The sequence below is a fragment of the Carcharhinus amblyrhynchos genome, chromosome 5, assembly GCF_965287045.1.
Source record: "Carcharhinus amblyrhynchos chromosome 5, sCarAmb.v2.hapA, whole genome shotgun sequence".
NCBI lineage: Eukaryota > Metazoa > Chordata > Chondrichthyes > Carcharhiniformes > Carcharhinidae > Carcharhinus > Carcharhinus amblyrhynchos.
In genome coordinates this window covers 52,410,678-52,515,070 of record NC_137328.1, presented here as the reverse complement: position 1 = coordinate 52,515,070, position 104,393 = coordinate 52,410,678, and the positions used below count along the sequence as shown (strand labels likewise).

Here is a 104,393-nt window from a genome sequence, read left to right as displayed (position 1 = left end):
AATTAGATTAGAACTAATCTAAAACATGTACCTTAAATGGAAGATCAGTGCACACCAAAATACGCTGAAAGTTTTGTGCAAAGATTAAGAAACTTGCAGATTTGCTTAATAAGCCTGTAGTGGCTTGCTGCCCCCTGCTGACAATTTCACATAAGAACAGAATTAATAATGCATAACAGGCTTGTCCAACCCTCATCCACGGGCCACATCAGGGCTCTGCATTCAGGCCCATGGACCCCATGTTCAAAATGCCAATAAGTGGAATGGAAGATTCTGCAAGGATCGAGAGTGCCTTTCAGCAGCAAATGTGGGAAACAATTTCTAAATGGAGGAATATAGAACTTAGCAATGGGAATAGGAGTATCTAGATTAGCCAAAGGTCTGAAAGATATCACTGACAAATAACCTTATAATACCTTAATAAAATGATGAATTATTATAGAAATAGCTTTTTGGCTCCTGAAGAAAGCTTCCATGGCAGTTTCCTGGCTGAGAAACATAGGCCTGTGGACTCTGCTAAGGACATATCCAGCACTGCTTCAAAACAAGACATTTCTAATCCTGATAACATTGGATCCCTGACATAAACCAACTATCTGATTAAAAGTCAAAACAATCTCTCAAGAGGTGGGAGAAAGAAATTCACTTTGGACACAAAAAAAAATTTTTTGATGTAGGGCCTCAGCCCAAAAATTAAACTTTGGTCAGAGGGGAGAGCTCCCCCCGCCAACCCCCACCCCCCCAACCCCCCTCCACCCCACATCCCCCGCCAACCCCCACCGCCACACCCCCCTCCACCCCACATCCCCCGCCACCCCCCTCCACTCCACACCCCCACCCCACACTCCCACCCCCCAACCCCCCTCCACCCCACAGCCCCCCCACCCTCCCCCACCCCACCCCCCCTCCACCCCACCCCCCCACCCCACACCCCCTCCACCCCACCCACCCAACCCCCCTCCACTCCACACCCCCCCCACACCACACCCCCCCAACACCCCCCCCACCCCACACCCCCCACCCCCTCCACCACACACCCCCCTCCCCCCTCCACCCCACCCCCCCACCCCAACCCATCTCCACCCCACACTCCCACCCCCCAACCCCCCTCCACTCCCCCCCACCCCACCCCCCCACCCCACCCCCCCCACCCCAACCCATCTCCACGCCACACCCCCTCCACCCCACCCCCCCGCCCCCACACCCACCCGACCCCACACCCCCCACCCCACACCCCCCTCCACCCCACCCCACTCCCCCCACTCCCCCCCACTCCCCTCCCCCCCCACTCCCCTCCCCCCCCACCCCCCCCACTCCCCTCCCCCCCACCCCCCCGCTCTCCCCCCCCACCCCCCCGACCCCACCCCCACCCCACACCCCCCTCACCCCCCCGACCCCACCCCCCCCACCCCCCTCACCCCCCCCACCCCCCTCCACCCCACCCCACACCCCCCCACCCCCCTCCACCCCACCCCACACCCCCCCACCCCCTCCCCACCCCACCCCACACCCCCCCACCCCCCACACCCCCCCAACCCCCCAACCCCCCTCCACCCCACATCCCCCGTCAACCCCCCTCCACTCCACACCCCCACCCCAACCCATCTCCACCCCACACTCCCACCCCACACTCCCACCCCCCAACCCCCTCCACCCCACAGCCCCCCACCCACCCCACCCCCACCCCCCCCCTCTCCACCCCTCTCCACCCCACACCCCCACCCCCACCCCTCTCCACCCCTCTCCACCCCACACCCCCACCCCCACCCCTCTCCACCCCACACCCCCACCCCCACCCCTCTCCACCCCACACCCCCACCCCCACCCCTCTCCACCCCACACCCCCACCCCCACCCCTCTCCACCCCACACCCCCACCCCTCTCCCACCCCACACCCCCACCCCCACCCCTCTCCACCCCACACCACCCCCCCCTCTCCACCCCCACCCCCACCCCTCTCCACCCCACACCCCCACCCCCTCCACCCCACACCCCCACCCCCACCCTCTCCACCCCACACCCCCACCCCCACCCCAACCCCTCTCACCCCACCCCCCCCACCCCACACCCCCCCACCCCCCCCACCCCACACCCCCCCACTCCCCCCACCCCACACCCCACACCCCACACCCCCCCACTCCACACCCCCCCCACTCCACACCCCCCCCCACCTCCCCCACTCCACACCCCCCCACTCCACCCCCCCCCACCCCCCCCACTCCACACCCCCCCCACTCCACACCCCCCCCCACCCCCCCCACCCCCCACCCCCCCCCACTCCACACCCCCCCCCACCCCCCCCCCCACCCCCCCCCACTCCACACCCCCCCCCACCCCCCCCACCCCCCCCACTCCCACACCCCCCCCCACTCCACACCCCCCCCACCCCCCACCCCCCCCCCCCACCCCCCCCCACCCCCCCCACTCCACACCCCCCCCCCACCCCCCCCACCCCCCCCCACTCCACACCCCCCCCCACTCCACACCCCCCACCCCCCCCACCCCCCCCCACCCACACCCCCCCCACTCCACACCCCCCCCCACCCCCCCCACTCCACACCCCCCCCCACCCCCCCCACCCCCCCCACCCCCCCCCACCCCCCCCACCCCCCCCACCCCCCCCACCCCCCCACCCCCCCCCACTCCACACCCCCCCCCACCCCCCCACCCCCCCCCCACTCCACACCCCCCCCCACCCCCCCCCCCCCCCCACTCCACACCCCCCCCACTCCACACCCCCCCCCAACCCCCCCACTCCACACCCCCCCCCACTCCCCCCCCCCACCCCCCCACTCCACACCCCCCCCACTCCCCCCCCCACCCCCCACTCCACACCCCCCCCACTCCCCCCCCCCACCCCACACCCCCCCCCACTCCCCACCCCCCACTCCACACCCCCCACCCACACCCCCCCACTCCACACCCCCCCCACTCCACACCCCCCCACTCCACACCCCCCCACTCCACACCCCCCCCAAACTACCCCCAAACTCCCCCCCACTCCACACCCCCCCAAACTACCCCCCACTCCACACCCCCCAAACTCCCCCCCCACTCCACACCCCCCCCACTCCACACCCCCCCCAAACTCCCCCCCACACCCCCCCCACTCCACACCCCCCCAAACTCCCCCCCACTCCACACCCCCCAAACACCCCCCCCACTCCACACCCCCCCAAACTCCCCCCCCACTCCACACCCCCCCAAATCCCCCCCCACTCCACACCCCCCCAAACTCCCCCCCCACTCCACACCCCCCCAAACTCCCCCCCCACTCCACACCCCCCCAAACTCCCCCCCACTCCACACCCCCCCAAACTCCCCCCCCACTCCACACCCCCCCAAACTCCCCCCCCACTCCACACACCCCCACTCCACACACCCCCAAACTCCCCCCCACTCCACACACCCCCACACACCCCACCCCCCCAAACCCCCGCAATCCCAATCCCACCTCCCCCACCCCCCTTCCCAACCCCACCCCCCCACCCCCCTTCCCAACCCCACATTCCCCCCCCCCCACCCCACCCACATTCTCCCCCCCCCCGCCATTAACCACAGGGATCAGCAGCGCCTGCCTGTTCATGCTCCAGGGCTGCTAACCATTCCACTCAATGGGCTGCATGGTTTTCTCCCTACTTAGTTGATACATGATTATTGAAGAGTTGCTTCATAATCAACTACTTTAAAAACCCTGGAGTTCAACCCTGTTTTAGAGAATCTGATTCCCAAATCAAAATATTACAAACCCTCGATGAGCTTTTCTCCAAGCTATTGATCTGTTTAGTCATACTTATAGAGGGCAATTCTCCCTTCCTGTTGTGCTAATCTATTAGCGCAACAGGCCAGAAGATTTCAGTGGGGCTAGATTAGTGCGATCTATGCTGGGTGTCTGGTCCCAGTCGCCTCTCCCAGCGCCGTCAGCTCCGTGCCCGAAATAGGCGCATTAGGTATGTGGGAGGTACTCTAATATAACTTAAATGTGATTAATGGGCCTGGGACTGAAGTTTCCAGACCCACTGGCCTCCACACCCTTCTCCAGTTAGGAGTGGTTCACTCTAGTAAGGTTTAAAATAGCTCCTCACTTTCAGGGAGCTGGTGGCCTGACCCCATTTGAGTGAAGAAGGGCAATAAGGGCCCCCTGGAGGTCTGGGTGCCAGGGGTGCACCCTGGGCAATTGTGAGTGCCAGCCTGTGCCCCTGGCATTGTCAAAGGGAGCAAAGTGCCAAAGCCCAGGAGCACTTGGCACTGCTCACCTGGCATAGGGCAGTGCCATCGGTGTGGGGTCCCACTGCCACTGTAGACAGGATCAGTGGGGGAATCAGCAGAGTGGGTGGGGAAGGAGTCAGCAGTCTCTTGGGGATTGGGGAGAGAAAAGGGGAGTCATAGGTGGGGCCGGGAATGGTCGATGGGGGAACAGTGCCTGCAAGTGAGCTGCCAGCCATCGAGAGGCCAGCAGACAGGGGTCTCTGCGCACGCACTGAGCTCGGCACTGACAGATCAGTACATGTGCAGTGGCCCGCTCAGTGCAATACTGCCAGCCTCTTCAGCAGAGATAGGCCTCATCCACTAATCTTCAGTGAGATTTATGCTCATGCACTTGGAGTGTGGGAGGTTCATTTTGGAACACCCTCTGAAAAAAAACATCGGAATTTACTTCAGTTTTCACACAATTTTAGCACTTAGAATTTTTATGGGAGAATTGCCCCCACATTCTTTGCCATTATCATCTTAAAGCATATTATTTTATGGTCACAATTGCCCAGATGTTCTCCTACTTGTATCCACTCCGGATCAGTCCCCAGTAACTAGTCCAACAGCAAATCTTCCATTGTGGGGCTTTTCACATATTGGACTAAGAAGGAATCCTGCACACATTGTGGAACTCCATTTCTTTATCCCCTTCTGCCCAATTAATATCGCAGTAGTTGCTATCCCCATGATTATTATTAGAACCATAGGAAAGTTTCAACACAGGAAGCCATTTAACCTATCTTGTCCATGTCAGCCTAATGACACCCAAGTGCTGTTTCTAATCCTACCTTGCTGCACCAGGCCCATAGTTTTGTAGCTTACAGCACTTGAGTGCAGATCCAGGTACTTTTTAAAAGAGTTTAGGGACTGTGTCTCCACCCCCAACTCAGGCAGCTAATTCCTGACACTCACCATTCTTTGCATAATAAAATTCTTCTTTGTGTACCCTCCATACCTGGCACGTAATTTGAATTTGTTTTTATTTACTTAATTTCTTAATTTGTCTGCACATTTCTTTCACCAACTCCCTGCAACTATTAGGTAGTTTGTGGACTTTACTGATTGACGTGATTGACCCTTTATTACCTTTTATCTCTATCTATATGGATTCTATTTGTCTCACCAATAGCTGTATCTCTGTTTTCTCCAGTAATTATCTTAACCCTATTAGCACAACCACCACCCACCCCGCCACCTTTTCCTTCTCAGCCTTTTAAATATGTTGCACCCTGGAATGTTTAATCACTATTCTGATTTCTCTAGTTATGCCACAGTCTCCTCCAAAACCCTCGGCATTGCATGCAGACTTTTCAACCAATCAACCAACATACCATACTTGTTGTCTGGAAGTGTTTTGGAGGGAATTGTTGACCAGTTGGAGAAAATCTCCATTACAAGGAAGTGTTAGGATTTTTAGGTAACATTAAAACTGACAAATCTCCAGGGCCTGATAGCATTTATCCTCGGCTGCTTAGGGATGAGAGATGAAATTGCTGGGCCTCTGACGGAAATCTTTGTCTCTTCTTTGGACGCAGATGAGGTCCCAAAGGATTGGAGGATAGCGAGTGTGGTACCGTTGTTTAAAAAGGGTGGTAGGGATAACCTGGGTAATTATAGGCCGGTGAGCTTGACGTTAGTGGTAGGGAAGTTGTTAGAGAGGATTCTTAGTGCTAGGATGTATATGCATTTAGAACATAATCTGATTAGTGACAGGCAACATGGCTTTGCAAAGAGGAGATTGTGTCTTACGAATCTGGTAGAATTTTTTGAGGAGGTGACAAAAACGGTTGACGAAGGACGAGCCGTGGATGTCATCTAAATGGATTTCAGTAAGGCATTTGACAAAGTCGTTCATGGCAGGTTGGTGAAAAAGGCTAAGGCTCATGGAATACAAGCGCAGGTGGCTAGATGGGTTGAGAACTGGCTTGGCAACAGGAGACAGAGGGTAGCAGTTGAAGGGTCTTTTTCTAGCTGGAGGTCTGTGACTAATGGTGTTCCGCAGGACTCCGTACTTGGACCTCTGCTATTTGTAATATCTATATAAATGATTTGAAAGAGGGAGTAACTGGTGTGATCAGCAAGTTTGCAGATGACACGAAGATGGCTGGACTTGCTGATAGTGATGAATAGTGTCGGACAATACAGCAAGATATAGATAGGCTAGTAAATTGGGCGGTGAAATGGCAGATGGAATTTAATCCAGATAAATGCGAGGTGACGCATTTTGGAAGAAATAATGTAGCGGGGGGGGGGGGGTGCGGTGGGTGGATTTATACAATAAATGGTAGGACTATTAAGAGTATGGAAACACAGAGGGACTTAGGTATGCAAGTTCACAAGTCCTTGAAGGTGGCAGTACACCTTCTGGTGGTGCAGAAGGCCTATGGTATGCTTGCCTTTATAGGAACGGGTATAGAGTATAAAAGCTGGCGTCTAATGTTGCAGTTGTATAGAACATTGGTTGGACCACATGTGGAGTACTGCGTCCAGGTCTGGTCGCCGCACTACCGGAAGGACGTGGAGACCTTGGAGAGAGTGCAGAGGAGGGTTACCAGGATGCTGCCTGATATGGAAAGTCTTAGCTATGAGGAGCGATTGGGCAAATTGGGGTTGGTCTCCCTGGAAAGACAGAGAATGAGGGGAGACCTAATAGAGGTGTATAAGATTATGAAGGGTATAGATAGAGTGAACAGTGGGAAGCTTTTTCCCAGGTTGGATACGAAAATCATGAGGGGTCATGAGAGGGGTGAGGTATAATTCAGATGGTAGAGGGAGGTTTTTCACACAGAGGGTTGTGGGGGCCTGGAATGCACTGCCAAGTAGGGTGGTGGAGGCAGGCACGCTAGAGTTGTTTAAGACTTACCTAGGTAGGCACATGAGCAGACTAGAGCTGGAGGGATACAAAAGACTGTTCTAGTTAAGGATAAAGAGCCTCAGGATGTTCCTGAGAATCAACATATTCTATGGCTCACCTGTCTCTTATGTTGGAGCTACTGGGGATCGTCTGTGAATGTCTGTATAGGCTGTGTATTGATGTCTCTTTTTTTTTACATCCACAGGTGAGTCAGTCCACCTTGTTGGCCAACAAGGGGCATACACATGGTGGGTCGTGCGAGGGCTGCTCTTGGCTGTTGCTTTGAGAGTTGCCGAGTGCTTCACGCCCTTAGTGTACGCATAAACTGGACCAATTGATGGGCAACACGACAGCTCAGTGACTATCATTGTTTGCTGTGCAGACACAGGGACCCAGGTCGGATCTCCAAGTCGGATCGGTGTCTGTGGTAATTTGCACATTCTCCCTGTGCTTGCGTGGGTTTTCTCCAGTTGCTCCAGTTTCCTCCCACACCCCAAAAATGTGCTTTTAGGCTGATTGGTGTTAATAAATTGTCCGTAAATTGGATCTCCCTTAATCTGGTGCACATATAATTCCCTAAATTTGCACCCCTTTATTGTGGCGTCCAAGAGATGTAGACAAAAGTCGTAGGTAAAAGAAGGATTGGAAAGAGGCAGTCACTGAGCATTAAAATGGGCAGTGTGGGCTTGTAGGGGCGAAGGGCCTATTTCCTGTGCTGTGTTGTTCTTTGTTCTTTTTACCAAGCATGTCATCAAGTATTCCCACCAGCATTGTGTACACCAATAAAGTATCCATCCGCGTTCTCTATAGCAGAACACATGCACAAACTGATCCTCCAGGGATCATGTCATCTTTTATTCCTGCCCTGGCTGCACCCCCTCACACTTGGTGCCTTGCCATATTTACATCTTGTTTCTACTCTAAAAGTTGCCTGCAGTGTCAGTGATTATGGGTGCTTACCGCAAGTCAGATGAGCTATCTTTTTATGCCTCCATCACTCTCCTGTCACCACAGAACAGGAAAGGAAAAGGTACTCGACAGGAGGTCTTATTGGTCCAGGGAGCAATTCTCCTACCTGAGCATCAATGAGAAACAGTGTGCAAGATATCAGTACTACATTTAAAGACATTCTCACTAATATCTGTCACCTATTTTAAGCATGATCATCTGATCAAGCAGCAGTGCTCTCAAAGCTCATGATTCCAAATAAACCAGTTGGACTTTAACCTGGTGTTGTGAGACTTCTTACTGTGCACACCCCAGTCCAACCTCAGATCAGGGCATCCACAAAGCAATGTACATGCAGTTAGTGCTTCCTGACACTGTGGGGAATCCATCTGTTATTCTGCATGTTGGTCCCTGGTAAGAGAGAATGAAATGTACTCCGTTATCTTAGATTGGAGCACATCGATGAATGACAAATTCAGAGATATTGCAAATATTTCCAACTGCAGTCTGGAAGAAGTACAATGCATGAAGTGTCATAGTCACCATCATAGCTAGTGGCAATGCCAAACAAGTTACAATTTCTGGGTATCCAAGAAGAAAAAGACATAAAATGTACAGTTCTGGTGAAGAAAGCAAGAGGTGCATGCTTACATCATCTGCAGCTTTTAAGTTAGAAGAGATTGCGAGATGAGGGCATTAGGAATGAGAATACTAATTAACCACTGCTGGCCATTGCCCAAGTCTGTTAGTATCTGCTGCCGCTGGTCACACAACACCTTGACCTACAAGAGAGCTAAAGTATGTTTAGTTGAGTATAGTTTAATGTATTTGACATATCCAACTATCAAGGTTGAACAGATGCCTGGGTAAAAATCAGGATGTGGGTGCAAAGCTTGTAGCAGTGTGAGGTGAAGCTATGAATGTTCAATATGAGTCATGCTTGAGAGTGATTACTGATGTGAGTAATGGGGATTGATGTGCTCAGTACCCAAGGCTAATGGTGTAGTTAGTAGAAATTGGCATTTCAAAATGCATTCACTGAAATTAACCACTTTTTGATCTTTTAATGACATTGCATCCAGGTGCTTGTGGCCTGATTAATGATATTTTGCTCCACGGCGATCTGACCGCACTGGCTAGAGAACTTTGTCAGGAGGTTCACCTGTGGATAGAGCACACATCTTCCTCTGCAGCTCAACCAAAGTCTTCACTGCAGCATCAAAATATGTTGTAGCCTATGTGGCTAACACTGCTGCCTCACAGCATAAGGAACCCAGGTTCAATTCTGGCATTGGTCTGTGCAGACTCTGCACATTCTCCCTGTGTCAGCATGAGTTTCCTTAAGGTGCTCCAGTTTCCTCCCACAATGCAAAGATGTGCAGGTTACATTGATTGCCTATGCTAAATTGTCCCCCATGTCAGTGGGACTAGCAGGGTAAGGTTCGGATCGTCATCAATGGGCCGAATAGCCTCCTTCAGCACTGTCAGACTTCTATAATAATTCTACTCTGTTCCACATTGTGCTATTGACTTTAAGTCAGAATCTACTGTAAAATTAGTTCAAACAACTACTCCAGCCATAATGGACCACCTCTAAGAGGTACTTGCTGACTTAAATGGTGTCGGCTAGCTTTAAAATCTATCATGCTTTTGGGGTCTCTGCTGATCCATTAAGCTATCATTGCGTGTTTTAAGGGTCCTTCTAATTTAGCTCCCCAAAAATCAGGATTACATTTTTTTCCTGTTCCTTAAAAAAACTGTGCTTCTCACTTTTTTTGCCTGCATATTTTGGCCTTTGGTTTAACAATATTTTCCCATTTGCATCCTTGAGGTGACCTTCCCACTCATTTCCAAAATCAGAGTGGACTCCATCACAAACAATTTTAGGGCCTCATGTTCTGGCTCCAAATGCTGTGGCAAAGAAAATGCAAGGGAAAGAGAAACAGAAGTGAAGAAATGAGAGAGAGAGAGAGAGAGAGAGAGAGAGAGAGAAGGAGGGAGAGAAATAACTAGCCACAATTAAAACAAAAGTTCTTTGACACAGAAAGGCCAGTAAAAGAAAGATTAGCAGACAGTCATTAAGAGGCACTGACTGAGACCAAGACTAAGAAACACATTCTTAGAAATACAAAAGATCCCAAACGATGATGCAAGAATTCAGTGTGTCAAAAAACTGGTCAGGGAGACTGAACTGAAGATAACATGGGTGAGGAAGGGAAGAGATGGATTACAATGTGAGAAATGCCATAGGAAATCAACTAATATTTTATACCATACAAACATTCTGCTACATTAACATTGAATTTACCCCACCTGATGAGGGAAATTCCATCAGTCTCAAAGGATAATTTGCAACTCCTCCTAGTTGTTGTAGTTCATAACACACGCTGAAAACCAAATATGGAAGAGACCAGCATCATTTCATACATCAAAACATTAACAATGTGTTAACACTAGAAGTCACTGTTATTGAATTGGGTGGGTGAAAATGGCAATCAAGATATTTGTATGTATTCAGAATTGAAAATTAAACTGTTGATGAAAAGTTAGATTTTTCATAAAGAATCTGACACATGGAAAGTTCAACAATTTGGAAATCAAATAGGAAAAGCCATATCTCTTTCCCAAAGTAGTTGGTCAATAAACTGTGCCTGAATTAATAGTTGAGAAATGAAGGCTTCAAGACAGATGTCTATTTAATCTTCATTTCAATGTTAACTGGGCCACCTAAATGCTTATAAAAACTTTCAATTCACCATCTGATCTGTATATTCCAATAAATAATACTTTTTTCCACATTTCCTTTTCCCAATTAATCAGCATTTATATTTCATGAACTCAATAATTTGTGGATCCAGCACCAGTATGTTTTCTTGTTCTCAATTTCAAAATTTGAAATCTTTTTACATTTTTGTATATTGGCATTATGCAATTTATTATTACAGGCATTACACACATACGTACCATCATTGTAGCAGTAATATATAAAACTAAATTCCTCACCACCTATACACAGGAATATAGCTACCTCCTTGGCAATATATTTGCCATTTCTTCACACACTGCACTGCAGAGATCTGTAGGCAAAAAAACTGCATTGCATGGGGAAGTTGTGTGAAAGGAACAGAAAACAACAGGCAGATGGGAAGGGATAAGGAGGAAGAAAAGATAACCACTTTTAAAAATTGAACTGTTACTGCTCGGAAGTTAAACCTTGCAGAATATCCTGCACTGCATTCATCAGGAAAAGTTTTATGTTAATTCCACAAAATTGCAAAATCTGCTTGATACCTTCCCTCACACTGAATTGTGGGGAAACTCATTCAAGCTGCTTGTTTTCCATTCTCTCCCCTTAGAGTGCTTGTTCATGCTCTGACTTGGTCCCATGGGTGCCAGAAGTCTTCAGGACTGCCTATAGTTTGAACGACAGCAAGCTCAGAGGTTCAAAGAAAGTTGATCCAGATTCAATTCACACGAGGGTCAGATAGCAATCAGGAGCGAGAACCCTTAGCTAAACCTTTCTGCCCCCTAGTACTCCAGCTGAAATCAGTTGACTCCCGGACCAGTTATCGAAAATAATACTGCAATTGCTCAACTCATATGATTCAATATATCACTGCATTGTCATATACTCATCAACCCAGAGCAGGCTGTTTCTCTCAGCATTAGTGTGCCATCATTGCTCATCAGAAATACAGCGTAATCTAGAGGATAACATGAATTTTGCACTGAAGGCAAGAAATCTCAGCAGAGGAAAAGTACTGGAGAAATCACATTTGATAAATTTAGAGTTTTTTGATAATGTGACTAGTAGGGCAGATAGAGGCAACTAGTAGATGGTAGTGTATTTGTATTTCCGAAAGATATTTAAAGGTGCCGTACAAAACGTTAATATACAGGATAAGGATTTATGGAGTTGGGGTAAATATACCAACATGGACGAAAGATTGGCTAATTATAGGAAACAGAGAATTGAGACAAATAATCATTGTCAGGTTAGCAAAATGTATAGTGGAATGCTATAGGGATAAGTGCTGGAATTTCAGCTATGATTTAGACAAAGAGTAATGTATCCAAGTTTGCTGATGATACAAAGCTAGGTGGGATTGCAAGCTGAGGAGGACAGAGGCTGCAAAAATAGGCAAGTTGTGAGCGGGACACTTACTACAAGGAAGGCAAAGTTAGCATATAGGTACAGCAAGCAATTAGAAAGGCAAATAACATGCTGTCCTTTATTGAAAATGGATTGATGTACAAGAGTAAATATATCCTGTTAAAATTGTACAGGGTTTTGGTGAGACCGCACCTGCAATAGCGTATGCAGTTTCGGTTTCCATAGTTAAGGAAGGATGTACTTCATTGGAGGTGGTACAGTGATTAATTGCCCTATGATGAGGTTGAGTAAATTGGTTCCATTATTTTCTGGCATCTATAAAAATGAAGTGATCTCGCTCCAAGATTCTGACTCCAGAATCACAAGATTCTGAAGGGGCTTGAAAGGGTTTTCCTCCTCTGGGGAATCTAAAACACAGGGAACTATCTTAGAATAGATGGCCAATCATTTAGGACTGAGATGAGGGGAAATTCCTTCACTCAAAAGGCACAAATCTTTGAAGTTCTCTATCCCTAAGGGTTGAGTGTTGAATATACTCAAGATCAGATTTTTTTGGTCTCTCAATGAATATTGAATATGGGGAGCAGGAAGGAAATTGCAGTTGAGCTGAAGATTGGCCATGGCTCAACAGGTTGCACGGTTTACTTGCGCTCCTATTTCGCATGTTCTTATTCTAGATCCTGAACTCCAAGCACAATGCACAACATAGTATATGTGCAATTCACAAATCTAATTACTTGTGCTCCCAAAGCGAAACCAATTGAAATCATTAAGTGGGTGAATTCCACTTATACTAAACTGCCATCAAATCTACTGCTGAAAAAAATGCCAAAATCCTAGTGTAGGTCGAGGTAATAATCCAACATCAAAGTGAAGATATTGTGATCCTTCAAATAGCAAAATAAAAAAGTGGCAAGATAAATGAAGTAAAATGTCACAGAATACACAGCAATCCAATGACCAGTTTGCTGGGTTTACTTATTTTAATAAATTATTTTGAAGTTCTTTTTAATATACATTTTATACAGTTCCAGATGAGGCACATTTGAAGAAAGTGGTAATATAACTAACAGGATATGAACAATACCAGTGCCAAGATGCCTGAAAATCTCTGCTTTTGTGAACTTCTTGTTCAGAAAAATATATTTTATAATATATACATTTTTTAAAAACTGAAAATGATTTTCCTTTTTAGGAATTCTCTTCACAATATACAACACATTGCACTTGAGCACAATCTGTGTGCATACAGATCATTATCAAACTCCACTAAGTAACCAGAAATCAGATGGGCCATATTTTCGATAAATCTGAAATAAATTTAGAAATTCTCAATTTAAAAGTTTAATGCAAACTCTTCCTTTAGTAAATCTGGAATCAGAAGTTTATCTTAAACTGTAATGGATGAGAAAATCAATTGAGACAGGGTGTTGAGTTTTTACTGCTTGAAGTTGTGCCAATAATGATCTACCAGTGGTGAACTGCACCTTGTAGTATTGCTCAGAAGGGCAGGTTTATGTTCAATTTTAGAAAAATCACACTTCTCTCAACACAATCCTGTGATTGATGAGCAAACTCTTGTTTTTGCCATTTTTCTCTCCATCACTTATCCAAGTAAAAAACTTCATATTATTCCCAACCTGATACAGGAGTTAGAGTCTAACAGAAAACTATTACTAAGTAAACGGTCATCTTATTTTAAGGCATAACTTACCCTCAAAATGACCTTGTTCAGTGCTTTTCAGTACTTTGTATCTGATGGCAAGATAACTCCAGTATCAAGGAAATAATAAAATTATAGATGAGGGCACGTCCACATTTGTAATGGTTTCATCTGAGAATTAAATGCAGATGATTTTGAAAAGTTGATTTGGCATTTTTATTGGCGGGGGCGGGGGACTGGTTAGAGAATTAGATTTTCACCAATTATATCAGATCATTTATAAACATTCAAATCATGGGGAAATCATTTTCCAAAGTTTGCAAAAAACATCTGAATGAAGTGCACAAGTTATACATTTTCATAATCATATCTAATATTCATTTCTACTAAATTAGGCTCTTTCTGGGATTACGAAATTATATTCAATGGAACTGTTTAATCAGCCATCTTACCCAAGTACACTGGGTCAAAGGTGTTTAATGGGAATGTGCTTCTTCCAAACAATGAATTTCTGGCAAAACAGGCGGTTCATAATATCAAGAAAGAGATTTTCTTAAGTGCCAAAAGAACCGCACATAAACAGCATCCCACTGGTTCAAAAGCGAACTCAATCCAGTTAGCTTATGCTCTAACGCACACAATAGCAAAGTGATCAGAATTAACGGTAGCAGGCCTACAAAGCTGCTTGCATATAGGCTAAAGCTGAGGTAGCAGATTATGTGTTTGAGGCTATGCACGGTTAGCAGCTGAGGCCAAGTGCAAGGAAAGAACAGGGATGTGGTTAATCTGCCGAACTGGACAACTTTCTGCAGTTTTAGTGAAACCATTTTGACTAAAACAAAAAGCAGTTTTTCTCTCCAGTACAAAAAGGTTTCTCTAAATTCCCCACAATATTTGCCTGAAACATTAAATATAAAATTCATGTCAAAAATAGTATTAGATAATCCGTACATATTGTTCTTTAGAAAACTGCAGTTATTTTCACAGGTCAGGTTTTAGCCTTACCTGCAAGTTATAAGAAAAATAATCATCTTTTAACAGATACTTCAACCAAAGCCTTCTCACAAAATGAAAAGAGATACACAGCGGACACTTGAAATTTGCTTGCTTAACAAGTATTACAAATGAAAAAAACACAAGCGTTTCTTTTACTTAGTAGTTCAATTGCCTGGGATGTTGACACAAGAATCTACAACTTACTTATTACAACTTTAGTTATTGAATAACTTGTTTTATTCATCTACAAACAGTAGCCAAGGTAGTGAATTTAATATTTCCACAATGTACTCTGTTCAAATTTTAAGAAGGCTGAGGGAAGTTAGGGCGGTAGTTTCACAGATTGCCTTCCTTAATACTTTGCAAAGTGAAGTACTTTGACTCTCTGGTTTGCATAGCCATCCTCAAAATCTATGTACACATTTCTATGCAAGTCGATTGGGTCCCTTTCCTTTACCTCCCCAAATCCGACTCCACCCATGGCATTTGTGGAATTTCAGGGAAACAAACAGCAAAAAGTATTCAGACTTAGTGGATTTGATGATCTTTCATTTTAGGGGAAGTACAAATTACTGCAGCCAATGGGAACACAACTTAAGTCCAATCGATGAAGAGTTTTTTTATACAGGGGTAGTAAATTGATCGAATCAACATTCACAAAATGATGTTCCTTCCCCCTTTCAATTGGTGTACAAGTTACAACCCTGAGATATGGCTCTGAATGTATTCCTTCTCCAAAATTCTGAATGCTGATCACCAGCATCAAGTGGAATTTCTTGCATCGGGATGACACTTTGGATAGTACTTGAACTGGCAGTGCTGAATATTGGATTCAAGTAGCTTGCACTAAAAATGAAGCTACTAGTTACATCCACTTCCACAGATCTCAAAGTAATCTTTCTTCAAAATGGTTTCCACTCTTCGTAGGCCATCTGGTCTTTCAATGTGCCGTAGATCCAGTGGAGTCAACACATCATTCTTTGTTTCAATCTGCAATTTTTCTTCAAAGCTAATATCCTCACACACTGCTGTCCTGCAGCAGTGGCTCATTGTCCTCGTCACTGCTAATGGGTGGAGTAGTGGGATTGATACCAAGACTGCTGCTATGCTTCCTTGCAGTACTGGCTTTACCAGAGATGCCATGTTCAGGAATAAATAAGGCGACCAAAAAAGCTACCAGGACTGTAATGGCTCCAAACAAGAAAGGTGGTCCAGGGATAATGGAATCCTAAATGAACAAGAAATGAATAGAAGAATCAGCAATTGCTGACAACTTGCATTCATGTATTGCCTTTATAGCACAGGAAAAATGTTCAAACAAAATGTTCACCTCAAATATTGGGAAGGGGGATTAAAATTTAGTCAATAAGAACATAAGAACATAAGAAATAGGAGCAGGAGTAGGCCATCTAGCCCTTCGAGCCTGCCCCGCCATTCAATAAGATCATGGCTGATCTGTTGTGGCTCAGTTCCACTTTCCCGCCCTCTCCCCATAACCCTTAATCCCCTCTCTTATCAAGAACCCATCAACCTGCTTCTTAAAAATATTTAGCGAGGCAGCCTCCACCACTTCAACGGGCAGAGAATTCCAGAGATTCACCACCCTTTGAGTGAAGAAGTTCCTCCTCAACTCCGTTCTAAACCGCCTCCCCTTTATCTTGAGGCTGTGCCCCCTAGTCCTACTGTCTTTTTTGAGCGGGAAGAGTCTCTCCACCTCTATCCTATCCATCCCATTCATCATCTTATACGTCTCAATGAGATCTCCCCTCATTCTTCTAAACTCTAACGAGTACAAGCCTAGTTTATTCAGCCTCTCCTCATAGCTCAATCCCCTCAACTCCGGTATCAGCCTAGTAAACCTCCTCTGCACTCCCTCCAGGGCCAAAATATCCTTGCGCAGGTGCGGCGCCCAAAACTGCACACAGTACTCCAGCTGCGGCCTCACCAATGCCCTATACAGCTTTTAAGTTTTAAGGGGATCCTAAAGGAGGGGAGGTTTTCGCAAAGAATTCCAACAATAGACTCTAGATAACTGCGCGCTATACAGACAGTGGTGGGACAAAGTTTAAAGGTGAGGTACAAAGAGGTTACAAAGACAGGGTGGGCTGGGGCCAGGGAGGAATTTGGATTTAACATTCTCATTCTTGCATTGTCAAAACTTACCTCCATTTTGGAATTTTGTACATTGACCTTCTTGTCAGGGATTGCATCCAGCTCCACATGAAACATGTAGAAAATAAAACCATATAGAGCAGGTCCAAGGCCATTGCACAACCCTCTGATTCCTGTGATCATTCCTTGCACAACACCTAAAAAAAAAATCAAAATATTAATTGCAATTATTTCAAAAGAAAAAGAAGCTTTAATGGCAAATTACTGATGTGACAACAATTTTTCCTTTTAAAAAAAAGAAAATCTTGCCTTAAAAGTTCCCATCCTTTAAAATCCTTGCAATTATCTTTGCAATGCTCTACCCCAGAATGGTGGAGGCTCAGTCACTGAACATAGTCAAGGCTGAGATCAATTGTTGAACTAAAATGAGGGTCAAGGGTTACAGGGAAACAGGTGAAAAAGTGGAATTAAGGCCAAGATCAGATGCAGCTGGCTTAAGAGGCCATGTGGCTGAGTCCTGCTCACGTTCTTAGGTCCTTGCATTATTCATCCATAGACCTTTTGGTGGCTACAGCAACAATTAAGTCCAAGTTTAATTTTGGCATTACACTGGCTACCTCAATTTTTCAGTACCATCAAATATGCCACAGGCATATTTTAGATTGATTTGAATTTGAGGAAGTTTTGCATTTCCAGTAATGCATTGCTTCTGACATAATTATTGCATCAAGCCATTTAGGAACATGCTCCTCAGAAAGGTAAGAGAGGGGAGATGATGAAAAACAGCATTTATTTTACTAGAGAAAATGATACATAAGGGAGAGTTAAGCAAGATGGTAACACAGTGGTATTGTCATTGAACTAGTAATCAATGGCCCAGAGTAATGATCTGGGAACTCATGTTCGAATCTCATCATGGCAGGTGGTGAAATTTGAATTCAATAAAAATCTGGAATTAAAAGTCTAATGTTGGCCACGAAACATTACAAATTGTTGTAAAAACCCACCTGGTTCATTGATGTGAATGTCCTTTCCTGGTCTGGCTATATGTGACCCTGGACCCAAGTCAAGAGTTTGACTCTTAAATACCCTCTAGAATGGCCAAGCAAACCATTCAGTTCAACAGCAATAAGAGATGGGCAACAAATGCTAGCACTTGCAACAAAATGTCTGCAAAAGGCATAGTAATTAGTTGCGGTGGGGGGCGGTGGTCTGCTGCATACAGCTGTGTGGCATCTACTCAGCACAGCTTACAAACAGTGGCAACAGGTATTTGATACAATGGGGGGGGGATATGCTAATTTAAGCCAAGGGGGAACAGTAAATACACAAATAATCAGTCGTCGTTAAGGATATTTTTGTTTTTAAAAGAAAAGGGTGGGATGGCTGAAATTCCAATGTCACATGGGAACTCCAGGAGACTGTGCGTATAGGAATTGGCTCCAGCTGCTCAAACATAAATTCAAGATTTCTATGCTTGAGGAAAGGTCAGAGGCACTGTAGGGCATATGGAAGACTACAAATTTCCTAGCGTGCATGTTCCAGGAGATGCTCATCAAGCAGCTACAGACAGTTTCAGAGAATAATAAGTGGTCGGGAGTGTGATGGAATACTCTATTTGCCTGGATGAGTACAGCTCCAACAACACTCAAGGAGCTCAACACCACCCAGGACAAAATTGCCCAATTGATCAGCACCCTTCCATTATTCTTGGATATTCATTACCTCAGCCAATAGCATGCAATGGCAGCAGCATATACCATATAGGAGATGACTGGCAGTAACTTGCGATGGCACCTTCAGCGACATCTTCATCAGCTTCTCAATCTCAAGCATGGGCAGACAATAAATACTGGCCATGCCAGCTATTATCACAATCCAAGAATGAATTTTTAAAAAAGTTGAAGTGTTGGGCAGATATAATTGCAGCAAACTGGAGATGGGTGTAACAAGAAACCAGTGATGCAGTAATCATGAAGAACTTTAACCCTAGCATTGACTGGGCAAACCAAATTTACAGAAATAGTGTGGGGGAGAAATTCATGTGAAGGATGGTGTACTAAGGGAGTTGAATCTCTGGTGAAGAGGAAGAAGGAGGCTTATGTAGAGGCTCAGTTAGGGCACTGGAGAATTATAAATTAGCCAGGAAGGAGCTAAAGAGAGAGTTAAGAAGAGCTAGCAGAGGACATGAGAAGACTTCGGCTGATAGGATCAAGGAAAATCCTAAAGCTTTCTACAGGTATGTCAAGAATAAAAGATTCATTAGGGCAAGATTAGGGCCAGTCAGAGACAGCAGTGGGAAGTTGCGTGTGGAGCCTGAAGAGATAGGACAGGCACTGAATGAGTATTTTTTGTCAGTATTCATGCAGGAAAAGTCAGTGTAGTCAAGGAGAATACTGCGATACCAGGTAGTAGACCAGACGGGATTGAGGTACATAAGGAGGTGGTGTTGGCAATTCTTAAGAGTGTGAAAACAGATAAGTCCCCTGGGCCGGATGGGATTTCCCCTAGGATTCTCTGGGAGGCTAGGGAGGAGATTGCAGAGCCTTTAGCTTTGATCTTCATGTTGTCATTGGCTTCAGGTATAGTGCCGGAAGACTGGAGGATAGCAAAAGTTGTCCCCTTGTTCAAGAAGGGGAGTAGAGACCATCCTGGGAATTATAGACCAGTGAGCCTTACTTCTGTTGTGGGCAAAGTTTGGGAAAGAATTATAAGGGATAGGATTTATAATCATTTAGAGGGAAATAAATTGATTAGGGCTAGTCAACACGGTTTTGTGAAGGGTAGGTTGTGCCTCACAAACCTTAGAGTTTTTTGAAAAGGTGACCAAAGAGGTGGATAAGGGTAAGGCAGTTGACGTGGTGTATATGGATTTTAGCTAAGCGTTTGATAAGGTTCCCCACGGTAGGCTACTGCAGAAAATGCAGATGCATGGGATTGAGGGTGATTTAGCAGTTTGGATCAGGAATTGGCTAGCTGACAGAAGACAGAGAGTGGTGGTTGATGGGATATGTTCAACCTGGAGTTCAATTACAAGTGGCGTACCTCAAGAATCTGTTTTGGGGCCACTGCTGTTTGTCATTTTTATAAATGACCTAGATGAAGGTGTAGAAGGATGGATTAGTAAATTTGCTGATGACACCAAAGTTGGAGGAGTTGTAGACAGTGAGGATGGATGTTACAGTTTGCAGAGGGACAAAGATAAGCTGCAGAGCTGGGCTGAGAAGTGGCAGATGGAGTTTAATACGGAAAAGTGTGAGGTGATTCACTTTGGTAAGAATAACAGGAGTACAGAATATAGGGCTAATGGAAACACTCTTAGTAGTGTGGACGAGCAGAGAGATCTCGGGGTACGTGTGCATAGCTCCCTGAAAGTTGGCACCCAGGTTGATAAGGTTGTTAAGAAGGCATACGGTCTGTTAGCTTTTATTGGTAGAGGGATTGAATTTCGGAGCCGTGAGGTCATGTTACAACTGTACAAAACTCTGGTGCGGCCACACTTGGAGTATTGCGTACAGTTCTGGTCGTCGCATTATAAGAAAGATGTGGAGGCATTGGAAAGGGTGCAGAGGAGGTTTACCAGGATGTTGCCTGGTATGGTGGGACGGTCTTATGAGGAAAGGCTGAGGGACTTGAGGTTATTTTCATTGGAGAGAAGGTGGTTATGAGGTGACCTGATTGAGGCATACAAGATGATCAAAGGATTGGACAGGGTGGACAGTGAGAGCCTTTTACCTCGGATGGTGATGGCTAACACAAGGGGACATAGCTTTAAATTAAGGATTGATAATTATAGGACGGATGTCAGAGGTAGGTTCTTTACTCAGAGGGTAGTAAGGTCGTGGAATGCCCCGCCTGCAGCAGTTGTGGACTCGCCAACTTTAAGGGCGTTCAAATGGCCAGTGGATAGGCATATGGATAACATTGGAATAGTTTAGGTTAGAGGGTCATTAGATCGGTTCCACTGGTCAGCGCAACATCGAGGGCTGAAGGGCCTGTACTGCGCTGTAATGTTCTATGTTCTATGGATCAGTATGTCAAGGGACCAAGCAGGCAACAGGCCATGTCAGACATGGAATTGTAAACTGAGACAGGATCTTGAAGTAATCTTCAAGGATCTCAATAATCTTGAAGTAAACAAGCCTCTAGGGAAGAGTAATCTAAATGAACAATTTATATTGAATTTGAGTGATTTAATTGAGTTTGAAACTAGGGTCTTAAATTTTACTAAAAAAAACACGAGGAGCAAGTTGGCTGAGATAAACTGTGAAAATGTAAACAGATAATTCATAATTATTCATTTTCATCAGAAATAAAAACTTAATGGAGAATAGGTCTAACCTATGGCACATAAAAAGTATGCGATTAAAGGATAAACTTCGGCAATATTGCCAAAAAAGCAAGCCTGAGAATTGGGATGATTTTAAAATTTAGTAAAAATGACCAAAAAGTTGATAAGGAAAATAGGATGAGGGTAAATGAACAGGAGACATAAAACAGTTTATAAAAGTTATGTAGGTATGCAAATGAGAGTCTGACAGACAAAAGAGAAATTATTGTAGGGAGTAAGAAAATGGCAGAGATTTATATTAAACAAATACTTCGTATCGGTCGTCAGGAAATTCTGGAAGCAGTGGAAGTTCTAATGAAAATAAGGAACTTAAAGTAGAACTAGAAATAGAACTGCACTGAGAAATTGATGGGATTAAAAGTCAACAACTTTCTTAGATCAGAATGCTTACAACCTAGGGTTTTAAAATAAGTGGCTATAGAAGTAATGGCTGGATTTAGCTTTGATCTTTGTGAATCTTATGGATTCTAGAATGGTTCCTCACAGATAAGACAACAGTAAAGGTAACCAATTATTCAAGAAAGGAAGAGGACAAAATAACAAGGAACTGTGGGTTAGTTTGATATCATTTGCAGGGAACATGCATTAAAATTGTGTGCATGCCGCAACTGCCATATTAGCTCTCAAAAGACCTACTGTGGCACTCAGAAAATGAGCACGACTGATCCCCATTTCATGATGATAGAGATTGAAATGACAGAAATGTAGGTTTCTGTCAAGGACAGAATTGAAAATGAAAAGTACAATGATGATCTAAAAAGGGGAATGCTTGGGGAAAACACGAGTCTATGGGAACAATGGTTTATGTTAATATAAAAGGGAATTCAAAAGCTTTTGCTTTTAAATGCAAAAGGGTAATCAAAGAAGGTTGGTTCCAATTTGAGATCAGAAGGGAGGTCTTCTTCAGGAGGCAGAGGCCATGGCTGTTAATGAGTAATTCGCACCTGCCTTTACTAGAAAAGAGGATGCTTCCAATGTAGCTTTTAAGAAAGAGATAGTAACAATATTGCGTAGGATAGAAAAAGAGTTACTTAACAGGTTGATAGCCCTCAGTCATTTCCCTGGATGTGATGCATCATCAGCTACGTAGGGAAGCAAAGGTGAAGTTGGTAGAAGATCAAAATCATCAATTATTTTGATAGTTTCTCTTTTTTTCAAACTGTTTGTTAGGAAGGTCAATCACCAGATGACAAAGGTTTAAGATGACTGGCAGAAGAACCATAAAGTTCTAACAGGATTGTGCAGGGTAGATTCAGAAAGAACATTCTCAATGGTGGGGAGTCCAGAACCAGGCGTCATTGTTTGAGGATAAGGGATAAAGCTTTTAGGACTGAAGTGAGGATAAATTTTTTCACCCAGAGAATGATGAATCTGTGGAATTCGCTACCACAGAAAGCAGCTGAGGCCAAAACAGTGTGATTTCAAGATGAAATTAGATATAGCTCTTGGGCCTAAAGAGATCAAAAAATATTGGGGGGGCGGGGGAGGGGCAGGACAAAAATATCCAACATGATCAGTCATGATCAAAGTAAATAGCAGAGCAGGCTCAAAGGTCCGAATGGCCTACTTCTGCTTCTATTTTCTATGTTTTTATGACTTTTTTTGAACATAGTGAATTGTGATCTCAAATGTTTCAAATGAAAGGGTGGTGGAGGCTGATTCAATAGTAATATTCAAAAGAACTGGAAAAATTGCAGGACAATGGTAATGAGATCAGGGAATGAGATTAATTCAATAGCTGAATGAAATATAGGTTCGATGGCCTACTTCTTTGTTTTATTAATTATTTGTATGGCTGAGAAAGCAGTTATAGTTTACAAGTAAGTCATTCGGTAATACAGAAATTTATTGCTGGAAAAAGACATTTTGACAAAGCTTTTCATCTTGCACTCATCAGAACGATTGCAAGAATCAGGAGAAACAACAACTTTATCCTACATGAGGAGAGAATGTTGACTGGCTAGCAGTTGTCAGTTTATAGAGTGTGGAGTATGGTCCAGTGAACACTACAGGATTTCAGGTATGTGCCGTATCATTTTGCAATTATACAATTTGAAGTGCAGTTCATCACTTGTTGAACCAGCAAATTCTTAGTGGGATTTAAAGGAAGCCAGAACATCTACTCTGGGGACATGGCACAAGGCAGAACCATGGACCATGTGAGAAAGCATTCAAAAACTCAACTTGCATCTTCAGACTAAGATGACAAAATAATTAACTCTGAAAATGATTCATTACCTAAATTGTATACTCACAGGATGTCTCAAAATGCAAAAGGACATTTTAAATAAAATTCTGTCTTAACCTGTTTTTGCATCTAATTTTTGAGGGGTTGAGAACTCTGGTATGTAGTGATTGAAAAGGTTTCTTCAGTTACCAGGGTGGAGCCCAAGCAATTAAAATAATTTTTAATGACAGGAGACAAAAACAAAAGTTTGGACCAGCAATAAGCAAAACCAAAACCAACTCGCCCATAGGCAACAGTCCTTTGTCTACAGTCATTTTGTTAGAATAATCACAGGGTGCCAATAGCAAAAGTGTGGCAAAAACTATTACATTTTTAAGAATATTTTTAAGAATATGATCAAATCATTCTTATTCAGTATATATTTGTTACTCAGTAGCACATAACTATTTAGACCAAGGTAAAAGGGTTGAGTGTAACCCTTATAATTGTTGCTAGTGACAGTCAAAGCCACCCAGATATCTTTTCTATTAAATGCTGAGAATAATCAAAACATCTGGGTTTTTTTTAAGGTAACTCAACTTATTCAATATAGGATTGCTCAGTCTTCTCACTCAGGAATCACAAAATAAATATGTTGGCAGATACCAAACTAAGGAGAAAAAATAAAATTTAAAAAATAAAATCTAATTTTGAGATTGAGAAGTTGACAGTTGCAAAGTCGAAGAATAATAAGAACTCATAACTTGCAGATGTCAACATACTTTTTCCTTCACACCGTCACCCATGAAGCAATCTTACACCTTTCCACATGAACTCAGTATTTCCCATTTTGTCAGTGTGAATTTTAACGAAATACATGGCAAGTTTTGAAGGTGCACTCTAAAGCATAGATTAAAATGCATTCACTGTACCTTGAAAATAAACCAGGCTAATTATAAAGCCATACAGAAAATTTGAAAAAGAGGACACAAGAAATGTTTGTGTTTCACCTGAAAGGGCAGGCTAGTTCTGTGTTTAACATCTTATCTGCAAGCCTTCACCATCAACAATGTAGCATTCATTCAGTATTGCATTGGAATATCATCCGAGATATTGTATTTCAGTCTCTACAAGCAATATGCTACCATGGATAACCAAGTTCTTGAAAACTGTGTTAATATTCACAAGCACATGGCACATGCATTTACTTGGGCACATAGTTATTTTTAAGATGCTGATTACAATCATACGTCCATGTTTTTTCTTCAGTGTTTGTGATGATGCAAGGAGAGTGCAAGTATAAGTGCAAAAAAAAAAATCACTGTGCAACTCGGTATGGACAGTTGATGGAAGACTTGGACACCAACAGCCCTAGTAATTAGCCAGGAAACATGAACCCTGTCTGAAGACAACAGAGATTTTGCCATTTACTACCGTAAAGACCGTCAATGGGTGCAAATAGCTCTCATTCTTTAACATAATCTCTAATATTTTACAAATACGGTTAGTTCTTATTGGAGGTTACTGAAATCTCTCGGGATCAGTCGATTCCTGGAATTAGGTAACCATCTTAATTTGCACACAACTGGTGTGGTACTAAATCCACTGAATTATGCAATACAATCATAAGAAAAATATCAAGGGATTAAAAGGAAAAAAATGCATCTACGCAACACTTCAACAGGCAGAGAATTCCAGAGATTCACCACCCTTTGAGTGAAGAAGTTCCTCTTCAACTCCGTTCTAAACCGCCCCCCTTTTATCCTGAGGCTGTGCCCTCTAGTCCTACTGTCCTTTCTGAGCGGGAAGAGCCTCTCCACCTCTATCCTATCCATCCCATTCATCATCTTATACGTCTCAATGAGATCTCCCCTCATTCTTCTAAACTCTAACGAGTACAAGCCTAGTTTATTCAGCCTCTCCTCATCGTTCAACCCCCTCAACTCCGGAATCAGCCTAGTAAACCTCCTCTGCACTCCCTCCAAGGCCAAAATATCCTTGCGTAAGTGCGGCGACCAAAACTGCACACAGTACTCCAGCTGCGGCCTCACCAGTGCCCTATACAGCTGCAGCAAGACCTCCCTACTTTTATATTCAATCCCCCTCGCTATGAAGGCCAGCATCCCATTCGCCTTCCTGACCACCTGCTGCACCTGCAGGCTGGGTTTTTGCGACTCATGCACAAGGACCCCGAGGTCCCTGTGCACCGTCGCACGTTGCAGTTTTTCGCCACGTAATAGTCCTTCCTACCATTCTTCCTACCAAAGTGGACAACCTCACATTTGCCAACATTAAATTCCATTTGCCAGTTCCTGGTCCATTCGCCCAGCCTATCTAGATCCTTCTGCAGACTCTCCACACCCTCCGCACAATTTGCCATTCCATCAATCTTGGTGTCATCAACAAATTTCGACACCATACACTCGGTTCCCTCCTCCAGATCATCTATATAAATGGTGAATAGCTGAGGCCCCAGCACCGACCCCTGGGGCACTCCACTAGTCACCAACCACCAATCCGAATAGCACCCATTGACCCCCACTCTCTGCCTCCTATTTGACAGCCAATCCTCTATCCATCTAGCCCCTCTAATCTCTCTACCTCTACCCTATCCATCTCCTTCATTATCTTATACGTCTCTATTACATCCCCCCTCATCCTTCTAAACTCCAACGAGTACAGACCCAGTCTATTTAGTCTGTCTTCATATTCCAACCCACTCATCTCCGGTATCAGCCTAGTGAACATCCTCTGCACTCCTTCCAAGGCCAAAATATCCTTGCGCAAGTGCGGTGATCAAAACTGCACACAGTACTCCAGCTGCGGCCTCACCAGTGCCCTGTACAGTTGCAGCAAGACCTCCCTGCTTTTATATTCTAACCCCCTCGCTATAAAGGCCAGCATCCCATTCGTCTTCCTGATCACCCGCTGCACCTGCAGACTGGGTTTTTGCGACTCATGCACAAGGACCCCCAGGTCCCTCTGCACCGTAGCATGCTGCAGCTTTTTGCCCTTTAAATAGTAATCCGTCCTACTATTATTCCTGCCAAAGTGGATAACCTCACACTTGCTAACATTGTACTCCATCTGCCAGGTCCTCGCCCACTCGCTTAGCCTATCTAGATCCCTCTGCAGACTTTCCACACCCTCCGCACAATTTGTTTTTCCACTTATCTTTGTGTCATCAGCAAATTTTGTCACCCTACACTCAGCCCCCTCCTCCAGATCATCTATATAAATGGTAAATAGTTCAGTCCCCAGCACCGATCCCTGCGGCACTCCACGAGTCACCAACCGCCAATCAGAATAGCACCCATTGATACCAACTCTCTGCCTCCTATTAGACAACCAATTCTCTATCCACGCTAACACCTTACCCCCAACTCCATGCCCCCTAACCTTCTGAAGCAACCTTTTGTGCAGCATCTTATCAAACGCCTTCTGAAAATCGAGAAACACCACATCCACCAGTTCCCCTCTGTCTACCGCACTAGTCACATCCTCATAGAATTCCAATAAATTTGTCAGACACGACTTCCCTTTAATGAATCCGTGCTGCGTCTGCTCTGTCAAACAATTCTTCTCCAGGTGCCTCGCTATTTCTTCTTTGATGACGGATTCAAGCATTTTTCCCACAACAGACGTTAAACTAACCGGCCTATAATTCCCTGCCTTTTGCCTGCTATCTTTTTTAAACAGCGGCGTAACATTAGCCGTTTTCCAATCTTCCGGCACTTCCCCGGAATCCAGCGAAGTTTGGTAAATAATCACTAAGGCATCCACTATCACCTCCACCATTTCCTTCAGAACCCTGGGATGCATTCCATCCGGTCCTGGGGACTTGTCCACCATCAGTCCCGCTAGTCGATCAAGCACTACCTCTCTAGTGACAGTAATCGCATTCAGGCCCTCAACTCCTACCATCCTTCTATCTTTAATACCTGGCAAACTATTCGCGTCCTCCTCCGTGAAGACCAAAGCAAAAAACTTATTTAAGGCCTCAGCCATTTCCTCATCCCCCACCACTAAATCCCCCCTCTCATCCTCTAAGGGTCCAACATTCACTCTAGCCAGCCTCCTCCTCTTTATAAAAACTCTTACTATCCTTTTTTTATATTTAGTGCTAGTTTAGCTTCATAGTCTATCCCTCCTTCTTTATCATCTTCTTAGTCAATCTTTGTTGATTTTTAAACCGCTCCCAATCTTCTATTCGCCCACTACTTTTAGCCGCTCTGAACGCATCAGCTTTTAATTCAATACTCTCCTATATTTCCTTCGATAACAATGGCTGATTATCCCTCCTTCTACGATCCTTCTTTACCATTGGAATAAATTTCTGCTGAGCACCGAAAAAGATCTCCTTAAATATCCTCCACTGTTCCTCAGCAGTCCTACCGACCAATCTGCACCCCCAATCTACATTTGCCAATTCCTCTCTCATCCTATCGTACTCCCCTCTGTTCAAACAGAGGACACAGGTCCAGGATTGTTGTCAGGCAATGAGACAAAAATATTTTTTAAAAATGTGATGTTCATTGAATAAACTTTTGTCAGGCCATCAGGAGAACTACTTTGCACCTCTTCAGATAGCGCTTTGTGATATTTATTACCTAAACAGATAGTCAGGGTCTTACTTTAATCTCATTAAAACATTGGCAATTCCAACAACGGAACTTACAATTGGTACAGCAATAATGCTAACCTAAGTCCAAAGATGCGCGGTTAAGTTGATTGGCCATGCCAGAAAATTGCCTCTTAATGTCCTGGGATGCATAGGTTAGAGGGATTAGTGAGTAAAATATGTAGGGATATGGGGGTAGGGCCTGGGTGGGATTGTGTTCAGTGCAGACTCGATGGGCTGATGGGCCTCTTTCTGCACTGTAGGGTTCTATGACTCTATGATAATTTATAACCAAGTAGAGCTTGAGCTCAACCTTCTAACTTAGAAGTCAGAAGTCAAAGATGCCTTTGTATTGAACACCAATTGGCTCAAAACATAGGATGGAATTTTCTGGTCTTGCCTGCAGTGAGAACAGAAATTCCTGCCCTTTCAATGATCCATCACGTTTTCCTTGCTGCCTCGATTGATTCCCATGGTGAGAGGTCAAGAAAATTTATCCCATAATAACATTCTTACTGTTGTACGTATGGAAAATAAACTACCATCATGAAGCAATTCACAATTCTAGAACACCTAAATGAATCAATAAATCGGCACAGATCATTTTATTTGCAGTCCTCAACACAGAATCATGTGGCATTGGAGAGGGCCATTCATTTCTTTAAAAGAGCTATCCCACTCAGCTGTTCTTTCACCATAGCTCTGCTGATTTTTCCTGTTAATGTACATATCAAATTCCATTTGAAACTGAACCAACTTCCATCACCCTCTCAGATTATAACACTAAAAAGATTACTTCCCCTCTGGCTCTTTTGCTGCTTTTATATATTCAAAGGCGTAACACTGAATTAATAAGAGGCACAGACAGCAAATCTGGCTAAAAGTGCCAACACTAGCAATTGATCAACTAAATCTTATGACCCAAATGTAATCCATTATTACATGCATTAACATAGTATTCCAGAATGCAGAATTCGTCTTTGAACAATTTTGCAATGGCTAACACTCACTGATAGTCATTCCTCAGATCAATTACAAATTGATTAACTAAGAATGAAATCTGCTTGCTGCAATCAACACTGATGCAAAATCACTCACCCTGTTGATCAGGATCTGCATTTCTCGAAACCAGAGCACTCACTGCTGGAAACGTAATACTGGACATTGCTGCTACAGCTCCTGCTGCCCACATCATCCTAAGAAAGCAAGTGGCAATTAGAGAGGAAGTGGCAGAATATTTAATATATATCCCACTGAAGAAGCTACTAATACCATTGCCAGTTTCAAATTTATAATTTGCATCTTTTGACCAGGAAACAATGCAGATTTGGTCATCAACACGTTTACACAGCAAGATATGTAATCTTTGCTCCCCTCATAGACATTTGTGCAACACCCCTTCCCTGACAGATTTGCACGCACACAGCCCCCGCTCCTGCCAGACATATACATATGCACCCAGCCCCCTCCTGCCATTCATGCACTGTGCCCCACCCTCTGGCCAGGCACACATATACACAACCCCTCACCATGCAGACATGAGCAGACCCCCAACAGACAGGCCCACACATGCCCACAATTTCCTCCTGACACATAACCCCTGCCCCCAGACACACACATACCCTCTGCGCCACCACAAGCACACGTAGACACACACACACCCCACCTGCACCAAGCAATGTTGAAGCATTCAAAATCCCACATAACCGGTTTCTGTTATCACTGGATTTGCGTAACTGCATTTGCAACGTACATGCCAGCATCCTAATGAAGCATGCCTGCTTACCAGGGCTGGGATCCAAAGCCATACCAAGCTAACTGCGACATCTGAAATCCAAGACCTAGGAGAACGGTGTTCTTATTACCTATGGACCTCATTAGGATACTAAGAAATACAGTCTGTGAAAATAGAAATTTGGGGAAAAAAGTCAATGACATGCTTAATTCTTTTAAAGAATGTTTGCATTTTTAGATGTGAAAAAAGAAGAGTTGTAGGTGAAATAATCTATTCCTGTAGAAAAATACCTTAATACAGTATCTGATTTCACTAATGGCCAACTTTTAATATTCTAACAAGCAAACATTGGCTTTATTAAAAATCTGTTGTTCCGAGCGCTGATGCATAAAATACTTGTGTTGGTTACAAGTTTCCATGGAGGTCCTGTTCCATAACTTCTTGAACAGAAGCTCAATTCTGCCCAGTATACTTGAGTAATAACTGATTTGCAAAAAATACTTTTTGAAAAGGTTCCAAATGATTAATTCTGAAGGTTCAATGAATAAAAAGCCACTGAAATGGCACTGAACCACAAATCAGAAGGTCCCAGAATTAGCAGTTTTCAATTCAGTGAGTTTTCTCAGTACAATTGACCCGAGGATCCACAGACTAAACAGGGGAACAATAAAACACATGCCATGGCTCTCACTCATGGCTACCATCTAGCTAGCCCAACTAGAAACTGAAGGTGTAGGGAAAGAGATAAGGAACATTGTGATACTCCTAAAGTCCCTTCGTCTGCTAACACTTAATGTAAAACATTCACTTGGGCAGGATAGAGTTGAACTCCCTCCATGAATTCAGCAAAATAAATTTCCCTTTTCAACAAATAAATTAATCATAACCACAAACCAAGAAAATTTTAATCTGAAATGCAATTGTGACAGGGTAGATCTATTGGAAAGGGGTGGCTGTGGGGTGGGGGTTATTTACAACAAGTACATTCATCTGATCAAGACTCATGAAAAAGATAAGATTGGATATATATGCAAATTCATTAAAATCAACGTGAGTGAGAAAACGGAGCTTGAACAACTTGTATTATAACTGGAAAAAAATGCATCACATCCTGAATTACTGACAACCACCAGCTTTTTTCAGCATTCTGAATGCTGGGTTCTATCAATGTTAATATTTTAAGTAGCTTTTGTTTACTGCAATTACAGTGGAATAAAACTAGAGGGCATAATCTTGGCCTAATGCAAGCAATATTAAAAATCACCTTACATCGAAACTTCTGTCAATAATTGTAACAAAATAATTGCTGCCACTATTTTCTGATGATCAATGGAGTGAATGTTTATGATGGATGGTGGATGCATCTCCACATCATGGGTGAGGTACAAGCAGGCTGCTTTGCCTGATGATATCAGGTTGAACGTTGTTGGAGCTGCATTTAACTGGGCAAATGGAGAGTGGGCCATTACATTCCTGATATGCAAATGGTGGAAATGCATTGCACAGTCCCTTTGCATATCCTTTGTGTGCTGTAATCATGGCTCCTTGCTCACTAAGCAACACATTTTATCCTTTAAAATGGTATCTTTAAACCATAAGACTTTACCTCTTCCAGTAATTTTTTCAATCCGTAAATTTCACAGTACAAACTTGATACTAAGGAATTGCTACTTCATTAACTATTTTTTTCTATCAACCAAGATACTGTCACATCAGGTGTATGAGCAACCTGACCTCGGCACTGTGATACAGGAAGCCATTTAAACTGGAGATGCAGAGTGGGGAGCAAGTAGAAATGTAATGGTGGTAGAACACACTAGAGTCAGGGGATGGGGCACAATCTTCTGCACTTGAGAGAGACAGTCCAGAAGACTGTTGTGTGCCTGGTGCCAGGGTCAGAGTGTCTGCTTGGGGTTAGAGGGGAACTTGCAATGGGAGGGGAAGGATCCAGTTATAGTGGTCTATGCAAGTGTCAACAACAGAAACAGGGCTACGAAATAGGTTCTACAAAAGGGGTACAAGCAGCTAGGGGCTAAATTAAAAAGTAAGACCTTCAAAGATGGTAATTTCTGGATTAATACCCAAGCCATGAGCAGTTTGCCATACAGTAAATAAGGTAGAAGAGTTGAATGCATGGCTCACAGCTGATTTGGGTGAAATGAGTTTCGATTAATGGGGCACTGGCACCTGTACTTGCAAAGTGGGAGCTGAACCATCAGGAAGTGTTCTGGTGAGTCATGTAACTAAGGCAGAAGAAAGCGCTTTAAACTGAATAGTGAAGGGGTTGTCTGAGGGATTAAGTTTGGGAAGACATGATAAACAAAAGGGAAAGGACAAATCAAAAGGCCAAGGTAGCAATAAGGGTAATGATAATCAGAGTGTGGCAGGAAAGACAGTGCAAAATCTTGAGTGCGCCAGCAGAAAATTGTAAAACGATACAGCTAACAGCCCTGTATCTGAATGTGTTGCAACATTCATAACAGTTGAGTTGTCAGCTCAAATATAAATACATTTGTATGACTTATTAGCCATTGGAGATATGACTGCAAGAGGACAAAAAGTAGGACCTGAATATTCAAGAGTATGTGACATTTCAGAAGGACACGGAGCTAGAAAAAGATGACGGTGTGGATCTGTTAGTTGAGACTGACATTAGTACAATAATGAAAGATGAGCTTAGTTCCAAAGATCCAGACGTAGCATTAGTTGGGATAGAGTGGTGGAGGCTACCTTGCTAAATATATTTAAGACACGGGTAGATAGGTTTTCGATAGGCAAAGGAATTAAGGGTTATGGGGAGAAAGCGGGAAAGTGGAACTGATCCACTTCAGATCAGCCATGATCTTATTGAATGGCGGGGCAGGCTCGAAGGGCTAGATGGCCTACTCCTGCTCCTATTTCTTACGTTCTTAGGTAAGAAATAGCAAAAGGAAGAAGTTACTCGTAGGAGTAGTTCATAGGTCCCCGGAAGTAACCACAATTTAGGACAGTGTATATTGGAAAAACAAGAAAATTACCACAATAATCATGAGCAATTTTCATCTTCATATAAATTGGACGCACCAGGTTGGCAGAGGTAGCCTGGAAGATGAGTTCACTGAGTGCATTCAGGACAATTTCTTAGAACAGTATATATTGTTAACCAGGGAACAGGCTGTTTTACAGCAGATAATGTGCAATGAGACAGAATTAATTAACAACTGCATAGTAAAGACACCCCCAAGGTAGCAATGATGATACTATGATTGAATTGCACATTCAATTTGAGGGAGAGAAGAATGGGTCTAGGTAGCACAGTGGTTAGCACTGCTGCCTCACAGCACAAGAGACCTGGGTTCAATTCCCGGTTTGGGTCATTGTCTGTGTGGAGTATGCATGTTCTCCCTGTGTCTGTGTGGGTTTCCTCCAGGTGCTCCGGTTTCCTCCCACAGTCCAAAAGATGTGCTGGTTGTTTGTATTGGCCGTGCCAAATCCTCCCTCAGTGTAACCGAATAGGTGCCAGAGTGTGGTGACTTGGGGATTTTCACAGTAACTTCACTGCAGTGTTCATATAAGCCTGCTTGTGACACTAATAAATAAACGTTAAAACTTTAATAAAGGTGATTTCAAGAATATTAAGACAGAACTGGCTAAAGTAAACTGGGAAATCAGGTTAAGTGGTAGATCAGCAGAGATTTCCCATTTAGGAGATATTTTATAATACTCTACAAAGTTACATTCTAATGAGAAAGAAAGACTCTTGGAAAAGGATGCATAATTTGCAAGTTAAAGATACAATTCCGTGAAGATTAATGGCAGGCCGGAGCTTGGACAGAATTTTAAAACCAGCAAAGAATTACTAATAATGAGGGAGAAATCAAGTGTACGAGAGAAAGCCAGCTAGAAATATAAAAATAGATGACAGTTTCTACAAATATTTAAAAAGGAAAAAAAAAGTGTGTTGGTCTTCTGACAGCAATCCTGGGGAATAAAGGAAATAATGAAATGGTAGATAGTACTGAACAAATATTTTATGTCTGTCTGATTTGTAGAAGCAGAAAGTACATCCCAGAAATAATTGCAAATCAAGAGGGGAAAGAGGGGTAGAAACTTAAAAAATTCAAATCCTCAGAAAAAGGTTACAGATAAAATTATTGGAACTAAAGGCTGACAAGTCCCCAAGATCCAACTGACTTAAGATCTTGATTGTATGGTTGCTAAATTTGCTCATAATACATGTCTGCAAAGGGATATGGACAGGTTAAGAGAGTGGGCAAAACATTGGCAGATGGAATATAATGTGGGAAGATGCAAACCTATCCACTTTGCCAGAAAGAATAAAAAAAGTGTGTTATTTAAATGGAGACAGATCACATAATACTGAGGTACAGGGATTTGGGTACATAAATCTCAAAATGTTAGTATGCAGGTACAGCAAAATTAGGAAAGCAATTAGAATGTTGGCCTTTATTGCAAGGAGAATGCTATATAAAAGTAGGAAGTTTTGCTATTGTTGTACAAGGAATTGATGAAGTCAGGTCAAAACTGTACACAGTTTTGATCTCCTTAATTAAGATATAATTATATTAGGAACGGTGCAGAGAAGATCTGCTGGAGTGATTACTGGATAAAGGAGATGTCTTAAAGGTTAGATAATTTGGGCCTGTTTCCAAATGAAGCACAATCTTGCTGAGTGGTAGCAGAGACCAGAGAGGCTGAATGGCTATTCCGGTTCTTGCATTATGGAGCTTCTTCCAGTGGAAGCATTACTACATCATTTATATTCCTGTGCTTTAAATCCACCCCTTGTACTGTGTAACCAAATCATAGACTAGTGAGAAATTTAACAGACATTAAAGAACATAATGAACACATTGTGTGAAAGACAGACAATTGTCTATTTTTCATTATACCTTTTATCAAAATTTAATCTTTCATGGAATGTGAGCATTGTTGGTTAGGCCATTTCAGAGGGCTGTTGAGAATCAACCCCGTGATTGTGGATCTGGAGTTACAAACAGGCCAGACCAGGTAAAGATGGCAGAATCCCTTCCCTAAAGGACATTAGTCAATCAGATGGGTGTTTGTATCAATCAGTGATAGATTTATGGTCACCATTACAAAGGGCTACCTTTATATTCTAGATTCATTAATTGAATTTTAAATTCCACCAGCTATTTTGGTGGGATTTGAACCAGGGTTCCGAGAGTCTATGCCCCAGGATTACTAGCGCAGTAGTATTACCATTGTGCCATCGTCTCCCTGAAATTATTTATTACTTCTAATGTGCTTCATTATTTTTTAGGGCAGTAGCTTCCTTTTGTGACCAGAAGCTTTCCTGCAAGATGGGTCACAAGAAGGTGTAGGGTCCAAGCTTGTAGTTTTTAAACCCACCAAAACCTTTACATAAATTTCTTGGAGTCAAATCATTACATGTTTGAAGAACAGATTACAGTGCAGGTAGGTAAACAGAATTATTGAATACTCACCTGTGCTATTATAGAGAGGATTCCCACCACAGCTATAAAGGCTGCTAGGTTCCCAGCAGAAAAGTCGATAACCTATGAAAAGAGGAAAGGTTATAAACAGGTTGAGTAACAGTTCAATATTGGGGATTATCTTGCTAATAAATAGCTACGCAAGTTAAAATGATGAAAAATAATCACAGAAGCATTTAAATAGCACTGTTCCATCAGCATGGTTTCTAACATTTGATCATTTTATTTTTAGGTTTAACGATCAGAGAAACATATACATCCCATAGGTGACAAGGTCAGCATCACTGATCTGCCCTGAATTGCTGATTTCTACTACGTAGCAGTGAAGAGACTCCAACTAGAGTCACAGAGGTTTATAGCATGGAAACAGGCCCTTTGGCACAATTTGCCCGTGCCACCCTTTTTCTTTAAATCCCTAAGCTAGTCCCAATTGCCTGCATTTAGCTCTTATCCCTCTATACCTATCTTACCTATGTAAATATCTAAATATTTTTTAAAAGGTAAAATTGTATCTGTCTCTACTACTACCTCTGGCAGCTTGTTCCAGAGGCTCACCACCCTCCCTGCAGAAAAAAAATGGCATACTTTTGGACACTTTTACATCTTCCCCTCTCACCTTAAACCTATGCCCTCTAATTTTAGACTCCCCTACTTTTGGGAAAAGATATTGACTATCTAGATGATCTATGCCCATCATTATTTTACAGACCTCTATAAGATCACCCCTCAGCCTTCTAAGCTCCAGAGAAAAAAGTCCCAGTCTATCCAGCCTCTCCTTATAACTCAAACCATTAAGTCCCAGTAGCATCCTAGAAAATCTCTTCTGCATTCTTTCTAGTTTAATAATCTCCTTTCTATAATAGGGTGACCAGAACTGTACACAATATTCCAAGTGTGGCCGTACCAATATCTTGTACAACTTCAACAAGACATTCCAACTCCTGTATTCAATGTTCTGACCAATGAAAATCAAGCATGCTGAATGCCTTCTTCACCACTCTGTCCACCTGTGATTCCACTTTCAAGCAGCTGTGAACATGTACCCCTAGACCTCTTTGTTCTGTCACTCTATAAACTCTATAACTACTCTCAGTACACTGGATTCCAGTAAGAGTGGTGGCAGCAAGAAGAAATAATAGAGAATTAAGACGTAAGAACACAGGATTAGGAGAATTAGGCCATTCTGCCCCTCCAGTCTGCTTCATCTTTCAATTACATTACAGCTGATCTTATTTTGGCCTCCACACCACTATCCTGTTCACCCCATAGCCTATAATCTTTTGTTTATCAAAAGTCTACTTTAGCTTTGAATGTATTCAATGATTCGGCCTCAAAAGCTTTCCAGGTCTCAACCTACAACGGGAGACTCTTAATTTTTAAACATTGTCTCCTAGTCGTCATCTTCTCCAAATGCATAAAACATCTGCCCAGGAGCAACCCTGTTGAGTCCCCTCAAACTTTTTCTATTTCATCAAGGTTACCTCATTCTTCTACGCTCCAATTGGCATAACCCCACTCGTTCAACCTTTCCTCAAAAGATAATCAGTGAAATCATCCGAGTGAAACTTATCTACACTGCTTCTAGTGCAATTACATCCTTTAAGTAAGTAGACCAAAACTGTACACAGTACTCCAAATGTGGCCACTCCAAAGCCCTCTACAGCGACAGCAAGACTTTCAGACTGTTACACTTGATTCCATTTGTAATATAGGTCAACATTCCATTTGCCTTCCTCATTACTTGCTGTACCTGCATACCAACTGTGTGAATCCTATATCTGGACACTCAGATCCCTCTGAACATCAGAGTACTGCAGTCTCACTCCATCCAAGTAACATATTGCTTTTCTATTCTTCCTGCCAAAGTAGATAAGTTTACATTTTCCCACATTACACTCCAACTGCCAAATGTTTGCTCACTCACTTAACCTAGCTAAATCCCTTTTGCAAATTACTTTCCCATCTATCACTGTGCCATTAGCAATGTAGCTACCATATATTCAATCCCTTCATCCATAGATTGTAAATAGTTGAGGCTCAAGCACCGATCTTTGTGTTATTCCACTAACAGCAGCTTGATAACTTGAAAATGATCCATTTATTCCTACTCTATCCTTCCTGTTAACTAACCAATTAGTCATCCATGCTAATGCGTTGCCCATAATATCTTACTTTGTGTGGGAACCTTTGAAATGACACTTTGTTAATCCTCTCTTGGAAATCCAACTACAGCAGCACCAGAGTTTCCCTTGATCAATGCTGCTTGTTACTTCCATAAAGAACTCAAGTAAACTTGTAAGATATGATTTCCCTTCCACAAAATCATGCTGACTCTGCCTGATTGAATTGTAATTTTTTAAATTTCCCACTATTACCTCCCTTAATAATGGATTCTAGTATTTTCCTTATTGTTTTGGAAGATTACAGCCAATGTATCTATTAAATCTTATCTACTTCTTTTAAGACCCTAGGATGAAAGCCATCAAGGGTATGTCAAACTTCTTTTCTAATTGTTTTTCTGGTACCTTTTCCTTAGTGAATGTTTTAAGCTCCACTGCTTTTATCTCTGGGGTTTTTTTAAAAAGGTATTCTTGGGATGTTTATGTCTTCTACGGTGAAAATGAAAAAAAAAGCCTTATTTTCACCATTTCCTACTATTAATGCTCATCCTCTAAGGGAGGATCACTTTAATTACTTTTCCTTTTTAAATACTTGCAGAAACTCTTAGTAGCTTTCTCTTATGCTGTAATTTCTCCCTCCTTATTTTTAGTCATTTAGCTTAAAGTCCTTTCTACTACCCTTATATGACTTGCCAGAAACTCTTCCAGCATATTTAAACTGAAGATCATTCCAATGGTGCAGAGTTTTTTGAAGGGGTAACCAAGAAGGTAGATGAGGACAGTGCAGTTGATGCTGTCTACGTGGATATTAGCAAGGCCTTTGACAAGGTACCACATGGTAGGTTGTTGCACAAGGTTGAATCTCAAGGGATCCAGAGTGAGGTAGCTAAATGGATACAGAATTGGCTTGCTGACAGAAGCCAGAGGATGGTTGTAGAGGGTTGTTTTTCAAACTGGAGGCCTGTGGCCAGCGGTGTGCCTCAGGGATTGATGCTGGGTCCTTTGTTATTTATCATTTATATTAATGATTTGGATGAGAATATAGGAGGCATGGTTAGTAAGTTTGCAGATGACACCAAGATTGGTGGTATAGCGGACAGTGAAGAAGGTTATCTCGGATTGCAAAGGGACCTTGATCAATTAGGCCAGTGGCCTGACAAATGGCAGACAGAATTTAATTTAGATAAATGTGGGGTGATGCATTTTGCTAGATTGAACCAGGCAGGACTTACTCAGTAAATGGCAGGGCATTGGGAAGCGTTACAGAATAAAGATCTAGAGGTACAGGTTCATAGCTCCTTGAAAGTGAAGTCACAGGTGGACAGAGTGGTGAAGAAGGCATTCAGCATGCTTGGCTTCATTGGTCAAAACACTGAATACAGGAGGTGAGACGTCTCATTGAAGTTGTACAAGACATTGGTACGGCCACACTTGGATACTGTGTACAGTTCTGGTCACCCTATTATAGAAAGGAGATCATTAAACTAGAAAGAGTGCAGAAGAGATTTTATAGGATGCTACTGGGACTTGATGGTTTGATTTATAAGGAGAGGCTGGATAGACTGGGACTTTTTTCTCTGGAGCGTAGAAGGCTGAGGGGTGATCTTATAGAGGTCTGTAAAATAATGATGGGCATAGATCAGCTAGATAGTCAATATCTTTTCCCAAAAGTAGGGGAGTCTAAAATTAGAGGGCATAGGTTTAAGGTGAGAGGGGAAGATATAAAAGTGTCCAAAAGTATGCCTTTTTTTTCCCCGCAGGGAGGGTGGTGAGCCTCTGGAACAAGCTGCCAGAGGTAGGAGTAGAGGCAGGTACAATTTTATATTTTATCAAGTGTTTAGACAGTTACATGGATAAGATGGGTATAGAGGGATATGGGTCAAGTGCAGGCAATTGGGACTACTTAGGGGTTAAAAAGAGAGTGGCACGGACAAGTTGAGCCAAAGGGTTTGTTTCCATGCTATAAACCTCTGTGACTCCCTTTCCCCCCACCCCCCTTACTGATGCCAGTACAGTTTTCCCACCCTAATTTTTGACTCATGTATTCAGCCCTCTAATCTCATTTATCCCGTACCAATTTATTTGTGCTCAGGGAGCAATTCAGAGATCATCTTTAGGGCTCTGTTTTTTGATTCAAGTCATCCAGGATTCCCCTCCTGATCAATATTCTGCTACAAGAATATGCACCTGTGGTTAACACTGAAGAAAACTCAGCTGTGACCATCACCCAAAGCCAGATGATCTGCTGATAGTTAAACCTCAAACAAATATTGGTTACTTGGGCAAGATATCACAGTCAATTGGTGCCTGTAGAACTACATGCCTGCAAATGATAAAGGATCTTCAAAGGAGCAATGGTGAGAAAACTGGCATAGAGAAAAGAATTTTCCTTCTAGAAATCATGTTCAATTTAAAAGCTAAAAGAATTTATTTATATAACTACTAGCCTTTTATGAGGCTATAATGTGCTCCATAAAATCAGTGTTCAGCCCATATTCTGTTTTACAATTGATTAATAACCTTGCTGGCCAATAAAATAACAATTCTGAGAATGTGCAAGACCGCAAAAAATGCTGTGGGAGAAGAGGCAGACACACCTGTTTAAGATAAAGGAAAAAGCTAGAGTACTGTCCAGCCTCAGGCAGGTATGAAAGAAATACAGTTATACAGATGAGCAGCACAGTGGTGTCCTTTCCAACCTTCTTCAAGGACTGTAACAAAAGAAAAAAAAACGCTCACTTACAAATGTTATCAACTTTAAGTTACTTATTCACATCATATGGTATAACAGATCAGAAACACACCTAGAATGGCTGATCCAGCATCTTGGATTTAATGGCACTGCACAAAACAGCATAAATATAAAGCAATGCAGCTATAAATTAATAGGATTGGTGGAATAATAATGACTGGGGCTATCAGTTACCTTGAAATTCCTGAAGATAAACAGGGATGGAGTATAGATTCTTGAAGTAATTGTGCACTTGTTACAGCTTTTGATAGGCTGCAGCTGGCTCAGAACCTCCCATTTAAAGCTGCAACCTGCCTCTTCAAGTCAGATTGTCTCCTTGCCCAAATCCTAGCTTCAATTAAGACCATAAATGGGTCATTTGGGCAATGAATAAGCAGATGGGGATGTTGGATAAAGCAGTCGGGGATGTTGGATAAAGCAGTCTATTCTATGCTTGAAGGTTTTATATAGCTGATACAAACAAAAGTGGTAAAAGTTGCTTTTAAAACAAACATTTGTGTACTGAGCTTTAGCATGTAGCAGGATTTTGTTTTAACAACTTGTTCATAACATTGCTTCTAATACTAAATTCTGTAGCAGCCTGCTCAATTACTGATGGTCAAAGAACAAAATGTAACAAAGTTCAGACTTGCTCAACTAGTGCATACATGAAAGATAAAATTCTGCCTCAGTGTCATAACACAGGCATCAGCGAATGTACAACATTGTCGCATAAAATCTGTACATTCAAGAGTTACTGAATAAACAGCTTGTACTTGCACAGTGCCTTTAACATAGTTAACCTTCCTAAGGTGTTTGGCTGGAGCATTACAAAGCAAAATTTTGACACTAAGCCCTATGAAGAGATATTACGGCAAACAATCAAAAGCTTGGTTAAAAGCATGTTTTGAAGAAGCAGAGAGAGGAGGGGAGAAATTCCAGAATTTAAGGCCCTGGCAGCTGAAGGCACAGCTTGCCAGCACACATGGTGGAGTGAATAAAATTGGGGACACGCAAGAGGCCAGAATTGGAGAAGTGCGGATTTCTCACAGGGTTAATGAGCTGGAGAAGAACACAGACAGCAAAACCACAGAGGAATTTGAAAACAAGCATATGAATTTTAAAATCCCGCCACCATTTAACCAAAGGCCTGTGCAGGTTAGTGAGCACAAAAGTAATAGGTGAACAGGACCTGGTGCAAGCTAAGACATACACAGCATTTTTTAAATATATAGGTATGGTTTATTCAACAACAAATCCTGCATTCTGGTAATTATAGTCCAAATACAGATTATTGAATGCTTACAGAAAAAGGGTCCGCTTGCTCCCAAGAGAAAGGTGATCCCCGCGAAGCTGGTCGAACCTTCTCAGGAAGAGATTCTGGCACAGCTACTAAGATAAAGCAGATGTCCAATGCTGCAATCACAGTGGCTACAAGGACCACAAGGTTATCACCATATTTACTTGAAAGATAAGCACCAATGGCTGGACTGGTTACCAAGCTTGCTGCAAATGTTGCTGATACCTAGAGAAGCGGCAAAAAAGGTTTTACTTGCCAGCTCATTAACGTATTAATATTTACAATGCGAACATCTTTAAAAACAAAAAAAAACAACCGCCGAGGTATACTATTCTACAGGCATAGTGGGAATAAAACTGGTCCACGCCAATGCAAACAAACTCATGCAATTGGCAGCCTGTTCCATACAGTGCCTGGTTTTCCCTTCAACAGACTTGAATGGACAAGAAAATCAAGCATGTTATAGCATGGGCTGCTAATTCACTATGAGCTCATTTGCACTACTAGCAGAGACCAATTCTCCCTGTCATTTATTTTTGAAAATAAGTATTTTGTAATATTTTGCCCAATGAGGCAGGAGTGGAGAGCCCAAATGCAATAAATTGTACTGTACAACACTGTAAATTGTACTATGTGCCATTAATCTCACTACTGCTTGACCAATAAGGAAGTGTCTCGTTGTCATGGGAATTGTTAAAACCTTCTTGAGTTAAGGGACAAAGAATTAGATCTAATTCAAAAACTTGACCCAACTTCATTTATTTTGTGCCAGAGGCAGAGTGGATTACTACAGGAGCTAAAATTCTGACAATAACTCCACTGAATACAAGTTGAATAAAAATGCTGCCAGGCTCTCAATAAAAAGCTATCCTGCTTTAAGGCTGTTTTATCACAAAGTGATACCACTTAGAGACAGATGCCATACAATACCATTATATAGTGATTTTCTTTCATTGAGAGAAACAATGCCTGCAAAATTAAACAGTTTAAAATGGAAAGCTAAATTTGTAAAATCATGCTCAACAGTGATAAATTAAAAACATTTAGTTACTTTGCTTGACTGTTTCACAAATATAGATAAAACAATTCTATAAAAAAAAAACCCTACATATTTATTGCTGTTAAATTTATGCTGTTCACTCACTACCAACGTTGAACTCTTTCAATGGTCATTGACAATATCTAACATATTGGGACAGCACGAACACTTCAATCACTTCTTTTCCCTTTTCTTATGACTGTTGGTGTTGCATATGCATCACTTAGTATGTAGCCAACAGCAATAGGAAGGCAAGCCATCATCTGGCAATTATCTTGCAATGAAACAAAACATGCTCTTTTTGTAGTATATTAGCTCCATTAAATAATGAAAGTATCAAAGCCAGAAAACATTTAATATAAACTATTTTGAATATTAGTTGTCTTCATTTCTGTCCCTCAGTTTCAGCATTTACAATCTTTGGATCACAATAGTCTCTAAGGTGCCATTGGGGTTGCAAATTTAAACTTCTGGATATTAAAACTGCTAATATGATTCTATACAATAGCACAAAATAAATTTTGTTTAATCTGGAACCATATGCAATTAAAATTGAATAAGTTCAATTATACTTTAGTACTCCAAGAATCAAGGTTATATATTCTTCTATTCACAAATTCTTTGCAAAATAAATAGGAGCATGTGGTGAATAATGCTATAAATGCATCTACAATTCTGTGAAAATAAGAAAAAGCAAAATATATGCCCTACTGATTAGTAGATTTTATTTGAAGAAAATATTAACCTTATTTCACTTATGTACATGAGTTCCAAACAGAAAAAGGCAAATACTGTAATGGTATTGCTTCTTTAAATATTTTGCCACAAATGAATCTTTGAGATGGCGTGTTTTTTTTAAAAAAAAAGTCATTCAAAGGATTTGGCTATCACTGGCTAGGCCAGCACTTATTGCCATCCCTAACTGCCTTGAGAAGGTGGTAGCGAGCCATCTTCTTGAACTGCTGCAGTTCATGTGTTGTAGGTAATATAGGAAGGGAATTCCTGGATTTTGACACAGTGACAAGCGAAAAAACGGAAATAAAGAGCATCATGGTGGCACAGTCATTAGCACTGTTGCCTCATAGTGCCAGGGGCCTGGGTTTGATTCAAGCCTCAGGTCAGTGTTTGTATGGAGTTTGCACATTCTCTCCATGTCTGCATGGGTTTCCTGTGGGTGCTCCAGTTTCCTCCCACAGTCCAAAGATGTGCAGGTTAGGTTGATAGGCCAAGTGACTCTGAGTGATAGGGGATTAACAGAGAAAATATGTGGGGTTACGGGAATAGGACCTAGGTGGGATTATGGCCAGTGCAGACTTGATGGGATAAATGGTCTCCTTCTGCACTGTAGGATTCTATGATTCTACGATTCTACGAAAGTTCCAAGTCAGGATAGGATGCAGTTTGAAGGGGAACTTGCAGGTGAGGATGTTCCCATGCATCTGCTGCCTTGTCTTTGTAGGTGTTGGTCTTGGAAGTTGCTTTCAAAAGAGCCTCGGTGAGTTGTTGCAATACATTATTTATATCATACGCACTTTAATCAGAGTTTTACTATTCAACACAGTCATAAAAGGCATCCTGCCTGATTTTCCAGCCCTACATAAAAATTGGTGTAAAAAAGTAGGCATCAGTAAAGGCATGTGCTTATCTTCACTTGATGTTTCCACCTTTACTGTACCCAAGCAATCCAATAGCCCCAGGAGCATGAAGAGTCAGTTCATCATTTCTATTTGTTATTTTCCCTTTCATTTTCCAGAGGGAATTGAAAATCAGTGGCACAAAGCACAGAAGCAAAATATTGTGTAAGTTGTAAACAGAAAATGCTGGAAATACTCAACAGGTCTGACAATGTTTGCTGAGGTTGAAACAGAGGTAGTGTTTCAGATCTGTGACCTTGCGTCACATAGGATGATAGCGCATGCATATAGAGTTTCCCATATCTAGATCAAATGGGTTGCTGGTTTTTCCCTTTGGTCTTGAATTCAATAAGCAGGAAGCAGAAATATTTAACGACAAGGTAGGTTAATTTAAAGCCTCAAAATAAATAGTGAATGAGTTAGATACAAAGTTGATAAAAAGGAAGGCAGTTGAGGGTAAAGGCAAAAGAAGGCAATCAAATTAATACAAGTGAAACATACAAGGATAAAAGATAGGGTAATCCAGAACAGCCCTAATGAGATGAAATAGCCCCTTAAACTCATTGCTTTTCATTAAAATCTCTGCCCCATATGTCCTACCAAGGTTAAAAGATGGGCAGTGTGCTTTGAAGTCCTTTAGGAATGGTGCACTAAATATCTATCAGAAAGAAAGCAAGTCTGTTTGATTGACCTTATTCATCACTTTTTCCTCCCACTTTTCAAGCCGAGTAGCATTCAATCACTTGGTAAACAGCTCGTGAAAGTCAGAGTAAACCTGTATCTGATCATTTTGTATCATTTATACACTGAGACATTGTTCTATTAATTTTATGGGTAAAATGGTGCCCAGCAGAATTTCAGCCTAACTCTGCATCCAAGTTGAAAGAATATCATTTCACGTACATGAATCAGCTTTAATCTCCAAACAGAAACCATTAATTGTACATGCAATGAAACTGCTAATTTCAATAACATTTGATCATGCCAGATCTTAGACAAATATTGCAAATAAACCATTTCTGACATATAGTTAGGATTGTGCAATACCAATAGCAGACACTGAACACAAATGTGGACAAAAAGCAACACAGTCTCATCTACTCGAAGCCAGACTGCACACTGGTAACACCAATGGTTTGGCAGAAGGCCAGGGCTCAATGTATAATGATAAATAGGATAGAGATATTGCACAAAATCTAAGAAATGTAGTGAAGTTACAAAGGACCGGAAATCACACCTACAGTTTAACATTTTGCTTCAGTACAGACTCAACTGTTTAAACGGCTAATTGGAGGATCAGAAAATACGTTGCACCTCTTTTCCGATCTTCCAGTTCCAATACCAAATATCTAATTTATTTCCATCCATAAAATTATCACTGTAACATTTCATTTTACCAAGAGTGCGCAAATAAAATTGAAATAACTGGGTGCCGGAAGCCTGTAGTTCATCAGTAACAATTACAAAGTTGAGTGGAGTGGAGTCTACCAAATAGGATCAAAAGAGCTCATGCAATGCGTGTGTAGGAGGAGACACAAAACATCAAACAAAACAAGGTTTTATGCAAAGAACCAAAAGTACCCAAGAGTTGATTATAATACCTTGCTAGATCATCTTTTGTAAAAGAGAATTGCTTCAAATCTGAACAGCATAAAAAATGTAAAGTATATTGGCATGAAAAAGTCCAGATTGATGAAATACACTCAAAGTCCATGACTACGCTCTTTCAAGACACAGTTACAGATCCAATGTAATAGGCAAAGTACAGACACTACTCAACCAGCAACTGGACAGCACTTGCTGAATAATCCCATGTCCTAATTAACAACCAATTTTAGATAATCAGTTGAGTTCATAACATGGCTCAATTATGCTTGCATTCATATGCAGAGATCTACAATATATTTTGACCTGCATCTTTTTCAAATTACTCAGAAGCATGGGGACATACAGTTCTCCATGGCAATGCCTTGGCCAGAGTCAACTTACCAACTAATCAGCAACCTCCCCCACCCCCACCATCACACAAATTGTTGTGACTGTTTGAAATTTGGCATTGTCCTGATGAGTGAAAGATGAAAATCTTTGACAAATCCCTCTCTTTTCAACAAGACCCAATTTCTGCTTCACAACCAGAAGTAGTACACAGTACACGCATGAAATGAAACTCATACAAAAGTTGGAAGAATGTAGGATGACTCCTAGCATTTTATTTAACATGGTAATGCTTGAAAACAAACATTATTAAAATCAACATAAACTATTGCACATTACCAAGCAGAATAAGACCAGTATCTGCCTATCTGATGGAATATTATCACTTTAGGCAGTTCCTCAGGACAGAGGATATCTTTCTTACACTGTAGGATTCTGGATCCTGAAGTGAAGAAGTCCAGTGCTGGATCCACACACACTGCCACTGTTGGGACAAATAGTGTTTGATGAGGTGGGTGGGTTGGGTGCTCAATCTTTGGTGTGCTCCTTCCACTGTTTGAACTTCGCCTCCACAAGCCTGCTAGAAGTTGTTCAGAATGGCTGACACCTTTGCAACTACTTCTTTCTCAGTTTGGGCTCTCTCAAGCAAGAGATTCCCAAATGTCTGAATAGTGGAACAGGCTCGAGGGATCAAGTGGACTATTTTTGCTCCTACTTCCTATGTTTTTCTATGTCATTTGGGGCATCTTGTCTTTGCTGGTTGTTTGCTAAGTAATTAAAAGCCAACTTGACTACCAACTATCTATGTTCCCAATACCTTTCTCTGTTTCAAGTATTTATTCAATTTTCCTTTAGTTACTCTCTCAATCACACCCTGTTTGACCAATGCTCCAACAACTAATTTCAGTGAAGGAATTTTTTCTAGTCACTCCCCTTGCTCACAAATATTTCAAGTGAATGACTCCCCTGTCACAGAAATAATCTTTTCCTCTTCAGTTACCTAAACTCTTAATTTCATAACTAATAAATCTCTCCTTTATTCTTGGAGATCCCTTATAGATTAAAATTTTTGTAATGACCCAACAATATTTTCCACGAATGTTTTATTTCTTTGCTCCTGCACGCTTAAGCTTCTAATTTATAAAGCCAATATGTGGTCGGTCACTTAGGTTTTATAAGCCTATACTCGCACTTCCACTTGATTTTCTTGTAAAAGATAAATCTTTTGATCTTTCTTCTATCTCAGCTCAGAATTCAAAAGAATAAAATACTGGTGTCCAGTAAAATAATAACTACTTCCTGATCACTGCTTGGCCTTCAGGCAAAGGTAGTTTGTCTTTCCCACAAAAGAGCATTTCATCGAGATAGCAGATGGGTTAAAGAATTTTAAAATTGGTATTCTGATTCAAATTCTGATTTAAAATCACTATTCTGATTGGCGGTTGGTGACTAGCGGAGTGCCGCAGGGATCGGTGCTGGGGCCTCAGCTATTTACCATTTACATAGATGATCTGGAGGAGGGGGCTGAGTGTAGGGTGTCGAAATTTGCTGATGACACGAAGATGAGTGGAAAAGCAAATTGTGCGGAGGGTGTGGAAAGTCTGCAGAGGGATCTGGATAGGCTGAGCGAGTGGGCGAGGGCCTGGCAGATGGAGTATAATGTTAGCAAGTGTGAGATTATCCACTTTGGCAGGAATAATAGTAGGAGGGATTACTATTTAAAGGGCGAAAAGCTGCAGCATGCTACGGTGCAGAGGGACCTGGGGGTCCTTGTGCAAGAGTCGCAAAAACCCAGCCTACAGGTGCAGCAGGTGATCAGCAAGGCGAATGGGATGCTGGCCTTTATAGCGAGGGGGATAGAATATAAAAGCAGGGAGGTCTTGCTGCAACTGTACAGGGCACTGGTGAGGCCGCAGCTGGAGTACTGTGTGCAGTTTTGGTTGCCGCACTTGCGCAAGGATATTTTGGCCTTAGAGGGAGTGCAGAGGAGGATCACTAGGCTGATACTGGAGATGAGGGGATTGGACTATGAAGAGAGACTAAATAGACTGGGTCTGTACTCGTTGGAGTTTAGAAGGATGAGGGGGGATCTTATAGAGACGTATAAGATAATGAAGGGGATGGATAGGGTAGAGGTAGAGAGATTCTTCCCGCTCAGAAAGGACAGCAGGACTAGAGGGCACAGCCTCAAGATAAGGGGGTGGGGCAGTTTAGAACAGAGTTGAGGAGGAACTTCTTCATTCAAAGGGTGGTGAATCTCTGGAATTCTCTGTCCGTTGATGTGGTGGCGGCTGCCTCGCTAAATATATTTAAGTCACGGGTAGATAGGTTTTTGGTAGGCAAGGGAATTAAGGGTTATGGGGAGAAAGCGGAAAAGTGGAACTGATCCACTTCAGATCAGCCATAATCTTATTGAATGGCGGGGCAGGCTCAAAGGGCTAGATGGCCTACTCCTGCTCCTATTTCTTATGTTCTTAAAAGAACTGAAAGAATTTTAAAACTATAGTTTTGACAAATATCATGCATGTAAAAACTGATTTATCATTCTGCTATGTTTACTTTTGCTTCTGTTAAACTGTACTTCCTGATAAACTTAGAAACAGGCTTGCATTTATTGTCCTTCACTATTTTAGAATGTCCCAGTATCAGCATCTATAGCAACTGTAAACTGGGCTACTCTTCAGGGTTCCCAGATTACCCTTGTGCAAGTCACATTTTTGCCTGTGAAAATTGCCTCTTGCATTGAGTACAGGGACATATTGCAGAATTGCAAACTTCTTCCCATGAAGTTCCCAAAGTCCAATATTCCAAAAAATTTGAGTAGTTTAAACAAATAGCGACTGTCCATCACTTATAACAATGCTAAAGCTTGTCAATACCAAACATTACTTTCTGGTAGCCTGAACGGTGCAATGAAAAGAAACAAAACTCTTGTTCTCTATACTTCCACTTAAAAAAGACCAATTACTTAGAATAAAATGCTACAGGGGAACAAAATACAACAACTTATTTCACAATTGTGTAAAAGCTATAGAAACGTCTGCAAGATGGAAATATTTCAGTTAATATTCACGTACAAAGTGGCAGTGGAATTCCAAATCGATATTTATCTACCTGATGTGGTACTTGGCTATATTAAGAAGCATGAGGAAAAAACTATTGGCTTGACAGATAAAGGAAGGAACTTGCACTTACGGAACACCTTTTACAACTTCAAGAAATTTTAGTGTGTTACAGCTTTGTGAAGTATTGTTACTGTTGCGCTGTCAATGCAGCGTGACAACAATGGGACAATGACAGATAATCAGTTTCATGTTGGGTGTTGAGGAATAAATACTGGTCAATTTATTGCTCTGCTGGGGCAACTTTTATATCCAGTTTAAAAAAAAATAAATGTAGTAGTAATATATAAATTGTTTCTTCTGCTGCTGTTTGATCTAATTTTGTGTCTTCTCCTGGGAGAATCCTGTAATTTTTGAAGTTTTTTTTATAATGGGCCATCTATAAGACAGTAGTGGGCAGCACAGTGACACAATGGTTAGCACTGCTGCCTCACAGCATCAGGGATGCAGAGTGTATTCCTGGCTTGGGTCACTGTCTGTGCAGAGTCTGCACATTCTCCCCGTGTCTGCTTGATTTCCTCTCAGTCCGAAAGACATGCTGCTTAGGTGCGTTGGTCATGTTAAATTCTCCCTCAGTGCACCTGAATTAAACAGTAACTTCATTATGGTGTGAATGCAAGCCTTACTTGTGACTAATAAATTTTAACTTTAACAGGCGCCAGAGTGTGGCGACGCGGGGATTTTCACAGTAACTTCACTGCAGTGTTAATGTAACCTATTTGTGACAAATAAATAAACTTTGTGGAAAACTGTAACTGCTACGAAGTATCTGCCTAGAATACAATATAAGGTCTTAAATAGAACATTACGGCACAGTACACGCCTTTCGGCCCTCAATGTTGTGCCGAGCTATGTCCAATCCCAAGATCAAGCAATCCCCTCCCTATAATTCTGGACTGCTCCATGTGCCTATCCAATAACCGCTTGAAAGTTCCTAAAGTGTCCAACTCCACTATCACAGCAGGCAGTCTATTCCACACCCCAACCACTCTCTGAATAAGGAATCTATCTCGGACATCCCTCCCATATCTCTCACCATGAATCTTATAGTTATGCCCCTTAGTAACAGCTACATCCACCCGAGGAAATAGTCTCTGCACGTCCACTCTATCAATCCCTCTCGTCATCTTATAAGAACATAATAAGAACATAAGAAATAGGAGCAGGAGTAGACCATCTAGCCCTTCGAGCCTGCCCCGCCATTCAATAAGATCATGGCTGATCTGTCGTGGCTCAGTTCCACTTTCCCGCCCTCTCCCCATAACCCTTAATCCCCTTGCCTATCAAAAACCTATCAACCCGCGTCTTAAAAATATTTAGCAGGGCAGCCTCCACCACTTCAACGGGCAGAGAATTCCAGAGATTCACCACCCTTCGAGTGAAGAAGTTCCTCCTCAACTGCGTTCTAAACCGCACCCCCCTTTATCTTGAGGCTGTGCCCTCTAGTCCTACTGTCCTTTCTGAGCGGGAAGAGCCTCTCCACCTCTATCCTATCCATCCCATTCATCATCTTATATATGTCTCAATGAGATCTCCCCTCATTCTTCTAAACTCTAACGAGTACAAGCCTAGTTTATTCAGCCTTTCCTCATAGTTCAACCCCCTCAACTCCAGTATCAGCCTAGTAAACCTCCTCTGCACTCCCTCCAAGGCCAAAATATCCTTGCGTAAGTGCGGCGACCAAAACTGCACACAGTACTCCAGCTGCGGCCTCACCAGTGCCCTGTACAGTTGCAGCAAGACCTCCCTACTTTTATATTCAATCCCCCTCGCTATGAAGGCCAGCATCTCATTTGCCTTCCTGACCACCTGCTGCACCTGCAGGCTGGGTTTTTGCGACTCGTGCACAAGGACCCCGAGGTCCCTCTGCACTGTTGCATGCTGCAGTTTTTCGCTATGTAAGTAATAGTCCTTCCTACCATTATTCCTACCAAAGTGGACAACTTCACAACTGCCAACATTAAATTCCATTTGCCAGTTCCTGGCCCATTCGCCCAGCCTATCTAGATCCTTCTGCAGACTTTCCACACCCTCTGCACAATTTGCCGTTCCACCAATCTTGGTGTCATCAGCAAATTTCGATACCATACACTCGGTTCCCTCCTCCAGATCATCTATATAAACAGTAAATAGCTGAGGCCCCAGCACTGATCCCTGGGGCACTCCACTAGTCACCAACCACCAATCCGAATAGCACCCATTGACCCCCACTCTCTGCCTCCTATTTGACAGCCAATCCCCTATACACGCTAACACCCTACCCCCAACTCCATGCCCCCTAACCTTCTGTAATAACCTCTTGTGCGGCACCTTATCAAACGCCTTCTGAAAATCAAGAAACACCACATCCATCGGCTCTCCTCTGTCCACCGCCCTAGACACATCCTCATAGAACTCCAATAAATTCGTCAGTCACAACTTCCCCTTAACGAAACCGTGCTGCGTCTGCTCTATCAAACAATTCTCCTCAAGATGCCTCGCTATTTTCTCCTTGATCACGGATTCTAACATTTTTCCTACAACAGATGTTAAACTAACCGGCTTATAATGCCCTGCCTTTTGCCTGCCACCCTTCTTAAACAACGGTGCAACATTAGCCGTTTTCCAATCTTCCAGCACTTCCCCGGAATCCAGCGATGTTTGGAAAATAATCATCAAGAAATCCACTATCACCTCCGCCATTTCTTTCAGAACACTTGGACGCATTCCATCTGCTCCTGCGGACTTGTCCACAGTCAGTCCCTCCAGTCTGTCGAGCACTGCCTCTCTAGTAACAATAATGTCATTCAGGCCCTCCACTCCTACCATCTTTCCATCGCTAACACCCGGCAAACTATTCACGTCCTCCTCCGTGAAGATCGAAACACAAAAGTTATTCAAGGCCTCAGCCATTTCCCCATCCCCTACCACTAAGTCCCCCCTCTCATCCTCTAAGGGTCCAACATTCGCCCTAGTCAGCCTCTTCCTTTTTATATATTTATAAAAACTCTTACTATCCTTTTTTATATTACGCCTCTATTAAGTCGCCTCTCATCCTCCTCCGCTCCAAAGAGAAAAGCCCCAGCTCCCTCAATCTTTCCTCATAAGACCTACCCTCCAAACCAGGCAGCATCCCAGTGAATCTCCTCTACACTCTCTCCAATGCTTCCACATCCTTCTTATAATGAGGTGACCAGAACCGAACACAATATTCCAAATGTGGTCTCACCAACGTCCAGTATAGTTGCAGCATAACCCCACGGCTCAAACTCAAACCTCCTGTCTTTTGATTCAGATGAGGAAGTTTTACTTACTGAACCACTAGTTGGTCTCTCAACAGGAAGCCGGTTTTAGAATCACAATGTTAGAGCCTACTGTTATTCTTCTAGTGGACAAGACTATAGGCACAGGTAAGACTTTCAAGGATGAAGATGAAAATCTAGTCTTACAGCATTATAGTGTACAACCTATGCACTCATCCAAGGACAGTTACAATCTAACCTATTAAATCAGGTATGTACAACCAGGACTGGGGTCAGGAATCAATGATGTGGAGATGCAGGCATTGGACTGGGGTAAACACAGTAACAAGTCTCACAACACCAGGTTAAAGTCCAACAGGTTTATTTGGTAGCAAAAGCCACTAGCTTTCCGAAGTGTTGAGATTTCTTACTGTGTCAAGAATTTATACAGAAAGTAGACTGGAGAAAGAGAAGGGTGTAAACATGGAGAAAAAGAGACTTACAAAGGCAACTCAAAAAAAATGCAAGAAGTATAAAAAGTGTATCTTACCAACCCATATGCTGTACTTCTCTCGTGTTCTTGAGTAATATCAGCTACGTATGCAAATATTACTGAAAAGGTCACTGCAAAAACACCAGACACCGAAATAACAGCAAAATACCACCTACAAAGATAAACAAAGCATAAGGAAAGGAAAACAAATTACACTGCAAATATAAATTAAAATTAGCATTTTTACTTTAACCGTAAGATTTACTTTTATACGCTGTTTTTAACTTTTAAGATTCAACTTCTTTGAACCTAAAAACAGCAATACTACATTCTACAGTTCTTTTGTCGACACAATCATCCAGATATCCCATTCCGTGTAGGAATCACATCATCATGTTTTGACAGGAAGAATTAATGCATAGCAATCCTCCAGCCAACTGTGTCCGGCACTAAACAGGCCAGTGGGCACAAGACACTGATGAGGTAACTAAGGATGCACATGGATACTTATTACACTAAATGTTGCAAAGGCAGATATGAGTATTTGATTACGTTTGAACCATGATTTGCTCCTTCTAAAAGTGCTTTAAAATTAAAGCTGATGTTATCAGGTCACAAAGGTTTGGGTTTGCTGCTGAGCTGAAAATAAAATATTTAAGGTCCAACTAGAATGTACCAGTTTTTACCTTTAGTCAGGAAAGAGAGATCAGATGCTTTATTTACAAACCAAGCTCTGAATTTTTAATACTTTCCTCACCTCCTCCTTCCATCTCACCTCAAATGCTATTTTTATTGAAACACTTTCACAGCTTAATTGTCTGATGGTGCAGCACATTTGGTCACAATGCAATCTGAAACACAATGCAAACTATTCCACACAGGTTTATTTTATTTCCAGGGTAGTTATTAATCCACTCTCTGCTTATTAAAAATAGCAAGATGGTCAAAATGCATTATAGCTGTGGTCACTCTAACACTCCTCTCCATTGCCAGCAGTTTGTGTGTGAACACTACACGATTTCACCATTCTAGACTACAGTTCTTACCATGGACTTATCCTCATTAAAGGAATTGGTACACAAGTGAAGAACACCGTCAGCAAGAGAAACGATCTCCTCCCCCACACGTCAGACAAAGCACCTATTAGCGGAGCACTCATAAATGATAAAAAACCCTAAAAAAGAGGAAGTATAAAATTAGACTGAACTGCAGAAGAACAGGCAATTTATATATTACTACAATACGCACTAGTACCAGGGTGGCTTTAGCGCGAGAGATGAAGCTAAAATCTGCTATTTTTCACTAGGCAAAGAACTAGGACTCTCAAAATTTAATTGCCAGAAAGATTTCCATGAGAGTTATTCTTTTACCCAGCATTTTAATTTTCAACCTGCCTAAAGCACTAAACAGCTAATTTATGCAGCTTAAATATATCAGAGTGAAGTTGCATTGCCTCCAAATAATGCAACTTAGTGTTGAATCACATTGGTTTTCTTTTATCATTTTCAAAAGTGGTGCCTACATGTCTAGCATTTTGAGTTCTGCAGACACTTCAAGTGAGACTTGAGGTAAACAGAAGCAATCTAATATGTTTGGAGCAATTCTGTACTCTAATTTTGAATTGAAATCTGCAATTAGAGCACTACACTGACAAGGGATATGAAAATGGTATTTAATAGCAATGCCAAAGTGGAAAGACTCCAAGACTCACAACTGAAAGGTTATAAAGGGTCACCCCATCTACACTGTTGTTTCGGCAAACGGTAGAAATCCTCTGGAGTGAAAGCAATAAATTTGGCAAATATCTACTGCACTGCAAAGTCCATTTATCCAGGGCATTCCTCTGCCATTCATGCTCAATTACTGCTGCTGACTAGACCTGAAGTCTCATGTACATCTATGCTTCTATCCCATAAATGTTCAGTTATGTTTTTGAGATGTTGAATCTGCTAGATCAGACAGACAGACCTCAACAGTTCCACATTCCATGAGAGGGAGAGGCAAAAGATACAGAGATACTGTGGCTGCAAGGTTAGGTCTCTACAATATAGGTTAGTCTCTCGATGCTCATTATGAAAAGCACTTAGCATTGCATTACTATTGGATTCCTTTGTTTCCAATCTAAAAACAGAGGAATCTACATATTCAGTTAAACAAATATTTTGCAACTAAAGTCAACAGACAGATTTTATGCAAATATTATCTCAATACATTGGTAGTGATCAAATAATTCCCAAAATAGCAAAGGAAGGCAGATACAGGAAGGTTAAAACAAACAAAACACTTGAAAATTAAAGTAGGTCCATCAGCATTCAAGAAAAGGTTTTAGTTACAGATCATTCTCACACCTCTAACAGAAAGTGACTTCAAGGAACTACTAAATTAATCCATAAACGTCTGCAGCGGTTCCACAATTGATCCGCCTGCAGGAGCGCAAAGGAGATGCGGGCTGAGAGCCCACCACAGAGAAGAGGCAGGGTCAGGAGGAGACACAATAAAAGGTGGGGATGGTGGTGGTGGTGGTGGTGGACCTGAGAAGAGAACAGCAGAGCGTGGGTGAGGGAAAAGGCATTCCCATTAAGAATGACAGAAAGATAAGATGCTGAATAACTGAACCTTTTATTATAAATGTGGGACAGAAGCATTCTTAAGTTTGTTTTTGTATGTTTGTATCTATCACAAAACAACATTTATGATTTAACATTTATTAATTTATTAAGAATGTTTCTCTGGGGTCCCTTCAGTACTCTTGGGAGATCAAAAGGATTCCATGACTGGTAAAGTTTGGGAGACCTTGTGACAGTCCTCAATCTTGTTCTACAACAAAAAAAAATAAGCTGACTGAAAACTCTTACCATCTCTCCCTTAACTTAATATCTTAATTCATTTGTTACAGCTAAAGTGTTAATGCATGAAACTTTGCGTAATTCTTCCAGCTGGCAGCTTGGGAGTTTCAAATCCATTATTGATCTATATGGAAATTGCAACACTATGCTAATTTTTTCTCAGCCACAATACTCGAAGAGCGGTAGATGTGATTTATATGGACTTCAGCAAGGCGTTCGATAAGGTCCCCCATGCAAGACTTATTGAGAAAGTGAGGAGGCATGGGATCCAAGGGGACGTTGCTTTGTGGATCCAGAACTGGCTTGCCTGCAGAAAGCACAGAGTGGTTGTAGATGGGTCTTTTTCTGCATGGAGGTTGGCCACCAGTGGAGTGCCCCAGAGATCTGTTCTGGGATGCTTGCTGTTTGTGATTTTTATAAATGACCTGGATGAGGCAGTGGAGGGATGGGATGGTAAGTTTGCTGATGACACCAAGGTTGGAGGTGTTGTGGATAATTTGGAGGGATGTCAGAAGTTGCAGTGTGACATAGGTAGGATGCAAGACTGGGCGGAGAAGTGGCTGATGGACTTCAACACGGATAAGTGTGTGGTGGTTCATTTTGGCAGGTCAACTGGGATGAAGGAATATAATATTAAGGGTAAGACTCTTAGCAGTGTGGAAGACCAAAAGGATCTTGGGGTTTGGGTTCATAGGACTCTCAAATCGGTTTCGCAGGTAGAGGATGTGGTTAAGAAGGCTTATGGTGTACTGGCCTTCATCAATCGAGGAATTGAGTTTAGGAGTCAGGAGATAACGCTGCAGCTTTATAAGACCCTGGTCAGACCCCACTTGGTGTACTATGCTCAGTTCTGGTCACCTCTTTATGGGAAGGATGTGGAAGCCATTGAAAGGGTGCAGAGGAGATTTACAAGGATTGGGTGGCATGCCTTGAGGACAGGTCGAGAGAGCTTGGTCTTTTCTCCTTGGAGAGACGAAGGATAAGAGGTGACCTGATAGAGGTGTATAAGACGTTGAGAAGTATTGATCGGGTGGATTCTCAGAGGCTTTTTCCCAGGGCCGAAATGGCTGCCACAAGAACACAGGTTTAGGGTGCTAGGGAGTAGGTACAGAGGAGATGTCAGGGGTAAGTTTTTCACTCAGAGGGTGGTGGGTGTGTGGAATCGGCTGGTGGTGGTGGTGGTGGAGATGGATTCAATAAGGACTTTTGAGAGACTTCTGGATGAGTACATGGGACTTAGTAGGGTTGAGGGCTCAGATATTATTGGTGCAACTTGTAAGCCGAAGGGCCTATTTGTGCTGTAGTTTTCCTATGTTCTAATACTCTTTTCCTTTGGAAATCCAATGATTTTAAGATCTTTACAAAATGTAGGGGATCCTAGAGTATTTTGGCATTTGAAATATATTTCCTCTCTCTACTGCCTCCTCCAAAAAAGTCTAAAATCCACTGTACCAAAAAAATGCAGATCGCAAACAATCATCATGGGTCAAATTGCCATAATTCAAACTCTCACTCACAAAGGAGGATGAAACAAAGATTATTTCAGCACTTCTGTATAGCATGAGTAAGCTGCATTCTGAAGAGTATGAAAGTAACATTTTTTAAACAAAATAAATCACAGAACATAATAGAAATACTATATGATTTCAAAAATAACACTAACTCAGACACTCACTCGCCTCCCCCTTACAGCATCATCCATACTCTCACTCTGTCCTGCACCTTCTCTTGCCCTGCTCGCTCATTCTGCTAGGCTAGTTTGTATAGGGCTCTGTTGGTCACAGAGAAGAAGATAGGTATACACATTGCATCTGCTTAAGTTAAACAAAAGTAAGTGACAACCATTCACTGCACATGCCATTATCCTGAGAAATGAGCCAGAATCAAGCTGCCTGGTTTAATTTTGAACATAAGAAATAGGAGCAGGAGTAGGCCATCTAGCCCCTCAAGCCTGCCCCGCCATTCAATAAGATCATGGCTGATTTGAAGTGGATCAGTTCCACTTTCCCGCTTTCTCCCCATAACCCTTAATCCCCTTGCCTATCAAAAACCCATCAACCCGTGTCTTAAATATATTTAGCAACGTAGCCTCCACCACTTCAACGGGCAGAGAATTCCAGAGAGTCACCACCCTCTGAGTGAAGAAGTTCCTCCTCAACTCTGTTCTAAACCCCCCCCCCCCCCCTTATCTTGAGGCTGTGCCCTCTAATCCTACTGTCCTTTCTGAGTTGGAAGAATCTCTCTACCTCTACCCTATCCATCCCCTTCATTATCTTATACGTCTCTATAAGATCCCCCCTCATCCTTCTGAACTCCAACGAGTATAAGCCCAGTCTATTCAGCCTCTCTTCATAGTTCAACCCCCTCAACTCCAGTATCAGCCTAGTGAACATCCTCTGCACTCCCTCCAATGCCAAAATATCCTTGCGCAAGTGCGGCGACAAAAACTGCACACAGTACTCCAGCTACGGCCTCACCAGTGCCCTGTACAGTTGCAGCAAGACCTCCCTGCTTTTATATTCTATCCCCCTCGCTATGAAGGCCAGCATCCCATTTGCCTTCCTGATCACCTGCTGCACCTGTAGGCTGGGTTTTTGCGACTCATGCACAAGGACCCCCAGGTCCCTCTGCACCGTAGCATGCTGCAGCTTTTCGCCCTTTAAATAGTAATCCCTATTACTCCTGTCAAAGTGGATAACCTCATACTTGCTAACATTGTACTCCATCTGCCAGGTCCTCGCCCACTCGCTTAGCCTATCTAGATCCCTCTGCAGACTTTCCACACCCTCCGCACAATTTACTTTTCCACTTATCTTTGCTGGGGGGAAGAAGGGTGGGAGGAAGGAGTAATAATGCTTGGCAGTCATCATCAGCTGGTCTTTTTCCTCTACCAATTGGGAGTCTGCTTGTCAATGTCAGCACTATCTTCTCATATAGAATAAATTGGTTTTCCCTTTCCTTAGCATTTCTGAGAATTGTCCTGATGTGCAAGATGAAAGCTTTTACAAAATGTCTCTTTTTCAGCAATGCTCAAGTTCTGTATTACCAAACAGCATAATAAATCAATTAGCAGAGGTCTCCTTTGGAAGCTAACTGGGTAATAGCGATGACCCAGAATTTGCAATTAAAATGAGCAAAAATGGCCTTTGCAGATCCAGTTAATCGTGAAAAACCCTAAGTGGTCAGTGATATCCTCCTCCACAGGGTGCACCGTCACAGTTGTTGCAGGTGCAGTCAACATAGTGATTTGATATGAACTTCAACTTTTTACGTGGTCCCCTCACTGTGAACACCGATGAAAATGTTATGCCATATTTGAGCAAGAGTAACTGCAATTTTTAAAGCTGAACTAAGTCACTATTACAATTAACTGATCTCTGTCCCTGAAAAGGTCATTCTGAAATCATTCAGATTTTTGAAATCTCAGTCTGTGGTTTATATTATTGAAGTTTTATATTTTAGCTTCTCCCTTAATCCGTGTATGTCCCAATCTTGATTTTGCTTCCTGAGCAATGATTAAAATGTGAATGATGATCTTTGCTTTATATTTCCTGTTTTGCTGTCTGTGAGAATTATTCAGTCTGTCTGGCTAATCAGACAACTTGCTGCCTGCTGGATAGTACAGTTGGGTCCAATTCAAAGTAATCTCTGAAAAGAGGAAATCCACACTTTTTTTAATCCTACAGTGCAGAAAGAGGCCATTCAGCCTATCAAGTGCATCAACTACAATCCCACCCAGAACCTGTCCCCATATCCCCACATATTTACCCACTAATCCTGCTAACCTATGAATCCCGAGACACTAAGGACAATTTAGAATGGCCAATCAACCTAGCCCGCACATCTTTGGACCGTGGGAGGAAACCAGAGCACTCAGAGCAAACTCACGCAGACAAGGGGAGAATGTGCAAATACCACATAAACAGTGACCTGAGCCAGGATTCGAACCCAGGTCCCTGGAGCTGTGAAGCAGCAGTGCTAACCACTGTGCTACTTTGGATTCATTAAATCATTGTGGGTAATTTTTCTCAGTCAGTGATGAACACTGATCCTTCTCTGATGATCACAAAAATCAGGACCTTCTCTGCTGAAGTACTGGGTCAAATAGGGTACCAGCTTTAATGTCCACTTTGTGCTAAGTTAAATGACGTCAGCAGCATCAGCATTTGCTTCTTAGCTAAGAGGAAGGAAAATCTGCTGCATTCCTGCCATGTCTGCTCTGCAAAGTACATATGACATTTGGCAAGAGTGTCTTCAGATGTGCTAATGAAAAAATATCTGGTAAACATCAGATGGGTTTTACTTTATCATTGGAATCACCAGTTGCCTGATTTTAAGCTGAACACGTGAAAACTATTCATTTTGCTCTGGAAAGCTGGCTGTATTCCATCAAAAACATTCGTCAGGTCAAAGCTCCCTTTGTTTTCAGGATGCTGCTTCATCAGAACGCAAGTTAGAGAACATGGGCAAGGTAAATAGAAATGCATCAGACACAGGAAAAGGCATAAAAATGCCAAGGCCAGGAAATGATTTAAGCATTTACTGATCCCCATCTTAACACTTTACATCATGTTATGACTTGTGTATGTGTTTTTTTTTTCTCTTCCTCTTGTTCCATTCCTTCTTAAATAATGCTCTTTGGTAATGTTGATTGAGGAACGGTTTATACCCAAAACATCACTTGACCCATGTCTTTTTTTGACAGATGCTGCAGAACCCAAGTATTTCCAAAGTTTTCTGTTTTTAAATTCAAAATTCTTGCACCTGCTGTAATGTGCTTTCTGCTTCTAATTGAGTCACTGGTAATTGTGTTCAGCATTTTATTTCTAATCACTCAAGCAATGAAGTCTGCTCAACTATGGCACATTTAGACATTTGTGCTACAAGGATAAACTCTCTTGAATACTTTTGAATTTGGTTTTATGTTTGTAAGTTTAAAGCTACAACCATCCATGCTATTGATCTGAATCTTTTTTTCAGTTCGTTTTAAAAGTTTCAATCGATAAACTTCAAATTCAGTGAGCATGACTGGCAGCATCCTATATACTTTTGCATCAATTACAGAATTGGGGAATTTTGTATCTATGCACAAATAAGGAAAACTACATCTGCAATGTGTTATCATTAGCAGACTCCCTAATTTCCCTTTTGCTTTTTAAATTTGTTATTCTTGTTGGGAATGCATGGTATAGTATTTCAGCTTGTGCACTGATCCATCTGAACAAGAAATGTGCAAAAGACACCTAATTCCGGTTTTAACATTTATTCCTAGGAGAACCTATGATTCAGTTTAAGTTGTTTCGAAGTAGTGATTTTCAGGGAAGTAATCACAACTTTAAATTAAGACTTGCTATAATTAATATTGCAAGTTGCATAATTGCAGCGATCTTCAAACCTCAAACGCAATATATATCACAGCTCATCTCTCAATTTCTCTGAATTGACATCCAATTTGATTCTTTCTGCTCACTGAGAAATTGAATTGCAGAAATATTCTTACCTTTACACCCTGAATAAGGCCATTCATCAAAAATGTATGCTTGGGAAAGGTTTCATGCAGAACCTGTCAAGAAAGAGAAAAAAGTTAGATATATGAAAGACAGAACCTAATAAATTCTCAGATTTACAAAATTAATTGCTTATCAACAGGCTTCAACTTTTCATGTTTTAACTTTGTTTGGTTCCAGTTACCTTGTTTAGTGATGTGTGCAAATACCACACTAGTTATGCTGAGAAACTTTACATGACACGTGTGCATGTGATTTATTTAAATGCACAGCCCCTTTAATGGATGGTGTGTGACTATGCACAGACATTAACCTAAAAGAGCTGATTATGCACAGCAGTTTTCAGTCTGCCTGCATGACTGAACATTTTACAGGAAACACGGACCAACAGTGAAGACCAGAAAAGCAACGCGACACAAAACCTGTTCCAATACACAGTACACAAATGTCATAAACAAACATAAGTTTTGTTTTATTTCATACCAACACTGAGCCAACATGGTAAAACATGGATTTTATATTCTACAAGTTAATCAACTACCATCCCCATTTCTCAGTAATGGGCACATTAGCAAACTAATTTCCCTTAAGTGGCATGAGACCTTTAAATATTACTTACTTTGCTAAACAATTCTATTCTGTCCATGAGTGTGTTCCTGAGCTCCTTGAAATTTGCCAATCAATGCAACTCCCTCCATCTATTCCCTTTCCAGCATCTGGATAGATTCCTCTACTGTTGCAAATAAGTTCAAGAAATATTGCTTTTTTTCCCTCAAGAATCCGCAGTTTTCTGCTTGCAACGCTGACTTTAGTAATTCCAGAATGAACTATATTCCTCTCCCTCTACTGGAGGGCTGCACAATAGAAAAACAAAACCAAGATCATCTTGGGGCAAGGGGGGGAAATTTAAAATGTGCAAATGGCTAGAATATTAAAAATGTTAAACTGAGGGGGAAGAAAATCAAGAAAATGGGTTGTGGGAAGAAGGGAGGAACTGCAGGAGCGGCATGGTGGCACAATGGTTAGCATCACTGCCTCACAGTGCCAGAGACTCAGATTCAATTCCTGGTTTAAGTCACTGTCTGTGTGAAGTTTGCATGTTCTCCCCATGTCTGCATGGGTTTCCTCCAGGAGCTCCGGTTTCCTCCCACAATCCAAAGATGTGCAGGTTAGGTGGATTGGCTATGCCAAATTACTCTTTAGTGTCCCAAGATGTGTAGGTTAGGGGGATTAGTGGGGTAAATACTTAGGGTTATGGGGACTAGGTCTGGGTGGGATTGTTGTCAGTGCAGACTCGATGGGCCAAATAGAATCCCTACAGTGCAGAAGGAGGCTATGAAAAAATTTAGGTCAGTTAACATATGCTGGAATAACCTGGCCATTGATTGTCATAACCAGGACTATGTTTGGACAAACGTTTGCACTCAAATATTGGCTTTCGGTTATATCCTCTCCCATCCCACAGTTTTGACACAGCCACCACCTCATTTCCAGCATCATCTCAGAGACAGACTACCTGCTCAATTATCTCACTGCTGTTTGTGGGATCTCGCTGTATGGAAAATAGCTGCTGTGTTTTCTGACCTTATAACAGTGATTATAATTCACAAGTACTTAATTGGCTCTGAAGCACTTTGGGTCACTCCAAGGAGACAAAAGATCCAATAAAAACAGGATATGCAGGAAGTATTCAACAGGTCAAGTTCTGTCTGTTGAAAGGAAAACAGTAATATTTTAGACCTATGCTCCAATGCAAGGTCACAGACCTAGAACATAAAACTTTCCACAAATACTGCCTCACTGGCTGAGTACTTCCAGAATTTTCTGTTTTCATTTCAGCATCCACAGCATTTTAAATTTTTAAAATGCCATTTAATTCCAGAACTTTCTGCTTCTGTTCTGATGTTAGAGTCTATTATGATCAATAAAACATTCACCAGTTTTAATACAGTTTTGTCAAAGGGTCATCAGGACGTGAAACATCAGCTCTTTTCTCTCCTTACAGATACTGCCAAACCTGCTGAGATTTTCCATTATTTTCTCTTTTGGTTTCAGATTCAAACATCTGCAGTAGTTTGCTTTTAAACAGTTTGAATTGGTTTGTGTTGGGGAAACTTGTCTCAACAAATCACATCAACTCAAGAGGAATGCATAAGACAACCCTGTGCTGCTACTCTATACACTCGTGTATCAATCATTATTACTGCTTAAAAGTTTACTTGATAGGTCAGTGGCTCACATACTACAGGTAACAAGTTTGGCAATGTTAATGTTGAGGACTTCCTGGGCAACTCCCTCCCAACTATCTACCTTGTGCTGCTATCTCTTCTGGGTCTGTCCTGCTAGTGGGACAGGAAATACCCAGAAATGGTGATGCTGGCATTTGGGACATTATGACTAGGTCAGGCTGTTGCTTGACTATTTTGTGAAATAGCTGTCCCAATTTTGGCACAAGCACCCATATGTTAGCAAGGAGGACTTTGCATAGTGAACAGGGCTGAGCTTGTGGTTGACAGATCAGGGGCAAAAAATAATTCCCAACACTAATGTCTGAAGAAGAGACTCCACACGCCAGTTTAATTTTCAGAAATGTAGTTTGGAATTAATAGTCACTTAATACACCATTAAAATTCATTCACTCCCAAATATCCAAAATTTCTCCCCCATATTTAGAGAATAATTATTCTGTAATTAGCCCATGTTAAATCCCTTTCAATTGTCAAGTCTGTTAGACAAGTTCTATAGTAGCACAGCAACCTTCAGATTTACATGTTTAACTGCACATGTGCTGGCTCCAAAAATTACTGCCTTATTTACACCATACCATAGTAAGTGCTAACATACTCACTTATTAATGCAAAATCTACATCAAAATAACTGGAGATAAAATGATCTTGGATTAATGATGTATTAAATTGATAATGATATTTTTCAAAATCTGGCTCTGGACACAGTTTAGTCACATTTAGCTCATCTAACATCTCTAATGTTGTAAATGTCTGTTCAAAGAATTATGCTTCAGCCTCAGTTTTAAAACAGGTCCAAATGTCTACCACTTTGATTGTCTTAATCTTCAACTTTCCTGAAAAACGTAATTCTACATTCTTGAAAAACAAGTACTCATTTTTCAAATTTGATAGAACTTAAATAAAAACAATGGCCTTCAATGGATTCATTTGATATTACAATGCCAGTTAGACTCAACGCAGTTACAGACTTGGCAGATAAACAGACTTCCCAAAGGTTGGAAGAATTACTGGGAGGAGGGGTCAAAGAAGAGAGAATGAAAAAATATGGTGCAAAAATGCTTCCTCCCCTGGATTATTTTACACAGGGTGTCTGAATTTAGGTTGCTGTCTGATAGCTGGATCTATAGAATCTTTATAAGAGCTAAAATTTGTTGAAAGTTAAAGCTAATATAATATTTTGCTGATCAAACTGCAACTGATGTTTTGCAGACTCACATGTTCCTGGGCATGATTTAACTGGCCAAGATGCAAGTACTGAGAATCTTTTATTTTAAACAAAACAAATGCAAGTTGGGAAAAACAAGTGTTTGAAGTGATCCCAGTGGAAAAGGTTTTAATCTCACTTTAGCATGGTAGTGAAGATTGCAAATTTCCACAACTTGCTTGGAGGTCAAACAATACTCATTCACATATGTAAAATTTGGGTGTTGAGAGGACCACAGGCATCAGACATCATTACAGCCTTGATCCAAAAATTGATTTAAAAAAAGCTACATTCTAGATATGAGGGATGTGAAATATCAAGAAGCCCTATAGTAAAAATTAAATTCAATAGGAATCAAAGAGAAAACTCTCCACTGTTTGAAGTCATGCCTAATACAAGGAAGGTGGCGGCAGTGCTGGAGGCCAGTCATCTCAGCCCCAGGACATTGCTGCAGTAGTTTCTCAATGCAATAGCCAAGATACTGCCATCTTCAGCTGCTTCATCAGTGACTGTCCTTTCAGTTTATTATTTGTCACAAGTAGGCTTACATTAACATGATGCTCAAGTTACTGTGAAAATCCCCTAGTCACCACATTCCTTTTCAGGTACACGGAGGGAGAATTTGGCATGGCCAATGCATGCACCTAGCCAGCACATTTCTTGACCTGTGGGAGGAAACCAGAGTACCTGGAGGAAACCCATGCAGACAAGGGGAGTACATAAAGGTTCCACACAGGCAGTCACCCAAGCCAGGAATCAAACCCAGGTCCATGATTCTGTGAGGCAGTAATGCTAACCACTGTGTCACCATGCCAGCTGCCTTGATTGTGTGGTTAGAAATAGGATATTTGCTATTGAGTAATCTTTTCATCAATTGCAGTGCAATCTAGATATATCCAGGCCTGGGCTGATAAGTGGCAAGTAACAGGCAGTGCAATGGTAAGCTCTGTTGCCACTCAGCACCAGGGACCGGGTTCATTTCTAGTCTCGGGTCAGTGTCTGTGTGGAGTTTGCACATTTCCCCCATGTCTGCATGGGTTTCACCCAGGTGCTCTCGTTTCCTCCTTCCATGCTCCAAAGATGTGCAGGTTAGGTTGATTGGCCTTTCTAAATTGCCCCTTAGTGTCAGGGGGATTAGCAGGGTAAATACATGAGGTTACAGGGATAGAACCTGGGTGGCATTGTTGTCAATGTATGCGCAATGTGCTCAATGCTCTCCTTCTGCACTATAGGGATTCTATGTTAGCAACATGCAAAGATCATTCCAACAACAGAGTCTAACCATCTCCCATATACATTCAGTAGCAGTATCATAACCAAAATCAACAACACCGTGGGCGCTACCACTCCTCATACAATTACTGCGGTGACAACAGCAGTCAGAAATTGGAAATTCTGCAGAGCGCAACTCACCCATTGACTGTCCGAAGCCTTTGCACCATCTATAGGCACATGTCAGGCGTGTGGAGCAACTTCAACAGCATCTAAGAAACCCAACGCCATCCAAGATAAAGCTGAATGTTCACTCAGCACTCCAAGCACCAACTTAAATGTTTACCCCTTTTACCAATGTGACTGGATCCACTGTGTACCTTTTACAAGGCATACTGCAGCAATTCTTTGACAGCACCACCCAAATTGGGAATGTTTTAGAAACCAGTGAAGAACTACCAAAAAAAAATTGATGAAAAAGGATGTGGGCTTTGTTGACTAGATTAACATTTATTGCCCCTCCCTAACTGCTATTGAGATAGTGGAGATCTGCCTTCTTGAACTGCTGCAGGCCATGTGATGTAGAAACACCCAGAGGGCTATTAGGGAAAGAGTTCCACTATTTTGACCCAGCGACAGTGAAGGAACACCGATATATTTAAGTCAGGATGATGAGTGACTTGGAGGGGAACTTCCAGGTGGAGGTCCTCCCCCTACATCTGCTGCCCTTGTCCAACAATATGGTAGTGGTTGTGGGTTTGCAAAGTGCTGTCTAAGGAGCACTGGTGAAGTCCTTCCCCTTGCACTAACCATCAGTGGGTGGAGGGAGTGAATGTTTGTGAATAAGGCGCCAAACAAGTGAACTGTCTTGTCCTGGATGGTGTCAAACCTCTTTAGTGTTTTGGAGCTGTACTCATTCAGGGCAAGTGGAAAGTATTCCATCATACTCCTGACTTGTGCCTTATAGATTGTGGACAGGCTTTCATGAGGTGGTGAGTTACTTGCCACAGGACTCCTAACCACTGACCTGATCTTGCAGATAGTATTTATATGGCCAGGCCAGTGGTAACTCCCAAGATATTGATGGTGAGGGACATGATGATGGTAATGTCTTTCAAAGTCAAGGGGTGATGGTTAGACTCTCTTTTGTAAGAGTTAGTTATTGCTTAACACTTTTGTGGCTCAAATGTTACGTGCCACTTGTCAGACCAAGCCTGGATATTGTCCAGGCCTTGCTGCATTTGGACATGGACAGCTTCAATAGCTGAGGACTTGCAAATGGTAAACATTGTGGAATCAGCGAAGATCCCCATTTCTAACCTTATGATGGAAGGAGGGTCAATGCTGAAGCAGCTGAAGATGGCTGGATCTAGGACACTGCCTGAGTAACTTCTACAGTGATGTCCTGGTGCTGAAATGATTGACCTCCAACCACCATAATTATCTTTTGTGCCACCTATTTCTCCAACCAGTGGAGAATTTTCCCTGATTCCCATTGACTCCAGTTTTACTAGGGCGCCTTGATGCCATATTTAGTCAAATATTGCTTTGATGTCAAGGGCAATCACTCTCACCTCCTGGAGTTAGCTCTTTGTTAATGTTTGAACCAAGGTTGAGATCAGAAGTTAAGTTTAATCAGGGCAGAACTGAAACCGAGTGTCAGTGAGCAGTTATGGCTAAACAAGGGCTTCTATATAGCAATGTTAATGATCTCTTCCATCATTTCACTGATGATGGGTAGAGAGATGGTAAATGGGGCAGGAAGTAAAAAAAAAGGAACAAATGGGGCATGTTCCAGTTGGCAGGCTATGAGTAGTAGAATGCTGCAAGAATCAGTAGTGGGCCTCAGCTATTTACAATTTGTGTTAATGAATTCAAATGAAATGAGTATAGCGTACCCAAGCTTATTGACGATGCAAAACTAGGAAAAATATATAGCTATGAGGAGGCTGTAATTAGACATCAAAGAATCCCTGCAGTGCAGAAGGAGGCCATTCAGCCCACCAACAACAATCCCACCCAGGCCCTATCCACATAACCTCACCTATTTACCCTGTTAATTCCCCTGACACTAAGAGATAATTTACCATGACTAATCCACCTAACCAGCACGTCTTTTGGACCGTGGGAGAAAACGGAGCAGACACAGAGAGAACGTACAAACTCCATACAGAAAGTCACTCAAGGTTGGAATCGAACCTGGGTCCCTGTCACTGAGGCAGCAGTGCTAACTACTGTGCTGCCCATGCTGAGTATGTAACAAAGCTAATGGAAGATAACATGGAGAAGTACAAGGTTATTCACTAGACATGAGGAAAAAAAAGCAGAATATCTTTTATAAGATAACTTGGGTGTACTCATACAAGGAACAGAAAGTTAGCATGCAGATAGAGCAAGCAATTAAGAGGGCAAATTATTGTAAGACGATTAGTAGAGTTTTGCTGCAATTGTGCAGGACTTATGAGACACACCTGACATACTATGTTCAATCCTAGTCCCCATATTTAAGAAACAATCTACTTGTACTGGAAGCAGTACAGAGAAGGTTTACTAGATTGGTCTCTAGGATGAAAGGGTTATCCCGCGATGAAAGGTCAAGTTAGGTATATATTCACTGCAGCTGAGAAGAACAAGGAGGTGATCTCATTGAGGCTGACTGAAATGGTTTATAGAGGATTGACATGGATTTGATAGGCCAAATAGTCTCCTGTGCCATAATGATTTCTGAAACATTCAAGATTATGAACTGGCCTGAAAGAGTAAATAGTAAGACATTGTTTCCCTTCACTAGGGAATCTAGAATGACAGATATTGTTTTAGAATAAAAGGGGCAATTATTTAGGACTGAGATGAGGAGAGATTTCTTCCCTCAAAGTGTTTGAACGTTCAGAATTCTCTACACCAGAGAACTGTGGATGCTCCATCATTGAATACATTTTTGGTGTCTCACGATATCCAGGGATTGGGATGTATGACAGAGCGGATTTAAAGTTCAAGATCAGCCATGGTGCATCTTAAATGGCTAAGCAGGCTCAACAGGTTGTATTGTCTTCTATTTCTGATGTTATGTTCAAGGGGAACAGATGCTTAGGAAAAGCATCACATCCAAGTTGTCCTCCAACTTATACGCTTTCCTAATTTGGAAATACATCAAAGTTCCATCAGCATCATGTTATCAAGATCTTGAAGTACACTGCTTAACAGGGCTACAACAGCTTAAGCTTTCAGCTCCTCTCCACCTTCTCATACACGATGGAGGGGGGAGGGGGGAGGAATTGGTAATAAAAGCAAAGCCCATTTGTGGATAAATAATTGTTTTTCACTCAAGTGGGCAATAAATGTGGTGTGAGAAGGTGGAGTGCCACAATGGATGTATGGTGACCAATGATGGGACTGAGGGTGGGGGAGTTGTAAATGTCATGACATCTAATCGGTCCTCTCAGGGACAGTGCTTAGAGTCCGAGGGAATGGGGGAGATCCTGAATGAATACCTTGCGTCGATATTCACGAAGGAGAGGAGCTTGATGTCTGGTACAGTCTTCGAGGGAGCTGTAGACCAATTGAAGGAACTATCCATTATGAGGGAAGAAGTGTTAGGGCTTTTAGGTAGCATTAAAACTGATAAATCTCCGGGGCCTGATGGCATTTATCCTAGGCTGCTTAGGGAGGTGAGAGATGAAATTGCTGGGCCTCTGACGCAAATCTTTGTCTCTTCTTTGGACACAAGTGAGGTCCCAGAGGACTGGAGGATAGCGAACGTGGTACCGTTGTTTAAAAAAGGTAGGAGGGATAACCCTGGTAACTTTAGGCTGGTGAGTTTGACGTCAGTGGTAGGCAAGTTGATGGAAAGGACTCTTAGGGATAGGATGTACGAGCACTTGGAGCATTGCAATCTGATTAGGGATACGCAGCATGGCTTTGTAAAGGGGAAGTCTTGCCTTACGAATCTGGTAGAATTTTTTGAGGTGGTGACAAAAACGGTTGACGAAGGTCAAGCCGTTGATGTCATCTATATGGATTTCAGTAAGGCATTTGACAAAGTCCCTCACGGTAGGTTGGTAGAAAAGATTAAGGCTCATGGAATACAAGGCCAGGTGTCTAGGTGGGATGAGAACTGGCTTGCTAAGAGGAGACAGAGAGTAGTAGTGTAAGGGTCCTTTTCTAGCTGGAGGTCTGTCACTACTGGTGTGCCGCAGGGCTCAGTACTGGGACCTCTTCTTTTTGTAGTATATATAAATGACTTGGAAGAGGGAGTAAGTGGTGTGATCAGCAAATTTGCAGATGACACTAAGATGGCTGGATTGGTGGGCAGTGAGGAGCAGTGTCTGGCAATACAACGGGATATAGATAGGCTAGTATATTGGGCAGATATATGACAAATGGAGTTTAATCCTGATAAATGTGAGGTGATGCATTTTGGCCAAAATAACGTAGGGGGGAGTTATATGATAAAGGGTAAGCCTATAAAAAGAGTATAGAAATGCAGCGGGACCTGGGGGTGCAAGTGCACAAGTCTTTGAAGGCGGCAGTACAAGTGGAGAAGGCTGTGAAGAAAGCTTATGGTATTTATAGGAAGGGGCATTGAGTATAAGAGCTGGAGTCTAATGTTGCAGTTGTATAGAACATTGGTTAGGCTGCATTTGGAGTACTGTGTCCAGTTCTGGTCGCCTTACTGCCAGAAAGACGTGGAGACCGTAGAGAGAGTGCAGAGGAGGTTTACCAGGATGCTGCCTGGTACGGAAGAACTGGGTTACGAGGAAAGATTGAGCAAACTGGGGCTCTTTTCCCTTGAAAGACGGCGACTGAGGGGAGATCTAATAGAGGTATATAAGACTATGAAGGGTATAGATAGAGTAAACAGTGGTAAGCTATTTCCTATGTTAGAAACGCACAGTGCGAGGGGCCATGGGCTTCGGGTCAGGGGGAGAGGTATAACACGGATATTAGAGGGAGGTTTTTCACACAGCGGGTAGTGGGGGTATGGAATACTCTGCCAAGCAAGGTGGTGGAGGCAGGCATGCTGGAGTTGTTTAAGAGTTACTTAGACAGGCACATGAGTGGGTTGGAGATGAAAGGATATAGGAGATTGTTTTAAATAAGGTTCATTAGCCTTGGGACGTCCCTGGTAATGTATAAGGATGTGGAATGATACTAATGTTTTTCTCTTTTAATTCACAGGTTTTAAGTCGGTCTGCCTTGTCCAACGAGGGGCATACATGCGATGGGTCATACAAGGGCCGCTCTTGGACATTCGAGAATAGCCTAGTACTTCATGTCATTAGTGTACGCTTAAACCGGAGCAGATGCTGGGCAACACGACAGCTCAGTGACTGTTTGCTGTGCAGACACATGGATTTGGGCCAGTGTCTGTGGGAGTTTGCGCATTCTCCCCGTGCTTGCATGGGTTTTCTCCGGGTGCTCCGGTTTCCTCCCACACCCCAAAGATGTGCTCTTAGGCTGACTGGAGGTAATAAATTGTCCCTAACTTAGTTTTCCCTCAAAGTGGAATGCCATAAGCATAGATAAGGGTCATGGGTGGAGGGGGGACTGATAATGTTAAAATGGCAGCGCGGGCTCATTGGGCCGAAGGGCCTCTTTCCCTGGCTGTTTCTGTTCTTTGTTCTAATTAAGCCACTAGATACATGACAAGAGATGGCAAGCCTAATGCTAGTTTCATAGAAGAATGCTACAAAGCAAGTTTTTTTTCCCCTGATTCAATTCATATTTCAACATTTTCCATCAATTGGTAATTAACACTGGGTTTAAGTTTCTAAATAAATGAGACCAAGTTCCACATTATTTATGACCCCACAAGCTGATGTACGATGTAAAACTGGAGATTTTAAATCAGTTCCACTAAAGGGAATCTCTTCCCCTCTCCTGTTCTATATTGCCTCAATATAAACTGTATATAAGTAGTATTAATACTAAAATAGCAGATATCTACATTATTTTGATGACAAGTAGTACATCTTGTAATAGAAAATCCAACTGGTTTAAGTAAAAATTAACTAGATTCTGACAGTTCATTGGATAGTAGCTCTGCTAAAAGAGAAGATTTGCATTTATATCGCACCTCCAGAAGGGCAGGACACCCCTAAGTATCTTACAGCTAATGAAGTATGCACTGTTGTAATGTAGGAAACAGCCAATTTTCACACAGTAAACTTCCAAAACTGCAAGGTGATGATGAACAGATAAATCTGTTTTTGTGAACAGGATTAAATTTTAGCTAGGACACCGTGGATAATTCCCCTCTTGTCTTTGAGATAGTGCAATTTGATCTTTTGCATTCACCCCAGGAAAACACGGAGCCTCTTTTTAACATCTTACTCGAAAGACAACACCTACGATACTGCAGCACTTGCTGAGCACAGCACTCAAATCTTAGCTTTGATTTTTGCACTTGAAGCCTGGAATGGATCTTGAACCTATAACCTTCAGTCTCAGAGGCTAGAGTGCTATGAACTGAGTCACTGTCCACAGTCTGAAATCTAAGAAAAAAACTGAGAGAGCAGGCAAATAAACATCAGCAAAGACTGTGTTTCAGTTTAAAATCAATTATTTTTGCAATGTGGGGAACACTAGCACTGCTCCTTTTTGTTGCACTGTGGGTTTTAAGCAATGTGGGACAGGAATCACATGCAGGTCAGATAAGGTAGGAGTGGCGAGTTCTCTTCACTGAAGAAAATTTACAAACTAGCTGGTTTCATATGACAGATTTATTGAATTTTTCAGCTGCCAAAAAAGCCACTGTACCAATGGTAAATATATATTTACTAAATGAATAAATGCATTTAATATTTAAGCCAATGAAGCAAATCAAAATCATTCTGAATATTGAAGGGTTTCAATTTCAAAACATGACAGTGCTTGCCTCAGGAACAATAATTGTAGTTTTTTAAAAAAATTACCTATATTAATCATAACTTTTGCACTTAGAAATTTGAGAAGGTTATGATCAAAATCCAACTTAGTTATAGAAATAAAATTACATTTGTTACACTTCCATCATACCTCTGAATTTTTTTCTGGCTGTCACTCTTGTTAGTCTGTGAGCAATAAATGCTAAGGTTCAAGCATGATCTAAACTACCTACTTTCCACCATCAGTTGGGTGCAGTTTCAGAACTAGTTCAAGTAATGCTTCACTGCCTGTTGGGGCTACCAAATGCTGACTGGGAAAAAAGCTTTGGACACATTCCAAATAAAATCTCCCTGTTTACTCAATTAATTAATGACTTCCATAATTATGAACTCATTGTTAATAAATGCCAGTAACTTATAAATTTCATCCTCAATTTCCTTTCTGCTGTTTGGCAGCCTATAACATTCTTTGGCAGCCAATAGCAATAATGTGACTGCCTCCTTGCTGTTCCAGCACTGCAATGCAAAAAGGATTTGGCTGAATCAATTCTTTATTTAAATCCTTATGCTAGACAATCTCAATATTGTTATGCCACTTCCATTTCTGTCCCTCTTTAATTTTGCCGTAAGGAATATCTAATTGTTAATCTTGACCTAGCTGCAGCCACATTCTTTCCTGCTTCATCATGAATTGATATTTCATATTTTCCCAATGCATACTATTATAGAATTTATCAGCTTCCACAAAGCTGGTAAAAGGCAATAATTTAACTCTGACCAACGAGGTGAACGTTCTTATGCTGAATCTGTAACATTGCTGGATTTGATGGAGTATAAAATATTACCCTAGTAGATATTTCAGAGTTATTTTTTAAAAATATAGCTTTGTGAAAATCTATGAACTATCACTGGCACAGGAGAGATATAAACAGCAGTTAAGACTCATAATTTCCTATGTAAATTAACTGCCACTGTCTACACTTTAAAGTATGATCAGAATCTCAAGGCTTCCATACAGAAAGTAACTGTTCCAATGGAAGTCAGATCATCTTGTAAGGTTTCAGTAAGGTGTCTAGATCAAGAACAGTGCTCTTGATTTCTGATCTTTCATAATATACTCATACCAAAGAAAGAAAAAGATAACATGTATTACCGGACCATTTCTGTACAATGGCAAACTTTCTTTAATGTAGTAAGCATGTTCAATATAGCATATTGTACTTACGGTTAACATTGGAGTGGTTAACAGTCCCCAGGCAAAGAATTCTAAAAAGATGACAACTACTGCGTGATAAACACTGGGCCGACCAATTCCATGCTGCTGAAAAACAAATATGGAATAGCTTACCATTGGAACAAAATTAATCATAATAACTTACAATGCAATTGGATGTTTTGCAAAGTATAGTAGTTTAACACAAGGCAAACACACTGCTTTTGGTACACTAAGCACTGAGAGAGTTGTAAACATTACACAATGCATAAATTCATATGTTGTAAAGTAGTAGATGAAAGCAAAAGATGTGTGCATATGCAATTTAAGGCATACATACAAGCAATGCACGTGCAAGTAACTTGATTATGGTAATTATGATTCTCTCAATTAAACATCACAATCCTTCGATTCTCTGACTGTTGCCCCATCTCAATCTTCCTTTTGATTTCAAATACGTTCTTACTTCCAGCATCTATAACCATCTCACTCTCAAAATTCCCATTCAAATTCCTCTAGTCTGCTTGCTATCTTAACACACATCATAACTTGCTAATGGGACTTTTCCAGAGTGCTGCTATCCATCTTTGCCTTCAATGATTTAGCTACAAGATCAAAATAAGAGTGAACGTTAGGAATCTGAATTAGGCAAAAAGGAGGAATAGGCCATCTACCATTAAGATCTCAGCTGATCTGGTTGTGGTCTCAGCTCCACTTTCCTGTCTGACTCCATTGCCCAACAAAAACATGTCAAACTCTGTCTTAAACTTCAAGAGATCCGGGCTCCACTACTTTCTGGGGAAGAGAATTACACAAAGCAAAAGGAAACAAAAAACAAAGATTGCTACAAACACAAAGTAATTGATCTGAAAAGGTTAGGCCTATGCATGATGGATTGCAGTGAGCACATTATTCTTCCCCACTGCTCTTCATGTTTTTCAACCTTGTAGGAATGTATTAACATAGATACAGCAATGAAAAAGGAATTAAAGATATCCAGACTAAACATACAAATTAGGAGGCGTAAGCCATGAAATATATGGCAATCATTAAAACACCTGTTTTTTTTTACTGACAGCAAATTTTAACTGAAAATCGTACTGATCCACACTTCAATAAATAATTAGGTGAAGAGAAAATAGAAAATCTCATATCATCATTCAGATGATTAATCTAGCCGTTCACCATTCAGATCAGGCTATGATTTCTCTATATCCATTTCTATTCATATATGCATTATGCAATATTCTTCCAACTACATTAATTTTAAAATCTGTAAAGCATTTCATCACTTCGATAACATATTAACCACCCTAGTTGCTCAAAATAAAGCACAGAAAAATTTTTTCCCATGCTCAAAGATGTCTGCAAGCAAACAGATGTTTCATACAAAGAGGAGGGCAAGGAATTTTCACAATCCCAGATGAAATTGCAGTTGCTCTCATGCCTCACGACCATAGAATATTAATGTAGTAGAAGCCATGGAAATAGATTGCTATCTTTTTGGCAGGGAAAGTGTTTTTTTAATTTGATCTTGGGTACCCAGCACTTCATGGATGTCCAATTTGGCCCCTTATATGCGTCTTTAGATGTTAATTACAAAGGCACCAATGCAACCTTACACAATGAAACGTGTCCACAAATTTGCAGTTTGCCTTTCCCTTCACGAAGACTGCGCAGGATGAGAAGGTGGCATAGTGGTAATGTTGCTGGACTATTAATCTAGAGGCCCAGATTAATTGTCCAGGGGCGCATGAATCCAATTCCCACCATGGTAGTTTGTGGAATTTAAATTTGATTAATAAAATCTGGAATTGCAAACTAATCTCAGTATTGGTGATGATGAAATAATCATTGATTGTCATAAAAACTTACCTGATTCACTAATGCCCTATAGGGAAGAAAATCTGCCATCCTTGCTTGATCAGCCCTACATTTGACTCCAGATCCATTGCAACGTGGTTCATTCAATTGACTCCTAAAATGGTCTGGAAAGCCACTCAGTTCAAGGGTAACTTGGAACGGGTAACATTCCAAGAAATAAAAGAAGTTCTGCCAATGCACCTTTTGAATAGGTATATTTATATGAGTTAATGAGAATAGTGTGAAGTAGGTTAGTTCTTCCTGTTGGTTCCCTCCCTCCTCAACCCAGTCTATTAACTAGGTTCTGAAGGACAGTCGTGATCACCATCTGTAGTGGTTCAGTGGTAAACCCTGAAGTTCCCCATCTAGAGAATATTTTGTGTTGTTACTTCCCTTCAGTACTTCCTCCAAATGATGTTTAACACAGAGGAACAATAGAGACGTGGGAAGTGATGTTCAGTGGCGATCAACAGGAGGTTTATATGATTTAGTTTGGCTTGAAGCCACAAGGTTACAGGACATCTACATTGCTGTGGATGCCCAGGCCTACTTGCACCAAAAATGTTACGTCCGATTTGGTAGATCTATCTTTCCTATAGGACAACATGTTCCTAAAAATGATGGAGTCATCTAGAATTTCAGAGATAATATTGCTGTGCTCAATTGAGAAAATACTTTTTAATCCACACTGTTAAATGACTGTCATTGCATATCATAACTAAAAGCACCAAGTTAAAGCTGAGATGTCATCCAAAATGCAACATCACAAGCATGTTTTTAGAAAGACAATTGTGCTAAATATTTGGCAGATGATCTCAAGAAATACAAATCTTAAACATAAAAAGGAATTTGCATAAGGCAAATAATAAGTGCATGGTCACTTCATTCATCAAAAATAAATGAATAGAATCAGCTGTAGGTTAAACCATCATTTGTCAATTCTTAGTTAAAACCCTGAATATTATATCCCCATACCAATTTCCTGATTCAATATGTATAGCACCCTTAAAATAGATTACCCGGGCTAAATTCTGGTACTATATCTGTTTCACTTATTTCAAGAATAATACATTACAGTAATTGACTGAAACAGCTCCCACCCATGTACTACAACTATATAAAAGCAAAATATTGCAGATGCTAGAAATCTGAAACAAACAAGAAATGCTGGGGAAACAGGTTTAATGTTTCAAGGGAAGACTGAAGAGTCACATAGACTTGAAACGTCAAATCTATTTCACTCTCCACAGATGCTGTCAGACCTGAGTTTGCCAGCATTTTTCTTTTTACTACAATTATATTACATTATGCAAATTTTATAACCAGAGAAATGAGGGGGTATCTTGAAATATCAACTTAAAAACTCTAAAACTTCACATAAGTTTTTAGCTGTTATCTGTTACATGCCCTATTTTTCACCACTATTTTCACAGAACTAATTATGATGCTATATCCCTTCTCATTTTTCTTAATTTGTTTAAATTGGGGGAATTTTTCAATTTGAAAGCAATACAAATGAAAGGCCATGAAATATGCCATTAAGTCTGGCCTTTACCTATTCCACACTCGCTGGAAAATGGAGGAAAATGGAGGACTACTGATACCAAAAACAGAAAACTGCCATAAGTAGCAGTAAAGAAACTTCTACCGTGTTATGAATAGTTCATTTTCATGCCATATTTCAGTACACACAGACAGCATTGCTTAGCACAAATTTCAAACATCACTTTCAGATATTCTGTAATTCCCACAAACAATCTACAAATTAAGTTTCTCACCCAAGCTTTTACAACTTTGGTGTCTTATCCAATGCGTAGCCAAAGATAAGCAGCTATGGGATTCAATCCAAAACTCCCTGCCGCATTAATCATGAACCGCAAGTAACTTGGATCAACTCACTGCTGGAAAAAATAACAGTATCTCAAGGAACAAAGATCAAAATGCTCCCCCACTGAAACATGAATCACTTGGCCCAGCTCATTCCCCAGTACCAAGTCTAGTATGGTCCCCTCCCAGGTTGGGCTGTGGACATACTGTATCAAAAAGTATGGGGACACATCTAACAAATTGCTCTCCATCCAAGACGCTGGCTGTAGGCAAGTCCCAGTCAATTCAGGTGGGGTGGGGGAGAGGAAGGAAGAGAGAGAGAGAGAGAGAGAGAGAGAGAGAGAAAGAGAAAGAGAGAACTGTCCTGCTTTTTCACACCTTTCAGCATCCGATTACACAACTGCTCCTCTGTCTCCTGCAGGCTGCTGGGAGGTCAAGAGCACACTCCAACATTGTGATTTCACTCTTCTTATTCTTGAGCTCCACCCAAAATGACTCATGACAAAATCCCTCCAATTTGTTCTCCCTCACTCAGCTGTGATGTGCTCCCTAATCAGATATGCAACTCCCCCACCCCTTTTATTTCCCCTTCTGTCCTGTCTAAAATGACAATTTCCTGGAATGTTAAGCTGCCAGTCTTGTCCCTCCTTTAACCATGCCTCCTTAATTGCAATATCATAATTCCACGCAGTAATCCAGGCTCTCAGTTCATCTGTTTAACCTGATATATTTCTTCCAATGAAGCAAACACACTCCAGACCGCCAGTCCCAGTGAGCCCCATGGCTCCCTTCTGCTGTTCTTATTCTGCTTTGTTTCTCTCAGTTTCACTTTCTTTCTCCAGCTCTTATGTTTACTGACCTGCTGCTCCAGTTCCCACTCCACTGTTAAAATCTTTCTGAACAGCACCAGCAAACATCCCACCAAAATATTGTTCCTCCAGTTCAGGTGCAACCAGTCCTCCTTGTACAGGTCCCACATTCTTCAGAAGACATCCCAGTGATCCATATATCTTAAGCCCCCAGCCTTTTAACTACGTGTTCAACTGTACTATCTCCCCATTCCAAGCCTCACTAGCACGTGGAGTAATCCTGAGATTATTACCCTAGAAGCTCTGCTTTTTAGCTCCCTTAGGGGGCACGGTAGCTAGCACTGCTGCCTCACAGCACCAAGGACATAGGTTCAATTCCCAGTTTGGGCCACTGCCTGTGTGGAGTTTGCATGTTCTCCCCGTGTCAGCATGGGTTTCCTCCTGGTGCTCCGGTTTCCTCCCACAGTCCAAAAGGCATGCTGGTTAGGTTGGCTATACTAAATTCTCCTTTAGTTTACCCGAACAGATGCCGGAATGTGACAACTAGGGAATTTTCACAGTAGCTTCATTGCAATGTTAACGCAAGTCTACTGGTGACAATGATAAATAAACTTTGATTGACAAAAGCAGGCTGTTACAACCTTTTCTGTTGTCTTCAATTTCTAACTTCTTACTTCTCCAAAATATCCCACAGCAAGCACATTTTGTTTGGCAGATGATCTGGAGGAGGGAACCGAGTGTAGGGTGTCGAAATTTGCTGATGACACCAAGATTGGGGGAAAGGCAAATTGTGCGGAGGGTGTGGAGAGTGTGCAGAAGGATCTAGATAGGCTGGGCGAATGGGCCAGGAAATGGCAAATGGAATTTAATGTTGGCAAGTGTGAGGTGGTCCACTTTGGTAGGAAGAATGGTAGGAAGGACTATTACTTACGTGGCGAAAAACTGCAGCAGGCGACGGTGCAGAGGGACCTCGGGGTCCTTGTGCATGAGTCGCAAAAACCCAGCCTGCAGGTGCAGCAGGTGGTCAGGAAGGCGAATGGGATGCTGGCCTTCATAGCGAGGGGGATTGAATATAAAAGTAGGGAGGTCTTGCTGCAGCTGTATAGGGCATTGGTGAGGCCGCAGCTGGAGTACTGTGTGCAGTTTTGGGCGCCGCACCTGCGCAAGGATATTTTGGCCTTGGAGGGAGTGCAGAGGAGGTTTACTAGGCTGATACCGGAGTTGAGGGGGTTGAGCTATGAGGAGAGGCTGAATAAACTAGGCTTGTACTCGTTAGAGTTTAGAAGAATGAGGGGAGATCTCATTGAGACGTATAAGATGATGAATGGGATGGATAGGATAGAGGTGGAGAGACTCTTCCCGCTTAAAAAAGGCAGTAGGACTAGGGGGCACAGCCTCAAGATAAAGGGGGGGCGGTTTAGAACGGAGTTGAGGAGGAACTTCTTCACTCAAAGGGTGGTGAATATCTGGAATTCTCTGCCCGTTGAAGTGGTGGAGGCTGCCTCGCTAAATATTTTTAAGAAGCGGGTTGATGGGTTTTTGATAAGAGAGGGGATTAAGGGTTATGGGGAGAGGGCGGGAATGTGGAACTGAGCCACGACAGATCAGCCATGATCTTATTGAATGGCGGGGCAGGCTCGAAGGGCCAGATGGCCTACTCCTGCTCCTATTTCTTATGTTCTTATGTTCTTAGATCATTTGCCTGGATCCTAACCACAAATAGGGCGTTCCTGAGGCTCTGAATACCTTTTAATCTCTGACAACTCACCTGTCAATTGATTCTGCAAGGATTTACTGTAGTGTTTTGCCAGCCATGCACTGCACACCATGTTGTGGAGAGAATACTTTAAAGTTGCTAACATCATCAGGTTAAGAAATCCATTACAATGTCTAACATAGGATTGAGCACAGCTGCATGCTCCCCATCCCCCATCCAGTGGCTGGATAGTATATTGAAAGCAGGCAGGTTTACATATCTAAAGTCCTGAATATTCACACTTGCAAAAGAGGAAAGTACACAGACACACATACACATATACATATACATAAACTGGTTAATAGTTTTCAACTGGAATGTACTTCAATTTCCAATATAGCAAACTCTCATTAACAAACATGTCAGATGGTGAAAATTAAATCATTCCCTCAAGGTAGCCAAATTACAGAAGGGTTGAAGAATTTAATTGAGGTTTACTGCTCACATAAGAACATAAGAAATAGGAGCAAGAGTAGGCCATCTAGCCCTTCGAGCCTGCCCCGCCATTCAATAAGATCATGGCTGATCTGTCGTGTCTCAGTTCCACATTCCCGCCCTCTCCCCATAACCCTTATCCCTTCGTTTATCAAAAACCCATCAACCCGCGTCTTAAAAATATTTAGCGAGGCAGCCTCCACCACCTCAACGGGCAGAGAATTCCAGAGATTCACCACCCTTTGAGTGAAGAAGTTCCTCCTCAACTCCATTCTAAACCGCCCCCCCCCTTTATCTTGAGGCTGTGCCCTCTAGTCCTACTGTCCTTTCTGAGCAGGAAGAGCCTCTCCACCTCTATCCTATCCATCCCATTCATCATTTTATACGTCTCAATGAGATCTCCCCTCATTCTTCTAAACTCTAATGATACACAGCACCAGAATTATTTATTTCCAAGAGACTCACTAATTAGAAGCACCACCACATTACAGTAACAAAAATATCCTCATTCAAAATGCATTTCATTTCAAAACAGGGGGAGCATAAGAGTGAAATTTTAAATAGTAGGAACTTTCTAATTAATCTACACTACAGTATTGCATTTTGAGTTTCTCTCCAAGACAAGGAAACTACAGGGGAAAATCTGGTTCAAATCTATGCTAGATGCATATGGGGATTTCTTTCATTTTAAAAAGATCAGTGACAGCAACAAAACATTGGGAAGGTTTTATCACTAATGTGCCAGGAGAGGTGCATCAAGGTATGCCGGGGATAAGAAGATTGTTGTGATGTTGTCTGCAAGCCAGTGCAGACAATGATGCGTACCTTTCAGAAGCTGCATAGTGCTATTACTATGACATCACCATGCAAGACTAGAGGATGAAAAGTACAGTCTCTATGTTGGATGTTCACTATTTCCTGTGGTCTCTACTGCTGATGTTCATGCTGCCTGTGATTCTATTATAAGACTTCCAGCTTATGAGTCAGACATATAGTCAGGTAATTAGCCCATGTAACTGATAGGACCCAAGTTAGATCAAGACCTGCACAGAGCTGTATATAGTTGTTGCTAGTAATAAACTTCCATGCAATTGTGTTCAACTAGAACCCTCAGTCTCAATATCTTGCTTAGCAAAGAGACAGATCCCACCCATAAAGTCTACATCAAGACTTTAACACATATGGCAGCAGCAGACCATAAGAGACCACAATTGTGACTTGTGCTTTCCTCCAGATTTGCATCCAGGCACACTTATAATCTGGCAACAACTTGTTTTAAAGATTGTAAAACCGTGAGAGTACTGTTAAGTTTTCTTGTCCTGTTCGTCACATCCTCCCTCAAACACTTGAGTGAATGTCTACAAAACTGTTTGCACTTGTCCCACTCAATATTTTTATTACTTCTTTAGACGCATTTTAATTACATATGTCACATGAAAAATTGAAAATCTGCCCTGTTCACAGGTTCTTAGATATTCTATGTCTGAGTGATAATTCATGTTCCATTTATATAATCAAGTCTCCAAATTTATGATTTACAACAATTTTGAGCTTGGGTGTATTTCAATGAGATTGGGAGAATACTTGTATATAATTTGACATGACCAAAACAAAGACAGCATTGAGTGCATTTTCAGATCCAGCATCTTGGTTACACCCAAAGAGGGAACTGCACGTCAGCAAATATTGTTCCATTTTACCAAGAGGTGAACTGCAGAGAATAGGGGGAAGAAAAAGATCATGGCCTGGCAGTCATCCTCATGATGTCAGAATGAACATGCCTACTGCTCAAATTTGAAAACAAAACCCATCTTCTTTGAAGTCAGCCACTTGCTAAATCACGTCCATGTCATAGCCCAACAACAAAGCCGTCCAGTTTCTCGGTGGTCCTAAAACAGACCTGCAGCCTCCTATTAGCATAGACAGCCACTTGAACACCTGAAAATTATTAAAGGCTAATTACAGCATCTGATATTTTCTGGCAGTTCATAGGCAAAATTGGTTATTTTTGTCTCCATTTTCAGACTAGAGGATACGTAGAGCAAAGATTAAATTTTTCCTCAGTTTCATCTAACCAAAGTTTTCACGGATCCACCTCCATGCTGCTGATATTAGTGATACAGGAAGAATGGGCAAGCAGGGACCGCTCTTAGGTTTATAAACCTACCTCCCTGACCTGTTGATCAGGTCCCTAAGATCTGGGAATACAATTTATATAGCATCTTTAACGTAATAACTCCATGAAGATAGAGATCAGTTAAACAAGCTAATATTATGCACATATCTAGGAGATCCAAATTTTCCTAATACTGCCCTGTTCCTCGTGGAAGGCCTCAGGTAAATTTATTTGATAGGGACTGCAAGTTACAGTGTTGTCTTTAACCCACTGGGAATCTGTATGTCACACAATTAATTCACATTGGGAACAATACAATTTGATGGAGTTTGTGACTTTGTATATTTGCCTATAAAGTTTGCAGCAGTGGTACCATGCGAACCATATAAACAGGGAATGACTATTCCCAATAAATCATTGAATCCCCCGCCATCATCCTGGGAGTCACCACAGACCAGAAATTTAAATTGATCAGCCAAAGAAATACTACTAGAACAGTAAGAAGTCTCACAACACCAGGTTAAAGTCCAACAGGTTTATTTGTAGCAAATGCTCTGTGGCAGGTAGTTCCCCTCATGGCTCACAAAACCATACTATTACTTGATAAAGGACAGAGGGAGGGGTATGATGCAACGCTCACCACTTTGCTGGAGTAAAAGCTTCAGCACCACCCAGGGCAAAGCAGCCCACGAGTGGCACCTGTTCCATGGCTTTAAACATCAATTCAAACCACCACTGTTCCATCCACAAGATGTACAACAGCAAACCAAGATTTCTTCAACACAACCATCCAAACTTGAAATTTGTACCAAGAAGATGAAGTGCAAGAAACGCATAGGAACTTCAGCTCTTTCAAGTACCTTTCCAATACACCATCCTAACTTTGAAATATATTGACATTCCTTTATCATTTCTGGATCAAAATCTTGGAATTTCTTACATGGAGTAGTCCACCACACTGACTGCAGCTGTTCAAGGGAAGAATGAACAATAAATGCTGGCCTTGCCAATGGTCTCCACATTCTGTAAATTAATACAAGAAGACATTCTAAAGACCTTACATTTCTAGTTAAATTACATTTAAATTTCAATTTCTGGGCATTAAAACCAGTGTGTTGTTCCTTCAATCTAAATTTTGGATTTGGCCAGATCAGAGGAAAGCATGTTTATGTCAAATGTGCATCTTCAACTTAATTCTTAATTAGATTTAATGCCTCATGGGTCAAGCATGTTAACAGGTGTAAACATCACCCATTTTGTGAAGTATGCAACTCAAGAACATTAGTGACTTTTTTAAAAGTTATTAGCTTTCAAACATGGATTTTGAGTGACGTTAATGTAGTGAAATGTTTACTACCAGCAGAAATTTTGCCAAAAGAAACCATCTGTTACAGTCCTAACAATTGTGGTAGACTGGTTTCATTTTCTTTTACAGCCATGATTCAAAAATTTCTTGACAAAATACGTATGCAACATGGTCACTTCTGCAACAAATTATTTGGAAGATTTGAATTAATTGACATGACTCATTTGATAAACACAAGCCCTTTAACACTGTACACTCCAATTACTTATCTTTAAGTTGCTTATAATTCTGATTTTAATTACTTTTAAAGAGCCAAAAGTTGATTGGCTTTTTTTTCCAAGCATCGTTTCCTCAAATGTAAGTTTTGAAAAGCTTCACTTCTTTAAAACTTCAGGAAATGGTTGAATAATTGAACAGAATGACATAGAACCCTCACAGTTCCAGTATACAACCTCAATCTACAACTCCCAACTATGTCAACTTCTCCCAGTGACCAAAAGACAAATTTCACTTCAGGTTAATGTATACACAATAAAAAGGCCAATTCTAATGCAATTCTAAAACTGTCACACTCTGTACAGATTTGTAGAAATATTTTGATATATTTTGTCCAAACTGTATTGGTCAGGGTGGGTCCAGTTTCGTTCTAAAGCATCTTACCAGCTACTTCCTTTATAAACACAGGAAATGTGATCATAAAATTGCTTCTGTCACTGGATATGAGACTCCGATAAAACAAGCTCTTGGTCTGCAAAGATTAGCTCTGCAGCAACTCAGCATCCATTATAGCCAAAGCTTCCCACTGTAATTAACATCCAACAGAAGCACAATCTGCCAAAGCAATTAGCTGTGGAAGAGCTATTCCAGGAACCTGTCAAACCAAGAAACACCTTTCAAGAAATGTAGTTGCCACGATCAAGTCCACTTTATAATTCTGTGTTTAAATTATTCTGCCTATATTTCCTCAAATATAAAGAACATTATGCTAACAAAACTGTTTGCTTAAGACTATATTTGAAGATACAGAACAGAAGCACAACATACATTAACCTAGTCACGCACTGTTATTTGTGGAGGAATAGGAAAACAGAATTATAGAAAAAAATTCAGCAGTTCCTAAAATTAATACCAATCACCCCCAGCCTCAAATATATTTTTTCCAAATTAGTCATCTCTTCAGAGAGTTCATCTCACCCATTTTCCAACCTTAGCCAAATTGTTACACAATTCTAAATTGAACATACATTCTCTCTTTCAAACTAAGAGTCCGTGACTGTACCTCCACTGTTAGCTCAGAAATGGGGGTCGTCATTTCTGATTGTACGTTGTTCAATATAATACAAAACTAATCAGATAATGAAGCAGCCCATGTCTGCATGTAGCAAGGTCTGAACCACATTCATGTTTGGGCTGGCAAGTAACATTCATGCCACACAGGTGCCAGAACATCCCCAAAGAGAATAAATCTGACTATCGGGAAAATCCTGGAATGGTCTCCCCTAACAGCACTGTGGCTGTAGCTACAGCGCATTGACTTGCTGTGTAAGAGGTCAGCTCACCACCACCTCATCAATGGGAATTGGAAATTATTAATAAATGTTGTTCTTGCCAATGATGCTCCCATGCCAAACAACAGGATCCCTCAGTTCCAGACTTTGTGACCATCACACAGGGTTCAATTTATTTACATCTTTAAAGGCCTTAAATAAGTGAACAATCTCTCATCTGGATCTTTTCTCCCCCAAAAACAGGAGGCTATAGCACAGTGGTATTGTCACTGGATGAGTAATTCAGACACCCAGGAGACTGGGGTCTGAATCCCACCACATTTACATTTCTACATTTAGAAAAAGTCTGGAATTAAAAGGTCTAATGATGACCATGAAACCATTGTCAATTGTTGTAAAAACCCATCTGATTCTCTAATGTCCTTTCGGAAAGGAAACCAAATGCCCCACTTGGTCTGGCTTACATGTGACTCCAGATCCTCAGCAATGTGGTTGACTCTTAAATGGCATTCAGCTAATGGGCAATAAATGTTGGCCCAGCCACCGATGGCTACAAATGAATTACCCATGAAAGAATTTTTAATATCCCCAAATCTTCTACTGCTCGTTCCAGCTATGATATGTTCATGTCAGGCAACCAAAACTGCACAAAATACTTCACTTACAAAATACAGACTTATTTCTATCTCCAGGGATTGGTGCTCCACCCTTCTGGCTATACAATTAATCTTCTTTACAGCTGCTACATACAGGGCAGGCTGCTTTCAGTTAACAAACCATCAATAGCTCTACATTCCTCCCTTACATTGTGCACATGAGAGCTATATAGCTTATGTCCCCATAGCTCTTGAATTTGTGTACAAGAATGTCATTCATCAGTTCAATTTCCCCATCTATCTAGATCCCTTATTGTTTGCATCAAGTTCTTTCAAACAAAAAGCACTAGAGCATTTGTTTGAAGCCCTCATATTGTAGTAACATTTTACACTGAATTCCATGATATTTGGAAATCTCAGTACTTAACACCAGCGATATAGGGCTAAAATGGAAACCATCTCTATGCCAAGTCTTACATTATTCAATCAAAATTCTTACTTTACTCCAGCAAATGTGAGAAAGTCATTCCCTTTGGGATAGCACTCAAGAATAATGCCGAAATTATTATAATTACATACTTATTAGAACCAAACATTATGTATTCTTAGCTGCTCCATTCTCAACACTATTCCAAAGATAAAGAACCTGACCTCAATTTAATAGGGTTCAAACTAATTTGGACAGTAACAAAAAAATGGGCAATAGTAAATCAGTAGCAGGCTTAACACTACACCCCTTCGTTGTCATGCACAACATAAAATGAGTTGTTGTTTCATCATTTCCCATTTTGTATATCATCCAATTTGACGCAATGCTGAGTTTTCTGCACTCCTGGCTCCTTGTGTCCTGAAGTTTGGAGCATCAGTGTGTTCATGTTATAATGCAAACTGCTGGTGCATGAATTCATAGATCATAGAACCCTACAGTGCAGAAAGAGGCCCTTCAGCCCATCGAGTCTGCACCGAACACAATCCCACCCAGGCCCTACCCCCATATCCCTGCACATTATACCCACTAATCCCTCTAACCTACGCATCCCTGGATACTAAGGGGCAATTTCTTAGCATGGTCAATTAACCTGACATGCACATCTAAAGGACATTAGTGAACCAGATGGGTTTTCCCAACAATTGACAATGGTTTCACGGTCATCAGTATATTTTTAATTTCAGATATTTTTATCGAATTCAAATTCCACCATCTGCTGTGGTGGGGTTCGAACCCAGGTCCCTGGAACATTGGCTGAGTTTCTGGGTCGGTACTCTAGCTACAATAGCACTAGACTATCATCTCCCCATTTACCCTGTTAAGCCCCCTGACATGAAGGCGCAACTTAGCATGGCCAATCCACCTAACCAGCACATTTTTGGACTGTGGGAGGAAACTGGAGCACCCGGAGGACATGGGGAGAATGTGCAAACTCCACATAGACAGTGCCCCAATGCTGGAATTGAACCCAGATCCCTAGCGCTGTGAAGCAGCAGCGCTAACCACCGTGCCACTTTCAATACTGGGCATAATCTTGCCAACTATGTGGAGATACCTTTGGAGGCAGGATGCAGGAGAATTTTTGGAATCTGAATATCAGGCCCTCTACCCAACATACTCCCGACTTCCAGTGAACCTGCCGGAAGCAGGATCTGACTGGCACCAGCTACCAGCAGAAGATAGTCAATGAATATCAATTAAGTGTCTGCCTGGGGGCAAATGGATGACCGCACTGGGATATTCCTGACAGCAGATGCCCTACAGTGCCCTCCAACCCGCTGAGATCAAAGACCAGCAGGTGCCTGGCACCGCTCCCCTGGCAGCACTTCATTTCAGCCCCAAACCACCATGCTTCCCCTCGCTGCCAGAGTCTTGGAGATCAGGTGGCATCAAGCTGTCCTGTGAAGGGATTCATTGGCAGCACCCACCTCTTGGGCACTCCGACTGTCCCTCTCACCATTCTTAAATAGACGGTGAACAGAGAGACATCCCACTCCTCCAAGGAGATCAGGCAGGTGAAAGGACCACTCAAAACATCAAATCATAGAATCCCTACAGTGCAGAAGGAAGACATTTGGCCGATCGAATCTATACTGACCACAATCCCACCCAGGCCCTATCCCCGTAACTCCACATATTTACCCTTGACACTAAGGAGTAATTCAGCATGACCAATCCAGCTAACGAGGCCATCTTTGGGCTGTGGGAGGAAACGGGAGGGCACAGAGGAAACCCACGCAGACACGGGGAGAATGTGCAGATTCCGCACAGACGGTGACCCAAGTCGGGAATCGAACCCAAGTCCCTGGCGTTGAGAGGCAGCAATTCTAACCACTGTGCCACCATGCCACCCCTGTTACTTGTGCTAATGACAAACGTTTCAGAAGCTGAAGATTCCACCCTTTGGGACCGTCAACAAAAGACAGTTGGTGTACGTCCATTGTGGCTGTCACTGAAAACTGGTCAAAGGCTGGAGGAGGAACGCAACTGAGTTTAGTTCAGTCTCGAGCTGCAGGCTAGCAAGTTAGCATGGGGGACATCGACACACCGCCCCCAAATCCATCGCTGCCTCCCCCGATGCGCTACCTCAACAGAAACAACAAAAGCAACCCAACAATTTGTGGGCGACACGGCAGCACAGTGGCCAGCACCGCCGCCCCACAGGGACCTGGGTTCAACTCCAGCCCCGGGTGACAGCCCGTGTGGAATCCGCATGCTCTCCACGTGTCATAGAACATAGAACACTACAGCACAAACAGGCCCTTCGGCCCACGAGTTGCGCCGATCACATCAATACCTACCAATCCATAGACCTATCTATAACCCCCAATCCCATTAAATCCCATATACTCATCCAGAAGTCTTTTAAAAGACCCCAGCGAGTTTGCCTCCACCACCACTGACGGCAGCCGATTCCATTCACTCACCACCCTCTGAGTGAAAAACTTACCCCTAACATCACTTCTGTACTTGCCTCCCCGCACCTTAAACCTGTGTCCTCTCGTAGCGACCATTTCAGCCCTGGGAAATAGCCTCTGAGAATCAACCCTATCTATTCCTCTCAACATTTTATAAACCTCTATCAGGTCGCCTCTCAACCTTCGTCTCTCCGGGGAGAAGAGTCCCAGCTCCCTCAACCTATCTTCATAAGGCATGCCTCCCAATCCAGGCAACATCCTTGTAAATCTCCTCTGTACCCTTTCATGTCGACATGGGTTCCCTCCGGGTGCTCCAGTTTCCAAAGATGTGCGGGTTTGACCACGCCAAACTGCATGCACCAGGGGGACCAGCAGGGCAAACACGTGGGGCCAGGCGGACAGGGGCTGGGCCGGACCGCCGCGCACAGGCCCAGCGGGCCGATCCACGGGAACTCCACTCTGCAACAACCCGCATCTCCACGTCCACTCCCACCAATACCAATGCCAAAACGCCCCAAGACCGCCTCCCGCCAGCCATCCATCAATCCGCAAAAAGCACCCACCCTCGTGTATTGGTCCTTGAATATGGAACATAATTTAACACTCTAAAATGTACAAAAATGTTAATTTCTGCTGCTATTACCCTTCTGTCCACATTTTGGTCAAATGTTTCCCTCCTCTCCCCTGCCAACGAAAACAATTTAGAAAAAATGGAGATTTCAACAGTGCAGATCAAAGTGTCTTGCGCTGCAGAATAAATATAACAGATACCAAGCCAGTACAGTAAAGGGAAAATGGAGAGCATTCTCTGAGAATTAACACAACTATAATTCTAAAGCCATTGAATCATATTGTGTTTTTAGATTTCCAGTGACAATCCATAAACAATCAGTTTGAAACCTGAAATTGCACAGGAACTCCAGGAAAACACAAACGTAAATGCCTAGCAACACTGAGGTAAATGTGTGGCTCATCAGAAGTAATGATGATTTTTAGTATTGATTGAGAGAGACTTGGATAATGGTATTGTAGGAATGAATGCTGTTGTTATATTCTGCAATTATATTGTCTATGACTTTTTAAAAACTCATCTAATTCAGTTTTGTAGTATTGGTAATTAAATAAATAAGACCACACTCTGAGAAAATTATTAACTGTTATATTGCAAAGGGCGATGCCGTGAATTTAATACAAGGCATTCTGTACCACCAAAGAAAGCTGACTTAGTACTCTCGATCACAAATCTTTGCTGATAACTTTCTTCAAAGTTGGTGATGAGTGCCATTGCTTCACAGCTGACCACAAATTCCAGTTTAATTAACCAAATAATCTGTTTCTGTGGTGTTCATTGGGGGATAAATCTGGTGTTTGATTAGTCCCATTTGAACCTAAAAGGACAAAAATTACATCTATGGCATTGCAGTGCCTCCTCAGCACCAAACTGAAGTGCCTAGTTTGTGCTTAAGTATGGGACTTGGACCTGAACCAACAACTTCTTGACTTGAGGAGCGACATTCTGGGCATTCTCAACCAAAAATTAAGCTCAGCGCAGTCATGCTCTCTAGCTGAAATATTTTTCATGTTTTCAGTATAACCATGAGCATCTACTTTCTCAAATTCCTCAGCTTAAATTTATGAATGCCTGGGGGAATCCACCTAGTAAGGGTCAGCGAGACAACACACTGGGGCCAAATATTGTACATGCAGTGCACTCTTTGAAGGCAGATTAAGAATCAGATTAGCATCCAACTCTTTTCTTTAATTACCTTTAGAGCAACATAAAGCTCAAAGGATGATCAAAGAATAGTTTCCCTACATTATACATACAGAGTGTTTCAAATCAACTGACTGCAAACGAAATGCTGAAATATTTGTGGGATATAACAAAGGTATGCTTTTGCAAGCCATATTTGTTTGGCCAGCACTGTTCAGGATATAATTTTATAAAACGAGTTTACTCTCGCCCAGCCTACTCTGGCCCCTCACCTTCTCTCCGTAGCTTGTCAAAGTTGCTTTGGGAGCTTTAAATTTCTACTTACTAAAACCAGGCAGTTAGTCCTGTAAAACGGGGGTGTGACTTGGCTTCCATCAAGGTCCCCTGCACTACAGAAGAAGGATTCTCAGAACAGGTAGGCTCTACATTTCTGAAAAGATCCAGTTTAGAGGTTTGGGTGAGATAAGTGGAGTTCCACTTTGGGGTGAAAAACAAAAGGAGCAAAATGGCAATCAACCTCCATCAGCAGGCTTCTTCCAACAACTGGCAGCCCTCCCAACCCCCTCCAAAGCCCTGGCCCTGCTAAATGTTCTCCCTCATCCCCTCTGAGCATGCTAATCCTTCCCCCTCCACCGCCGTCCAACCTCCCAGGCTTCATCTCCTCATCTTGCCCTGAGATTCCATATTTAACTGGTCCTGGATTTCTGGAACATGACTGGCAGTCATCCTCAGTCCTGTCCACTGCAGCTTCTGGTGCTCTGGGAATAACTGGCTGGCAGATCTAAGGCAAGACCTCCTCCCTCACTGATGCCTCTGGCTGCAGGGCAGTCAGTATTGGTGGCAATGCTTTTGTTGCCAACTCCTCAGATAGTGGAAAAAAAATCACGCCATCTGAAAAATCCCAGCCAAGGTCTTGATTACTGCCAGGTTGAGACACAACTTGAGGGCCTCAAATGAGTACTCAAAACATAAAAATTAATGGTATTATTTCTTGCCATTCAGAAATCATGTTACAAAACTATACATAAACAGGCCACTCCGCCCAGCTGATTTTATGCTCCGAGCAGACCTCCCCCATCTTACTTCATATCCTCCATTCCTTCCTACATCCTGAACTTACCTGAATTCTCCTTAAATGCAACTGTTATTTGTTTTAAAATTTTCACTTACTACTAAGTTCCACATTTTAATGCAACAAAAACAGAAAATGCTGGATAAACTCAGCGGGTCTGACAGCATCTGTGGAAAAATAGAGCCAATGTTTTCAGCCAGGATCTTCGTCTATTTGTTTCAGAAGCCAACATCTGCAGTATTTTGCCTTGTCCACATTTTAACACAAATTTCTATATTCAAAAAAATGTAATATTTTTATATTGTAATTATTAGCAATTTTTACATACATTATCCCTAGCTTTGGACTTACAAGTGGAAAGATCTTTCCTCCATTTTCACTATCAAACCCTTCCATATTTTTAAAGGTCACCCCTTCAACATTTTTCTAGAGAAAGGAGCCCTTGACTGTTTGGTATTTCCTGACAGTTATAACCTCTCAGCTTGGACATTCTCATTTGAGGAGGCAATAGTCTAGCGACAATATCACTAGGCTATTTAAAATCCAGAAACTCAGCTTATGTTCTGGGGACAAAGGTGCGAATCTCACCACAGCAGATAGTGGAATTTGAATTCAATAATAAAAAAAATCTGGAATTAAGAATCTACTGATGACCATGAAACCATTGCTGATTGTTGGAAAAACTCATCTGGTTCACTTGTGTCCTTGGGGAAGGAAATCTGTTGTCCTTACTTGATCTGGACTACATGAGCATGGTTGACTCAACTGTACTCAGGCAAATAGGGATGGACAATAAATGCTGGCCAGCTTTGCTGTTCTACGAATGAATAAAAGATACATTTTGCATCTTCTCTATATTCTTTCTATAGTCAAGAATTGTAACCCAAGTTTGGCTAATCAAGACTTCATACACATTTAACACAACTTGATTGCTCTATTCCTTTAAAGTGAACACCAGGATGTTGTTTGCAGTTTTAAAAATGATCACATGAATTTGCATTGTTACTTCAAAGATTTGTGAATCGGCACCCATGACTCTTCGTTCCACAACACTGTACAACAGTGGAGGATTTTTAAGGAGATCTTTTTCAGTACTCAGCAAAAATATATTCCGGTGATAAAGAAGGACTGTAAGAAAAGGGATAACCAGCCATGGATATCAAAGGAAATAAAGGAAAGCATTAAATTAAAAACCGATGCATACAGAGCGGCTAAAAATAGTGGGGAATTAGAAGATTGGGAAAGATTTAAAAAACAACAAAGAATGACTAAGAAAGTGATAAAGAAAGGAAAGATAGAGTTTGAAACTAAACTAGCTCTAAATATAAAAAATGATAGTAAAAGTTTTTACAAATAAATAAAGATGAGAGTGGCTAGAGTGAATGTTGGACCCTTGGAGCATGAGAGAGGGGATTTAACAGTGAGAAACGAGGAAATGGCTGAGACTTTAAATAAGTTTTTTGTGTCGGTCTTCACAGTGGAGGACACAAATAGCTTACCGAACATTAAATACAGACGGTTGGTAGGCAATGAGGTCCTTAATACAATTACTGTTACTAAAGGGGTAGTGCTTAGTAGACTAATGGGACTGAAGGTAGACGAGTCCCCAGGGCCAGATGGAATGCAGAAGAAATGGCAGAAGTAATAGCAGATGCGTTAGTAGTTATTTATCAAAATGCGCTGGACTCTGGGGAAGTGCCTGCTACTGTTACGCTGCTGTTTAAAAAAGGCGGGTAGCTACAGGCTGGTTAGCTTAACGTTCATAGTTGGGAAAATGCTAGAATCCATCATTAAAGAAGAAATAGCAGGACACCTAGAAAAAAAAGGTTCGATCAAGCAGATGCAGCATGGATTCATAAAGGGGAAGTTGTGTTTGACGAATTTACTGGATTTTTATGAAGATGTGACTAGTGTGGTAGACAGAGGGGAACCGGTGGATGTGGTGTTTTTAGATTCCCAGAAGGCATTCGATAAGGTGCCTCATAAAAGGTTGCTGCAGAAGGTTAGGGTACACGGAGTTGGGGGTAAAGTGTTAGCGTGGATTGAGGATTGGCTATCTAACAGGAAGCAGAGAGTTGGAATAAATGGGTGCTTTTCTGTTGGCAGTTGGTGACTAGTGGTGTGCCACAGGAATCAGTGCTGGGACCTCAACTGTTTACCATTTACACAGACGATCTGGAGGAGGAGGGGGCTGAGTGTAGGGTAACAAAGTTTGCTGATGACACGAAGATGAGTGGGAAAGCGAATTGAGTGGAGGACACGGAAAGTCTGCAGAGAGATTTGGATAGGCTGAGTGAGTGGTGAGGACCTGGCAGATGGAGTATAACGTTGGCAAATATGAGGTTATCCGCTTTGGAAGAAATAATAGTAGGATGCAATATTATTTAAGTGAAAAGTTGCAGCATGCTACTGCGCAGAGGGACCTGGGGGTCCTTGTGCATGAATCGCAAAAACTCAGTCTGTAGATGCAGCAGGTGATCAAGAAGGCGAATGGAATGTTGGCCTTTATAGTGAGGGGGATGGAATATAAAAACAGAGGTCTTGCTGCAACTGCACAAGGCACTGGTGAGGCTGCAGCTGGAATACTGTGTGCAGTTTTGGTTCCCTTATTTGCGAAAGGATTTATTGGTCTTGGGTGGGGGGGGAAGAGTACAAAGAAGGTTCTGATACTGGAGATGAGGGGGTTAGCTTATGAGGAGAGATTGAGTAGATTGGGCCTGTACTTGTTGGAATTTAGAAGGCTGAGAGGGGATCTTATAGAGACTTACAAGATAATGAAGGGGCTAGGTAGGGTAAGAGGTAGAGAGATTCTTTCCACTTAGAAAGGAAACCAGAACTAGAGGGCACAGCCTCAAAATGGTGTGTGTGTGTGTGTGTGTGTGTGTGTGTGTGTGTGTGTGTGTGTGTGGGGGGGGGGGCAGTTTAGAACAGAGTTGAGGAGGAATTTCTTCTCTTAGAGGGTGGTGAATCTCTGGAATTCTCCGCCCATTGAACTGGTGGAGGCTACCTCATTGAATATGCTTAAGTCACGGGTAGATAGATTTCTGATCAATAAGGGAATTAAGGGTTATAGGGAGCAGGCAGGTAAGTGGAACTGGTCTACTTCAGATCAGCCATGATCTTATTTAATGGCAGGGGAGGCTTGAAGGGCTAGATGGCCTATTCCTGCTCCTATTTCTTACGTTCTTACATATGCTTTTAAAAAGTCTTTTTGCAGGATGACTCTGTGTAAAGATGCTAGTTTCCTCAACACATTTTAAGACTGTACCTAATTAAATAATTTGCATTTGTTATAGTTGGATAATTCAATGAATTAACAATTATGGCCATTCTGTAATGAAGCATTCACATCAGCATAAAAATCAAAACCAGTTAGTAAAAACAATTCTTCAAAGAATACTGCTAACTCATCTTCAGCCTTTAACTGATGTTACTTTAAATAAAATAAACTGCCCATATTTTTCTGTTTGTTCTAGTAATGTGGGGTAGCCTAAGATCAGAATTACTAGGAATCATGAAAAATACTTTAAGTGAAAAAAAATCCATCAGCAATTTTCAAACACTCTTTGCACAGGATCCCTTGCAACCAGCCAAGCAGCTCACCTTAAACTTTCAAAAGACAGTACTGGCTAGTCAAAAAATAAACATTTTTGTCCCAAATAATATGCTGAAAAAAATAGGAAACATGGAAATTTGAAGGAGAGAAATGGAATGACCTTGAATATCCTTTGCATACATTCGAGAATCCAGGACTTGTAACATGATGGCAAACATATTGGTGCCAAGTATCGTCAAACAGATATTACAAATTTCAAAGATAGAAATTCTAATATTTCTAATTGTGTGTTTGGATGCCCCAAAGAAATGAACAGTGCTTTACAAATGCAATCTATTGTATGCGAGTCAACATAAACAACTTAATGCATAACTTCCTAACAGTACAGTTCTCAATCCCAACTACAGAAATAGATAATTAAGAATGCAACACTAAATTTTATTCATAATTTTTCCCTTTCAGCATAATGTTATTAAATTTGACAGATCAGCACAGATCACAAATTTAAATTTACATTCCAGTACAACTATATCTGCTGATTAATGATTTAAAGTCAAGCCAAATACCATCTGAACAAAATATTAACATCTGATCTCTAAAGGTTTTAAAGATCTTTTAAATCCTTTACAATGCTTATTGCTATTTCCTACACTGAAAACAAACACGGACAAGATGTTTCCCTTAAATTCCTATCATTTGAAATTGCTCTAACTCAAAAGTGGCGATATATCCATATATTTAATTTTCACACAATTTTTAAGTATACAGTTATTTCCCTAAAAATCCACAAGGTGTCAGCTCCTAATATTTTTAAAATGTCAGCCTGGGTTCACTGGTAGAACTATCATATCAATCATGCAAGAAATCTTACCTTAACTGCACATAATCTGGACTGACATTTCAGTACAGTGTTAAGGGAGGATTACAGTTTCAGATATGCAGCCCTGTATTTCAGCAAATTTGTGAACTGTGATGTGAGTGTATCTCCAATATAAAAAATGGCACTATTACAAAAGAAATTGGAAGGTTTGTCAAAAAACTAGTTATGACCCTCAACCAACATCTTCAAGTCGGTGACACAGTGGCTCAGTCGTTAGCACTGCTCCCTCACAGCACCAGGGACCTGGGTTCAATTCCCAGCTTGGATCACTGTCTGTGTGGAGTTTGCACATTCTCCCTGTGTCTGTGTGGATTTACTTCAGGTTCTCCCTCTCTGGGAGATGTGGTTTGGTGGATTGGCCACGCTAAATTGCCCCTTAATAACAGGGGACTAGCTAGGGTTTAAAACAAAAAGCATGGGGATAGGGCCTGGGTGACAGACTTGATGGGTCGAATGGACTTCTGCTCTGTAGGAGTCGCTGATTCAAAATATTAACTGGTTACTTAGCTCACCTGCTATTTGTGGGAATTTGCTGTCACACTTGCAGTTTATAAAACAGCTAAAATCTAAAGTAATTTACTGGCTGCAAGACACAGACTTCCAGAGGACAAGATAAAAAATTTAAAGCAACTTCCGTTTTAAAAGCAAGAAACATTTTCAAAATGATCCACATACAGAAACTAAGAAATTTGGATCCATGTTTAAAAGATTGTTGCTTTCTGCAATGTGGTACTCAACAAAATACAAGTCTACCCATTCCAGATCATATTTTGCCTCCTAATTCCTTGAACCAAGCACAGCCTGGAGACTGGTACACAATCAATGTCCCAGTCACCAATATCACTCAGGGCTAATCATTAGAACACAAAAGGAAAACGCTTCAGGTGCCAAAATAAAAAAAGGTGCTTGCAAAGCTCAGCAGGTTTGGCATCATCTGGTGAGAGAAACGGAAGTTAATCACAACTTCTTACAACAATAAATTTAATGAGTCTAACTGTAACAGTTGCACTCTATGTTCATCTTGCTGTGAAATAAAGCTTCTAAAATTTTATTTCTTTCTCAAAGTTAACGCTGTTCATCCAAAGACATCTGTTTATAGAACTGACTGATTTCATTGAACCTGAGAAGTCTACACTGAATTTATAACAACTGCAAGTGAGGACTATTGGGCAGCTTAAACATGTCCAACTGTCTGTCCAGTACAGATTTTAAGTGAACTATACAAGCGCCATGACACTTGGAAAAGTTGTCTATAGATTATCAAAAGTCATTGTTTTAAAAATTGGTTCACAGATTTGTGGCAGCAGTGCAATTATTGTTCACCTTGAAACGCCCAGAGAGCATGGGCTTTGTGAATCACTGCAGTCTTGAGGGTCCTGACCCTCCCATATGCTGTTAAGCAGAGAATACCAACATTATAACCCAGTGAAAAACAGCGATGGATGTTCATGTCAAGGTGATTTGTGACTTGCAGACAATCATTTTTGCATTACATTGCTGCTCTCATGTATCTCAATGGTACAGGATAGCGGGATAGGAAGAGTTATGGAAATAATTTTGACAAATTGCTATAGTACATTTCATAAGATCATACAGACTGCAGCCACAGTGTACTAATGGCACGTGCAAAGCAGGATTGTTGCCATGCGCTGGATGTTGTTTTTTTAAAACATCTTGTAGTGTAGTTGAGTAGCAAGTGCTCTATCAAATTCCTACTATAATCTGGGAGAGGTTTTCAGAAGTCAGGTGGTAAGCCATTCATACCTATCATCTGTAAGACACATAGCATATCGATATGGCTGGTCTGCTTAATTTTCTGGTTAAGCAATGACTTTCAATGACTGATGATTGTGGGGTCTTGGGATGCTGGAGGTATTGGAAATCCAGAAGTAGTTGGGTTCTCAAGTTAGAGAGAGCATTTCTGTGCCATACATACCATCACTTATGCCAGATGTGTACAATTTACTGTGCAAATGGAATTGGCAAAGGTTTATGCAGAATCAAGATTAAAGAATAAAAGGCAATCAGAGGTGGCCTAAGTGACACAGTGGAAGGTTATGTCTTCTTCCACACCTACAGCTTGGGTCAAGTACTGATTAGACCGATGGTATCAAGGCTTCTTTATCTGTTAGCTGCAGAGGAGTCACATTAAGTTAATTTGAACACTGCAGTTCTTAATAGGGAAGGAAAATTACCAAACTGTTAGTTAGGTCCAACAATAGATTCACAGGTTGATGAAAAAGGAATGGGGGAATAAAAAGCAGTGGCACAGAGGGTGTATTTGAGGTTGGGCTGGAAGCACACCTCAGGTCTGAGTACCAAAGTACACATTCTTAGCTGTCAAATGCAACTGATGGCTACAGTCTACAATTTTTCTCTTAGGGCAATGGAATATGAGCTTTTCCCTTTCTGCTGAATTATTTCATGAACCAAAGTTTTGTGCAACTTAATCTGCGCCTTCCGATTTACCTACTTTACCCTTTTAGTGTTTTTAAACTCTGCTCCTGCACTATGAATCTTGTATATTTACATATAACTGTACTCTGCTCAACCAATGATTGCTGCTCCATTGCTAAGCAAAAAGATTTTTCACCTAACATACTTAGAGTTAAGACACGCACCATAATCGAGATCTAAATCAAACTGCCTGTGTATGGAACTAGACATACAGGAAACTTGGCATTAGGAAGACCTGGTAAAGCAATGGGTTATATTCTAATAATAGTTTGAGACCTTTAGTGCTAACAAACAATTTGCAATCAGCAAAGCTCAATTTGAAACATTCAAAATTAAGCCTGCTCCTTAAGTGGTAGAGCTGGAGTAAAAAAAAACTTGTTTTGAATTACAAAAGTAACCCAAGATACAACTTTTTGAAACATGTCCCTGTGGTGGAGATAGAATGTGCATAATATCAAGACAAAGTATTGAGACACAGGCTCCACAGAAAGCACTTCATAATACAAGAGCCAGAATGGGGCACATTCTTCAATTCCTGTCTAGACACAACAAAGAAATGTAATTGCATGCCAACATGTTTGGTTCAAGCGGATACAATATTTCAAATTACTGACTATCCCAATAAACAGCTTTCACTACAAGTGGTACCCGCTCTCTTTTCCACCATCAAGGTCAAGCCATTAAGTATATTAAACATAGTTACTTTGCACCAACAATGCAAAATTAGAAGATATCAGCAACATTTCAGCTTATTTTCTACTTCCTCAGATGTACACAACCTGACTGTATACCAAAACCCTAAAACTGAATTTTCTCCCCACTTCTTACCATTCAAGAATACACTGCACAAATTTGGAATCTCTCTTTTCACATCTGGTTTCAACCTAACTCAGATTAATGGAATGGATTCTGGTCTCCAAGTCAAATGTTCCTGTGAGAGTTTGTGTTCATAATGGACACGAGCAATCAACAGTATTATTATACAGAATAGAACCCAAGAACATCTGGTTTGGGCAACAAAATATCACACTGGTGACATACAGCATGGTCTACTGAAACTGATTCAGTTAGACAGCTACAGCGTGAGGGAGAATAATGTCAACTGTACACACCAACTTGACCACTGAAAGGCAAACCTCTAGTGCCAAGCTTATGCCCCTTTGGAGCATCCACCAAAAACAATTCTCTTCTTTCACAACTTATAAAATCCTTTAATCATGTTAAGTATCTCAATCAGATCACCTCTTCATCCTGTATGCTGAAGGAAATGCAAGCCTAGTTTGTGCAGTATGCCATCATAAACTTGGCGCTTTTAGCCCTGGTATAATTCTGGTGAATCTGCACCCCATTAAGGCAAATACATCTTTCACAAGGTGAGATGCCCAGAACTGAATGTAGTATCACTGATGCTTCCTTAAATATATTTCATATAACATTGGTAAGCAGTTAAAAACCCTTAAAAAAGCAGTAGTCTCATTTATGCAAGGCAATTTCCCCAAACAAAAAAAATTCTATTGCTTCAAAGATTTTGGAAACACACAGCTGAAAGGTTGCATTGTGTTACCAAAAGCTTTTTGAATCACTTTTGCTCAAAATTGCAACAAGCAAACTATTTTTTCAAAGTGGCTCAACTCAGATGAAAAGTTACAATCGTTAAAATTTGGAACTCAGCGATAGCTATAATTAGACGTATTGTGTTTAGGCTGGCAGTCAAAGAACTAATTTTACAAACACATTTCTAAACAGAATCTCACTTATTAGGAAGATTACATTATTAGGGTATGGCAGTAAGCTTCCTGTGTAATTTGGTCCACTATTTTTAATGGATGGAAAATTACAGGAGCACACTCACAACACTCCAATATGCATTCCTGGAAGGCAAAACACGCATCGCTAGAAGCAGTTAAGAAAATTCAGTTCCAAATGTTTTCAGTTGTTTTCTTACATCAAAAAAACAGACAGCAATGTTTGAATGCTAGTCATAGCCAACATGTCAGAAGATTTAATTACAAGGTATTCCTTGACAAAATCACACGTTGGTATACAAACAAGCCATGCCACAGAAATAAGACAATGATTCACACTTCCCACAAGTTCTGATTACTGATGAGGCACAGTGAGATGGCTGTGAATGAAATCACAAAAGAGGAAGAAATAATACAATTCATGCTCCTGTGTAACTCCTTGGAGGGAAACAAGAGTGGTCCTGCTAAAGGGCAGGAACTAGGTCACGAATGCCACTAAATGCATTTATAAAGGTCCCATAACACAGTCAAGGTAAAAATTACCACCTAGCCATCACACTATGCTATACCTAACCATTAAGGGCACAAATAGATATTAGGTCGTAATTATTTTACATCTCCTCACGTCTAAAATGAAATGCAAATAAAGTTGATATTTAATTAAAAGCGGTGGTGTGCATACCAATATGTACTTGCACAGGCCCAAAGGCCATAGTGTACCTCACAAAAAATGCCCCCCTTTTCTTTGAGTCCAACAAATAATGATAGTTATAGCAGCAACTGTTGGCCTGATTGGATAACCAGACTTACAAAGATACTTCTTTTTGGATATCAACCAACTAAACTAACTCAAATTAACTTAGGGATGAGTTAAAAGGGACAGCTTCCCAAACTGAAAGCACACAGATATACTGCACCATACATGAGAAAAGTGAACAAATGTTTCTACCCGATTTCAAACCAGGAACTTTCAGCCTGTTGGGCAAATATGATAACCACTACACCACAGAAACAAGTGACCATCATACTAAATTTGCTGAACTCCAATTACTTGAGCATTACTGGGCAATTTTAATGCATTGTCCATTATAACCTGCAGCTTTTGACAATGCAGGAATTTCCCCACTGAAAAATCAGTTGAGGTTGACAATATAATGTGGCACAATATGAAACAACATAATAATCAAATTACTTGCAGTCAATTATAGCAATTTATTTAAAATGTTTCTTGCAACTGTGCAAAGTTTAATTAACCTTTTTGTATATTAAAACAAAAGTAAATGTTAAATGTGAACCAGGTTTGTTTTCTGCTCACAGTTGAGTAAATCAAGAAAGACCGAAGAATTGATATCTTGACTGGATAACCAGAATCTCAGTAAGCAAGATACTCATAACAAACTGCAACATTGAAACTTGTGCATCACCTGAACCCAGAGATTAAATTCTTCCATTTTTGATAATCTTCTGGCTCTTTCTAACCTTATGTGCCTTTGCAAAACAATACATGACAAAGAATAATACTGGTTTTGGAAGTGTGCACTGACATGTTACAACAATCTTACGTGAACGTTACCGTAGTTTAATTTTTTAAAAATCAACAGAATGGCAATACAGCAATTAACCCACACCACTGAATTCAGAAAATCACACTAATTTTTAAGCTGTTGTTACATTTTTTAAAAAACTCCACCTTTTGCAATTCAAAAAGGCCCTGGTTAAATCTGATTGTAAATGATCTAAATAATCAACTAAAAAAACATTCAAATACTCCTACTCTGCTTTGTTCCAGTTTCACAAACCACACCCCTTCGATTACGTTTTCAGTTGTGACATCAGCGAGTAAAGATAATTAATTTTTTTTTACATTTATTATGTGAGACATACAAAAGATAATAATAGTTACTCAAGAATTGAAATATATCCTCCACTTCTGCTAGTTTACAAAATGCGTGGAAAATCAGATAGGGATGATTTAGACAGATAAACAAGCAGAGGGGAGGGCAACGTAAACGTACAGTTCCCTGGACATTAAGATAAGCGCGTCTACGAGATTCTAATTAGCGAATATATCAATAAAAAGAGGCACTGGGGAAGATGTCTAACTTTTGTTTCACTTCTGTTCGAGCACATTTTATCTTCGTAATCTGGAAGCAAGGAAGGGCACTGGGCAGAAAGGTTTTCGGTAGATTTTAAAAGATGGCAGCTTCTAGATTTGGGCCGACATCACAACATATTGGTAAAAATGTAATTTAAAAAATATATGGGCATCTTCTATTAGGTAAAACCATTAGATAAAACCTAATCTTGCAAGCCATTTATTTGTAATTATCTTAGCATTTTCAAAAAACAGCCGAGAACCAAAAATGGACATACAAACACTGTACTAAAATTATAAGTAATCGATTTGGAAAGAAAATGGAGAAACGAAGCCTTTTGGAAGTATAGAGTATAATACTGTTTCTCACTGGGGAAGGCAACGTACGAATATCTTCAAGTGATTTTTTAAATATACTTTTAATCTTAAATCGATGAGATGCATAGCCATTGGATATTGGTACAATCTGTTTCAACATCCGTCCAGAAAATACCAGAATGGGTTTCTCTAATTGGATTTTTAAAAAATATTAAAAAGCTGGGTCGAGTACATACAAAGCTCGCTCAGTCCAATTTTCGGAGCAATGAAGTGCAGAGAAAATCGTGGCGATGAGGGAAAACTGAAGCAATGTAATCCGTCAGCCATTAAAAAGTCAGTAATTGTTGTAAAAGACAGGAATTTCCCCAAAGACTACACACAGAAAAAATAAAGCTTCTAGATTTTTATCCAGCAGGTCACAGTAACTGAACTAGCTAATCTCAGTTCCTATAATTTGGGAGGGGGAGGGGGGAAGGGATGGTCTTTCAAAAATTGTAGAGTTCTTTTTACTGAAATATGGTTTACTTACTGGACTCGGATCCCTCATGATAATGTTTTTGGCCAGCATGACGGTGCGGCTGGCTCTTTTCTTTTTCTCCTGTGTCATCTTGTCACATTTTACCGGGGTTGTAAGGCGTTCCGCCGCCTCCGCCTGCGGTTGGGTTTTCCGGCCGAGGCGAGGCGGCTGCTGGCCGGCGGGGCTGAGTGTGGCTGGGCCGATCGAGGGCTCTGTACTCTCAGTCATTAATGGATACAATCCACCTTCAGCCTTGTTCCCACTCGCTACATTGTCGCCGCCACATTCCTGACTCCCGCTCCCCTCGGCCGCCGCCGTCATGTGAACCCAGCTCCAGCAACGCGAGAGCCACAAGTTTCTGTCGGAGGGAGAATTGCTTTTGGCGCCAAGTACAAAAAAAGAAAGATACTGCAGTGACCCAGTTTACCATGGGCGCAACGGTATTTATATTGAATACACACACGGATTGCAGACTGAACCTTACAAAAGGGGATGTTTGAAATCGCAAATGAAAACAGAATTGCTGGGCAATTTATACAAAAACAGAAAATGCTGGAAAGTCTTAGCAGGACTGACAGCATCTCTTGGGTGGCACAGGATCCAGGTTCAATTCCGGCCTTGGGTGACTCTGTGGAGTTTGCACATTCTTCCCGTGTCTGTGTTGGTTTCCTCCCACAGCTCAGAGATGTGCGGGTTAGATGGATTGATTTTATTTGATTTATTATTGTCATGTGTATTAGTATACAGTGAAAAGTATTGTTTCTTGCATGCTATATAGACAAAGCATACTGAAAGGAGAGTGCTGAATGTAGTGTTACCATCATAGCTGGGGTGTAGAGAAAGATCAACTTAATATGAGGTGGATCCATTCAAAAGTGATGGCAGCAGGGAAGAAGCTGTTCTTGAGTCAGGTGGATTGTGACCTCAAACTT

General features: G+C 41.6%; 1 protein-coding gene across 2 annotated transcripts; it reads right to left on the bottom strand.

Moving 5' to 3' along the window:
• Positions 1-14,817: 14,817 nt before the first annotated feature.
• On the bottom strand, positions 14,818-103,782 carry LOC145343027 (solute carrier family 71 member 1-like). 2 transcript variants are annotated; one of them, XM_080188769.1, is made up of 12 exons: positions 103,474-103,782; positions 73,997-74,092; positions 61,234-61,296; positions 53,934-54,061; positions 52,945-53,059; positions 41,450-41,668; positions 40,010-40,123; positions 35,284-35,355; positions 29,867-29,979; positions 29,179-29,276; positions 16,993-17,138; positions 14,818-16,057 (listed from the first exon to the last, which is right to left on the bottom strand). In XM_080188769.1, exons 1-12 carry the CDS (start codon positions 103,780-103,782, stop codon positions 15,848-15,850), a joined length of 1,683 nt encoding a protein of 560 aa, XP_080044895.1. In that variant the 3' UTR covers positions 14,818-15,847. The 2 variants fall into 2 exon arrangements, with proteins under 2 accessions (XP_080044895.1, XP_080044896.1); XM_080188770.1 differs by having other exon boundaries at positions 73,997-74,089; positions 103,474-103,770.
• Between the last annotated feature and the right edge of the window lie 611 nt (positions 103,783-104,393).

What these genes read in the sequence shown, in the direction of transcription:
- LOC145343027 (XM_080188769.1), bottom strand. Translation starts at nt 103,782, where the DNA reads ATGACGGCGGCGGCCGAGGGGAGCGGGAGTCAGGAATGTGGCGGCGAC. An exon ending in AGCAAGCGGACCCTTTTTCT is followed by an intron (nt 40,124 to 41,449) that starts GTAAGCATTCAA and finishes CTTTTGTTACAG; the next exon opens with TCCTTGAAGAAGGTTGGAAA. An exon ending in TTTTCCTTTATCTTAAACAG is followed by an intron (nt 35,356 to 40,009) that starts GTGTGTCTGCCT and finishes CTCTTTTCATAG; the next exon opens with GTTATCGACTTTTCTGCTGG.